The 144,179-nt window shown below is 43.3% G+C and overlaps 1 protein-coding gene across 2 annotated transcripts; it reads right to left on the reverse strand.

Moving 5' to 3' along the window:
* Positions 1 to 6,689: 6,689 nt before the first annotated feature.
* Positions 6,690 to 90,623, reverse strand: CDH11 (cadherin 11). 2 transcript variants are annotated; one of them, XM_036390185.2, is made up of 13 exons: positions 90,323 to 90,623; positions 49,087 to 49,208; positions 27,290 to 27,685; positions 25,152 to 25,446; positions 24,278 to 24,397; positions 23,727 to 23,894; positions 21,290 to 21,477; positions 19,572 to 19,825; positions 18,252 to 18,388; positions 17,933 to 18,054; positions 16,870 to 16,987; positions 10,946 to 11,197; positions 6,690 to 9,675 (listed from the first exon to the last, which is right to left on the reverse strand). In XM_036390185.2, exons 3-13 carry the CDS (start codon positions 27,515 to 27,517, stop codon positions 9,179 to 9,181), a joined length of 2,379 nt encoding a protein of 792 aa, XP_036246078.1. In that variant the 5' UTR covers positions 27,518 to 27,685; positions 49,087 to 49,208; positions 90,323 to 90,623; the 3' UTR covers positions 6,690 to 9,178. The 2 variants fall into 2 exon arrangements, with proteins under 2 accessions (XP_036246078.1, XP_036246079.1); XM_036390186.2 differs by lacking the exon at positions 90,323 to 90,623 and adding an exon at positions 76,773 to 76,994.
* Between the last annotated feature and the right edge of the window lie 53,556 nt (positions 90,624 to 144,179).

Below are 144,179 nucleotides of genomic sequence, written 5' to 3' on the forward strand. Positions count from 1 at the left end.
GTGGTTTTGGTGGTGTGGTCACAGCACATCATTCTCTTGGAAGATGCAGCTCTGCATTAGCTCGCCTCCACTGCTGCCAGGGCAGCCCAGGGGTCCCATCCACTGGGCAGGGAGCCCTGCATCTCTCATCCATCAGTGGCTGTTCCAGCTTGTGGCTCCCAGGGATATTTCATTAATGCTGCCCTCAGAGTGTGCACCCAGCACAAACTGGAAGCAGAGGATGATGACACCTGCGAGGTGTGAGGGAGGTCACAGGAAAGGAAATAGCCTGGGCTGGTGGAGACAGACGATTCCAGCAACCCCCACAGCACCAACAAACAGAGCAGCCGACTGCTCCTGGGTCTGGCTCACCTCTGGAACGTGTGGTGGGAAGGGGCCATGTCTGCAGTGAATTGCTGGCATCTGGTTTCCTACATTGCATGGGGAGGGTTGGTTTGGGCTCTGAGTTTTATAGGTACACTGGGAGTCTAATGCTCTTTTATTAGTACGACTCCACTCTGACCTCCATGCTAAAAAAAGCAGGGACTTTCATTTCATCTCATAATCCACCAAGGGCAAATAAACAGACAGAAATTCTACTCTTTCTTTTTTCCCAACTCTCATTAAAACTGTGGTCTCTGTTATTACCATGCAGACATTTTGCACTAGTTTTTTATGACAGTCAAGTACAGATGCCCTTTTTATTTTGAGGCAGAGTTAATAGCAAAGGGTTTTTTTTGCTAAAGTTTCTGATTATCTGCTATGGCTGAGAGCACTTTGCCAGCAATAATCTCCTTGGAATATTCAGGGTTATGCACAGCTTTTAATTCTTTAAAGAGTTTGTCGGTAAATAGCTTGTGAACACTGTGATCTCACTTGAAAAGCAGCCAGCAGATTTCTGAACGTGCTTGTCCACTTCTCCCTCACCCAGCCACTGGTCCAGCATCAGGAACATGAAGCTGCTGATGCAAAAGGCACATAGTGAATTTAATTTAGGGGATTTTACAATGAGCCATTGGGCACAGCACAAGCCATGCCCCATGTCCATTATTTTGGTATTGTTGTGGCTGTTTGCTCTCTAGGATATCTCTGTACTCTGTAGGGTGGCTCTGTGCTCTGTAGGATGGCTCTGTGCTCTGTAGGGTGGCTCTGTGCTCTATAGGATGGCTCTGTGCTCTGTAGGGTATCTCTGTGCCCTGTAGGGTATCTCTGTGCTCTGTAGGATGGCTCTGTGCTCTGTAGGGTATCTCTGTGCTCTGGAGGGTATCTCTGTGCTCTGGAGGGTATCTCTGTGCCCTGTAGGGTATCTCTGTGCTCTGTAGGATGGCTCTGTGCTCTATACGATGGCTCTGTGCTCTGTAGGGTATCTCTGTGCTCTGTAGGATGGCTCTGTGCTCTGTAGAGTGGCTCTGTGCTCTGTAGGGTATCTCTGTGCTCTATAGGGTGGCTCTGTGCTCTGTAGAGTGGCTCTGTGCTCTGTAGGGTATCTCTGTGCTCTGTAGGGTGGCTCTGTGCTCTGTAGGGTGGCTCTGTGCTCTGTAGGGTATCTCTGTGCTCTGTAGGGTGGCTCTGTGCTCTGTAGAGTGGCTCTGTGCTCTGTAGGGTATCTCTGTGCTCTGTAGGGTGGCTCTGTGTCTCGTGGGAGGTTGCTGGCCTTCCAGCTCTCACTTGGAGGTGGCATAGGAAAGGTGAGGCGAGGGCAGCAAGAAAGAAAAAGCGATTCTGTTTTGATCTGTGTGCTGGAAGTGCCCAAGGCCAGGCTGGGCAAGGGCTCTGAGCCCTGGTCTAGTGAAATGTGTCCCTGGCCATGGCATGGGGTGGGAATAGGATTGTCCCCAAGGCCCCTTCAACCCCAGTCATTCTGTGATACTTTGATACAGTGGCTGGGCAGTCAAGGCTGACCCTGCTGGAGATTTACAGTGGCTCTCAATACAGCAAATTTCTGCTGATTTTTTTCTTTCTTTTTCAAAATATTGAAAAGCAGCTCCTATGTCTTTATTTGTTTTTGTTTTTATTCTTACTACACTTGTGTATTTTTACTTAGGTGAGTGAAATAGTCAGCTCTCTTTGGGTGGCCATGGGAAAAAAATCTGCCTTTCTACCTGTTCTTAGTGGAGGACTTAGGTGTTATTGGAGGGATTTCCTTATGAAAGGAATGGCTCGTGACACCAGGCACTCCAGAGTAGTCTGCAGCGTAGTGGCAGCCTGGGTGGGCACACAGAGTGTCCATATTGCTTCATTTTATGATGTTTAAACACAATGTGACACAGCAGCCTCAAGGAGTGTGGGAGCGCTTGGATTCCAGCAGTGCTAGCTCATTACACTGACTGTCCTGAGTGCTACCATTTACTCACAGTAGTAAACACTGTGCCAGAGCATGTACACAGGATCCAGGCTCTACAAAATGATACAATTATGAGGACTGAGCAATCCTGAGATACTGTGCTTAGTGGAAAACATTTGCTGGAGAATTGTATAAAGCCACAGAAATGGGCAGTTCTTAGATGTCAGGAGACTTTCCAAGGTTTTTTACCCAGATAAAAAACTCTGATAGAAATTAAATGTCTGAGATTAACTATGATTCATTAGTGAACAAAACTGCAGAACTTGGGGGCCATTCAGTACCTGAGCTCCTTTAAGACTCTTAGCAAGGGTGAAGGATGGCTGGCTGAGGACAGCCTTTGAAGCGTAGATTTCTGCTAAATCAATGGACAAGATTTATCAAATTTCCAGTCATTTCCCAGGGCTTCTGCCAGCCCCCAAAAACAGCTACTCTTTCATTCATTCTGTGCTAGAGACACATAACAGGAGAGCAAACCGTGTTCTCTGGGGTTTTACACTTAAAGGCATCCAGCTTTCCATTTTAGAAAGCAAAGAATGTAAACAATTGTTTTGTTTCTATGTCTGGCCAATGTACAGCAGGTCTAGAATCAATAACAGAAAATGTTCCTGAAAGGCCCAGCAGACCTCAAAGAGATAATGTGAATTGTCCATTAACAGTAAGTCATTATGGAACTTATTAAGTGAAGCCTTGGGACTGTCATAGAGCCTAAAGGTTGACATAAATTTTTCATACACATTGAACTTTGCTAAATGTGCTTGCATTTGATTAATGATTACTTTCTCCAGTGTGCTAATAAGAAGAAGGAAAATGTGATCTGGGGCTGCAGCAGGGAGAATGAGCTCCTACAAGGAAGGGCAGTGTTGGCAGCAGGAGAACAATGGGCCTTTCTAGAGATGCCCTGCCAAGCAGGAGGGAGTTTATTACTCCCTGAAAAACTGCTCCTTACCACCCAGAGACAGGGCACTGAGCACAGCATGAAAGCCAATTTTGTAATTGTGGAAGTAAAAGCCTCATATCTCCAAAATACTGGTGGAAAAATCCACCTCCCAGCCCCCTAAAGCACTCATATATCACAAAGAACAACCTGAAACCCCAACCTCAGCCCCTAAAGCCCCCCATACATCACCAAGGACAACCAAAAACCCACCCTCAGCCCCTTAAGCCCTCATATATCACACAGAACAATACAGAAGATCTTCATATTCAGCAAGAGAGAGGACTTGTCTGCAAGTCCTGCTGGAGACAGAACTGCAGGAAATTTGCCTTGGCAGCAAATGCAGTGAGTCATGGACTCATGGAATGATTTAGATTGGAAAAGAAGACAACAACAACAAAACAAAGCCTTCACTTGCAGCTAGGTCTGGACAACAGCATATGGATTTGTTCAGTTAAAATAAACATGTTTTTCCCTTGTTTGGAAGTAGAACAAAAAGGGAAAGCAATCAGCAACCTCAGTCCAAAGCAGTCACAAAATCCAAGACTGTTTCACTAACCACCAAAAAATGCAAGGCATGCCCTAAAATTCAATTAAAATTGAATTCTTAAAAAACCTACAGGGTAAGTTTTTTGGGATTATTTTTATATTTCTAGTTTTAAAGTTGCTAAAAGCCAAACTTTTAAGCTTTTATTTTGTTTTATTTTAAAAGAGCACCCCTTTGAACAAGAGTCTGCCAAACAGCCATAGCAAAGAGGACTCAGGATGAAGTCTTCTCCTGGCTTAGATAGCTGAGCAATCAGGTATTGGTCCTGATTTTACAAAAGGAAGAAGAAATGCAGAAAACAAGAGATGTGGCTGGCTATTCCATTTCCTGGCAGCATGGGGTAGAAGACAATAATTGTTTCCCCATCACCATCAGCTATAAATTTGCCACTACAGAGCAGTTTTCCCCCAGCCATGGCACACTTTACCCATAAACTTGGTTGGTGTATCAGCTGTTGCTCTTCTCTATGCAGTTATGAACACTGCAAATGGACTAAACAAGTACAGAAAACAAAAAGGGGGTGGGGAGGGGAAGTATCAGGTTTTGAGTTTGACAGTTAAGAGAACTCACAAGGACTTTGAAAATCTCAGGTTCAATTCCCTGCCCTGGATAATATTTATTTATAAAACACAAACCGGCTTCACTGGGAAGTCTGAAAGACTCTTGAGAAAGACCTTTGCCTGACCTGGAAGGAGTTCTGAGAGCCACTCACAGTCCAAACAAGTCTCTCTTTCTCTCCTCTTTCTCTCTTGTTTTCTTTCCACGGGGAAGCATGAAGTGCTCTGTACCCTCCACAGGCCACCCCCCAGCCATGGATCAGGAGCTGTCCCTTACAGCACATGGCCCCAGCAGGAGGAGGCGGTCTGGGGCATCAGCAGAGTCCCCTGTGTGTGCACACACATGAAGTTCCCTTGGCAGGGCTACTGCAGCTTCTGCCCCTGCTTTGTGGGACAGGGCAGGACACCCACTGTGGATGTGGGATTTGCAGCTCATTAAGGGAGGGAGTACAGAGATCTAGAGTGGGTGAGCAGGCAATGCCCAAGATGCAGAAATACAAGAAAAATGTTTTTCAAATTACGATGAATTCATGAACTGGAGTGGGCTAAAATTGTTCTATGGCTTGGATAATTGTAGCCAGTCCAGCTAAGTCAGGTTTGAAAGGACCTTTCTTATCAAACACAGAGACCAATGACAATAAATAATGGAAAACGTGGGCACTTGCATGCAGGGAATGGAACTGGAACAAGATGGTTGATCCCCAGTCTTGAGCTATAAGAGTGAAACAATAATAGAGCTCCAGAGACCTGCAGCTCACTCCCTGAAAAGCGCACTCAGTCCCTTTCCCAAGCCATTTCTTTTGCTTTTCTCTCTCTCATCTTTTTCTTTCTTTTTCTTTCTTCTTTTTCTTTCTTTTTCCTTTTCTTTTTCTTTTTCTTTTTCTTTTTATTTTTCTTTTTCTTTTTCTTTTTCTTTTTCTTTTTCTTTTTTTTCTTTTTTCTTTTTCCCCCTTGATACGGAATGTGATTCTGATGCCAATTAATCAGTTTTGGTTACAGTAGCTCAATATTTAGAGCAAAGACCAAAGGGAAAACCTGCACAAGTCCTACCTGGATTTTTGCTTACTGACTCTTTCATTACAAAAGTAATTCTGACAATGCAGTTAGATGGGGAAGACGTACAAGAATTTCACACTTTTGGGTCCCTGAGATTGTCCCTTTGTGAGCCTTATTTAAATTCCTACTGTTCTCTTTACCTCTGAGCTTACCAGCAGCAACACGATAAGCTTCAGCATTTTATTTTGCCAGTCAGTCAACAACATGTAGCCAACAGAACCTATAAGCTCTTTAAAAAGCTTTTCTCATCTGAGTTGTAGCAGTCTCTGGGGCAGGATCTCACCCAAGATCACAGAAATGCTGGTGGTGAGCTTGCAAGCTTGTATCCCTTACCATGGTATCAAAGACTGCTTGACATGGTGGCAGGAACACGGCAGAGGAGATCTGAGAATTCCCAAACAAACCCTCCCCTTCCCTATCAGTGCAAGTTGGGAGAGCTCCCTTAGCAACCAGCCCTGCACTTGCTTCCCTAATTGCTTCTTGCCAGGAGGAGGAACAGCGTTCCAAACACTGCAGGGACACCGTGGCACCTCAGCCTTCTGCTCTCCTGGTGATACCCAGCTAGACCAGGAGCTGAGCAGTTCTGTCAGCTGCAGCTCAGGATTCGCTCAGTTCACTACAAAATCCCTCTGGTCAGGTTGTCTGTTGCTGATGCTGTTTGGAGGGGCGTTGCTGTAGGCCCTCAAATGATCCTCAGGCAAGACTTGCAAGAGGCAAAACTGGCCAAAGCACCATCTTCACTTGCCACCGTCCCCTGCCTTACCTGGCTCAGCCATGGTGATCCTCCTTGTGGTCAGGGTTTTCTCCAGACCCACTGAGGTTGTAATTAACTTTTCAGTTGTCTTCCATGGATGTGAGGCTCCATCCTTGGGGAAGGCAGTGCCACTGCGCTAAAATAACTGGAGTGGGTGAATCCTTTCCCAGGTGCCTTGGATCTTTGGAAATGCTGCAACAGCCCAGGGCCCACAGCAGCCTTGGGTGTGTCAGGACTAACCCGGAGCCGCCGTGCTGGGCTGGGTTTTACCAAGCTCGGATTAAAGACCCGAGGCTCCCGCGAGTGCCGCGGTGAAGTTCAACGCAAAGCAATGTCCTGTCGTGGTGCCAGAACACGCTGCTCGTCCAAGGTGCTGCCGACAGTCCAGGGTGAAGACAATTCCCAGCATTTCAGAGCTGGCCTTGGCTGAGAATAGCAAGCATAACTTAAAAAAGCACTATCATAATTGCACGTTCACTGGGAAGGGGAAAAACAATCAAATGAAAAAGGACAAAACCAGCAGGGAAAGAAAATTTATTTCCAAGCATCTACGAGAGTGCTACAAACAATAGAGACTAAAACTCAAAGCATTTGAAACTATTAAAAAATGTAGTTGACAATGTCCTTCTTAAAAATTAAACATAAAAACGTAGAAAATGCAGTTATTAATTCTAAAACTTGCTCAAAAGTGAAATAAATCCAGATAGCATCAATGAGGATGGAGTCCTACAAATTACCTTTTTTTTTACTTTATTTCAATTTGTTAATTTTCAAAGTGATACTCATTTACTTTCTCTTTTTTTAATGTTTATTTAAATTTATAATGGAGAAATGTGCAAATCTAGCAAAATATTCTTTGGATTATAAACAGAGAAAAATCAGCAACCAAAGAAATTTGAACCAAGTTAATAAAATGCTATAGAATTATATAGAATACATACAGCTATAATAAAGTGAAATATTACAATAAACATTGTAGAGCAAATCTGCTAATTTAGCAAACTCTGCCTTTTAAAACATAGGGATATAATGGGTCAAGTGAATATGTTAGGGATGTAGAGCTGAAACATCAGTCATCATTTTGAGGAGTTAAATTTTAATCTAACTACATATATGGGGGGTCTTCAGAAAAGCAACACACCAACAAATCAGATTTCCTCTCAGATCAAGCAGTTTAGTACCTGACTGCAAATGAAGGACAGGGTCTGTAAAACAAATGTAGAAAAATGTAGGTAATTTTTATTTATTGCCTCTTCCCATATTGCAGCTGCTGATCTCTGACCCTAAACAGCCAACTATATTAAATTCAGCAGAGGTACAGCTGTACACAGATGCAGAAGATGTTGATGTGCAGAACATACCCCAATCCCATGCTTCCTCTGAACTAATACTTAAAAGAAAAAAAAAAAGTTATAGATCCCTTTTTTGATTAAAACATGCATTACAAAGAACAATTCTGAAAGCATTCTGTATTTCTGTCATCACAAATTAAAATGTTTCCCTATCTGCAGATGATGCTATTCTACTGGAAATTAGAAGAAAAAGAAAACCAAACAAACCACGCCCCCCCCCCCCCCAAAAAAAAAATAAAAAAAGCAAAGAAAAAAAAGCCAAAGGAAAAATAGGAATTAAGTGCTGGAATCTTAATTACTACTCAGGTAAGGTAATTCAGGTGGAAGAGTCCTTAGGGAAGTCACAGCTAAACTGGGTCAGATTTCAGTCTCTAGAACCTGCAGAAGCTCAGCACAGATACGGAAACTCACAAGGCTGGAGTAAAGTGTAAGCACAGAGAACTCCCGTCCACCCAAAAAGTCACTCCTGAAGCCTCGGGAATCTCTAAGATATAAGATAAATGCTAGTACATGGGAAATATTGAAAAATATTACACTTAATTTAATCCAGAAAACACAGTAGGACTATATGATGATTCTTACTGTGTTCTGGGAGCAGCCACAAGCTGTAGATAGAGAGGGTACAAAATGTTCACCAGACGTTACATTTGTTTTAATCTAAAAAACATTTGTAAAATGTACTTGATTTTTAAATAATCACTTAACAAGGCAACAAACCAACTACAAACACATAATAAATAAGGCTATTAAAAGGTCACAATTGTAGTAAATTAGTCAGAACTATAAATGGGACATTAGAAACACTATGTTTTTCCTTATATGCTTAATAACCAGAACAAGAATTAAAAAAGAATCAGTTTATTTCAAAGTTTGCTTCTTATATTGAAGCACATATTAAAGCAACAGTACAATGTTCATAAAATATAAGTGTGATGCTGTAACATTTCTTACATGTCAGAATACTGATATTTGTATGTATACTAAAATAAGAATTTTAAAATTGTACAAATAGATACATTAAAAATGACATAGAAATAGGGTGCCTCCCACCGAACAAGACAGAGTTTTTATATCTGGCACGTATTAGTTTAAGATGAAAGAATAAGCAAAAAGATTTACAAGAATCAGCAGTAACAAGTTTGATGCTCAAGAGACATAATAATTGTACATTGTACTGTACATACATCATATGGGTTTAAGCTGGCTGAATATTATATATTTCAAGTTTAAAAATGCACTACCATATAGAGTGTCCATAGTTTAAGGCGAAATTACAGCTCAGAACTGTTATCTTTTCTAATTTGTGGAAGCTTCTTTGAAATAAAAGATTTAGATGTTCATAACACGTAAAAGATTTCCCTTATTTGTAGGTTTGCTTTTAGCATTTTCCTTCATTTAAATATTTCGCATATCTTAAGTGGGTTTTTTCCTTCAGTGAAGCTGGCAGCCAGCTTCCAGATTTGCCTTTTGTAGGAAAAGGTACTTCACAGTATTTACCACTTTCATGTCCTTTTTTATCAAAGGAATCCTCTCTGTCAAACTTAAATGTTTAAACGAGATTTTTCTTGATTTTTAAAAAAATACCTGCTTACATTTCCTCTGGATTCTTCAGAACTTCGGACACAGTTCTTAAGGCCAAATCTTAAACTTTATTGTTAAGAATCATCATCAAAAGTGTCTTTGGAGCCATACAAGTCTGCAAGTTTCTTAAATCGAGGTCCCCAGTTTTGTAGATAGTCGTAGTCCAAGTCAGAATCTGTTGTTGCTGACTCCAAGGAGCTGAGGGACCCAGCCACAGAGCCCCTGCCCTCGTAGCCATAGATCTGGATGGAGTCATAGGGAGGGGCAGTGGGGTCGTTGTCAGCCTCCTGTATCCTGCTGTTGATGAAATCATCCACGTCCACGCTGTTGGGCGCGGGCCGCAGCCCCGGCCTGGGCAGGTACTGGTACTCGGGCTTGATGTCCTTGCGCGGGATGAAGCCGTTGATGCCGTCGGGGTTCTGCAGCGTGGCGATGTCAAACGCCTCCGTGTCCTCCTCGCCCCCGCCCTCGTCATCGTACGTGATGATGTTCTCCCGCACGTCTTCCTCCTCAAACACGATCAGGGGCTCTTTCTTCTGCCTCTTCAGGGTTACAAACAGCACCACGATGACTGGGAAAACAAAACATGGGTTAGACTGCACTGTCAAACAGCAACGCCTTTGTAAGTAATTATTGCATCCCCGAGCCCTTGGCTTTTCTGCTGGATTGTTGCAAACTTCTGCATTTTTAGTGCTCCTTGCTAGGTAAAAGCAGAGATGTTTGTACACAGAACTAAACATACTGATCTGAGGCTTTCTGTCTGAGCTGCATGCCAGTGCTCTTACTAATTGCTCATTACTGCAACACTAATTCAAGGGAAGTGTTTGTGGGGCCTCAAGTGCTGCAGAATACTGTGACACTGCCTTTGAGTAGCCCAAGCACATAAATATCTGCAACAAAACAAAGATGAATCTTTATCCTCTCCTGTATGCCCAAAGCTTAACTATAGTTCCAGTGTGTCATTTCCATTAAAATGGAATTTTTTTAAGCAACACCTTCAAAGACATGTTTGTTATGCATTCTCACTTCAAATTTCTATAAAATAAAATACATGAAAAAAAAAAAAAGAAACACTACAAAATATTGCAGGGAAATTAGAAAATATTGTGTAATTTTTTTCCAAATAATCAGGAAACATTTTGCAGCACTTTCTTAAAAGCAGGTCTTCCAAGCCACTCATCTGGTTTCAACACAAGATGGGCTTGAGGGAAATAGCTGTAAGGGGCCATTAATCCTGGATGACCTCAATAAGGAACTTGTCATTCAGGGAAGATCACAAAACTTGGAACTCTATGTCATGACCTCCTTTAAGCAGTGTCCCTGATTAGCTGGCATTAGGCCACGGCAGGACACTCTCTGAGCACATCTACACAAATTCATTGGTGTTTGCTATTGAAGATATCACAGAAGCCCAGAATGCTTTAGGATGGAAGAGACCATAAAGCCCACCCAGTGCCACCCTCTGCCATGGCAGGGACACCTTCCACTGTCCCAGGCTGCTCCAAGCCCCAGTGTCCAACCTGGCCTTGGGCACTGCCAGGGAACAATTCCTAATTCCCAATATCCCTATCTATCCCTGCCCTCTGGCAGTGGGAGCCATTCCCTGGCTCCTGTTCCTCCAGCCCATGGCAATTGTCTCTCTCCATCTTTTCTGCAGCTCCTTCAGGCCCTGCAAGGCCACCCTGAGCTCACCCCAAAGCCTTTCACAGCCAGGCAGATCAGCACTCCCTATAAAAATAAAAGCTAAAAAATTCAGATTCATTTCTCCATCCTAGAGCAGAGGGCAGGATTACTTTTTTAACACAAGCCCAGAGAAGCAGCATGGACGGAGCATTTTTCACCTAGGAGAATGACGATGCAGGCCAGGATGGCGATGAGGGCGCCGGTGCTGAGCCCCGCGTTGAGCACGTAGGCCTCGGCGTTGCAGGACAGCAGGGAGCCGCTGCCGTCGCAGCCGCACACGCGGATGCTCAGCGTGTTGGTGCTGCTCAGCGGGGGCACGCCGCCGTCGCTGATGACGATGGGGAGGAGGTACAAATCCTGCTTCTGCCGACTGAACCCTTCCCGTCTGACCAGCACACTCGCTGTGTTATCTGGTTGAAGAAGAGAGAGGATCATTGTTAATTCTTCCATAGTCGTCCTCTGAGCCAATATTGAAAAGGAAATTATCTCGCTGCAAAGGCTCTCAATTTTCTGGGGCTTTAGCGTCATTTCTACAATAAACCAGTAGAAAGTGCTGCCTTTGTAATGACCTAAGAGCAATTACAGATTGTATTTAATTCATATAGCACCACACTCAGCTTTAATTCTTTAATTAACACAAGCAACACAGATAATCTCTGTCTGATAGCACCTATTAGTATCTGTAACTTTCTGAGAAATTCACAATATTTTTTCAACTATCCAAATGGCTGGACCTTCTTTTTGCTGTCTTATCTGGTTTTACTGTCTCTCCAGAATTAAAGCTTTCAATGGAGGGGTAAAACCAGTATCTTCCTTATGTGTTCTTGGAGTCACATCCAAAAGCGTGCTAGATGCTGTCCCCAAATGGGTTCTGATAACGAGACTCCCACCATAACGAAAGCCAGTATTTGCTGTGTATGAGCAAATTTGAGCCTTGTTTTTTCAGCAAGAAATGCTGAAGGTAACAGCGTTTTATCAGAATCTGGTTTTCATCCAAACTTCCAAAGCCGTAATTCAGGGAGCTTGATCATACATGCACAGTATGTCTGGTCACATTTTGAATCGTGGATGTGAGGAAGAGTTAAATCACAGACTCAAAAATGCTCTGAGTTGGAAGGGACCCACAGGGATCCATGAGTTCAACTCCTGGCAGTATTTCTGTAACTCTATTCCCATTGCCCTCACGAGAGGTGACCTGCCATGGTGCAGGACATTTTGGATGGTCCTGCATACTTCCTCTGGCTAGAGCCTTGGAAAGGGGACAGTGTGAGATGACACTCTGGGCTGAGGCAGCCCGTGCTTCCTGCTCTCAGTGGAACACCAACAGGGCTCCCTTGTTGTGCCCCTCCTCTGTCTCTCAGCTCAGCCTAAACCAAAGTTTATAACAGTTGTAAACATCCCAAAGTAAATAAAGGGAAGCAATCACATCCATGGTTTTCAGACCTTCAAAAGCCAGTTTATACTGAAGATTTATCCATGTTCTTTATTTTTCACTGTATAACAGAAAGGGAGGGGAAAAAGAGCAGTTCTTTTATCTTCTGAGGGAGGGCTGTTCACCTCCAAAGGTACCTACTTTACTGCTGCCTCAGGCTTCTGCAGATTAATCGTTTTCGTGTTGAAGAGTCAGCATAAATCCCAGAATTTAATAATGCAAACCATAAAACCTCTCCTAATGATCTAATCACTGTGATTTCCATGAAAATCTGTGAATAAATTATACCTGAAGAGAAGTGTTCTTGCCTTGCATTAACCACCCTTGCAGGCAGTGCCCCTGATGTAGGACAAGGTCTGAAACTGCCCCCAAATTTGGTCAGTCTATGGGATGAGAAGGATTGCACTGCTTGACTCTCCCAGGAACTTCACCAGAAAGGATGAATATTTAAGGTAGGAACTGTTTGTTACACAGCAAATGAATCCATCCCCCATATCTGCCCCCTGTCCTGCCGCACCCCTGGTGCCCTGAATGGCCACCTGGGCTTGACACAACTGTTGCTTTTTGGTGTTGAGTCTCACAAAAACAACAACTGGGTAGAAAGGAGCTTGTCAGCTTGTTAACTTCTCCTTTGCACAATGTCACATTTGCTAAGGACAGAGACGCTGATAAAGATCTGATTGTTTATTACTTGTGGCTGTTGGAGGTGTCTTTTGTCTCCCTCAGAGTCCTCCTAATCTCCTGAATGTTTACATGCACCATCTAAACTTTGAGGCACAATTTTTTACGGGACCTTGGTGATATCAATGTCTGCATAACAAAAGCCTTATTTTAGGACTTTAATGGGCTCGTAACAATTTGGTACAAATAGGAATGCAACATCTAATATCTATTAACTTATCAGCTAACTTGAACTAATAACAGGGGAGCTGAGCTACAGCTGCCCCGAGGCTGCCAAGGCAATGTGTAAGGAATGACAATACCATATATTAGTATATATAGTCTTTGGCTATGCATTTTTTATCGTATATTTTATTTTTCTTATCTTTTGTTGGCTGAAATAGTATTCCTATTTTAAAATAAGAAAAGGATGGCAAATTATTTAGCTGTTATGCAGACTGGCCTGGTCCACTGCAGTCACTTACACTAAACAAAACAGATTTTGATCCAATGGCTGATTTATCTGTTTTAATGGGAAGCAATTTTTGGTTTAACATAAATTTTTAAAAAGAAAAATCCAATCAACATGCCTGACTAAAGTTTAAAAAGGACTACAATACATCAAGCCCAAAAGGTCATTTTTTAAACTTTTACTGTTTATGTTCACTTCTCACATTTAGAAGAAACATAATATCCATTATAGGAAAAAAAAAACCCTTTCTTACCTAGATAAAAGATAACATATAATCCTAGCTAATATTCTCATCCTTGCTTTTTTATTATTTTCAAGGCCCAGGAGTAGAACTATAATCCTGGTAAAATGGCATTTTTTAAGCCAACAGAAGTTAAATGTCAATACCAGCTTAAAACTATTACTTAAAACATATGGGAGCTACTTGACTGTCAGTCCTAATTAACACAATGGGGGTTAACACAGGAAGGAAAAGAACAGTCATCTCAAGGCCATTCCCAAAATATATCACATTTTTCCAGCTATTATTGCCTTGGCTGTCCAATATCCAGAGATGCTGCAAGTGAAGATTCCCTGTGCTCTCCATGAAATCTTCACAATTAGAAGCTAAAATTGCATTATTTTTTGGTGATACTTACACTGATCTCCCTGACCTTTGATTTTTGTCTTTTTCTCTGGTGATCTTATTGATGATTTCCAATTTTTCCTGTGTGCATAGGCAAATGTAGCTTAGTTTTTGGGGCTTGTTAACACATAGATTGTGTAAGGAGGATCCTAGATTACAGGAGCTGACTGCAGTGTGAACTTTATCACCTATATCAAGTGTGAGTGCTGATTCAGCCAGAAAATGAAACAATTTCAGGGCTCAAGCTGTCTAAAATCCTTACCTTACCAGGAGTGGCAATCACTGTGGATAATCCATGACAAAATCCTGTGACTTGATTGTGTGTTTCAAACTTTTCTTGTTGAAAAAGTGTGAAGCACATGTTTGAATTTAAAAAGCGGACTCTAGTCACTGATTTTCGGGGGCTCACAAGTTTAATTTCAGGCTCTGTAAAGCTCTAACTTGTGAATTTGGGACTGCAGCCATTCCAGTAATGCCGTGCTGAGGGAGCCCAAGGAAAGGGCATCTCAGCACAGGACCCAGCAGGGTCAAAAGCAGGAAATCCATTCACTCAAAATCTGCCTCTCTGCTGTGAAGTGCCACGAGCCTCTGCTGCTGTTTTGAAGGCCTGAATTCAGTGGGAGCGGAACTGAGCAGAGCCTGGGCAGACAGTGCTGTTTGTTTATGAGCTATAATATAAGGAAACAGTGCAAAAGTAATTCTGTGTTTTATCCCAGCGTGGGCCAAGCCATTATCTCATGTTTTCTATGGGAGATGGGCTCAGCTGAAGAGTTGGTAACACAGTGGGCTATTAATAGCATGTAGAACGTGATTATGCTTTTTTGGATTACTGCAATATGTGATTACTTTCAGGAGCTGGTAAAAAGAAACTCTATTAAATGATAATTATGAGACTGTATGCACTTTAAAGTTCTGTAATAGGCCCAAACACTGGAGTTTTCATTAACTGTTCTCCACAGTTAATAAAGCCATTTTTCTCTGAAAGTAGCAATTCCCTCTGAAAGCTGTGGCATGGCTTATAGAATACTCTGACTTACAACTGAAAAAAGCAACTTTGAATGACCATGGACATTATTTGACTTGCAAATGGTAACACATTCTCCCTAAGAAGTTTTTTCATATGGGAGTACACAGAATTTTAACTTTTTTACTTTGTTCTAGTATAACTTACTATAAAAAACTCACAAGAATATGTAAATAATAACATAATTGCACTGAGGATTGAAAATGAGGGAAGGAAAGGATGGAAATGAATGAATTTCCTCAGACTATTCATTTCCTAAAAAGAAAATTATATGGGAAGATTCAATCCCTTAATACTATCTTCTTGAAATAACCTTTTGCATTATTGTCAGGTAGAAGCCTTACATTAAACTGACATCATAATTTCAACTACAACACATTCTATCTGAGTTAATTTTGTCAGAAACAAATTTTGCTGCATATGGAAATGAAGGATGAGTGGGATTGGCTGGACTCAGAAACCATAATACCATTCAGAGTATCTCCACTCTGAGCTGTGCTTCCTCTGCTAGATTGTAAAATCTAATCTAATTTCAGTTTGATGTGGTGACCATAAAATGTATTTTATAGCAAGACTTGGCCTCCGGGCCTCAAGCAAAGAATACATGCTTATTTACTCCTTTCTAAAAATACACCCATGAATTTTTCAAAACTTGTGTTTTACTACTTTAAAGAGAATAAATATATGCCCTGCACTGGCTCCTTTATGAATTGCTTAAGTATGTACAAGTGTCAAGCACCAGGCAACAGTGTTACTTTGATCAGTCAGGAATAACAGAGATTCTGTTTGGGAACTCTGATGATAATTACACTCCCTTCAGATGAGGAGAGAGATATAAAGTGTGCCTCAACAGAGCAGTTTTTACTGAAATCATGTATCTGGATTGTGTTGCCTTTTGCATTTCTGGCACTCTTGGATTCATTATTTAAGCCAGTTCAACCAAGTTTTACTTTTCAGAAAACAGTCAAGTTTCCTTCAAACATTGAAGCTTGCTAATCAAAACAAATTCTTTAGAAGCTGAACAGGTTTGGCCCTGTGAAGGGAAATAAAAAATGAGCATTTGAAAATGAAAAAAAAAGAATCAGAATATAGTTAAATAAAATGGCCAAACCTGTCCTTTTTTTTTTTTTTTCAGTTTGCCCACTTCCTCTGGCTCCCTCAGCCTCTGGCAAGTTCAGGTTACTGATGTTATTATATTGTGATCGATTGAATTTTGACACTCACCCAGGCCTGACGATTTTTGCTTACAAATTTCTTACATCTTGCCATCAATCTGAATGCAAAGCTCTACTTTATTTTGTGAATGTGAAAACTGACAAAGGGATCAGGATATGCAGATCCTGAGACAGCCAGTGTAGGTATGTTCCACTGCACAAATCCCTGATTAATTTCCTGCACTGGGCAGTGATTTGATTCCATTGGGAATCTAGCCCACGTCTCGTGATCCATAATTTACAAAAGCTGGCAGGCACAGTGGTGAACAAATACAAGCAGCCTAATAATTTATGCTGTCTCAGCTAATTTTAGGTTTGTCTAATTCAAGGAGATCTGCCAATTCCATTTACTGAGTGTTTGGCAGTGTTTTTATCCTCTTCCTGGGAGATAAAATGGCAGTGGATTCTTCCTGTTGGGTATTATGATGTAATTTATAATATGTATTCAAGAAAATTAAAGTGAGTTAACAAACATCCCATTTTCCCAATAACATCCTTGTATTTCAGCTGTATGCTTTTGCTTTCCTCCCCTAAATCTTGGAGAAAGACACTCTGCCAAAGTTAATGACAATGCTGTTACATGACATGACATTGGCCATTAGTTCTACTTTGTCATTTCTTTGGATTCTGGTAGAGTGGGAATCTTCACACAAACCTCTGTTGTCTCTGAGTGTAAAATTTGGATTATGAATAATTTCAGGTGGTAAACTGAAGATAAATCTTGGTCCATTGGCCGAGTCATCCTTATCATCAGCACTAATTGTAATAAATTGCTGTAAAAGAAAAGCACTCCGTAAACAAACAGCTCCTTCTCTGGGTACATCACATACAGACAGCATTCTGAGACAGCCCTTGAGTAAGAATTGTAAAATAGCAGAATCCCCCTCAAATTCAAATATAAGCAATTAGAAACACAGAGCTGACTCCAAACTACAACAGGCAATCTTTAATTACTATTGCATTAACCACCCCAGAACTACAGCTGTAAAAGCACACATCTTCAACATTCTTATACACAAATATGTGTTAATAGTAACACAACAGATTAAATAAAACTCTGCAGAAAACTCAGCAGCTGAGAAAGTCTCTTTTAAGCTTCTACACTGACTGCAGAGGCACAGATCATGTGCAGAACTGAATTTCTCTATGATCCTAACCCCTCTTGTCACAGACTGCCAGGAACAAATTGTTGGCTAGACTCTACAGGCACTGCACTGCGATTCTTCCCATAAGACACTGACCATTTCTGTAATATCCAAACCAGTCTCACAACTGGGAAAGCTGCCCCCAGCTCCACTGGCCCTGTGCTGGTGGGAACTCCCAGCCAACACCAATCCCACTCCATACACAAAGCACTGGATAACTGCTGATAGCAGTTCAGAAATAAAGTGCCTTTCTGGGTGCTCAAGGCTTTCTGGTCAAAACCTCAAAACAAATGTTCATTTATTCCCTCTCATTGGAGCTGACAGGACAAAGCTGGGCTAATGCCTGAGGGAGGAGCTGTGTGTGCAGGGAGGTGGGGGGAACAAAGAAGGTGGTGGGAACAGGGAAGGTGTTGGGCACAGGAAGGTGGTAGGAATGGGAAGATAGCTGGAACAGGAAGATGGTAGGCACAAAGCAGTGGGCAGAGGAAGGTGGTGGGCACAGGGAAGGTGGGGCAGGGGAGGGTGGTGGGCAGAGGAAGGTGCTGGGCACAGGAGGTGCTGGGCAGGCCATACCTGGTTGCTTCGGGCATTCTCACACACGAAGGCTTCATAGGCAGCTGCAAACTTGGGAGCGTTGTCATTGACGTCAACGACCTTGATTGCAACGGGAACTTTGGCTTCCTGGTGCTGTTTATCTGAGGGAGAGGCAACACTGAGATGAGAGAGAAACAGGAAAACCCCTCAAAACAAACAAATTCCCAGCTGCATCCAAGGAAAGATGAAATATGCTGATGTAATTCTGCTGAGATTTCTTGCAGTTTATCAAACTGAGACAATTGGAGGATTACAGATTCGTACCACTGATTCTCAAACACCTCAGTGAAATACTCACGGACTTCAACTGCAAAGACAGAGATATTATGCCAAGCCATTTCTTCCCTATCCAAAGTCTTTATTGTCTTGATATTGCCATCTTCTGCATTAATAACAAAATATCTTTCAAGGTCGGTGTGTCGATCAATTGAATATCTAAAGAAGATTGAAAGCCAGTAATTAGAGAAAAGAAGGACTTAGGAGTTTCATGCATCCAGATTTGTTCTATATAATTATAATTTCTAAATAATTGTAAGTAGTACACCTATTGTTGTCCTCAACATCATTGTCAAAAGGACAATATGTGTTCTTTTAAAAGGAGAATGACCTGGTTGGTTTCTACATTTAGAAAAACAGTACATCAAAATGTTTGTAATAAGTGAAAATGCTGGCCTTTGAAGTCTCTATATCAAAGCTCTGATATATTCTTTATTTTCCTCTCTTATAAAATATGATAAAAATATCTACTGAGATATTTTTTCTCTTCTGTTTCATATTAAACTTGATGATTTTTTAAGTCTTCCAATCTTTGGTTTACTTGGAATAATAATTGATCCTACCAGTTTATCAGAAATTATCCACTCTCTGCACATTTGTACAGCTTTACACAACTCTGACTTTCATAACTTCACATTAAAATTCTTTGAAATTTTAAGTATACCCACAAAAGAGGTCTTCATAATTTAAGTTACACTGAGAACATGACAAATAAAATTAAATTAATAGAAAGCTATTATAATATAAGAATTCTTTACTATGAGGGTAGGCAGGCCCCGGCACAGGGTGCCCAGAGCAGCTGTGGCTGCCCCTGGCAGTGCCCAAGGCCAGGTTGGACACTGGGGCTGGGAGCAGCCTGGGACAGTGGAAGGTGTCCCTGCCATGGCAGGGGGTGGAAATGGATGAACCTTAAGGTCCTTCCAGCGCAAACCATTCCATGAGTCTGTGATTCCAAGATGATCCAACATAACTGCAGTAAGTAGGGGTCTGTGTGGGCTTGTCTTTAATAATTAACACCTAACAATTACCCAGCCCAATCCCTAATCTACATCTTAGACTTTGATATGATGAGAAAAATCCATGCTGTGATAACAGCACAAGATATTTGTGGAAAATTTAATTTAGAATAGAGTCTACCAAAGATGCCCTTAAGTATATTTGAATTAGTTATAGTATGATACAGCCTTTGAGAAACTGGCAGCTTGTGGAACAGGCACATAAACAATGCTGGATGGTTAAACTTTCAATATTCTGGATGTCTGTAGATCTGTCACACTGTCTTCAGAACTCGCCTAACAATTCCATAGCTAATGCTCAGAAGGAAAGAGGAAATCCAGCAAACCTTATAGCACTGTTGGCAGCATCCGGATCTTTGGCATGTACTTTTCCAACCACAGTACCAGATGCTGCATTCTCCTGTACTTCAAAAATGTAACTTGGCTTCAAAAACACTGGTGGCTCATCAGCATCTTCCACTGCTATTTTCACTGTCACCGTGTCCTTGAAGGGCCCATTGCTGATGAACTTGGGGTCAATGTGGACATTGGCTGCCTCCACCTTCAGGCTGTAGGACTTTTTGGTTTCATAATCTAAGGTCTGTGAGAAACAAGAGGACAGTGCGTTCCAGAGTCAGGGAAACCAGGCTGTAAGAGCAGCAGGCAGTGCCCTAGTGTTCAATGACATCAAACAAAGGTGAGCGTCTGTCAACGAGCTTGGACTGAAATGTGTGTATTTAAAAACATAAAGACTCAAATGGAAGGAGCTACATTCTATGTATGGAGCAGCATAGAAAGGCACTCAAAATATCACCACAGAGTCTTGGTCTTGCTCTTTGCTTGCGGTATCACTCAGGAAATCATCTATACTGGAAATGTGAATTTTGTCTCCATCCAGCCTTCTAGGCAGCACAAAAGTGCAAGGGATGGGAAAGGGGCTCCCACAAGAGGCCTGGCTTTATCCAGGTTGGCAGGCAATCCATGTGGATGTGGTTTCAGGTGCTCCTGGGTGCACCATGAGATAGCATACTGATGAGTTAAATTATTTAGGTAGTGGAGAAAATACAAAGATGGTTTGGAGTGCTTTCATTCCTGTAGTTCTTTCCAGCACAGAACTCATAACACTTTCCAAAGGGGAGGTAGAATAATGCCCCATAGTCCTTTCGGGAGCCTGATCAAAGCCACAGCACCTCTGTACCTGCATTGGCATGAAGCGGCTGCGGGGTTGCACCTCAAAATGATCACACAGGTGCCAATCACAATTCACAAAGTATGTTAACACCAGTAGAGTGGAGTGATAGCTTACGCACATTTCAAAACACACAAAAAATCCACTCCCACCTCTAGAACAGAGACAGAAATCAAACCAGGGCAGTTTTGAGCAGAGGAGACCTCTGGGTCCCTTCCTGATGGTCTGCCCTAAAGGGCAGGGCAGGGTTGACCAGAAGTTGACCAGGCCTTCTCCTTTGATTTCTGATTATCTTCAAGAGAGATAAATAGCTCAAAGATACAAAGGGCAAAATGATGATGCTTCCATAATAGTAAAATTTATGTTCTGTAATTTGCAATTTAAAATTAATTTGATAATGCTTTCAAAGCTCCCGCTGACGGGCTGTGTGTGAAATCCCCTCTGCTGCTTTTCCCATAGCCTGTGACTCCTTCAGAACACTATTGTGGACAATGCACAGCTGAAGAATTCAAACTATAGGGTATGAGGCTTTTCAGACTGAACATAAAGCAACAGTGAATGTCTGCTACTTATCAGCACTAGGCAAAACTTCATTAACAATGAAGCTGATGGCATCGTATTTTACCGTGACTTTTTATTATGAATTCATTTAGTTTGTGCAATTAATCCACTGTACAGTATTTATGTAACTCTTCTTGGTTATTTTCTTCCATTCCAATTCAGCTAATGGGGAAATGGAATATTAAGAGTTAATCACACCTTGAAAAATTAATTAAGTGAAATTTGCATTTAGTAATATTTTAGCTTAGGTGGTAATCCATTATTACCAAATATTCTGTCAGCAAAAAACATTACATAGCAATAGGCATCACTCACCTTCTTAAGCTTCACAACCCCTTCCTGAGTCTCATAATCTGTGGTGATTTCAAACATATCCATGCCATCTCCATCGATGATGCTGTAAGCCACCAAGCCATTCTCCCCAATGTCAGGATCTTTGGCCTTCACTCTCCCCACTTCCTCTCCTGGGACAGCTGCTTCCGACACCGACATCTGGTACACACCTGGGCCAGGGAGAACAGGGAGAACAGGCGTGTGCCCCGAGTGAGCAGGTGCTCCCCACTTGCGTGTTTACTCTTTGAACTTGGGAGTTCCAATAAACACAACACAGCGATTTTTGGCATTGTCACCCCTGTGAAGGAATGTTGTGTTGTGTTGTGTTGTGCTGTGTTGTGTTGTGTTGTGTTGTGCTGTGTTGTGTTCTGTTCTGTTCTGTTCTGTTCTGAAGAGCTTTGAGCAGCAAGTCAGCTGTGAAACCTTAACCCACATGGATAACGTGTAGAACATGACCTCCTCCCTGTTATCCCTCTGCTCAGGGAGGGGCTTAAAAGGACAACCAGGCACCCAGAATGCAGCAATTGTTGTGGCATCAAGGTTACCATGGATAGCAGAGATGTTATTACAAAAATGGAAGGAAAACTCTCTCACATGTCTCATGGTAAAACCTTCATCTCTGTTTCTCATTTCTGCCCATTCATTCAAGAGCCATAAATTAGATACAGTGAACTGGATAAATCCTGTCTGCTGTGCTGGCTAAAGTGTAAATCTGCTGCTTTCTATGGCTTGAATTTGGAGTGTGAATGTAGAGCAACAATGATTATTAAAATTTCACACCACAGAGAGTATGCACCAATTTGTACGTGATTTCATGCCAAAGAAAAAATGGCTTTCCCATGGCAAGCTCCAACAGGAAAACCATCCCCAAACATCCCCACAGGTGTTTCCCTGGCTATTCAGGGACACCAGAGAAGAGCAACACTGTTCCTGGGTAAATATCTCTCCAACAGTTGTCCTTTAGGCACTACTGATTCCAGAACTTTCCATCCACTTCCAGAATTCAGATAACATAACCTGATCCTAAATAGATAAATCTATGTCAGCATTTTCTGCCACATCATCAACAGTAATAAATTGGGGAGAAAAAAAAGGAGGATGATGAAATAAAATAATCTAATTTATTCCCCTTTGTAATTGCTCTTCTTTGCTTCATGGGCACCCTAGGAACATTAGGAGACTTACACCAGGCAGGGACTTGGCTCATTACCCATAAAAACAATTGCCACATGTCATTGAAATAGGTCATTAACTCCAGTCACAAAGAACCCAAAATATAAGCATATAACTCATTAACAGCTTGAGCAATGAACATTAAAAAAAAAAAAAAACCAAAACAAACAACAGAAAAAAGGAAAATAAGAATGAAAATATCAGTCATTTGGCTGTTTATACAGACAGCTAAACCCTGGTTCTGAGTTACGAAAACATTCCCAAATCAGATTTAACCTGGGGATGAATGATTAAGTAGAGGAACTGCTTTTGGGCGTTTCTGATAATTTAGCATGTTCTTGCAAAACACTCAGTGAAGGGGCTTGAATTCATATAAAAAAATCCATAATTTGATGGAGTTAACAAAATTTTGTATCCTGGTGTCCCAGGTTATGATGTGGAGGGAAAAGGCTTGTTTGTAAGGTACATAAAACCTGATTTTTTATTATTTAATCCTTTTCTTTTGAAGGGTAAATAATGCTGACACAGATTTTTGCATTCAGCTCTTGCATGAGAAGTCAGGGAGCTGCAGCACTGGAAGAAGAGCTTTTAGAGCTGTTAGAGGGATGGCCATGGCCAGGACACATCAGGGTCAGAAGTGCTGCTCAGAGGAGAAACACGGTGGGCTGAGACAGCTTTGAGTGAGTCTGCACTGCACTCAAAAAACCCCAAAGCCACGCAGAGATGAGCTGCAGAACAGATGTGTGGGCCCATTAATGTACTTCTACCCAGCTGTGAAGGCTGAGTCTGGTAATGTCAGCCCTGATTAATTTTATATGTGAAAAATAAATTGCTCAGGTATAAAAAAATTCCTGTATTCGACCTCCATTAATACACTTCAACAATTTAAAAATGTAATTGTGCAAAATTTAGTTTGTTTTGTCATGGTAACTATGAGTCTTGAAGAATATATACATAGGTCTCTCTGCTCATGCAAGTTACACAGCATGGCCCGGTAGCTTCAAAAATGAAGTGTAGGGTCAGAATCTTTGCAATTCAATGCTGGCCCTAAAAATGTCTCACTTTGCAACACAAAGCAAATATTCCAGACACTAAAGTTCCATATTTTACCAGCCAACTCAACTTCTTTATTCACATGTGGTGCAATAATCCATCAGTTATTGCCCCTTCAAGCCTTGGGTGTGTCTGATACTTCACAAACATGGGTCCTGGTAGGAGATGGGAGAAGGATTGTGTTGGTACTCACTCTGTGGGAACTTTGGTGGGTTGTCATTGACATCTGTAAGCGTAATTGTCACTTTGGTTGTCCCTGAGAGGCCTCCCATGTGTCCTCCCATGTCCTTGGCCTGTATCACCACGTGGTACTCCTCCTTGGCTTCTCTGTCCATGTTGGGAAGGGCAGTTCGGATGATTCCTGCAGGCACAAAGGAAAGTGGTAAACACAGATTTAATGAAAACCTGGCTGCTGCATTTGGAGTGCATTAAACACAGCAATATTTTCAGTGATGGTGGAGGTTCTGCTTTCCCTGAGCATTGCTGTGAGGAAAGCAGCCCTAATATTCCACACAGAGGACAGGCCTGCAGAATTACAGCTGAGCACAGAAACAGCCTTTCCAGAACACCCAGAAACAGCATCAGATTTCTGGTGCAGGGGCTCCAGCAAATGCAGGAGAGCAGCCTGCAGCAGAGCAGGAAGATGTGCTCAGACCAGCAGCAGCTGTGCCCAGCCAGTACATTCAGTTCGCTTTGATGCACTCTGGTCATGAGGTGCCACTCAAAGAAACTGTTTAACAATACCTGTTTGAGCCTCCACTGAGAAGTAGGGCTGACCTTCAAGGATACTGTAAACCAATTTGGCACTGTTCCCATAGGTAGGGTCATCAGCATCTGAAGCTGTTACCTGAATAACTGATGTACCTAAAAATGGAGAGCAAACACAGGAGGGAGAGTCAGAGCACGTCTGGAAGGACCATGCAGAGATGCTTTCAGTCACACAGCAGAGCTATTCCTAAAATGTTTTATTTCCATGTTTGGTAAATGAAAATCGAAATTACTTTACAATTTCTACATGACAAAATATACTTGTATGATCCAAGAAGATCTGTCACCAGCTGTGATGTGGATTAATGTTCTAACCAGTGAAGATATAAAAGTCAGCAGTCACCCTGCACCGTTATGGTTTTTCCCCTCAGTAGTTTAAGCCTTATATTGCTTTTGTCGTTAGACAGCCAAACAATAGAGTTTTCCTTTACATTTTTCTCAGTAAGTTTCAGACAAATCATTCCTGTAGAAATCTCTGAGACAGACACAAGCTCAAACAGGAGATGAAAATGGAATAGTTGGTGAGGCAGTAACTTCCCAGCTTTATTACACAGCTCTGCCAAAGGAATGATCTTTGTGTTTACCCCAGAGGATTCACACTCCATAAATTCCAGGGGACTCTTCTGCTCCTTCCTAGGAGGAAAAATAGTTCTATTCTAGGACTGTCTCCCAGTTAGGAGCTGTGCAGGGTTTGTTTTGGGCAGCAGATTAAATACATCAAGTGAATGACTGGCTGAACATGAAAGTAAATTTTACTTCCCCGAATCCTTGACAATAGGAATGAAATAAAGCCAAGATATCCTGACAGTGCAGCACCTTCCACAAGGGCAGTGCCCTTCTGAGTACTCACCTACATTTGATCTCTCGGGCACATTGGCATGGTAGTTTTCATGGAGAAACTCGGGCGGGTTGTCGTTTATGTCTTGAACTTTGACAATGAATTCAGAAGGGGGTTCCAAAGGTCTGTTTGTGTTCCTGTCCACAGCCTGAGCTGTCAGGGTGTACTGAGCTCTCTCCTCCCGATCCAGTGTCTTGGTTGCATGGATGTTCCCTGATTTGTCATCAATAACAAAAATGATTCCTGCTCCTTCACCTGAGAGAATGTATTTAATGTTTCCATCTCCAGAATCAATATCTGAATGAAGCTACAAAAGGAGAAACAGACATACCTTAACAAGGGGGCACACATTTCCTGGATGTGCTTATAAAACAAAGAATTGCTATCATTTCACAGTTTTCAAGAATTGTGGCTTCCATCAGGCAATAATCCACACTCAGGGACACTCTGTGACCACGGGTACCCTGCATCCAGGGCAGTGCCAGCCCAGACATGCCTCCTGCCAAGTGCAGGGTTCTTCTAACCCCAAAATTTCAGATTTAAGGAAGAAAATACACAAAAAGATGCTTAGAGCAGGTTCTTTATTCGCATGAAGTTGGTAGGAGGAGTAATTTTTACAAAGCTTTTGTACACTTCAGTGAACCATGTTCTACTGGGTTGCATGTAAAATGCTGTTAAATAACAAATGGGATGAGTTAAGTGATAAATGAATGAGTCCAGCTGCACCCAGGTGTGCAAGAAGGCCAAGGGCACCCTGGCTTGTAGCAAGTACAATGTGGCCAGCAGAACCAGGGCAGTGACTGTCCCGTGTACTGGGGACACTGCTGAGGCCACACTCGGGGCTGTGTCCAGTTCTGGGCCTCCCCATTCAGGAAGGACCTGGAGGGGCTGGGGGTGTCCAGGGAAGGGAACAGAGCTGGGGAAGGGTCTGGAGCCCCAGGAGGGGCTGAGGGAGCTGGGCAGGGGCTGAGCCTGGAGCAAAGGAGGCTCAGGGGGCCCTTGTGGCTCTGCACAGCTCCTGCCAGGAGGGCACAGCCGGGGGGCTCGGGCTGTGCTCCAGGGAACAGGGACAGGAGCAGAGGGAACGGCCTCAGGCTGGGCCAGGGCAGCTCAGGGTGGGCACAGCAGGAATTTCCCCATGGAAAGGGGGCTCAGGAACTGCCCAGGGGGGTTTGCAGTGCCCATCCCTGGAGTGTCCCAGGAAGGGCTGGAGGTGGCACTCAGGGCTCTGGGCTGGGGACAGGGTGGGCATCGGGCACAGCTGGGACTCCATGGGCTGGGAGGGCTTTTCCAGCCTCAGTCATTCTGGGATTCTGTGTGATTCTGTGATTGCCAACTAGTTTTTAATTACGCCCTCTCTAATATAAAAGAGACAACAAATGCTTATGAAACATTCTTAATTCCAAAACCAGTGCACATTTCAGTTTGATGAATGAGGGAAACATTGAGCCAAATTACAGATTTATTGATTTTATATTGACAGCTACAAATTGCACCATTTTAAACCAGAATATCCGGCATGGTATTTGCTGACATTGATCCTGTTTCTCCACTCCTTTTGTGCTGTGGTTAAGTCAACCATTCTGCTGCTCATTTAGAAACTAGCAAATATACTGGTTTATTTACCTGTTTATATTTTACCTGTGTTAGACAGTAGCAGAATAAAAAACAGTCCAGGATGTGTGTACATATACATGTGCACACAGATATTTACCTTCCTCTATACATGGCCCTCAATATATTTCATTTTACTGGTAATTTGAAAATGAGAGGATAAAAAGATACCTATTTTACTGAGCTGCTGGGTCAGACATTCAATTCTTAATTGCTGTTTTTAAAGACCTGAGAATGATATTCTTGAGACATATTTTTGCTCAAGTTGTTGATGTGGTTCTTGCTGAGTAACAGCCTGCATACCTTCATTCAGGGACTGCTGAGGTCAATGGAAATATATGTATTGACCTAGGTAGTATTTTGCTTAGCATCTAAACTTATCTACCAGAAAATGAAGAAGCAGCTTATACAGCACAAGAGCAACAGCAAAAAACAAACAAACGAAAAATCCCACCAAGAAAACCCCCCAAAACCACCTCAAAAATAATAAAAATGAAGAATATTAATCAATGGCTGAAAAAGGAATTGTTTCTTACCCTTCCTACCAGCACAGGATCTGGTCCCGTGTACTCCTCTATGACAAAGAACTGGTTCCACACCCAGCCTCTCTTGGAGCGGTGCAGGACTTGTCCCTCCTTGCCCTTGTCGCGGTGCCCGTGCAGCGAGGGCCGGGCGCGGCCGGGGCGCTCCGCAGCCAGCCCCTGGCTGCAGCACAGCACCCCCAGGCACAGCAGCGCGGCCTGCACACAGCGCTCCTCCTTCATTTTTGGTTAGAGTGTAGGCACAGGAGTATCCGAGATTCCACCCCTTCCACCTTGGAAGTCAGGAAGTCTGGGGCCACTGAGGAGTTTCAGACCAACCCTTGTGCACATAGGACGCCGCCACGCATTAAACACATCACCTTAATGCTCTGCAGCTTCCCAGCTCAGTTCCTGGAAGAAGGGAAAATGGAAAAAATCATCAATTCTTTGAGGATCTAGTAGGTTTTTTATTCAGCAAAACAAAACTAGGACTTCCTTGGTAAATATCAAGATAAGAAGATTAAAATAAATACACCAATGCTGATGAAATCCTGAGTAATGAGCAGATTTGATGCTTTGCTACATGCAGCTGCCACATTGCAGAATCTCCTGGCTGGCTTCTTTGGCCACTCAGTAGCTGGAAGTTGAAAGATAGACAGGGAATCCTATTTTCTCATGATCTTTTCAAATAGATTTAGCCCAAGATGCAAGGTAACTGTAGAAATACCTAATTTAGACCTAATCTCTCTTTGGAGCTTAGATATAAGCCTTTGATATAAGCTGCTAAGGCAGAGGTCCAGATAGAAGGGAGATCCCAAGACTTATCAGGAATGCAGTATTTCTCCACCAGCCCTTGCATGATCAACACATCCTTATGCTGAATGCAACCACCCCTGGGTTTTTCTGGGCAGGAGCAGGGGCTGGCAGACCTCCAAGGGGCTGCAGTTTGGATTTGGACCCTGGAAGGGTCTGAGGATCAAGGCACCATCAGCACTGATTGCCAGTGGGATGCATTCAGATATTTTTGATAACAATTGATTTAACTATTTATTTCTACTTTCCCTGGGTGTCAAATTACTAGGATTACATTGAGCTCCTACTTTCTAATACTTCTTAAAACACTAGGTCAGATTTAATATTTGAGGAAGAAATTGCATTATACAGTGAAACCTGAACTAAGCAGCCCTCAATCCATCACAAAGGCCAATTCCACTTATCCCTGGGGTTTCCAACATATTCTCCTTAAATCTTTACAGAGCAAGAAATTTTACAAGGTCCCTAAAATGTTTGGTTTAGTTTTTGGTATGATTCACTTTACTCTTCTGCAAGATACTGATAAAAATCTTGATGTTATATTTGTACAGGCAAATATATAATATGTACCACCATCAGCTGTAAAACAGAATGATTTTTAAATGCGAAGTAGAAGAAGATCTTAATGGTATTTTCAGCAGAGAAAATGTGAATATAGGCAAAAGCTTGAAGCTAAGCACATTCTGTAACTCCAGCCACAGACAAACATCTCACTAGTCCCAAACCCACTCATTTGGGGCTGTCTTTCTCACATCCTAAGCAGTCATGTTCTCCTTCCACATTCCTTTTACAGTTACATAAAAATACATTGGCTGACAGGGGTTCATGAATAAGGAATGAAATATATTGGTTTATTCCTCAAAAAAGATCAGCTTTCAATTTTATTTTACTGAAAACTGAAATTACAGCACCAAACTAACTCCAGCATAATGAATGAAATGACATTCTCACACATAGATGCAAATATAGTCTGGCTTTCCCAAGCATATTTATTAAATAGATTTGGTGTATCCATTTGGCATTTTCCTATTGTTACATGATGATACATTACACATTACTCACACCAGCATGGAAGACATAAAAATGAAAACAATCCCTATGATTTTGCTCAGGAAAATGCTTCTATTTTGACACAATGTATGTGTGTGAAGTGTGGAGCATTAGGTCTGTGATTTCATGTCTCCATTTCATGTCTCCATCTTGCTGAGGGGTAAAAACAATGAAAGGCTTAAATGGTGTGAAAACTGAGATTTCACCTAATTTGGATGCTTGTTTTGCACCCAGCTTTGCACAGGGATAGAAAAGGATGGGATTTGTGCTGTAGGGATCACTCATATGCAGTAGTTAGATGGGATTGGGTTCCTGGAATGTTATAAAGAACTTCCATACTCCAAACATGGAACAGGAAGATATTCCTGGACAGCAGTGCATTTCTAAACCTGCTGTGAAAAAAAAAACAAAAAATAAAACCCCAACCTAAAAGCTGTAAGTAAACTTCTTATGTTAATAGACTTGGGGTGCATTTGAAAATTAAACTCCCTGACAGTCATTCATCATTAGCATCACAGAATGATATCAGCTACTGAGATAAATAAACAAATCCTGCCACTCTTCCCCAACTCCTCAATGCTGTTATGTAAACCAGTAAACACTTTTTAAAGCTGCTTAACCAGAATGGCAGAGCCAAGCTGATACACACACTGCTTATTATCAGCTATTCAAGTGTGAAGTGCTGGAAACAAAATGTTAATCACAGATCCATGCTTATTTACTAACAAGGATTTAAAGCAAAAATTCTTTATTATCTTTTGTTTTATCCTCTACATGTACAGAGATGAAGCAATAAGGCTCCATGTCTTCAAGCTAAAGAAAACTATTCTCTCTCATCCACCACTTCAGAGAATCCCAGAAACTCAGCATGGTTTGGGCTAGAATGGACCATAAATCCCACCCAGTGCCACTCCCTGCCATGGCAGGGACACCTCCCACTGTCCCAGGCTGCTCCAGCCCCAGTGTCCAGCCTGGCCTTGGGCACTGCCAGGGATGCAGGGGCAGCCCCAGCTGCTCTGGGCACCCTGTGCCAGGCCCTGCCCACCCTGCCAGGGAACAGTTCCTCATTGCCAAGATCCCATCCAGCCCTGCCCTCTGGCACTGGCAGCCATTCCCTGGCTCCTGTCCCTCCAGCCCTTGTCAATTGTCTCTCTCCATCTTTCCTGCAGCTCCTTCAGGCTCTGCAAGGCCACCCTGAGCTCAGCCCAGAGCTTCTCCTGTGCAGGTGAGCAATGCCAGCTGTGCCAGCCTTTCCTCCCAGCAGAGCTGCTCCATCCCTCTGCTCATCCTGGTGCCTCCTCTGGGCTCTCTGCAGCAGCTCCAGGTCCTGGCTGTGCTGGGCCCAGGGCTGGGGCAGCTCTGCAGGTGGGGTCTCACCTGAGGGGCAGAGGGGCAGAATCCCCTCCCTGCTGCCCACGCTCTGGGCAGGGGGTTCTGGCTGAGCCAGGTTCCTCTTGGGCTACAAACAAGTCCCTTGGGCTGTGCAATTTGGTGCAATTGCTTCTGCTTTGGGTTATAAAGGCCAAGGGCTCTGTGCCAGCAGCAGTCCCAAGCTGGCTCTGTAGGCAGTGACCCTCAGGTAAGACAGGCTCCCGGGAAAGCTGGAGCTGCAAGAATGTGTCCCTGGCCTCCTCATGCCCCTTCTCCCCTCCTGGAGTTCATGCTCTGCTCACTCACATTGTGTTCACTCCAGCAGTAAAACCTCTGACTCCTATCCCCAGAAAACCTAAAATAGCATAAATCAACAGGCTCCCACTGAAGGCTGTGAAATCACTTAAATTCAAACCAGCTACAGTCTGGATTTTCATAAACTACTTGTATTCTAAAAGATTAGGTGCACAAGATGTTCTTAAGTTAAAGCTAAAATAAACTTCGTTAAGAAATGAAGCAGTAGCTTTTACCAAAAAAAAAAAAAAACCCAAAAAACAAAACAAAACAAAACAAAAAAACCAAAAAAACCTCCAAATCTCTTTTTTCCTTCTTTTATTTTCCAAACAATCTACTTAAAACATTTCAAACATTTCAACATTAATTCAGCTGCTGAAAGCCTACAGTTTCCTTCTACTTCAAGCAGAAAACATGGAAAAACAGCTAAACAATTTATAAAGCAATTCCTTTTTCTCTTGGGGAAAAATACCTCACAAGACTGAGACTTTGGAATACAAATGTGAGGATGGCAATTGTTGCAGCTGCTGGGCTGCTGCTCCAGCAAGCTCCTGAAAATTCTGTGTGCAGCACTTGGGATTCAGGCACTGCACAGATTTGTCAGACTGATTTGCCATGAAAGGTTGCAGCCTTTTTTAAAAGTCACACCTTTCAGACCTTTGGGTATCTCTGCCCATAGGTTATAATCCTTAACTGCAGCAAAGCCAGTCTCAGTGGGCAGCTGACCAAACTGCAACACTGGGATAGAGTTAACCTTCCTCCTGGAAGCTGCTCCAGTGGTGTGCTTTGGATTTAAGGAGGAGAATGATGTTGATAACACTGAAGTTGGAGCTGGTGCTGAGCAGTGCTCTACTCTGAGTCAAGGACTTTTCAGCTTTCAGCAGGATGCATGGGAGGCACCAAGAGCAGGGAGTGGACACAGCTGGGATAACTGACCCAGCCTGGCCAGAGGGATATTCCAGACCATTCCACTGTGCTCAGCACATAAACTGAGGGGAGCTGGCCAGGTGTCTCTCAGGAGCTGGCTGGGCAGAAGTCTGTGAGTGGTGAGCAACTGCAGTGTGCATCACTTGTTTTGTATATTCAAATTCTTTCCTTGCTGTTATCACTATTTCCTTCCTTTTTTGTCCTATTAAAGTGTGTTTATCTCAACCCATGAGTGTTCTCACTTTTACTCTCCCAAATCCCTGCCCCATCCCTGGGGAGTAGCAGGGAGTGAGCAGTGCCTGTGTGGTGCTCAACTGCTGACTCAGGTTAATTGACAAACGTCCTGATTTTTTTTTTACATTATTATTCAGAATTGTGCAAGGTATCATTTTGAAATCCCAAATTTTCCTAACAAATCTGTAAGAAAAGCTGTTTCCCACTTCCTTGAGCATAGTTGATCCCAAGTTTCATGGAAACATACATTATCCTGAGTGGGACGGGACCCACAGGGATCATCCAGTCCAGCCCCTGGCCCTGCCCAGACCCCCAACAATCCCCCCAGGATGATGGATGCAGCCCCTGGCCCTGCCCAGACCCCCAACAATCCCCCCAGGATGATGGATGCAGCCCCTGGCCCTGCCCAGACCCCCAACAATCCCCCCAGGATGATGGATGCAGCCCCTGGCCCTGCCCAGACCCCCAACAATCCCCCCAGGATGATGGATGCAGCCCCTGGCCCTGCCCAGACCCCCAACAATCCCCCCTGTCCATCCCTGGTGCCCAAAGGCTCCTGGAGCTCCGGCAGCCTCGGGGCTGTGCCCATTCCCTGGGCAGCCTGGGCAGTGCCCAGCAGCCTCTGGGGGAAGCAGAACCTTGCCCTGCTCTGCAGCCTGAGCCTGCCCTGGCCCAGCTCCAGCCACTCCTGGGTGCTGCCCCTGGCCTGAGCAGAGCTCAGAGCTGCCCCTGGGGAGGAAGTCTCAGACTGCTCTGGCTGAACCAAGAGGGACCTGCACTCAAAAGCAGGAATCCCATTAATATCTGTGAACTGTATACAGATGAATGTTGACAATTTTGGTATTGAATAACAGCGTTATCAGGGGTAAAGAGTGAACAAGAGTTAGTCGGCCACCACATAAGGCCTGATCTCATTAGCAATGCACATGAGTGCAGTGAAATCCCTGAATATCATTGGGTGCATACAGGACAGAGAAATATTTTAAAAGTCTAGTCCAGACTCTAAAAAACAACCTGCATGGGGAGGTGTATACAAAATGTCTGCATGGAAATAAAATGTGTCCCTAAACAATTGTGAGAACAGGCCTGCTGGGCATTTCTAGCTGCACAGACAGCGTGGCTGTGCTGTGTGCTTGTAGTTAATGCAAACCTCACCAGTTTCAATTTTAACATAAGAAAAGTCTGTTCTTTGACTGCTAGAAAATAACACCCATCAATATTCCTAATGGAAATATGCTGTTCATTTGAGAATTCAATCAAGAACACAACACCTGAAAAATAATATATCCATGTCCATGTGGAAACCATATTACAAGCAGCCACTCTGCAAAGTCAGTGTGTTCTCCATAGCTTCACACAGATCTGAATGACTGCTCCAAGATACCAACAGTGAAAAATGAAGAGGCAGCAGAGATGATTTCAATGACAAGAGCAGTGGCGGAAGTGAAGTCTAGCCAACTTTAGATTCCTTTCATTATTTTTATAGCAACAATAATCCCCAGCGTTCATGATGATTTCCTGTATGCTATTAAATGACCATATGCCAAATTATAATAGACTAAACAATTTTTTCTGATTTGTCTAGGCCATAACTTCTGGATGATGCATTAAAATAGCAATTGTTCTCAGGGATACACTTGGCAGAAGGCAGCCAAGATCACAGTGTTGCAATATAATAATGGATGATTATGTTCTGAAATGTTTTGCAAAAGTATCAAGTAAACATAGCAAACTCCCAGTCTAAATGAGATTTTAGCTGTAATTAGAATTAGCTGAAAAGATGAAGGATTTATTCTACCATAATTTTATCATCAGACAAGGAAATGAATAGCTTTTTAATGAGAGAATAAATATTGGATCATATTAGTTCTGGAGTTCAGAGTGCCTGAGTTTTGGGCAGAGAGGTGGAGGTGGGGCTCAGCTGGAGGAGGCCTGGGAGGCAGGGAGGGGCTTTCAGTGTCCAGGTGATGTCCCCAGCTGGGCAGGGACGTGTCCCCATGGGATCTGGCGCTGCAAAGCTCCCCAGAAGCTGGACAGATTCCTGCCTCTGGAACCGGCCTGTTCTGAGCAGCCCCGGGCTCCCCTGCACGGTTTAACCTCAGTGCTCTGCAGGGAGTCCCTTCCCTGGACTGTGCAATGTCCCTGGGCTGTGGGAAAGGAGCAGCTCCCAAGGAAAGCAGGTGGGGAGCACCTCTCCAGATCCAAGAATCTTCAGGGCATATCACAAAGGTAACTTTGGGAGTTTTAATGAAACACACGAGGTGAGGGATGTGGAAGAGTTCTGTGCACAAGGGTTTCATTCTCCTGTGCATCGATGAGAGTGGGAGGAGCTCAGCCTGCCATGGATCTTTATCCTATTGCAGATTTCAACATGCAAACCCTTGATGTCTACCAATTTTCAAGAAAATTGGTGCATATTAATAAGAAAATATTTTTGAAGGATAAAAGTTATTGTTGCAGAAAGCTATTCAGCCCTAACCAGTCAGTCTCCCACATTTAACATTTATTTTTTTCCTCTTTGACAAAATGTTGTTCTCTTCCTTGAGTCATTTCAAGAAAATAGCATAATAAAGTAAATTGATAGCCTCTTCCTTATTGTTCGTGAAGCAAGAAAAACCATCAGGAATCAGTACCTTGCACATTTAACTTAATTCTCTCCATTAATTTTTGATTTTAAACTGTTCTGCATTATCAGACCAATCTTTGACTAGTTTTTAGCTTGGACTCATGACAAACTTGTGCAAAAGAGGGCCCCTCGTTTTATTTACACAAAATAACATAATGATATCAAGATCTACTTTGCAGCACATCCAGTTGCATGACACATATGGCAAAGCCAGTTCTTCAAATAAACCCTTTAGTCCTGAAAACAGCTGAAATTTTAAATTCCAGGTGTGCTAAATTTGGACAAGACTCAAATGAGGATTATTGCATCTTTCTGCAACTAGAAACTAGAACTGCAACTAGAAAGCAGCCTGAATTTACCCTTAAGCAGAATTTAGGGAGGTGCAACACTGCTGTGTCAAAATTTGCAAGGCTTCCTTTAAAAGGACAGCTGAACTGGGAGATGAGACAACATCAGCTTTCAGCTGTACCCCAGAAGTTTAGGGCTTCCTGTGTATTTCCAGTCAGGAAATCATCCCACTGGGAAATGGAGTTTTGGTTCCTGAAATGAACCCCATCTCCCAGGGCAGCACTGGGACACAGCACCAGCACAGTTCCCTCTCAGTGCCAGCACCATGGCCCTCACTCACCAAGTGTGAAATAGGAGAATTAAAAACTGAAGGACTCCCTGTGCATCATGCCTGTAAGCAGCCCCAGAGTCTGGTCATGTACATCTGTGTGTGCTGGGAATCAGGCACCAGGAGCATGGAATGACAGGACAACTGATAGAGGGAAGATTTAGAGGAGATATTAGGAAAAAAAATGTTCCCTGGCAGGGTGGGCAGGCCCTGGCACAGGGTGCCCAGAGCAGCTGGGGCTGCCCCTGGATCCCTGGCAGTGCCCAAGGCCAGGTTGGACACTGGGGCTGGAGCAGCCTGGGACAGTGGAAGGTGTCCCTGCCATGGCAGGGGTGGCACTGGGTGGGATTTAAGGTCTCTTCCAGCCAAAACCATTCTGGAATTTTTTAATAAAAGCCAATGTGCACTGGTCTCATGTAAAATGTTTTGTTAGATGACAAAAGCTCTGATCTCTATACATTCCTGCTGTATATGTAGCAGATAAATTTCATTTTTCCCAGCGTGTGATCCCAAAGCAGACCAGCAGCAGTTACTCCCTGTGAGCCCCTCTGCAGCTCTGGGTCTCTCTTGCTGGAGCACATTCCAGGCCTCACTGGAGAGAGCAGCAAAAACCCCTCAACTGAATGCAAATGAATATGAAGTTTTCTGTGCCATTCACAAAACATAATTAGTCTTAAGAGACAAAAGTATTTAGTCCAGAAAGGGAAATTCTTCATATTTAAAGATACTTGGGGGAAAAAAAAAATCTCTTATTTATTGCACTGAATAATGAGAACCTCACACTCCCCCAGTTCAAGTTCTGTGTTTTGCATGGGAGTGCTTTACACTGCAATGTAAAGAATTAGAATTTGAGGCTGCAGTTCTACAGAGATAAGTGTATATATAACTTTATACATAACTTTATATTTGGTGAGCAAACAGCCAAGATTCTAGAGGTATCCTACCACAGAGGAATTCTAGGTCATGGCAAGATTTGTATGTACTAAATACAGAAGTGAAATCTTTACAGAACTGGTGATTTGCATCTTGACAATAGAAGTCGCTTCAAAAATGCTAAGCAAGTTTTGTAGAATCCTATTCTGAGTTCTGTAGAATCCTATGAAAGGAAAACTTAATCCTTTGCATTTTTAAATTATGTTTTATAGCACTGTATTGGATTACTGAGATGTTTAAAGCCAATAATCCCCACCTGCTCCAAAGAAGAGTTTTTGAAATGTAGCCACCTTTTCCTGTAGCAGCATTGAGACTCAGCATTACAAAACCATAGACAAAGCCAGAAAATGATGGCTCTTTGAAAACAGAAGTCATTGTGCAGAGAAGAGGAGAGAAATAACCCCCTGAACAGTGTGATGTGCTATCTGTCAGCATCCACCTCTGAATTCATCATGGAAGGAGGGCATTTTCCCCAAGCTTTGATTTAATTTGTGCTTGTTGGGGAAGGGTGAGATTGCCTCTTGTCTGTACCTCATATAAAGCAGGGGAAAGCAGGAAGACAACTTAGTACATTATGGAGTGAATGACACAGAAATAAGCCTGAGAGAGTGATATTAAAAGGCTTGGGAAATGAAAAATGGCTGTAAACAGAGTTTTACATTTACTTGCTGCCCTGGGGAGATCCACTTAAGATAAATGTGACAGAGGCTGTCTGGTTTTAAGCATAAACTCTACAGGAACACAACCAGCATAAGAAAGGCAGTCTTATTAAAGAACATGGTGATTGATAGAGTAATTTCAAGTAATGACTAAGCTTTTGGTAGAGTTTATTTTAAATAGTAATTGTGTTCTTGTGCTTCTCAGACAAACTAGAATTCTCATAATTCTGTGGATGCTCCAAGGCCAGCAAGGCTGCAGCCAAGCCCATGCTCGTCTCAGTCATTTTGTTATTATGTAAGTGGCTATCAATGACAGCCTGAGGAGGACACAAATGACAACTAAAGTCAACTTACTTGCAACTACTAATGCTGTATTTACATGCTAAGCCAACCCTGAATATTTTTCCCCCTAAGAATTGATATGTACGCATATCTGAATAGCATTTGTGCTGTGACTGATAATCTCTTTGGTTTGTGCCAGAAATGAGACAGAAAGTCAAGATTAAAGGGTGAAAACCTATCAAAAACTAATGATTGCAGGCAGGTCTATTGAGCTCCCAAACCAAGGCAGACAGAATTCCAGCCAGCAGTCCATTTCTGCTCAGATCCATAACCTCTTGCTGAAAGGCTGGCAGCCCCCTCAGGAGCAGAAATCTAAATTCAGTCTGTGGTTCTGCACTTACAGCTTCATTTCCAGAGGCAGCTTCAGCAGTGCTGCCCAAAAGCCAGACTACTAAAGCATGCTGGGTGGTCTTTGTGTGGCCAGTGTGTTCCTCTACAAAACATTCTTCCCCTTTGAATTTAATCCTACCGGACTCCTCAATCCCCTTGTCCCCTTCAGTTTGGTCTCCCTCACGCAGGAAAGTTCCTGATGAAAGACTTCCCCTCCTTAGAGAGGTTCACATTACAGGCCCTGGAACATTTATCTTTCTAAAACTCGACAAGTTAGGGAATTACTGAGAGTTCCCTTTACAAATACATTTGCTAAAAAGAGAAAGGTGAGAGCTGAATTAGCAACCAAAAGCCTTCTCCTGTCCCCAGCTTTCTTGGAGCTGCAGAAGGAAGAGCTCAGATCCTTCAGCACTGCCCATGGAAGGTTCTTCTTTTGATAGCTTGCTTAACTATTCCAGTTTAGTGCAGATTTCTTACATAAAGAGCATAAAAGCCACTTTGAGACTTCTGAATGAAAAATTGAATCAATAATTAATTTTTGCCTGGGCAGAGATTGTCTGTGAGGAGACCAATTTTGGCTCAAAAGTATGAGATAACAACCTCAGAATATTCAAACACACTCCCAAAGCAGCCTCAGTGGCACTAATAAAGGAGACCATCACTGTTTAAATACCTAATGGGAGGCTACAGCTGAAAAGATCAAATCTTCACATTTCTATTATTATTTGCAACCTATTAAATCACAAGATTATAATTAAAACAATGTTTGCATGACTCTTTTCTGAGATGCCTTGCTGTAATTAGTCACCACAGAATATTTCCATTTAACCTAAGAAACTCCCAAGTACACAAACACAAAGAAAACACCATCTTCATTAAAACATCTTCCTTTTGGCTTCCTGATCTGCTCTGAGCACAAATGAGAGGAACTATATGGATTTTTAGGGTTCACAGGCTGTAAGAACTAAGGCATAATAACCTTTTATTGCAAACCCAAAAATCCAGCAACAGGTGCTAGGATGATGCAATGAGATGCTAAGCATACAAATAAATACAATAATAGCACAAAAAAGACAGACTGGTGTCAGCTTGCAATTAAAATTTGATTTTCATTCAACTGATCCATTAAAAAAAAAGGGCAAATGATTCAGCATATTTTTCATTAGCATAACTCATTCTGAGTTAAACCTGTTCATCACATCTTTCTAACTGATCACATGAACCACAAACACATCCCAGACCTGGCTTGGCACTATTTCTGACCTATAATTACAGATGATGGTGGCAAAACATTTCAAATCTGTTCCTGTGACAGAACCAGTAGCAATGACAGATTTAAGGCAGTGCCTTGCATTAGCTGGAATGATGTTTGGTGCCATTGTTACCATGCAGAAAAGGCAAATTTTAAATACCTGAACTGATATTTCACAGAGTTTGTCATGGGAAATTGCCCAAAAATGGGCATTTAAAAAATTAGCTTAGTGATACTCATAGCTGAATCGATGAATCAACTTCATTAGATGTATTTTGGAAGTGCATTAGGGGTTTTGAGGCTATAAATACCTTTTGTCACACTTACTCTGGTGCCAAGGGCAAGCCTTGGCCTTAAGAGTGCAATAACCAGGTCTGGGGGGGTGTACCTGCAGGTGCTGGAACACCAACCTCATTTCTGCACCAGCAATGTCTTCTTTAACCAACAGGAGGTTATGGAAGTACTGAGTGGGAATGAACCTATGTCCAGGCAGGTAAAGCTTCACCTTCCACATCAATAACAATTTTCTCATTAATGAAAATGCCTGAAGTGCCCTTAAAAATGAGTTTGGGAAAAAGAAAGAGGAAAATCTTACAATTGGTGGGACTGCTGGATCAAGAACAGTTTAATTTTTTGATGAAATGACCTCAATATGAGGCAAATAGAAGGGAAAAATTTACATTTATAGAAGTGATATAAATCAAAAAACCTATAATTAAAAAAATGCCATGCATGTACAAATATACACATAAAAATACTGAAAGCTTCATTCACCAGAACAGGATTAGGCTTTTTTTTCCTCCACATTAAACATGCCCTTACATTCAGCCTATTTTCTACCAAAATGTTCTTTTCAAAATGTTGCCAGGGTGATATCACTATTTCAATCCAACCAATTTCCTTTGAAATCTCCCATAACAGTAATTAAATAAATTGCTCTTGGAGTAATTATGTTGGGGTTTTTTTTTCTGGAAAAGGAACTATTAGGTTAAAGAGAGATGAGAGAGTCTGTCACCAAACATAATCTTTCTAGAAACACTGGTGCTTGCTACATTTATTGGAAGAAGGATGGAATACTTAAAAACTTTGGACATTTTTAGCTTTTTTAAAGGAAATGTCAACTTCCCAGCTGAAGTAAGCACCAAGCTAAAATGACTGCTGACAGTCCTGGGAGTGCAGAGGGAAAGAAAATGGAAGTTGTGTCAATAGAAAGCTTTTCAATTCTATGTATTAAGCCCAAGAGGGCTGGTGAGAACTGGGAGGCCAAATTGCGGTGTTAAAGCAAGTGGATGGTGAACAAGATGAAGGGGATGGAGAGTCCAGGACTGATGATCCAGAGGAGGGCACAGAATGGAGCAGTCCCTTAATCCATCATGTTGGAGCCCTTGGAGACTGGGCTGCTGCAGCTGGGGAGGTTCTGTGTGCGTGGCCATCCATCAGCTCCAGTGCCTCCCTCTCTGGGAATTTGATCTGCCCTGACAGAGGCAAACGAGGCTTTCCCAGCTCCACAGAGTTTCCAAATGTGTAACCTTATGTTCCACCTGTACTTTGGCTTTGGCTCCAAGTCAGGCTAAAACTGCTAGGTGTAGCCTGTTGGGCATCTCATGAGTTTTTGAGTTTGTTTTTTTTCCCAGAATAAATTCTTTTACCTTTACTAGGGATTCCCTTTTATTTGTGGGGATTTGGCATTCATCTGATAAGCAGCACTGATTTCAGAACAAACTTAGCTAACTCTCACTTTGTTCTCTGGCTCAGTCTGGTACTTCAGATTTCAAGGAATTTAAATTCTGGTGCTTGCTACTATTGTTCACATTGCAAAGAACATGGAGCTTTCCATTTAAAGCTTTTCTTTTAATTCCTTGGCTATGTTTTCCTTTATGTGTGATGCTGAAACACCCATCCTCCTTTTCCTTTAAATCTCTCTGGTATATGAGATAATATTGCATAAGGATAACCCACATGGATCAGTATCTGAATTTCTTTATGGATCTTTACCATATCCCACCCAGGGACAGTGAGCCAGTACTTGTCTACAAGCTAAACCTCTACTTTCTCACCACACTGAAGACCCAAAGACAGTGTTTTCAACTTAAAAACTCACAAGGGTGAGCAAAAGGACAATAAGAAATAACTTCCTGGAAATCCAGTGGTCAGAGGGAATAAAGCACCAGACAGGCACCAGCTGGAGAAACTGGATCTGGGGATTCATCCAAGAACAGGGAACATCTTTCTGAGCAGACAGACATATTTCATGTTCCAATGGATGGCTGACAGGGTAAACATTGCTATAAAAAACTTAACATGATATTTTATTTTTTTTTTGAACTCTTCATGCAAATTTTGTGAACCCCTTCTGGCTTAAGCTTCAGCAAGTGAGTTTAGAATCAGACCCAAGGAATGGCAAATCCATATTATAAGCAGGAAAAATAATTACAGAGGTCATGCACAGGCACTTGAATTATGTTTGTAAACACAGCTTGAACTAAACCCAACCATGATACGTGACCCGAATGATGGTGTAACAATGAGATTGCCAATAGGAGTGTTTACTAAATGCTTATTTAATAATGGAGCTTAAATAAATAGTGTAAAACATAATTTTCCACATGTTAATGTGAACTTGTTAAAATTTCAGTGCCTTTGTAAGCCCTTAGGACAGTGTCACCGTTGCTTGTGACGTGCCCAAGCTGGAGTGAGCTGCCAGCACAGGCAGCAGGACCCAGCTGGATTCTTAGGCAGCATCAGCACCACTTTTGGCCTGCCCAGGCCTTGAGTTTGGTTAATTTATTTGGCTGTAAGAAGTTATTTAAGGACCAAAGGGCCATTGCCTGATTTGCTTGGGTTTATTGCTTCACTCAGGATGACTCTGCTGTAACACAGTGGGTTTATGTGTATGTTTGAAATGAAAGGGTAAAAATAATAATGCACTGGTCCATACACAGCAAACTACTTGTGCAGCCAGGAAACAGCACAGGAGGAGAGAGGAGATCTGAAAATTGGAGGATGATGGGGCTGGAAACTGCTCCCCAGGGCTCAGCCGTGGAATCACTGCAGCCTGGGAGCTGCACAAAGCTCAGAGGCAGCACAGGGAGCAGAGGGTGCTGTTCAACACCCAGAAAATCACCTTTCACAGCAACACAGGCTGCCATGTGCCCTACAGAGCCCAGGGGAAAGTGCAGCCTGAGGAGCAGGTTTGCAAATTTAACAGTGACTCTGGAAAAATAACGTGTTAGAAACAGAACAATGGCTCTGGGTCCAGGGAGAAGGATCCATCCCTGAGTTCTCTGGGATAAGGTCCTGCCCCCAATGCCTCAATACCTCTGCCTGAGGCAGCTGATGGTTCCTTTCCATCAGGAAAAGGCAGGGACTGGGAGGCTCCTCTGCATCACTTTTAACTGTACATAACTTGTATAAGAGCTCAGTGTGGCAGAACTGATAATTCTCTGGTTAGACTCTTTGAATTTAGGCCAACAGAACATTCTTGGCTTTTAATTTCTGTTCTTTTGGGTTAGATGAGCTCAACAAGCTGCAGCAGATTAAACTGGTGGACACTTCAAGGACCCTGCACTGAGACCTGGATGTAACTCCACAACTGCTCAGAGGCAAAGCACTCAGGTGGACAAAGGGCAATGTGTCAGCACTGTGTGAGCAGAGGAAACAGAGGGAACCTGGATAACCCTAACCCAAGAGAGCACCAGCCTCTGCTTGGGAGAGTGGTTTTGACAGCTGTTAAAAGTCATAACCATTCTATTCTTTGCTGGGAAGTTTTCCCACTTAAACAATTAATTATCTCTGTATTTGTTAAATATAAAACAAATCAAATGACTACAAACCAACAAGGAGAAATAGTGGTCATTCCATTTGTTGGACACACAACTTTGGTGTCATTCTGCTAAGGCTGGGAGCAGCAGAGGGGTGATAACCAGTGGGTCAGGGGCTTTACTGGGAGAGAGCACAGCACAGTCTTTGTTGAGCTGTCCTTGGGGTGAGCCTGTTCCTGGGATGGGGCTGTTCTCTCCTGGGCCTCACACATGGCAGAGGGGGACAGGAGACACAGCTGGCACCTCTGGGCTCATGAACAGGCCAGCAGAGCAGTGAAGGCTGCAGCTGGCTCCCACCCTTGGGATGAACAGCTCATTAGTGAGTGCTAAATGTTTGTGTGAGCACGTTTTCTGGAATAAATAAGGAATATCTTCTACCCAGCGTGCTGCAAGTCACACATGCTGCCTGCAGTAAGAAAGCATGAGAACAGCTCAGGAGGTCAAGGCAGAGCCTTTGGCTTGGTTGGTTATTTTTGCTTCAGTGACACCCTGGTTCACAAAATGCAGCTGATGGCACGAACCCCAGCCAGGATGGCCAGGAGGCCTCTGACAGTGGCCAGGCTGTGCAGGTTATGTAACCTGCTTTCTGTTTTGGGGGAGAGATGGGAGAGTTGGAGGCCAAATGGCCAAGTTCTCCTGTAAAAGAAGGGAAAAAGCTGCAAAAGTACAGGGGGTCAGACCCCATGACCATGAATATTCAGTATTTTAGGCTGTTGTTTCTAAAAGAAGATTGTGTTCATAAACGGAACCAGAAAATACCCTTCAGGGTCAGTCCTGCTTTTGATTCCAAATGGTATGTTGGCTCAGACTTCCCCTTTCCTGGCCTCTCCCATTATCCCATTGAATTCATTAGGAGGCTGTGGCTACTGGCCAAAAGAAACGGGTAATGCATCCCAGAGCCCATATTCTTTGAAATATCTTCTGAGACAGGAATTTATGGCATCAATATAATGAAACTCAGATTACAGCATTAAAGTCTGAGTCTGTCTGCTTGCCACACATACCAGAATTATACAGAAAATCTGAGCCACAGAACCATGAGGAAATTGGGGAAAATATGCACTCCCATCTAGAGGGAGGCTTTAGGAGTTGGTTGCACCAAGTCAGAGAACAAGTTAAACCAAGTTTAAGAACAGCCTCAAGCAAGAGAGAAATCACACATGATGCTACACAGGTAGCAGCAGCAGACCTGAAAGAACTGCTATGGAATCACAAACACTTTGGCTTTGGCACACTGAACTCAGCAAATTTAGCCTGGTCTACAGCAGTTACTACGTTAGATAAATAAAAATACGATCAAGTCCTGACTCCATTTTCATTTTGTCCCTCCTCCCCCTGACCAGCCCTGAGAGAGTTACTTTTTTGCTTTAAGGTATCTGTTTAGTACTTTGTATTCTATGCCATTCTCTTTGATATTATGTTTATTACTATATATTCAATGATTATCAAATGGGTGCTTTCTATCCCAAAAAATCCACGTTATTCTCCTGCAGTGATTACAAGAATTGCTTTTATAGACCAGAAACTGGACAGCTTTTTCCTGTAAAAGAACAGGAGAGACTTCACCTAAAACCTTGGAACAAACCTTCATTTATGAGACAAGGGAATCATTTTTTTCCCACTACATGAATTCAGTGGGCTGCCACAGGCCAGTCATAATCTGTTATTGTTTCCCTACAACCTTGTACTATTAATTTTTCTTTTTAATGAACTGTCCAGTCTAGTTTAGCTGTGGAAGCTATGATGGAGCTGCAATAGAAATGGTTTATGTCATGCCTTTGTCAAAAAGCTTTCCCCTACAGCAGCAGAATGTAATTGAAAAGCCATTTTAAAATAAAAGTAACTGAGCGCTTGCAAATGCAGGTTGTCAGGACTGGAGAGGGAAAAACCTTTGCATTACATTAGATTTTACCAATAGCTACTTGTGTGTCTTTATTAGTGTTTATACAGATGAGGAAAGCCACAGAAACTGCATCTGCTGCATGGTTATATCAGCAAGTGTTCCTGCAAGATACATTTTTAAGTTTTTCTTCAACTGTGACTAACAACGTAGTAATTGGCTGGGTTAAACACCTCAAAAGAATTAAATACACTAAATTGTGATTTATTTTATGGCATACAGAATATGTCAATTTTTGAGACAGCAAACTAACATCTGAGCAGAATTCAAATAGTTTTTATTGCATACGAAACCTTGAAAGGCTGATTGCACAGCCATCTTTTCATATGCTATATATATGTGAAAGGCATGCTATTTACTCTTCTCTTGGGTTTATTTTTCTAGCCCTGGCTATGTGTATTTTTTTCTTGGGGACACTATAGTATAGATTTTAAATATGCTATTATTCTCCTCCTCACCATCACTATTAAAATACAAAGTGAGCAACTATATCTAAATATATATATGTATATGTATATACACACATAGATATATAGATATAGATATATGCACAGAGATATATGTATATAGGTATATATGTGTGTATATATAGACACTGTCTATTTATGTATTTATTGTTAAAGCTGACAACAGTTTTATCCACAAATTCCATTAAAATTGTTTCAGAAAGACTCCTGATTTCACTTTTAATTCCCACTTTTCACCTTTGAAGCAACTGTGGAAATTTTGCCAGTTCATTTTATTGGAGCACAATTTCCAAGTATTTGAGGTTATTTTGACCCAGAAATGATTGGAGTTTTGGGGAGTTTTTCAGTCAATGGATCAATCTTTTAATGGCCTTTCTCCTGTGCTGGCCAATCTCTGCAGCCTGTGCAGTGCAAATTCCTTAGGGAATCTCATCCTGGAGGGGGATTTTGGAGTTTCCCATTCCTTAGCCCAGCCAGGCTGCTCCAGATCCTGCTCCAGAGCTCCACCCTGCAGCCCAGACATGGCTGGGATGCCCCAGAAAGCTGGAAAATGCAGGGATGAGTCTCTGATGACTCAGTTGTTTCAGGATTCAACCAGCAACAAACTTTTTTGCCACAAAAAGCTGAATTTCAGCTGAGATACATGTTCATTGTTTCCAAAAACAAATCACTCATTTCACCATTCTTCTACATTGAAGATTCTTTCAAGGACATTGAAGATTCTTTCAAGGCAACATGGAAATAACTTTCTATTAAAAAGTAGATAGGAAAACCTGAAATGTCCATGTTAGTAAGTACTGAGACCATAAGAGACAGGACAGTGACAATGTATTTCCCCACTTGATGTCTTTGAGGCCATTGTAATTTCTAACAAAATAAGCATTCTTCTTTCATATCTGTTTGACCAGATTAGGTCTTATAATTATCCTAACAATGTTTCCACAGGTTTTTCAGCTCAAGCAAGGACTTGAAGAGAACCAAAAAGGCAGAAGTAATAAATTCAGACTCCATCTCATTGCACAGACTATGTGAAATGACACTTACTCTTCTTAACAGTTCACTCTCAGGCATTTCTTTAAGAGCCAGCTGGAGATTCCCTGTATTTTGGAGTGTCATCCTACTACAATCAAAGCTTTGCCCTCACATGTGAGCCTATTTCATTTAGATTACTAATATCCATCCTAAAATACATGTAACAAGCTAATCCTGCAGGACACTGAGTGTCTGTTCTGTGGGCTGACACTGAGAATTCAAAATTCAGGTTTTAAAAACCTACAGAAGTGGATATTTGTAGAGAAGCGAAGTGAAGATGTGAGACAGGATAAAAGGCAGCTGGAGGGGGAACACTGCTCTGACTTGTAGGCTGGGTTCAACATGCAGAACAGGGATTCCAAAGGAAAATTAATTTTCTTTCCACGTGCCATCTGTGCAAAAACAAAACTATAGAGGAATTTCATTCCAGGATGTCCTCTGTGCATTGTGAACAGCCTGGTTTTCCCATTATGGTCTTTCTAGATAAGAATGAAATATTACATATGAAAGAGGCAAAGTATGCATTATACAGCACTAATTTATAGATTTAGGAAGTGAACTTCAGTTTCTCATCCCATCTGAGGAACTCATCACAGCCTTCCAGGATCTGAGGGGGCTGCAGGGAGAGAGAGGGGCTGGAGAGGGGCTCTGCACCAGGAGCTGCAGTGCCAGGGGCAAGGGCCTCACAATGACAGGGGGAAATTCAGTCAGGTATTGGGAATGAGGAATTGTTCCCTGGCAGGGTGGGCAGGGCCTGGCACAGGGTGCCCAGAGCAGCTGGGGCTGCCCCTGCATCCCTGGCAGTGCCCAAGGCCAGGTTGGACACTGGGGCTGGAGCAGCCTGGGACAGTGGAAGGTGTCCCTGCCATGGCAGGGGTGGCACTGGATGGGCTTTAAGGTCCCTTCCAGCCCAACTCATTCTGGGATTCCCTGATTTTATGATTCTATGAGAGTATTCTTCTTTGGGGTCCTGAGGACCCTTTATTCCTGTGGGATGCTTTACAGGATAATATAAAATCATAGCGAAGTGTATTTGTTGTGCTTATCCTCAATCTCTCTTGCAATTCAGTATAGAAAATCCATGCAGCACAGGAAGAAAATGTCCAGTCAGGATATTCCCAGTTCCTGTAGCTCCCTGGTCACCTTCTGCAGTGACTGAGCCAAGGCTGTGTCACAGCCCCCAGCAGCTCAGCAGGGCCTTGCTCTCTGCCCCGCTGCTCTTTGTTCCATGAACAATAGTTAAGCATGAATATTTTACCTTCTCAACACTTGTCATTATCCAGATACTGTAACAGGAAATTTGCATTCCTGAATAGGCACAGCTGGAAGTAATTTAAGAAAGATCCTTCAAAAGAAGGGAAGAGAATTTAGGAAGCATATGGAGTCACAGGTTTACATGATAATCAACAAAAGCAGCTCTTGTTCCTCCTCATTTGCAGGGAGACACTTCACACTCCAAGCAGAGGGAACATCCCACAGTCTCTCTGCAGGAAGCTTTCTTTCACAAATTATTTGCTTTAACTCTGAAATGCAAAGAAGTTCATGAAAAAAAAAGACAACACTTTGTCAGATAAAACTTGGGTAGGGACCCAGTTAAAATTCACTTATCTCACACACTAGTGAGAGTGATGGGCTGTTTTCCTTTAAGCCTATTCCTCACAGTCCTTTAATTTCTAAAAATTAAGTCTGTTTGGAAGTAGCTCTGAAGTGAAGAACAAGTGGAGTAGAAAGGGGCCTGAACTAAACCATGAACTGAGATATTAGAAAATGCCAAAAGAGGCAAAACTGTGGTGAGAAAATTCATGTAACTGTGCATGGAGCAGAGACATGCAGAACTAATTTCAGATATTTTCTCAATGTCTTCTTGATACCCAGGAATGAATTTGAAACCTAGTCAGCACGTCCTCAAACCAAGCCCTCTTTAGAATCGTTCTGTCAAGAAACTGGATTTGAACAACAGCTGAGCACTGTTTGCAAAATGTGGCTTTTGTGTTCAGACAGGACCAGAATCTGCCATGCTGAGCTCTGTCATTGCTCAGGAGTTAATTCAGCCCAGTGCTGCTGGTGTCACCCAGCCTGGCTGCTGCTGTCCCCTCCCCAAATCTGAGGACAGCACACACACACACACACACACACACACACACACACACACACACACACACACACACACACACACACGTCCCATAGAGCAGCTCACGAGGATGTTGAAGGGTTGGTCCATTTGGCTGCCAGAAATACGATAATTGTCATTTAAGGGATTTTCACAGAAATTAAGCATCTGTCAAGCAGGACCTGAGTGAATTGAATGTAGAAAGTGTGAATGAGTCAGCAAGACAAAGAACTTTTATATCCTGGCACTGTACTTTTTATCCCACACGATTCAGGTGGGCTCGTGCCTTTGATTCTGTATAAATGACAGTGTTTAGATATTTATTACCTGTTACACCTAATCTGTTTCTGTGTTAAACTTAGAAACAAACAATGGACACTCCTGTAAATGAGCAATTCTCACCTCTGTGGAATTGCAGCAACAGCACAACTGAAAGTCACAGAGGATTTGAAAAATTAAAGGCATCAGAGCAGCAGATCCAAGTAGTTTTACATCTAGTTTCCTAAACTCTACACTTCCACACTTTCCACCTTCTCTGAAGCCTAATGGTCACCATGAAGTTACTTTCCTAACCCAAGTCTGAGCAGTTATACTGAGCTCAATAGTATTGCACAAAATATCAGAGAAAGAGTCCAAATGTGGAATTAATCACTCACTAGAATAAGGAAGGTATAAACCTGTTTGACTGATCACTTCCAGCTGTAAACCTAAATATCAGAACAATTCTTACATTCCTGTTCTTCAGTGTTCCACTGCTGTGAATTTTCAAGTGATACTCTGATGTTTAAAACAAGAAATTCAACAAAAGGGATTCAAAACATGTCCCTTATCAAACTGTGCTGTACAGAGGTAGAAGGATGGTCTGTGTCCTACAGCTGACAGCAATCAGGAGCTCTGGTTAAACTCTCTGAGGGATCAGTGCTTGCAGAAATGTTCCCTATGCTGCACAAACATCGTAGACACTACAGAAACAAGGCCCCAGCCATGGATCCCTGACATCCCTCAGGAGATCACAGGGCTGGACGCAGGACTTACCTTCACCCACTGGAAACCTGCTGCCAGTTGATGTAGCATATTCCACACATCTGAAATGCCACCTCAGGAGCTGTGACACCTCTCAGCCCTCTGCTGCCACTCAGCCACTACTTCAGCTCTGGCTGCAAAGAAGGAAAAAGGACATTTGAAATCCAAACTATTGGTGGGACCATAAAAAAGGAAACTGAAGCCTGGCCTATAAACTACCACAGCAGCCTAAAGAGAGTCTAAAGACAAGCAATTAAATACTACTTATAATTAATAAATAGCGTTTATCTAGAATCACAGAAGTCCAGGTTTGGAAAGGGCCTTAAAGATAACCCAGTGCCACCCATGCCATGGGCAGGGACACCTCCCACCACCCCAGCCCTGTCCAACCTGGAATATTTAAGACTCATTTTTGCTACAATGTTCCCATAACTAAAATGCTTGAGGCCATATCAAAATTCTCTCACATCTCTTTTATGTTATCTATGGAAAAAATCTCTTCTGGCAATGTTATCCCAGACAAGACACACTGTAGTGAAAAAAGGAACAGCTGCAGATGCCATTAACCAGCAAGACGTGCTTTGAACATTTCTAAGTGCTCTAAAGGCATATTAGAAAATTAGTGGGTTTATCATTATGATGGAAAAGGGAGAAGATTATTTTAGGAAGTGGAACTGCCACTAGAGTAGTGAAAAAATACATAAGAGAAGACAAAAAAAAAAAAAAAAAAAACAAAAAACACAAAAACCCAAAAAAAATCACAAACCCAAAAAACCCCCGAACAAGTAAGAGGCGCCTCTGCCTGTAAGAAGTTCATCTACAGCTGTTTCAGTGGTTACAATTCTTTCATAAATAGGGCAGGAAGTTGAGTCAGTCTGGACAAAGGGAGCAGGAACAAAGAAGAAACCTGCTGAATCATTTCTCATGACAAGTCTTGAATTTAAATTGGTACATTAAGGATGGTCACAATTTCCCGGAGCAGTCATCCTCACACCTCATCATTTCACACCTCATCATCCCAGGTGTTTCTGACAATGTCCCCACACAAGTAAAATATAGATAAAATATAATTAATGTGACTGAATGCAAAGGAAATACTCAGTGTGATCTGTTGTTACCTACTGGTACAGACACTGCATTCCTGAGGTTCATTTGAGACCCTGATAGACACTTAAACAGCCCTAACTGAATTCTAGGACTAAGATCCATTCCAGCCAAGGAAACCAGGCTAGATTCCCTACTACCTCCAAATGTATTAACTGAAAATTTCTAGAACTAATTATTTAATTATTAAGAAATAGCCTCTGTAATTTGGGCTGATAGATCCAAGTCAGTAATTTTCTGTAGTGTTTAATTGTTGATGATACCTCATCCGTATCAATCCTTCATTTTATACCCACTCTTCACCCCTGTTAAACCTATCAAGTTTTAATTGCAAAAAACCAGTTCAGCAGCACAGGTGGAATTTCAGAGTTCCCAGCACAAGTGTTGAAAAGGAAACAGGCATTGACTGGCTATTTTATATTCAGTATTGCACAAACATATTTCACTCTTGCTCCACCAAAGAAGAAATAAATTCATGTGGCTTCTGTGGCCCCTCACGACTGCAAATACATTGAGGTTTTTTTAAAAATTTGGGATACACGTGCCATAAAAGCACATTCCTAGACAGTGCATTTTGCTAAGGTTAAGCTCTGTGAAGTGATGATTTGTGTGATGACTGAGCCACTAATATAAAAGCACTTGGTTGGTAAAAGTACTCCACACATTCATGCTATGAAGTACCTATGGCACTTTGAAATATATTCATTTTGCAGGTATTTTTTTTTTAATAAAGGACCCTTTTGAACTAATTTTCAATTCATATGAATGACTGAAACTGAAAAAACTCCCTCATTTTGAGAATTTGTTCAATATCTTTACAGGAAACAACATCTTTATGGATGACTTTGCAGCTCAAGACTCCTTTATGCCCGAGGCATTTGAATTTGCTTGGATAAGGACTTCTCAAAATATCCTCTTAAATATCCCTACCATCCAATTTTTTAAGCTCTTTTGTCTTTAAAAGCCTCAGAGATTTGATAACAGCTACTGCCAGTCCCCACCTGACCTGCAGCTCCATTGACTGCATGGACCTGGCCACCAGCAAAGGCACCAATCATGGAACCACAGAGTGGGCTGGGCTGCAAGCATCTTAAAGAATAAAAGATAATAAATGGCAAATGATCATTTCACTGCCAATCACAGCCTCTATTCTGCAGTCACACTGCATTTCAACAAATATCAGGGGTTACAAACTGATACTTTTTGTAGCATTAACCATTATTAGAAGTAAATAAATCTTCATATTAACATCGAGCAAGGAGAAACTCCTCCAGATGTCAATTTTCATTAAAAATATAGTTTGAGACTATTTCCATCCTTGTGATTGTAGACAGAACAGTTTGAGTAATTGATATTTAGGTGTCAGATACCTATTTACTTCCTATTACCATTTCATTTATCAGATGCCTATTACTTACTGTATAATAGTTTTATTTTCCTATTTCCTCTGCAGCTGAATATGCCTTCAGGAGTTCTAATAACTTTATAACGCTTACAAAAGGGCAAAAAGCCAAGGGCCCCCAACTGCTGTATTTACAGAAGGCTGTTTCAAAGTCCAATTACAATTACAAGAAAACTTAAAAAAAAAAAAAATCCATTAAACAGTTGCAATGCTCCAAAGAGATTTGCCACAGTGTCTCCTTAAAGCACACGGCCTGACAAGGGTTTTTGGGGCGACAGAAGCCGCGGCTCAGGGCTGGGGGATGCCGAGCGCCAGGCGGAGCCGCTCGGAAAGGCGGCCGGGAGCGGGGCAGAGCCCGGCCCATTGTCCGCGGGGAAATTACTGCACAATGCCGATGGCAGAGCGGCCCGGGCAGCAGCTGAATCCGGCATTGTCCTCGCACCACAAAAAGATTTGGGAGTCTGAAAAGCAGAGGAACGGAATCTCACAGCTTCTTAGAGTCCCCTCTGAAAGGGCCATTGTAACATCATCATAAATCCTGGGCTCCCCAGGCACTTGACAACTAAAGCGGGGGACAATAGAATTCTTGTGCTGGACAAAACACTCCTTGTCTGCCAAAGCGCTTATCTGCTTCATTTACAAATGTCTTTCATTGTACCCAAATAATTCCCTATTAGAAAAACGATTAGGAACAGCACTAAATAAATATTCACAGCTTTGTGGGCCGTTTGGCAAAGTGAATAAACCAATACAATCGAGGTGCACGCAAAATACGAGATTTATGCCGAGGAAACCCAAAACAACCCCAAAGCTCTGTTTATTTTCATTTTCTCTTTTCCTGATACACTGCACACACATTTGTCCCTCTAAAAAACACCCAGGTACATTACTCTTATCAAAAGAGATGAAAAATATTAGAAATCCACAACAATCTCAAATTGGAGAAAAATTGCATCCAGTGTACCCCTAAAATTAAATATCTCCAGGAGAGCAGTTCCAGAAATAAACTTGGGAGCATATCTGAGAGTTTAATGAAATAGAGACAAATTGCTCACAATCACAAAAGGATTTAAACTGTGGATTTCTAACTACATATGTTTAGGTCCCACTTACAGAGAAATCCAAAAGCATCAGGGATGAGTTTCTGAAATGAAATGGTGCCAGATTTTTGCAACTCTTTTCAAGCCCAATGAAAATTCTGGTAAATATCACAGAACTGACTGAAAGAGACTAAAATATTCCATAAATATGACACTTCAAAAAGCATTTCTAACACAGTCAGAACTCCATTGCCTCAGGTTTCCACATAAATAGTTATTTGATTACAATTTGCTGGAGAAGCGCCTATGGAAACACAACTGACACCACACACAATGATTAAAGAAAAACCCTAATAATCTAAATTATTGCTTAAGCAAAGAGTGCTGATCATATTCAAAGTGCCAGAGACATCTGCATGGCTGAATTAAAACCTGGAGAAGTCAAAACTTCTTGACTGAATTATTGATCATAAACTACTTATTCAAATCCAATATAGGAACAAAGTTTTTACACAGCCCAGGCCAATGGACTGAGTGGCTCAAGGGCTTTTTCCCCCGCTGTGATTAATTATTACAAGCCTACAAAAAATTGCAAGTATTCATGACCTATGAAACAGATTACTCGTATTAAATATTCAGAATGTATGCAATAAACAACATCAATAATGGTCAAATAAAAAAAAAAGAAAAAGAAAGGAAGCTAATGTAATTTAAAATAAAAATTATGCAGGTTTGAGCTCACAATCACAAAGGTTTAGGAATATGTGAGCTTTCCATGGTTCTATCATGAATTTGCAGTCTGGCCCTGCCACATGTCACTTAACCTTGGAGCCATTACTGAAAGTGAGCAAAGGCACACTATAAAACATTTCACCTCTGAAAAATGCATAATCCATATAAAACTCAGAGCTCCCACATGCCAGCTGAGGATCTCTGCTGTTTGGGTGCAGAGCTTCCCCATTTCTTCTCTCACTTCTCTCCTCACTGAATAATTAGCTGTTCTAAAGATGTAGGTATAAGTTCTGTCTTAAAATAAAGTTTACACTTGACTTCCCCGATGCTGTTTTTTGGTGTTTGCTGCTCTGTGCTATGCACTACTCAAACTCCCCTTTCTCCTGAAGCTGGATCATCTGTATAAATATAATTTGCATGAAATTATTATGATTATTTCTGCAATTTGCATTTCAGGAACACAGTTTCAACAAAATCTGCTTCCTGTCAGCTCTCTGAGTTTTATTCTAGGCCCTAATACACACCACAGCACCACACCACATTTTTATATAGAGTAATCTCTGTTTAGGTATAAAAAAATGGATCTGCACTGGGGTTTAAGTCTCAGTGTACAACAGGGATTATTTAACCCTTCTGGAGAACTCGGATCTGGGGGCCTTGACCAAGGTGATTTTCCTTGGCTGTGTAAAAATTGCTCCTGTGCTAGCCATTATCTTAGCAAGTAAATAAGCTCATGCTTGGAATCACCTTGCAGGAGAAACTGTTTTTCCCTCTGATTCCAGGCAGATGAGCCAAGCAATGGGAATCCCACAGTCAGCAACCAACAGAGCAGCCCAGGGATGGGAAGGGGCTTTGGAGGATACCTGGTCCAACTGCACCGCTGAAAGCAGCTCCAAATTCAAAGCTCATTTAGGTTATTAAGGCTGTCAATTAATGTTTACAGCTGACACCAGCAGCACCAAGGTCTCTGTGTGCACATGGACATGTAAGGGTTCCCATCTTGTGCTGAAATATGGTCAGGTGCAAAGGTACAAAGCAAAGGGCAAGAACTGCAGCAGAAAGGACAGAGAGCAATTTGGATAACCTGCCTTCCCCACACACCCCAGTGACAGGTCTGTTGGCAGGCCAGGGTAAATAACTCTGATTTCAGAGCTGGGGGTGTTTTCCCTGCCCTGTGCTCACTCCTGAGCAGCAGGGACAGGAGCACACGCTGTCCCTGTACCACAGAACCCTGCAGCACCTGAGATGGTTCTGCTGCCTTCTGCTTCCGAGGCAGGGCAGAGCTAACGCCTGTGTGCACACACAGGGCTCAGCCTGGAGGAGCCGTTCTCAACCCAAGAAGCCTGACATAAAATGAGGATCAAAACCAGAATTTGGCTCAAATGTTGTACAGTCCTGTACCTTTGTCCAGGAGGAAAGCTCCTCTCCACTCGAGGGGGATGCCTTGTACAGGACAAAATGTGAGAGCTGCAGAGAAGGTTTCACCCAAACAAGGTTCTGTTCTAAGCAGGTTAAGAGCCTGATTTGCTTTCTTATGAACTATTCTGACTTCATACTCTGCCCAAACATTTCCCCTGGTGCTCCCAACCCTTGTCCACCCACACTGCTGTGGCACAGACAGGGAGCCAGGAGAGCAGAGCAGCTCTGCCAAACCCAGCACCCCAACACCCAGCTGGGAGAGCACAAACCAGGCAGAAAGGAAGCTTAGGAGCAGAGTAGCTGTGTGCTCTTGTGAGAGACAAAACCACATCTCAGTGCTTTGCAGGATGTTAACAGTCTGCAGACTAAAGCCCAAATCTCACCCATCTGAGGCCAAATTACCCAGCAGGACAGAAAATGTTCATGTGGGCTCACAAGGAACAAATTAACCTCCCTCCAAAATCCCTCTGCAAATCACATGAGTGCCCAGTCCTGTGCTCACCCATACAATATGACTTTATCAGCTTTTTCTTGCTTTTGGGTCACAAGGGCCTGGAGGCAAACGATGGGCCCTGGAGGGGGAAGTCTGTATTAATTATCCTCATGCTGCTGCAGCCCCGTCCTACCCAGGTACCAGGAATACAAGTGGATTGGGAGGCCTGCAGGCAGGTGTGTTCTGTCATTTTAAATATCATAAATCAAGCCCTGTGTTTCAATGTTTCCAACTTCCCTGAGCTTCCTCTAAAATCTAAATTTGGAAGCATTTTGGATCCACAGCAAGCAGCTACAGACTTTTTGTGCATACACACTTATATAGATGTATATGCATGTAAATAAATATGAATTAAAAATTATACAAGTTTTTCATGCTTAAATAAATATTTCTATGTAACACACTCCATATAATTCAAATTACCTACATGTGGGAAAAGCACTTCATTTGTACTCTAAAAACTTGACTTTTGATTTCCGTTGTCTAGCAGATTATCTCAAACCTTTGTTCTTGAGCCGCTACCAGTAAAAGGCTCGTATATATTCTCTCTTGGAAAAGCAAATTCTACATGCAGAGCATACCAAATCAGTTCCTGCCAGTGCAGCAGGCACACAGAGCTGCTCTGAAGCCTTCTGAGTCACACTGGAGCTCAGCTTCCACTGGCAGCAGATGTCAGACACCACGGATTGGGAGCTTGTCAGCACTGAAAGATTTTTATGGCAAATTTACCCTACAGTTTTGGGGGCTTTTTTCTGGTTTGCATCCTCCCCTTGCCATTTTCCTATTCTTTGGTGCTTTTCTTCCACTAAACATGAATGGCCAGATCCTTCCTCTAGAGCAAATCCATACCAGAGGCTGTCTTCACTAGCATTTGGTGCTCTATTTATATTATCTTTCAGAAGGCTGTTCTCTATTTCTTTCCTCTGGCTTTCTTCTGCTCTCTTTTATCAATCTCTTCTAGTGATCTGAAAAGAAAACCTAAAAATTGAGAGCCACTAAAGTATATGCTGAATGCCCCCATTAGTCAAGCTGTAGGGGACACTCAGCACAGAAAATAAATTCAACTAACCTTTGGAAAAATCTTTATATAAATGTTCTACAAAATCATCCTGCTGGTTCCAGGTCCACTAGAGACACCCAAGGAAGAATAATTCTGGGACATCAGAGATACCATAAAGGAGAATAGCTCAGAGTCTGCCCAAGAGACTCAAGAGAGACAGAATTCTTTGGTCTCAGGGACATTTTTTCCTACCTTCTTCCTTTTATTAATAAATAAAGAAAAGAGGAGTTGTTCAAAGCCACCCCAGAGATCTGATGTTTCTGAATTTCTGTGAGCCTCATTCAACTCACTGAATATCTCTGTCAGCCCAGGAAGATTCATTATTCATTCTGGGGACCCTATTGCAAACCCTGCAATGACTCTTCAAACATTTGTAAGGCTTTTAAAAAAGTTTCATTCAGTCTTATTTCTGGACCAAATATATCCCTTTGCCTATTCCTATTCCATTCTCCTCCCAGACTCCCAGAGGTCACAGCTTGTCTAGATCTGGGGAGGGTGGCAGGAAGGGAAAATGGATTGTAAATTCATTTTAGGTCACCCAGAAGCCATTCTGTCTCTGTCCTTCCTCACTGGCTTTTCCTTATTTCCTTTTGTGTTTCCTCAAAGGACATTACACACTTGGCTTCTCAATCAAGGACAAGGCAATGTCAAGCACATTAATTTGTCCATGAAGCAGTCTTTAAGTGTGGACAAAAGAAAGCCTAAAGAAGTGCAGACAGACAAGATAAACATTACTGATTCAAAAAGGAAAACAACCCCCAAATCTTCTTCAACTGGTAATTTCAGTTTTCAGGACTGAACAATACTGAGCAACGGATATTTTGATACTGTAATAATATCATTTATTTGTATATATATATATTATATACACACATATATATATTTATGTATATTATATATATGTATATAATTTTTAAGAAATATCTATTAAAATTAAGAAATATCCATTAAAAACAGAGCTAAATACTCAGTGAGTAAGAACTTGGGAGATGAGAAAGGACTAAGAGCATTTCTTGATGCCTGCTGTGCAGTTCTTACTCACAGCTAATAGAGTTTTGCAGAATTTCAGCAATATTTATAGCAAGGATGACATGATTTTCCACCACCTATCATTTCAGGATATCACTCCAGAAATTACAATACACTAATATTTTTTATGGAGTTACTTTGTTATTTGCTAACCTGCCTTCCCATCTGTTCTTGGAGCTGTAACTGGAGCACATATCTGTATTTCAGCTGCAGCAGGTAATGACATGTTCATAACACCAAAGTTCACAGCCAAAATGAACCAGAATAGTTGACAATATTAATATTTAACATTTGTCTGCTCTTCATTATGCCGCCCAAAGCTTTAATTTTCTGTGGTGTAATTATAACAAGCTATAAGCAAGTGCATTAGGAGGTTGCTTACAAACAATGGTTGTGAAGTAGAAATACACACAACCAAACAATAACAGTGCAAGTGCTCTGTTATTCCAGAGAAACTGCACAATTAGGGAAAAATTCCTGCTGGTATCTGTCAGTGATATTGCCTGGTGGAGATAGTCCTAGGTGCTGTAGGCAGTTCTTTAAATAACAATAAATGAGCTCCAAGGTACCACTGGCAATCATGTGCTAAACTTATATTCAACCAGCAAGAGGATATGTTTAGGAAAATAAAAGGATCATTAAAAAACAAAACAAACAAAGATGAAACAAAGACGAAACAAAAACAACAAAAAACAACACTAACAAAGCAACAAACCCTCACTGGCCAGATGCTGAGAACCTGTCTCCACTGTTTCACCAGATTTCAGAACTTCTCCCTAAGTTTCAATGGCTTTTATTTGGGATTGAGCAAGCAGTGCCCGGTATTAACATCCTTAGAGAAAAAGGAAGACTGCATGGAAATAACTTCCCTGGGAGCTGGGCAGGGGCTGAGCCTGGAGCAAAGGAGGCTCAGGGGGCCCTTGTGGCTCTGCACAGCTCCTGCCAGGAGGGCACAGCCGGGGGCCGGGCTGTGCTCCAGGAACAGGGACAGGAGCAGAGGGAACGGCCTCAGGCTGGGCCAGGGCAGCTCAGGGTGGGCACTGCAGGAATTTCCCCATGGAAAGGGGGCTCAGGAACTGCCCAGGGGGGTTTGCAGTGCCCATCCCTGCAGGTGTCCCAGGAAGGGCTGGAGGTGGCACTCAGGGCTCTGGGCTGGGGACAGGGTGGGCATCGGGCACAGCTGGGACTCCACGGGCTGGGAGGGCTTGTCCAGGCTAAATAATTTTACGATTCCATGATTCTAATTACTAATAAAAGTCAAAGATAGCTTTATAATAATGGAGTCACTTTACCAGCTGTGCAGAAATGTGACTCTCCCCAAAAGCACAGAAAAGCCTGTTTGCCAAAGGCTTGTCTAAAATAGATAAGTGCAATAATTCTCACACAGCAGTAACATTTTTCCTTTTCAGCTGAATTGGACAGGGGTGGAAGAATGTTCCAGGCCATAACCGAAGCCTTCTGGGTGGCCTTGGGCAGCTTTGCTGGGAGTGTCTCCACAGGGCACTGCTGGCAGATGTGAGCTCTTCCTGCCCGAGCTGCAGCTTGAGCTGAAGCTGCACCAGCATGCTCAGCACGGTGTGCCCGGGCACAGGGGCACAGGGCTGCTGATCAGAGCTGCTGATCCAGCCCTGGCACGGGGACAAGCACGGGGCTGGGCTCAGGTGCCATCTGCCAACAGCAGGCTTTGTCAACACGGGCTCTGCTCCTCAGCGCCAGGAGCTGGAGACAGCAATTAACGCCTGGGTCTGGGAGCGGCCGGGCAGGGGAGGGAATTCACTCTCACAGCCAACGCCGAGACGCTCTAAACCCAGAATGAGATGGCCATATAATTATTTCTTCAGGGAGCCAACCTTTTTCCATATGTGTGCTGTGGAACTGAGCCAAACTGAAGCTGTCTGCACAGTTAATGTTCAATTTGGTGAGCTCTCCACTTGGAGAACGTAAACACACACTCATGTCTGTGCTATCAGCTTCGAGTTCGTGAGACTTATGAGTACTTGACAGCTCAACATGGCTAAACAAACCTGTTATTTCATTTTCAGATAGTGTCAACCGGAGTTACAGGGAAACAAGCCCCCTGAGTTTACCTGAGAGTGTGGACAACTCAGCTTCAACACCTTCCTGGTGCTCCAGTCACAGAAATGATAATTGCACTGCAGCCCTTTCTAACAGACAGCATTCTGCATGCTAAATTGTGGCTGAACACTTCACAAAATTCATTTGAGAGGTTCTAAACGCCAATAATAAGCTTCCCCACTCCCTTTCAAAAAAAGAAATCTAGTTATTCATTCTGTCAATCTCATGCAAGATGTTCATTGTTTTTACATAATTGTTTTCTTATTACTGTAACGGCAGTGCCCAGAAAAAAAAAAAAAAGCATGAGGAAAAAACCACAGAAACTCCACTAAATGTTGGATTTTTTCTTTCTTAGTTTGCATTTTAATCAAAGGCTGGGTTTATGTTCTTATCTTTCAGGGCACAGAAACTGCCCCAGCCACACTGGAAAAAACAAACCTCACCACATCAAGACAGTATAATTTTATGAGCAATTATATAAATTACCTTCCAAAATATTTTGTGAAGAAACATCTTGTGGTATTGAGAAACATCCACTGCTGTAACTCAAAAGGTCAAGGTTTCAGGGTCTAAAACACTGCACATCCACAAATCTGGTACAATGGACTGAGACAAAAGTGACCATAAGTCGTAACTTGGAGAGTAAGATCTGGTGTTTCATCAGAAAGATGAAGAAAGAAATCTGGAGGAGTATGCCAAGGCACAGTCACTGCTCTTCCTTCTCTTTGTGATAATCCACAATTTCACCCAGCTGGCCTGGAGCAGCCTCTGAGACACAAAAACCTCCAGAGCTGGACTTAAGGACATAGATGTTCCCAGGTGCCTTAGGAACAGGGAGGAAAATGCACATTATCAGGGAGATGAAGCACAGGCAGCGAGAAGCTGAGCTGTGGACCTGGTTTTTACCCTTCTGGTTGCTTTGTGCCATTGGGCTGGAATTACTTCAGAACAGCACAGGAATATTTCAATTAATTAAAAATAATAGTTGGAGGAAAGGACATTTACAGGCAAGAAGAAAAGTGATCCGAGGCATCAAAGATTTTTTTGAGCACAAATTCTATTGGCAGTCCAATGCCTTTGTACAAATAAATCATTTTGACTTGGAAAAAAAGTGAGATCCTGTACATTTGAAGATCTCCCCCTATATCAGCAAACTCAAACCCTATAGTTAAGAAGTCATAAACCCACATCTGCAATGAAAGTGCAATTATTCAGCACTGTTCAGCAAATGTAATTTATTTTAATTGTCAAAACCAGAGCCAGCACTGGGTTAATGCTCTACAGAGAAAACCTTCCCAGCTACCCAAGCTCCTGGGTGTACAGAGCTGCCTGAAGATCCTTTGGGACATCCCCAGCTCAGAGCCACCACATCTCACCCTCCCTGGATTTCCCCATCTGCCACTTTTAGGAACAACCTGTGGGCTCTCTCATGGCACAGCAGGGGCTGTACAGGACCCCAGGCATCCCAAACTCAGCTCTGAGCAGAACAGAGCAACTCACCAAACAGAGAGACAAGTTTAGCTGTCTTGAGGAATTAAAAAAAAAAGGATCCTTAAAAATGAAGCCAGCAATCTTGGAAGAGCCAGCAGGCTCCCATGTCAGCCATATGCCTTCATATGTCTGTTCTGGGGGAGTGTTACAGCTCCTGCTGTTCCATTCTTCACTTTTTAAAGGAAATGTTACAAGGCCACAAGGACTCACAAACATTTGTTGACATTTCTTCTGGGTCAGCCTTAGGAGGCCTGCAAGAATTTAAACATATGGCAGTATTTAGCTGTGTGAGGGAATGGGTTGTTTCGGAGAAAAGCAGTATTTAGTTGCAAAACAGTTTAATCTACCATAAAGGTTTTAAATTTTTTGGCCCAAATCCAAACTTTTTCTCATTATAGTTTCCACATTATATTTTTAAAGCAATAGCAGCTTAGCCACTGAGCTGGTATTGAGAAATACTGTGACACTTCACAATGTTTTCTACTGCCTTCCACACAAATAATACCTTGATCTGATCAAACAGATTTGATATGTACTTAGATTTAAGAGGGGGAGAAAAGAAGAGATAATTTGAGCACTAAAATGAAGCTTATTGCCCACACTTAAAGGACATGGAACCTTTGTATTTTGAACCACATGATGAAATTAGCTGGGTTTTCAGCATGTTTCAGTGGCCGTACATATGCATTTGCAAGGCAGAAAATGAGATTTGCAAGGCTTTGTCTTGTTCTTCAGCTCCCATTGCTGTCAGTCAGCTGCGAGCAAAGGCACAGCAGCTCCCTGGCTGACACTCGTTAGGTCTGGCTGGTAAAAGAAATACATTGCACATCAGGAGCTGAGCTGAGGTTTGTCTGAAATAATGTAAAAAGGGCAGCACAATATTAAACTTCCTCAAAACCACACTGGGAGCACACCTGACCCAGCTGCAGGGCAGGGAAGGACCAAAGGCAAGGTACAGCCTCTTTTGCCTTCACTGCTGGTTTCCTGCAACACAAAGCTCAAGGAGGGCAGGGTTAGAGCAGATATGGGAGAGAAATTCTTCCCTTCCCCCCTGGCAGGGTGGGCAGGCCCTGGCACAGGGTGCCCAGAGCAGCTGGGGCTGCCCCTGGATCCCTGGCAGTGCCCAAGGCCAGGCTGGACACTGGGGCTGGAGCAGCCTGGGACAGTGGAAGGTGTCCCTGCCATGGCAGGGGTGGCACTGGGTGGGATTTATTATCCCAACCCAACCCATTCTGGGATTCTGTGGTTACAGCTCACAGCCAAAAGAGCTCCTGCCACTCTTTTCCCTTCCACAATCTTGTCTGTAAATTGTATAGCACAATATTTAAAATGAGCACTTTAGGCAGCTGGAAAGGAAGATCTTGCACAGGAAACAAGGATGCAAGAGCCACTCTTTGTTTATTTTTTTTTCCCAAGCTGTAGAGCAGACATGGTTTTTAAAACGAAGAGTGGATCCAGAAATTATGCTCTTATAAAATGTTCTGTTAATTAACACTACTCGAGCACATGAACTAATATGAACCAGGAGGAGACAAAGGCCTCTGGTTTTGAACAACATTTTGGAGCCTCAGAAGGAACCCAAGATTACTTTGCTGGAAAAATTTATAAGAAAATCATGTATGAATGACTGAGATGGATGCAGAAATTTTATAGGAATTATGAGAGAACAGCAAAAATGTCTAATTTTAACAAGTAAATTGCACAAATAAATAAAACCTCTGGATGAGAAAGTTCAAAAAAGAGAGGCAGAATTTCCTTGGGGGTTCATCAGCTGGCAGCAGGCAGGGTCTAGGTGCATCACCTGTGCTGTCAGTCAGATGAAGGGAAGTTCCTTATAGGTCTTATTTTAACTCAATTATAGGCTGGAAAACCATCAAACATTCTGAAATTTAAAATAAGTCAGAGGAGAAACATCTGTCATTACAATTTTGTGTGGACATAAAAATGATGTGAATAAAACTTCAAGGGAAGTTACTTTTATCCAACTTTCACAGTCTCAACCAAACTATCACCCAAATTTGGTTAGAGGGGTCACTGTCCAAAACGCTGGAGATTGTGCAGCCCTTAAGAAACAGAGCACGTCCCATCTTCTAAAACTTTGCAAAAAAAAGTTTATATAATCTTGCTAAAATTAAGTTGACATTTCCTAAAAGTTACCCGCTTACATTTAACCTTTATCCAAAATTACCTTTTATTCTAAACTCTTCAATAATAAAATGCATGAGGCATTAAGGGAAGGTAAAAGCTGAATTTCAGAATCCAGTTATCAGTAGTGATCACAACCAGGAAAATGAAAGTTACTCTAAGAAAGTTCCAGTAACTCCAGAGGAAACAAAATCAAAAACCCACTGATTTTTGGTCACCACATAACAAATACTAAAACTTGGGAGAGATTTGAAATTAAAAGCTGAATTGGACAATGATGGAAGGCCCTGACTACAGAAGATATTGAAGGGTATGAAGAATCTGGCGACCTTGATGGAAATAACTGGAAAGTATTAATTAAATGCTCATGTGATTAAGTAAATAAAAATTAAAAGGTGAAAACAGTCTAAGGCTGCAGGGCTTATCTTGCAGTTGAATTCCAAGCTTAAGAATTTGTGAGCCAGGTAGATCAAAAGATGTATCAGCAACACAGGAAAAACAACAAAACAATGAACAAAAGGCACCTTATGACTCATTCAGATGTCAGGGAGAAAAGGGCATCAGAGACTCGAAAGCATCAGCTTGCAACAAATAAATAAAAGGTTAAAAATAAGTTTTGTGCATTAAAAACCCATCAGGAAGGCTTAGCTGCAAACTTTCTGATACCTTAATGGCAAGGGTGGACAGCTTTAATCAAAAGCTGGGAATTGTTAGGAAATGTTTATAATGAATTTTTTCTACAAGCACTTGGTGTTAAAACCACATTTTCTCAACTTCATGACAGAAGGCAAGACCCACAAGTTCATTTTCATCTTTGGGTGAGGGAAACAATGTAAGCATTTTAAGTTCCCCATTGTTATGGAAAAAAGGCTTGTTAGATTCTTGAGTCCACTGACATTTTTAAGTAGGCAAAAAAGAGATGGATTCATTTCTGGATCTGGAACACAAACAAATGTAAAAATAACTGTGAGCATGGAACAGCGAGGCTGAGTGGGGGACCTTACAGGAGTGGCAGCTTCTGCTGGGATGCTGAGGGTTTTCTCAGAGTGGTGAACGTGGTAGGTGGTCCTGGTTGAGCTTGACGATCTTAAAGGACTTTTCCAAACTTAATGATTCTGTGATTTTATGACTAAAAGCAGAACCATGGATTTCACTGCTCTGCCTTACAGAGATGAGCAGCTGTGCCTTGGACTCCTGGATACCATTTCAGCCATCAGCTGTGATGAGAACCTCACTCCGACCCCCTGAGAGCAAAGTTTGTCTCTATTTAGCTGCTTGCCCCACGTAATTAATTCTTTTTCCATGGTAAGAAAATGAAAGTAGTCTGATGCACTCATGAGCCATTTTAAAAGCTGTGCAAATATTCTCAAAACACTATAAATATTCATTTCAGATTAAAACATTTTGATCAAATTCACACACTTTCAGGTCCTATATCTGCAAATGCTTCCCTGAATCCATATTATCAAGTGCATTTGCTGAAACAGCATATTTTGTGTAACTACTCACAGCAGCCTTTCAAGTTGTCATTGCTAATATTCCTGTCAGGATCCAAACTCCAAGAACTACACATCTATTTAGGAAACTGAAGGTTGTCACACATCACTTGTACATCACATCAACCCAGCTCAAAATGCACAAGAGCTCACAGAAAAACCCCAAATAAACACAATTTCACCAACAATGTATGTCAGTGACCTTGTGCAAATAGTCAAGTGAGGTGAGAAAAGTTGATCACATACACAAATCCTCACTGAGATTAACTAATTTTCAATTACTATGTCAGCATGTAATTATTGCATGAAAATACCGCAAATGGAAAAGCAGGATGACCTTTACTAGATGAATTCTTGTAATAAATTAAGTAATGCTATTAAAATAATCAAAAAAAAAATTACTGTATGTTCTTAATTACACCAAATCAGCATATTTTTCTTAGAGTCATAGAATCATTGAATGGTTTGGGTTGGAGGGTAGGTTAAAGCCCATCCAGTCCCACCCCTGCCATGGCAGGGACACCTCCCACTGTCCCAGGCTGCTCCAGCCCCAGTGTCCAACCTGGCCTTGGGCACTGCCAGGGATCCAGGGGCAGCCACAGCTGCCAGGGCCTGCCCACCCTGCCAGGGAACAATTCCCAAGATCCCATCCAGCCCTGCCCTCTGGCACTGGGAGCCATTCCCTGTCACATCCACATGTTTAATTTTAACACATAAATTCTGAGGAAAGGAGAATGCATGACCATGATTTTATGGCAAGGTAGGAGCATCTGTTTGGATAAACCATAATAATCACAGTTAGAATTTCTCATTAGCTCCATCCAGTTGAACACCCAACAGTTCTGCTGTCAAATCCAAACTAATTGTATCCCAATTTACAGCAATCATTAGCTCCAATTAGCAAACATGATGGCTGTCTCAATGACAAACAACACTGTGAGGTTTTGTAACTCTCCCCACTTGGGCTGAAATACAGGTTTGGTCAAGATTACGTCCATTGATATGAAGCCTAATAAGATATATTATCTCTAGCATTACTTTTATTATTCAACAATATAAATGGCTTTGCTGCACTGAAGTAACAAACATCATGAGAGGCAACCAGGTGACTTCTGATTTATACTCAGATTTTAGATCCACAAAATTAGGGAAAAGGAGACAATCTGAGCACAAGTTCAGCTCATTAGAAGAATTATTAAGAGCTGAAGCCATGCTGGTGTATTATTCTGCACTCCTGGTAAGATGTGAGCAGAAGCTCAGGCTGCTATTGGAGTATCTCTGCAGTATTTAGCAAGCACTCCATCCTCCTTCATCACCATTTAGTACCTCTCCAAATGAACAACACACAGCTAAAGAGTAGATTCTTCCTGGTCTTGGGAAGGAAGAATGGCAATTCAATAAAACGATGTTAACTTTTTTCTTGCCTTGCATTAAATACGTTTTCAGTACCAGTTTTAGGTCAGATTTTTAGCTGGAGGTAAAACACCCTGTAACTGCTCCCAGTTTAAGCAGGGCTCAGGATGAACCAGCTCCAGCTGAGGGAAGGCAGGATGGGGCTCACAGGTCTTTAGGAAGAGCACAGCTTTTTCTGGATGGCCAAAATGCCATTCCAGGATCTCCTCAGTACAGCTGCTGTGCCTAGGCCTTTCATCCCTAACTCAGCAAGTTTTAAATGCCTTAAAATTTTCATGTTCTTTTATTTTTCACAGCCTTAAGTATCTTCTGTGCATCTGCACTGGTAACTCTTTTGTGTTGACCTAACTCACTTCCTAAGTCCTAAATCCCAAAACCAAAGAACACGTTTTGCTTAATTCACGGGCCTTTTGTATGTAGAGAAGGTGACAACAACTAATAAAATCCAAAGCAGTCTATGAAATACAGAGCAGGAAAGGAAACGGAATATAAAACATTGAGTCAGAACTCTCTCCTATATACAGAGAGTAGAAACCAAAACTGCAGCACATTTCATTAAATGTAACTTTTGGAGAAAGAAGAACAAACAAACAGAACAGAAAATCGTGGTAAAGACAGTATTGCCATAAGAGTATATATTACTATATATACTATACAGTAATATATACAATATATGAGGATATTCTTTATATGTTTACCTAGTACTTTTCTCAACCTACCAGCAAAGAAATGATTGGTGTCAGCTGATCCTTACCCTGTATTTGTACTCCATCCCCCCAGTATAAACTCACAGTTTCATTGCTAATAAACCAAAAATGCTGAAAGGGAAATAGCCCCGCAAAGGCTCCAATGGAAAGGAATGCTCCTTACATTTGTATCTCCCATCCCTTGCATCTTTTTTCCCCTTGAACATCTGCCTTGGTGTCTCATCCTTGCTCAGCAGCTCGAGCCTGTCTCAACCCACAGCACCAGCCAGAGCTCTGACCTAAAGAAAAGCCAGGCAGCTGAGTCTGAAAGAAGCCTGGCAGATCCCTCAGCTATCAGCAATAATGAAGAGCTTTCTGCACAGCTGAGAGAGGCTCTAGAGCCACTGCTTGGAAATTTCTTGGCGGGTGAGAAGCCAGAGGGTGCAGCAGTATCCTCATGTAACTGCTGTGGGCAGACTCAGACACACACCTGGGAGAGAGGTTTGAGAACTTTCTGTAGTTATTTTTGTCCTACCTCTCCATAAACAGTCCTGTTTTCAGAAAAACACCACAGGCCTGGAGTAAGTATGTTCTGCACATAGGAGCTTATACAGAGGAAAATGGAAATGGTGCTTTGCCCTGAGGATTGTCGAACATGAATGACACATTGTTCACCAGCAATTAGCGGCGTTTTCAAGCTATGAAGTGCTTTATTTTGCTAATTTAAAATGATGGAGCTAGTGAGATACAGCTCCTGAAGGTTCTGAACTGAAGGACACTGCTGGTCACTGTAACATCCACAAGCTTTTAGGTTAGCACACAGCTTTTATGTAAGAAAAGTCTTTATCCATTTTAGATTACTTAGATTGGAAACTCTTCCTGCCTTGACAGAAGGACCTATCTCCCTAAAGCCTCTAGATTTCTAAAACCATGTGCAAACCTATTCCAAGAGATGGGCACAGCCACCTGGGATGGTGTAAAGAGATGAATGGCCTGGATAAAGGCCATAAAACAAGTCACTAAAGGAATCCACAGTAGTAGGAAGAAAACCTACATTTTTTTACTCAGATGTCTCTAGATTAGCAAATGTGACATTAACCATATAGTCTATCAATCTTTTCTGTCAGATTTTACAAGACCTTAAATCCCTTGCACTGACACCTCTCTGTGTTGGTGATAACAGTGTTTCTTTAAAATTGCGACTCTAGAAATAATGTCTAAAAAATAGCAGAAACTTTAGAGATGTCTAAATTAGCAATGTCTCACTTTCTCTAGCTCCCTGAAAATTTGGGTTCAGCCTACATCAGAGCTGCCTCAGCCCCTCCTGACAGTGTAAGACAAAAACCTGAGAAGTTTTTCATCTGGCAGAACCCAAGTCCTTTCTGCCGTATGAGTTTTATCCATGAGCTGATAAAAGCATTTCTTTGCCAGCACATGCTGTGCTTAAAATAAGGAGTGTTGTTGATACAGCTATCCTGGCAGAACTCTATCAGCAAACACTTTCTGCTGCAGAACAGGACCCAAAACATATCTTCTTCATGAGAATTTTTTTTCTTTTTAAAGTTCGAACCACAAAATACTCCACACTTGGAGCAGACGGTGTGGTGAGAGTACATTTCTTTAGGAGATAATGTCTCCATTTGAAGAAAATTCTGTTTCCTGCCACTGTCCTGACCTAAAACTAATTACAAATAGTAATGTTGAAAACAGGAATCATCTCAGACCTCTGACCTGTGAAGTCCACCTCTATTCCACAGCTCCATGGGTCTGTGCTAGTGGATTTTCTCTGTTCCCATCCCTCTGAACAGAACTACTACTGCTGTTACACAAAGCAAAGGCTCTCCCACCAACTACACGCACATTTCCATGCTCCGTGCGCCTTCCAAGATATCCACGTATTCTCCTACAGAGAAACAAGAGGCAGACAAAGAAATAAATTTGGCAAGTAGTGTCAACTGAGTCCAACTGACACCATGTGGGTGTCAGCAGTTCCTCTGAAGTTCAATCTTGTGTCTTACCCGAAGACAGATTTGCTGGTGCCTGAAAACTGTTACATGAGTCATTTACTAAGAATACTAAGGGATGGAATTAATTTTCTTCTGAATTAAAAATTCAAGTTTTTTTTTCTTCCAGGAAATAAGTAGCTAAAATTACAGCAAGTCTGTCGCTTTATGATTTTTGCCTGTTTTAGCATCTGAGAAACCATCACTTCAAGGTAGTAAATGTCCTTTCTTTTCTGCATTAAGGATGCAACTATTGGATTTATGAGCAAAATAGATACCTGACAACATTATCCTAAAAGAACCTGGAGAAAATAATAACAGTTCAAGAATAAGAAAAATAAATATTGCAATTCTATACCTTAGTATCTGAAGAAAATACTTGAAAGAAATTACTATCCTGTATTAATTTAATGTTCTTTCTTTTGAAAATCTTAATGGTTCCTTGAGATATTATTGCAGAGTTTTATCTGAATTTTGTCTCATTCTGTGGTACTCTCAAACATCCTCAAGGAACATTTTACTACAGGAATAAAATTGTTCCATTTCCTCTATTTAAAATGAAGAAACAAGTAATCAGATCTGAAATAGTCATATTGAAGTAGTAGGAAAAGAACAAATGAAATAAAGGGAACATCTTGTGAACTGACACACTTTGAGGAATTTTTACAAAATTTATTCTTAAACTGTAAAGACAAGACTATGGATTTCACTAGAGGTCCAATATACATGCCTTGGTTTTCCCAGCCTCTGTGGGAATTGAACAAACATGCAATATTTAACTTGAAAGAGTACAACGGATATTTTATACAGAAAAAACACTGTAAATAGAATTTGCCTTCTCTGATCCAAAAGATGGCAAATAAATCTGAACAGGATGATTATAAAAAACGAATTCCACTCTTTATTTTAATTTATCAGAATCTTTTAAGAAAAGTTTTGGTGTTCCTTCACTCAAAGGCCCCCATTCCAGTGGTGTTTCCTCCAAGAGACTTTACAAGGAGCAACTGATTCAGGATGTTGTTTGGGGTGGGGCTCAGGAATAACCTGGTTTGGAGGGGTCAGTGCAGGTTCAGGCAATGAAATCTTGTGCAGCTGAGCTGGGGGGCTGTGACAGCTTCATTTTGATCATTCCTCAGGAGAAACTCCTCTGAGGAGCGCTTGGGCTGGTGCCACCTGAGGGCTGTGGCAGGAGAAATCCAACACTCCTCACTCACTGCCTTGGGCAAACCACGGCCTCTTCAAAAGCCGCTGACGCTGTTTGGTTCTGAGGATTTAAACTGGCTGGTTTAGTGTTTTGCACAACATTTACTACTCTCAAAATGTTTAAGTATGTAATCGTGCTTGAAATAATTAGAATTACAGAAGGGAGAGAGAGAGAGAGCAAGGAAGAAAGAAAGGAAGGAAGGGAAGAAGAAAAGGGAAGGAAGGGGTGGGAGGGAGGGAGGAAGTGGCGGAAGGAGTGGCGGAAGGAAGTGGCGGAAGTGAGGAAGGAAGTGAGGAAGGGAGGAAGGGAGGAAGGGAGGAAGGGAGGAAGGGAGGAAGGGAGGAAGGGAGGAAGGGAGGAAGGGAGGAAGGGAGGAAGGGAGGAAGGAAGGAAGGAAGGAAGGAAGGAAGGAAGGAAGGAAGGAAGGAAGGAAGGAAGGAAGGAAGGAAGGAAGGAAGGAAGGAAGGAAGGAAGGAAGGAAGGAAGGAAGGAAGGAAGGAAGGAAGGAAGGAAGGAAGGAAGGAAGGAAGGAAGGAAGGAAGGAAGGAAGGAAGGAAGGAAGGAAGGAAGGAAGGAAGGATGCAAACCCAACCACAAAAGGAGGATCCCTGTGGATCCCTCTATTAAGTGTCCTGGAAACCCTGAACTGAGGTTGGGAATCCACTGTATGTGGCACTGTGAACCCTCAGACCTGAGCCAGGTCAGCAGGAAGAATCTCATGGAGCTGAAGGAAATCAAGAATGTGAAAAGGGAATCCATGGTGTGAGGATATTGAAAAATGGGCAGTAGAGACATGGGATAAAAGATCCAGGCACTGAAAAGGTGGGAGATGAAGCAACATTGGGGTGAAAATTTATAAAGAAGAATGAATTTTATATCTGTCTTTCATCTGAGAAAGGGCATATGGAGCAAAGAGGATCCATGTTCTTCTTGCCTCTGGCACTGCTCAGTCTATTTTACATTTAAGCTCTTAGGATGGAGCCCATAAAGAGCTTCCTGCAGGGTCAAACTTTACATGAAACAAAGGCTCTAGGTGCAACACCTCCATGATCTCTGTCTTTACCTGCATTTAACCCTACTAACCATCCTCAAAAGTTCGGATGCCTTCCACACAAGTATGTGCTGGGATTCCTTTGATATCCGAGAATATACAAAGTTGCTTATCATCCCCATCCCAATGCTGCAACCTGCCCAAAATTCACTGAAAGTATTTCAGAAAAGAGAAACAAGGAATTGGTATTGGTAATGCCCCTGCATGAATCATATATGAAGTGAAGGGTCCTTTTCACCTCAAATCACAAGAAATTCTTGGGAAATTTCTGGAAGGAGCAGTGATGCACACGCTGTGCTCAGTGCCACAGGGCTGAGCCGAGAGATAATTACCCTGTGAGCACGGAGTCAGAGCGGTGTAAAAAAGGTGCCAAAAATCCCAGAGCTGTCATTAACAGCTGCTGGCTGCCTGTCAGCTGCGAGGGGAGCACAGCCCTGCACTGCTGATGGGCAGATGAGAACACACCTGAACAAGGCAGGATATTTATAAAATCTAATCAGGCAGGGGAAAAATACAGCCATTGCCTCACAAAGACTTGTAGCACTTATTTCAGGTACAAGACATCTCATTTTTCCTCTCGAGCTGGTAGTGTCATATTGCTGATCTTTCCCTGATTTAAAACTAAGTTTCCAAAAACCTATTAAATAGGTTTTAATAGGTCTAAGCCCACTGGGTTTTTTTTTTTGGTTTTTTTTTGGTTGTTTTTTTTTTGGTATAGTCCCTGGATTGAAACAGCATCAAGGAGAGAAAGAACCATTAGTGGAATATTTTTCTACTTGCACCAGATCTATTTCCTTTGAAAGCTATCAATTCCAATATTTTTAAGAGTTTCAAAGTACCCTAAAAATAATGGCACTTAAGACAAGGGGGTTCTACTTTCACTTCTATGTTATCATGTAAATTATCAAAGAAATTGCCTCTATGCACTACTGAATAAAAAGGAACACGAGGAATTTCTAGACTTCGACTCAGGCAGACAAAGAAGGACATGGAAAAGGTGCAGCTCCTGAAACACCATCACAGGTAAGCAGCAGACAGGTTTGAGTATAGGAAGCTCTAGATGTGCACTAGAAGATGGAAAACCTGAAGTGCCATAAAAATAGAGCTTGAGAAATCAAGGACAGATTCTGGAAGAGGAACATATTTGTAATGTAAAAGCCCTGGATGATACCATTAAAAAAAATCCCATTCCATGTTCCAAAAGAAGAAGAGTACAAATTGAAAACAACCCCATTGAGTGACCCAAGCCTGCCTAGGTCTTGTCCAAAGCACAACATCAGAGTCAAAGGTGAGGCATCCCCTCGTTCTCCTGCCTGGGTGCCAAACTATGCCCGGGTTAGAAAGGAGGCACAGTTGTGTTTTAATTACCCTAATCTAGGCACTTCTCTGATTGGATTAGCTATAGCCTTCTACAAAAATAAAAGTGGTCTGTTTAATTGTACATAACAGCATTTACAATAAATAGCTGCTATTTCAAATGATTCATGTACATTTTGTTTTAGTGGCTGCCCAAGTTCTGTAGCCATTTCAAGAGACAACTTGCTAAACTTGTAAAGCATTTTAACTTTATCTGATTTGGCTTTCATCTCTCACACTGAGTTGTAAAACACATTTTTCTTATTCACTAAGAGTACCACAGACAGAGATTTGGGCTGGAGCCTGATCTACATGACAGCTGCTGAAGCCACGGACAAGAAAAACTGTATCTGAAATTGCAGGGAGCAGGCTGGGAGCGATAGCACCTGCAGCAGCCAGGAGCTGCTGAGCTGGGTTAAGATATATTGTCCTGACTATTGCATTTTATTCTCATGGCAGTAGCAGGCTGAGTGCACTGTTCAGATTTCAGCAGCTCTGATTCCCCTAGAAAGAGGACAGAGCCAGTTCAGAGGTGCTGCTGCAGACTGAGATTACCCAAGCTGACCTGGCAGGTTTAATTCCCTGTCTTAGTACAAATACAGGGCTGCTCCTGGCTCCCCCAGGTTTAAATCCCTGTCTTAATCCAAATGCAGAGCTGCTCCTGGCTCCCCCAGGTTTAAATCCCTGTCTTAATCCAAATGCAGAGCTGCTCCTGGCTCCCCCAGCCTCCAGCTGCAGCTCCATGCAGCCATGCAGAGAGGGCATATCCTTGGATGGGATGAACTGGTATTGCCCCTAATATATGCCCCTTCCTATATTCCAACTTTTCCCTGGTTTTCTTTGGCCTTTTGGGAACAGCAATTCTCAGCTGGACCGGCTGGCTCCCTGCTGGTGGCCAGCAGGAGCTCTGGGGATATTCTCATTTTTGGGTGATTTTTCAGCTGGTGCTTAATCACCAGCAAGATGTGCTGATGCTTGAGCAGATTCCAGAACCTGGTGTGGTCCAAGAGAGATTTCAATTTGACAAGAATATTCTGCAAGGCTCCCAGGATCAGCCTGGGGTGCCTGCAGCTGCCCACAATGGGTATGAGGGGGGTGGGGGACACAATTATAAAAACTGTACACATTCCCTCACCCCCACCTCTGAAGCTCATCCAGGAGCACTCTAAGAAGTGAATCCTGAGCACCCATGGGTTATCTCTGAGAACAGGCTGGGCAAAGAGACACCCAAGACTGACTTGCCCTTTCTATGCATCTCTCTCTGTAAACCTTGGGAGATCCTCTCAGATTTTTCAACAGCGTTTAAAGGACATGGAAAAATGGTAGGAAAATAAGTAAGCAAGTAAAAAGATGGAAAGTAGGCAAGAGAGGTCTTGCCAGAGGAGCTGGAGAGAAGAGATGGCATTTTCAAAGACTGTACAGCACATACAGCAACTTCTGTGAAAAGCTGGAGAAAAAAGTGACCACTGTTAGGGCTTGAGAGTGTTACAGCTTAATCACCTTAACAGGACCTTTTAGTGGTGAGCCCAGTGCAAAATGAGCCTCCCCTTTCCTGGGATTTTCTCCCTCTCAAAGGCGAAGTGGCTTTACATTTGTCTTTTGCCCCTCTCTTAACCAACTGAGCAGCCTCTCTCTAGGCATTATTCTTAAAACTTTGGTAGTGTGAACTCAGAGTGCTCCCTCTCCTTTTCCTGTCTGCAGTTGTTGCATCCACAGCGACAGAACTCTGTTTAAAAGCCTTTTGGCAGACTTTGGGTGCCAACAGCCTTGTCAAAGTTTCACTGCAGTTTCAAGCAGAGATTGAAAGATTCATGATTCAAATGTCAGATTTGTGTCTGCTCCTCTCCTTACATAACTTGCAAACACAAGTCACCATGCATGAACGACACCCACAGCCCCTTTTCTTAGCTAAAATAATACAATGCACTTTGGGAGTTTTAAACTCTTCACCTCAGATGAGGGATTTAAGGATGTGTTTAACAAAATTATCTGTATGAATGTTTCCTAAAAGAACTGAAACACCTGTCCATGTACTCTTACAAAGAGCATGGCTGTCAGCATCTAAAGATGTTCTGCATTTCTGTCAGGAGCTTTGCTTTGATCAAAGGTAGATAAATCTTGTACTACCTGAATTTCTGTTCATGTTAGCACATAGAAGATACTGTTTATACTGTTGGATTGTGAGATAGCTGGATAAAATAGAAATAAACGTAAATTCCTACATTTTAGTCTGACTATCCTCAGGCAGCAAAAGGGAGAATGAAACTGTTCCACATCCAAAACTCACCAATTGAAGATCTAAATGAGAATTCTTATGCTCTGAGATGCTCCATGAAGGGCCTGGGTATCCAAACCAAATGATGCATTACATTCCTCATTTATATAATATTTTTAGCTCCTACATTTTTTTCTCTATGTACTAAAATATAATAATCTTCTATTAAAAAAATTAAATTGTGCTAAGCACTTCATTTTCATAAAGCAAATGTTGGCCTTGGCAGACAAAAGTCTATGATGGAGGTTTTCATTTGCAGCACCTTAATAGCTTTTTAGTCCCTAACTTAGACCTGAAATTTTCAGGGGAAGGAGTCTGTGTAGGAGTTGCCATGAAACAAACGTAAAGGCACCTTTCTATTCATCCTCTGAATATTCACCTTCACTCTACAGCAACAATGGGCTTAAATCAGCTTTCTCCCTAAATCAGGAAACACAGCCCAGTTTTCAAGGATTTCTCTTAGCCCTTCTCATCTTTCAGTATGATATCTTATCCACTTTTTAATTTTTATAGGGATACTTATCCCCACTAAATATTCCAAGGGACTCAAAGTCTTGTGTAATTGAATTACCAGGTTTATAGAAAATCACTTATAGGCAAAATTGCCAAGGTGGGCGTGGGGAAAGAAGGAACATTTCAGCAAGATGTGGCCCATTATGCAAATTTGTCACCACATGCCATACATAATGAATAAACCTTGTGCTCTTAACACTTTGATTATAGACTATACAGACAATGCAAATTAAAATTCCTGCTGCTCCATAAACGAAATGAGAGGAAATTATGTAAATTCTAACACATTAGATTGATTTGGTTGAAACAAAACCTGATCCACTTGATGTTTTAGGGGAAGAGCCACAATTACAATGATTGAGAAAGTGCAGTGTTAATGAAGTGTGTTATTGCTAATCAATTCCTCCTCCTCTGGTAGTGGCATGACCATGAGCTCTGCCACTGCATCATCCACTGCCCACGGAGCCTCTGAGCCCTGGGGCACACACTAGGGCTGCCAGAAACCGCTGCTGGCACCAGGAGTCACAGGAACTCTGTGACAGACACCCAGGAGGGTGAGTGTTCTCAAACAGGATCATGGAATGGTTTGGGGTGGAAAGGATCCTAAAAATCACCCCCTGCCACAAGCAGGGACACCTTCCACAAGATCCGGTTGCTCCAAATCCCATCCAACCTGGCCTGGAAAACTTTATGGCAATCCTGCCTGGCTGTCTTGGATGCTACTGGAAATCCTAACCAAACAACTTCCCCTTGAGTAAAACAACCGCCTTTCTATGGCTGACTTCTCAGAAAATAAGGAATAGGATTTTCACCTGGTAATAAACTGACCATGTTTAGTTCATGGAAATTAAAATTAAGTCTTTCAGGCTTAAAAGTTCCCTGTCCAAATTAAAGAAACTGAAAAATGGGACCCAACGGTTTTAAAAGTTTCAACCGAAACATTCTTCCAATAACAGTTGCCTGTGTTCTGTTGTAGGAATTTGGAATGTCACTAGAATGGAGCTCAGTTGATTAAATTCTGTGATCTGCAGGGAACTGATATGCACAGAGCTGTTAGATAGAGCTGTTCTACAGTTAATCAATAGGTGAAGGTTGCACCTTTACACCAAGCAGAGGAACATCTCTCCAAGCACCCTCTCACCATTTTATACAAAATTCTCTGCAGAGCTCCTCACCAGCGAGCTGCAGAATACTGCATTGCTATCTTAATTATTTACTGTGTTGAATAAAATAATTAAACAGCTTATTAATCATACTTTGCATTTTGCAGCCCTTCCTCTAAAATATTTCCATCGCATTTTTAAAGAAAAAAATTTCATTTGCAAAACGATCTGCATCATTAGAAATTTGCAGCTCTTATCACACAGGTAAATACGAGCAGGTGGAATGAACCACTGTTTTATTTTCTATTTAGACTACTTTTATATCATTCTCAGAAACATTTGTCACTGCACGTAGTGACTGCAATTTTCCTCTCTCTGCTGATTTGTCTCCCACTAATTTATTTTGGCTCCTGCTGAGCCATGAGGAAGCACAGAGACATCTCGCTGCCTTCAGCAGCAGCTTCACACACAGGACTGGTGCAGGTTGTGAATAAAACGCATCCAAAAGCGCATCCAAAACCAGGGCAGCACAGGCAAGGAGAGAGCCTCTATGCAGAAATGACGTAGCACATAAACACACAACACACACACCGAGGCTGGCACTTACCAGAGGAAATTCTAGTATTCTATGTTTGCTCCGTGAACAAGGAAACAACAGGGGTCAGGCCCCAGCTGCGAAAGAAAACGCGGCAGAGCGAGAAAAGAGAGCGTTAAAATGAAAAGAGAAGGGAAAGATACAAAGGAGTTCATCTCTCCCAGAAATAAAGCGACATTTAGTTTTGCGGGCGGAGGATCCATTCTGGGGGCAGCACACGCTCCTCTGCTCGGCGGGGGTTCAGAAATGCCGGCCCACTCCGGCCTCACCGACTGGGAGCGATCTGGGGCTCAGAAATGCCGGCCCATTCCGGCCTCACCGACTGGGAGCAATCTGGGGTTCAGAAATGCCGGCCCACTCCGGCCTCACCGACTGGGAGCGATCTGGGGTTCAGAAATGCCGGCCCATTCCGGCCTCACCGACTGGGAGCGATCTGGGGTTCAGAAATGCCGGCCCATTCCGGCCTCACCGACTGGGAGCGATCTGGGGTTCAGAAATGCCGGCCCATTCCGGCCTCACCGACTGGGAGCGATCTGGGGTTCAGAAATGCCGGCCCATTCCGGCCTCACCGACTGGGAGCGATCTGGGGTTCAGAAATGCCGGCCCATTCCGGCCTCACCGACTGGGAGCGATCTGGGGCTCAGAAATGCCGGCCCATTCCGGCCTCATCGACTGGGAGCGATCTGGGGCTCAGAAATGCCGGCCCATTCCGGCCTCACCGACTGGGAGCGATCTGGGGCTCAGAAATGCCGGCCCATTCCGGCCTCACCGACTGGGAGCGATCGCTGCCGCCGGGAGCGGCTCCGGGAGCCCCGGGCCAGCTCCGCTCCCTCCCGGAATTTATCCCGGCATTTATCCCGGAATTTATCCCGGCATTTATCCCGCTCTTGGCCGGCATGCCGCGGGAGCCGCCGCCCCCGCACGCGGCTGCCCGCGCTAATTGCGATGTGCTAATTAGAATCTCAAAGCGTGACGTGGTCAGAGAGCCACTCAGAGATCGGCACACAGAGACTCACAACCCAAACTGCGAAACATCGCCCAAAACTGAGGAACGGGGACAACAACGGCAACCAAGCGGCTGTGCAGGAGCGGGAGCTGAGCACTTCTGCGCGGGACAGATGTTTCCTTACATAAAACAGACACAAAGAATCACAGCGGTAAATATCTCACCCCACAGGAATCATCTTAATTTCCAGCTTACAAAGACATTAGAAAACTGAGTCTCTCCACATTAGCTTTTACTTGAATTCTTTGACTTCCCACTGCTTTGTTTATAGGAACAGGCTCTCTTTGATGTTGGAACATTAGAAGGAGTGCAACAATAAATTTCCCATATTCTAATATCCAGCATCCCGAGCTTGTTCAAGGACCCCTTGATTCATGAAGGCAAATAATTCAATTACCTGAGCTTTGATCAAGGAGTCGCTCAGTCCCTTTTTGATGTCGATGGAGGCTGTTTGCAGCTCCACACGGATAACTGGCCCACACGGGGTTTAACCCCTTTGGCACCAGCAGCTGACTGCAGCAGTGTTCTGGCACTGCCAAGTGAGCCCCACAGCATCATTTGGCAATGCTGCTCCAGAAGGAGCACAGGAGGCATGGCAGGTCCAGGAGGATCCCTGTACCAGACTGGATGGGATGCTCATCTTTAAACAAGCTGGAATTATTTCCCAGTCAAGTCAACCTGTGTTAAAAGCATTTTTTGGGAGCTGCTCTTTGGATGGAATGGCACTGAGACATAAAAATGCTGCTGAGAAGCAAAGGGGTTTGCCTTGGTTATACAAGAGATTTCATCACATCCATGCTTCTCAACAATTCCCCCAAAAGAAATGGGAGTGGGCACAGACTCCTCTAGTCAGGTGAAAGAACACTCCTCAAACAGGAAAATCAAGTAGATCTAAGCCTTCCCGCTCCTCAAATACAGGCACCTGGATGAATTAATCTGTGCCATGACCAAGTCATAGCCCTTGTCACTGCATGTAGTGACTGCCTGCAGAAAAGCAGAAACTAGTCAATGCAGACACTGTGTTCTCAGCTGATTGCCATTCTGAATATGATTACTGAGAGAATTCCTCCACATAAATGAGGAGTTAGGCTCCCCTTCATTCATTCTAAGATTCTTTTGGGACATGAGGAGGTTACTAAAAGGACATAATTAGAAGGCATAATTAATATATAGAAATCTCTCACTCAGTTTCCTACACAGCTCCAACAAAACAGCCATGGATACATCCCTAATTTTAGCAGCAGTTGCATGGATGATGGAAATGACCTCACCAGACTACTGAGATGTGACAAAAACAGTTCTGCAACAGGACTTTTCTGGTCTTTCACGGCAGAAAGGCATCTGTCCTTCACAGCACAGCTGGGGAAAGGATCCCTGTCATGCAGAGTGACATCTCAATTCACAGGATACAGCCTGCAAAAAGCATAACGAGCATGCCTGCCTTTCCCTAGATAACAGGCAAATTATTTTGGGGCATGAGGATGTAGATGGAAATTCATGTATTTACTTTAGGATGCTTGATAAGTTCTTAAAAAGTTGGGATGTTTCTGATTTATTGGAAAATAAAACTTGGGGCCTCCTGTAAAGCCTGGAGGGGAAATGTGTATAATGAACTAGTAAGAATGAGAAAAGGAGTCAATGTACACACAATTTTATGCATTTTCCATAAAGCCAAAGGAGCTGTACATAGAACTAACATGAGAAATGGGAAACCTTCCTGTTTGAGCCAACACTCCTGGTAACACCAGTGAAAAGCATTAAAGGAGGAGCTGCTGATCTCCAATTCAACAAGCAATTAGCATTCATTAGCTCAGAGTAATAAAATGCCCAAGGCAATTACAGGTTAAATATAGTATTTTTTAAAGAACGTGGAAACAGTTAAAACACAAGCTTTACTCCGGTTTATTTTGAATTATTTCATTTCTAGTAAAAATGGATGTGATTTCCAGATGGGAGATGCCTCTAGGCAAAAACATTCTCCTTCTCTCCTCCAGTAGGCAAAATGACTAAATACCAATGGAAAAGTCTTTTGTAGACATGACTAATTTAATTTACATTATTTTCTTAATAAAGTATCAATGACCTTCTGTAAATTTTGGGCAGAAAAAAACAAATAGAAATTAAAAGTCCTGAGTTTTGGTAGCTCTCCTGTAATGTACAACTTCCAAGAAATGACTTGCTGGTTGCTCATTTCTGAAGGGAAATACCTTAAAGGCTGAGCTGTTCCCCAGACTGCTTGTGGGGATAGTTACAAGCAGGATTTCACAGCTCTGTGATCAAAATACAGAATTGCACCCAGTCCCTCAGTGATGGGGGACACTGCACAGTCTGGTAGGAGCCCTCAGGATGCCTGGAAGGCAGAAATGCACCCTCCCTGACTTGCAGCTCATCCTGAAAAAGCCAAGGTCAGGACAACGAGCAACTGCAAATCTTGGTAGATCTGAGAGCTGGCACTTCCTCTGCAGAATTGGTTATTTCAGCCCAACTAATTTCAACTTGATTGGATAATTAAACATGTATTAGTGCAATTTCATCCATTTGATGGAGCATTGAGTGCATTCCTAACACATTCCAAGACCTGGCTGAGCCCCGGGATGCACAACTCCAGCTAAACTCAAACAAACTCAGCATAACCACCAAAACTCCCTGAAATGCCACATCAAGGGTGCTGCTCAGTAATCCCAGGGTCACTGAATAACCCCATGGACTCCAGCAGCACTTCTCTGCTTTAGATCAGGTTCACCAATCTGAATTTAACCAGGAGGTGCAGACATCAGATAAACAGCTTAAACTCGCCCACTCATAAAAATATTGTTAAAAGGCTGCTAACCACTATAACAAAATTCTGAGCATGTATTAACCAAGGTGGATATTCCCAGTGCCTTCCAAAAGTACAAATCCATACTGAAGGGCACAATAAGGTGGAACTCAATGTCAAGTCCATGCCATGAGGGAAAAAAATCAGCAATTTTACTTTTGCCTTTTGATTTTCCTCATGTGTTTTGACTGCTTCTTTAAAGCCCAAGCCAGCAGCCACTTGGTAATTTGTGATGCTCCACAATGACAGCACATCACTGCAGCCTGGAGTGAATCCTTGTGCTACCTTTTCCAAGGAGTTCATCATGTCCTAGTTCCATGTGACAGCTGCATATTGCACTTCTTTGGTGAGGCAGCAGGGCTGGTTCCCACTTCCTCTCTCAGGAGAGTGCTCAGGTATTTCTCAGATCACACTCTTGCCTCATTTCAATGTGGGGTTTTCTTAGTCATGAAGTAAATAATTATTGAAGTCATTGAATGCACCAAGACTAAATTTTAGCTGCTCCCAGCACTTTGATATCTACTGATAAAAATACACAGACAAATGAGCTTTTGCTGTTGGATCCAAAAAGTGAAATAATGTCAGCAGAAGGTCACTGGACATCAGCTCCAAGCTCGTAGTGAGGAGTGTGATTGCCCTGAAGGCTGGACGTGGAAACCTTGCTCAATTCAGGGAGTAGGAAGAGTCAGAGGAGAGGGCAAATGTTGGATAAGCCTGACCCAAGGAAGCTGAGAAGAATGTCTCCACTTTTGAACACAAATGGAGCTGGCTGAGTCAAGGAGAAATATGAAAATTAAAAAAGAAAGGTCAGAAGAGGCTGCTGTACCTGCTAAAGGTGAGGTTACAGCAGGGCAAAGTTTGCATTGCAAAGTGGGAAAGCCCGGGGGTGAAATGTTCACTGAATATTAGATTTGGAGCTGCACAGGGAGAGCAGAATCTGACAAACGGAGGGGCAAGGAATCTCATCCACACCTCAGCAAGGTGAGTGAACTCCAGCTGAAGGTGCAGGAACCTGAGAGACCCCAAGCCAAGGCCAGGAGCACAGGCAGGACTCCAAGGGCACAGAGACATCAGCCTCAGCTGCTGTGAGTGGTTCCTTGTGAGCCAGGGCATGCAGGTGCCCCAGTTAGCTGTGAACGCTCCAAATCAGCTTTGTTTGTCCCGGGCAGTGGCTGTGACCTGCAGCACTGGGTTGGGAAGCACGGAGTAAGGGATCAGCTAAAACCAGAGTCACTTACAGGGCTGTAGCCAAAGCACCACAGAAAACTAGAGATCTCCAAGAGGATTTGTAACTCAGTACTTGAAACATGAACATAATGAATTTATGACTATAATTTTTTCATATAAATATTACAAAATTCATAATTTTAAGGACAGAAAAAGCAATTATGACCTATAGGCTGTCTGACCTACGGCCACTTGTATTGCTACCTAATCAGCCCTTTTGTATGTAAATGACAAATTGTTTGCATGCAAATGCCACTGCCTGCTCTGTTTTCTTCTTGCTGTAGAAAGAGAAATGCTATGGAAATTGCCACCGTGCTAAAAAGAACTGAAATGCATACTAATCAGCCATATTCTCCCAGCTATACCAGCTATAATTGGAACAGTAACAAATAAAAAGGCAACAATCAGCACTGGACAAAATTTTCTATTTGAATCAGAGCCCCAAGTAAAATTATTCAGCTGCTTTTCAAAATTTTGGAACCTCTTACGTCTGGAGAAATTGGGTTTGAAACTGTGAATGAACAGTGACTTTTCACTAATGTGAAATATCGAAGATCTCTGGAATTTTATTTGCAAGAAAAATATCCTGAAAGGGAATGGGAAGGAGCCATTATCATAAAAAAGTCTGTTGTCTGTGTGCACTGGATAAATGTTGCAGTGATTCTCAGTTCCACCAAGCTGCTGATCCCTGTGGCTCATGCAATATGGAATGGAGGGGTTTGATCAGTGCTGAATTAACCTGGCAGCATTCAGCTGCTCAAATATTGCTCCTTCCTGGAAAACAGCTCACAGCCATTCCTGCCTGAACAGGAAGAGCCCTGAAAGCAAGAAATGCACTAAAACCTTGTCTTGAATGATCTGCCATGAGCTGAGTGATGCTGAGAAATCCTTAACTGCACCAGTGTGTGGTCAGGTCTCTGAAGGGAGCACTGCTCTGAGGAGGGTGAGATTGAATCCAACACTTCAACTGTTTTCTATTCTAATGAGACATTTCTTAATTTCCAAATGCCATTCAAAGTCCTGTATTTGCCTCAGGACTCTCTTTATCAAATTAAACTGTGTCAAAAAATTAGGGATAAACTTTTTGAATAGCATTTTCCTTGAGCAATATGAAGGTTGCAATTTTTACCTGTTGCTTCCATCAAAGTTTTCCTCTATAAATGGTTCAAATGCCAGCCAACTTTGCACACACTCTATTTCTTTTGTTTGCCTACCAAACCAAACAAAAAAACCCCACCAAAACCAAAAACCAATAAACCTTAGTTTATAAAAGATGAAAGGAGTAACAGAGTTATTCACTCAGCAGCCAAGATCAGTGAGATAATTACTTTAAATCAAGAAGGGGCAGACCATTTAAATTTATTACTTAATGCTGACACATGCATGTATTAATAAAACAGTTAACATTAATGGAAATAGGGTTTAGTCTCCTGATTCCAATAGAGCCATCATTTCTGCTTTCCACTGAACTAATGACTTAGCCTTGGCAGAATGATATGTATGCATGTATTTAACTATTTAACTTAACCACTGAGACCAATTAATGTGTTTCTGAAGTTTGATTTTATTTAAAAGTATATATCAGCAACCTCACTGGGATCAAAATTATGTTGAACCAGAGTTTATATGGCAGCAGTTTAACCTTAAGCGTGACTCTCTCCCTTGGAATATCTCTTGTAAAAGGAGGAGCACTAAAACGTGGGGCAGAAGAAGCAGCCCTTCAATGGGATTTGGCTTCCCAGGCTAGCACAGACTGTGATTAGGGGCTCACGTGGGAGGGAGCAGGCTGTGAGAGGGCACAGCACATTTACTGCTCCTCTGGGTTTGGAGGACAGGATCCAGGGACAAACCTGACCCAGCCAGGCTGAGCCAAGCTGAGCTTGCTCATAGGGCACAAAAACCTGCACCAGGTGCACCATACAAAGACAGGGGAGTTAAACGCTCAGTGCTCTGCAGCTCCCAAACACAAAAACTCTGTTTTCAAGGGTTTTTGAATAAAATTCCTCCTGCTCATCTCTTCAATGTTCCCCAGCATGGGCTGGTGTCCTCACAGTATCACCCAGGGCTCACGGCAACAGCGTCAGGCTGCACCAACACCATCGAATCAAACCTTAATTGCAATTACCAATTACTGTCTAAGACAGGCATTTCCTACAGCTGATATTCATATATCAAAGTCCTGTCCATTTTGTCTGCATTATCATGCTCCATGATCCACAATTTCTATTAGTGTATCTATAATGTGGCTACAGTCTACCTGTGGATGAACAATTAAACATCAATTAAACAATTAAACATTATAATAATGAATTGTATTTGGAAATCTCTTGCTGCACTGTTCACCAATCACTCTGGAAAATCATGGCTCCTGTTTTACATTCGGTAACTTGGTCCTTTTCTTTTAATCCATTTACATTGATTTCTACTACTCCAACTCTGCCTGCCATTGCATTCCAATTAAGAATTCTGATGAACTCTTGCTGATTCAGAAGGGAGAGGGCTCTCACTCATTGCCAAACTTTGGAGGGAAAAAACAACCAACCACACACACAAAACCTCCTTAGAATTCGCTTAAGCCAGCACTTCAAAACCGAGGAGCTCAGTTATGGCTGGTGGAGCCAGCAGAGCTCGGTGGGACGGGGATGCCTGGGAGGCACCGCAGCACCCCAGCCGTGAGGGAAGGAGCCCGAATGTCACCATGCCCCGGGTCTGCTCAGCGGCACGGCTGAGCTCCACACGCCCGCCTGAATTCCTGCTGGCCAGGGAGGCACCGCTGCTGTCCCTGTCCCTGCTGCTGTCCCTGCTGCTGTCCCTGTCCCTGCTGCTGTCCCTGCTGCTGCTGTCCCTGTCCCTGCTGCTGTCCCCACTGCTGCTGTCCCTGTCCCTGCTGCTGTCCCTGTCCCTGCTGCTGTTCCTATCCCTGCTGCTGTCCCTGCTGCTGCTGTTCCTGTCCCTGCTGCTGTCCCTGTCCCTGCTGCTGTCCCGGCTGCTGCTGTCCCTGTCCCTGCTGCTGTCCCTGCTGCTGTCCCTGTCCCTGCTGCTGCTGTCCCTGTCCCTGCTGCTGTCCCCACTGCTGCTGTCCCTGTCCCTGCTGCTGTCCCGGCTGCTGCTGTCCCTGTCCCTGCTGCTGTCCCTGCCGCTGCTGTCCCTGTCCCTGCTGCTGTCCCTGTCCCTGCTGCTGTCCCTGTCCCTGCTGCTGTCCCTGCTGCTGCTGTCCCTGCTGCTGCTGTCCCTGTCCCTGCTGCTGTTCCTGTCCCTGCTGCTGTCCCTGCTGCTGCTGTTCCTGTCCCTGCTGCTGTCCCTGCTGCTGTTCCTATCCCTGCTGCTGCTGTCCCTGTCCCTGCTGCTGTCCCCACTGCTGCTGTCCCTGTCCCTGCTGCTGTTCCTGTCCCTGCTGCTGTCCCTGCTGCTGTTCCTATCCCTGCTGCTGCTGTCCCTGTCCCTGCTGCTGTCCCCACTGCTGCTGTCCCTGTCCCTGCTGCTGTTCCTGCTGCTGCTGTCCCTGTGCCTGCTGCTGTCCCCACTGTTGTCCCTGCTGCTCCTGTCCCTGTCCCCTCTGCTGTCCCTGCTCCTGTCCCTATCCCCTCTGCTGTCCCTGCTGCTGTCCCTGTCCCGCTGCTGCTGTCCCTGCCGTGCGGGATGTTCCCGGGAGGGCCTTGAGCAGCACTGGCAGCTGAAGTTTCCCGGCCAGCCTGAGCACAAGGAGCAGCTGAAGGGCTGTTCCCGGCCCTGCAGCACAGAGGATGGGCACTGAGAGGGCTCCTGACAGGAAATGTGCCCTCCTGTGCAGGAGCCACTGATGCTCTCACCAAGGGTTGTTTCTCCAAGATAATTCTTAATTAATAGTCTCTCTCAGGCCACTGACAGAAAGCTGTACAGCTGTCATGGCACTGCCTGGCTTTGTTGTAGGCAAGAACTTGGATTAGGTGCATTAATGAACTTCTCTGGCTGCATCTAGTGGATGTTCTGTGATTTTGTAGAGTTCTGTACTGTTATTTATGGTATATCCTTCTTCCACAAAGCAATGTAGTTGGTCTGAGTCAAATCAAAGGTCCAGTTTGTAGGAACACCCCAAAGGGGACGTTTAGAAGAGCATCAAAAGAAGGCAGCTGGAATAAGCCTCTTTCCATGTCTGCAACCATTCCAAATCTATATGATCATATATGTCCCTGCTGGTTAACATCCAGCATGGATGGGTTTTGGAGCAGCCTGGGACAGTGTAAGGTGTCCCTCCCTATGGCAGGGGGTAGAAGGAAATGAGCTTTAATGACCCTTTCAACCCAAACCATTCTGTGATTCTGTGGGTAGTAACATCTGGGTGCTGCAGGATATATGGAAATAATTTGGACCAATTTGCTTTTCTCAGTCCTTCAGCTGTAAGCTCCACTGACCTGGATGTGAACTGATAAAACTAGTCCAATTTGGCTTAATATGTCTTTTTTTATTATTATTTTTTCTCCTATCAGGGATTTCTTTATAAGATCTCTCAAACCTGATAACATCTCTAAAAGAAATACATCTTGTTTTGCTGTACCATTTTTTCCACCTTTGAACTCTTGACATGGTATGAACCGACCCTGCCTTTGAAAAGGGACGAGAGAGCAGCAAAAACCCTCCCGCGAGGGGCCCGCGCTCTTATTCCACGTCCCGCCTCCAGCTGTAGAGTCAGCTTGTCTGCCGACAAGCCGCACTTCCAGCATCCCAAAACTCCTCCGCCAGAGCCAAGACGGGGCCGCGCGGCCGCAGCTGAGGCGGTCAGCGGCTGGAGAGCTGTGAAAGCCCGGGGAGCGCGGCCGTGACCCCGCGGGACGCTCCCGGTGCGGGCACAGAACCGGGAACACACGGAGGGTCCGGCCCCGCATCCCGCGGGACATTCCCGGTGCGGGAACAGAACCGGGCACAGAACCGGGAACAGCCCCGGGAACAGAACCGGGAGCAGCCCCAGGAACAGAACCGGGAGCAGCCCCGGGCACACGCGGAGGGTCCGGCCCCGCATCCTGCGGGGTATTCCCGGTGCGGGAACAGAACCGGGAACAGAACCGGGAACACGCGGAGAGTCCAGGCCCCACATCCCGCGGGACATTCCCGGTGCGGGAGCAGAACCGGGAACAGCCCCGGGCACACGCGGAGGGTCCATCCCCGCATCCTGCGGGGTATTCCCGGTGCGGGAACAGAACCGGGAACACGCGGAGAGTCCAGCCCCACATCCCGCGGGACATTCCCGGTGCGGGAGCAGCCCCGGGCACACGCGGAGGGTCCATCCCCGCATCCCGCGGGACATTCCCGGTGCGGGAACAGAACCGGGAGCAGCCCCGGGCACACGCGGAGGGTCCATCCCCGCATCCCGCGGGACATTCCCGGTGCGGGAGCAGCCCCGGGCACACGCGGAGGGTCCATCCCGGCTCGGAGCGGCTCGGAAGGCGCAGCACTGCCCCCTGGCGCCCGCCCGCGGAGCGGCCGGAGCGATCCGAGCCCTCCCTGCGCGGGGATCGCGGACCCCTCACGGTCGGAGTCCTCAGCGTCAAAACCCGACACAGAGGGGCCGCCACATTTGCTCCTAAAATACTATAAAAGGGTTTTACTCGATGTCCAGCATGTATCAAAGCAGAGGGGCACAGTGCTCCTCGACGGGTAAGAGATAACGTATCTGATGTACAGAGATACAGATGGCATAAAATGACCATAAAGTCCTCTTAGTTCACCCAGACAAAGCCCCCGACCCAATCTCCATTTAAATCAATGGCCACCATGTCATTTCTGTCCCCAAACCTTGGATTGGCCCCAACAAAGAAACAATGAAAGCTGAAGTGCTATTAAAAACATTAAAATGGTTATGGCATAGGAAATTGTACAGAGATTTTAGCTTAAAATGCTGGTAGAAAAACTCAGACACACACACAAAGTCCAGGAAGTATGTTGCTAAACTGTTTCAAATTAATTGATTCCAGATGAGACGTCTGCTTCTCACACACTGAAGATATTTTGCTAAACATCCAGCTCACAAAATGGCTTCAATATTCAGTTAGGGGGTTCACCAAAAAGAAGATATGCCAATTTTAGGTGTGAGATTATCTGAAATTTCTTTGATGTCTGAGATACAAATAGCTTCTATTATGGAATTCTCATCACTCAAAGATTTATTTGTCAAGTTATGCTGTTATGTTAGGGCAGTTGCAGAAAATAAAAATGCTAGTCTCAGTCTACTGTAACTCTGAACTTCACATATGTTTCTTACACTAAATTAAATATGTCAGATGTTGTCAGAATTGCATATTAATTGAAGCTGAAATCACATTATACACTTTAAATCATTTTATCAGATAAATCACAGAAATCACTCCAATCTTTGCATTTTCCCCATATTTTTATGCAGAAGAAAAATTAATTTAGCTGCCCTATCTCTCAATCAACCATTTCTATACATATTTTCCTCTGAAACTGCTGCTGATAAATTGCAATGACTTATCCCCTGGCATGCCCTATTGTAGCAGCATTTCTGCTAATGAAGTAATCTAGTTCCTACTGATTTCTTTGGACAGGCAACACTTACAATTGTAGTAAAGTTAAAGCTGATGTGGAGAAACCTATAAATAGCATTGTCTGTCCATGCTCATTCTCTGATGTGCAAGGCTGAGGTGAAAAAAAAAAATCCAATTTCAGGGCCTACGAACAAGAGCATGCCAAAGAAAGATGTCCTTTAGGTAAAATTTTCCTAAAGGATTTCCAATTCTTTTACTGAATATCTTGTTCTTAGTCCTGTAACTTTATTTTGTTCGTCTGCAAGAGGCAGGAGAACTGCTTTTGAACTGCAGCCAGGAACTTCTGTTTTCTAGAGCACAGACTTTTCTAGACTCAGAAACCTGCTCCAAGAACGCCTGGTGTGCTGAGGCACGAAGCTCAGACCAGACCTCCTGCTCCCCATTTCCCCTGCTCTCCCTCCCCTCTCCTGGCCACGGGAACCGTGCAGCCCTGCCAGGGATCTGCTGCTCCCGAGCAAACATCTGCAGTTCCCCTGCCATGGACTCACACATCTCCGTCTATAAAGCCAGCCCAAGGACCGAGCACAAGCATCGATTTGTGTTCCAAACCCCGGCGGACAGACCTGGCTGAGGCTGATGTCACGTTAATTATTGCAGGACTCCTACACTGAAAGGCAATTTATTCATTGGGATTCCTTAGCCAGCGCAGAAAAGGAGAACAAAGTATATACCTAGAGAACCACACAGACTTTGGAAACACCGAGGCAGACGGAAGAGCAAGGGGGGGAAGGAGACGGACATGCAGCAGCGCCTGAATGCGTGCTTCCCTGCCCCTGAGCCCGCACTGCCTCTCTTATTCAACAGTTCCATTATTAAATAATTCAAAACATTGAATTTCTTAATAGAGAGGCACGGAGTCTGTGAAAACCTTATCGTATCACCATCACAAATCAACAGGAAGAAAGTCTTTCCTAGAGACTTGCTAGTAATTGGAACGTGAAAAAGAAGTGAGCATTCTCCTCATAAAGGGCCAATTTCTGAATTAGTGACCTCATTTGCTAAAGAGGTTCCTTTGTCACAGATATCTGGGTAGGTAAATACTGTGTTACACAGCCACTCTGTAGCAGCGGTACAAAGAAGCTCTCCCAGCATATACTGGTTCTCTCCTCACCAAATGAATATTTAAAAAGTAGACAATAAAGGGGGACTTCTATAGGAGGTGAAGGCACTTGTATCATGATGTCAGACTGCTATATGTGCTCCCGAAGGGCTGCACAGGAAGCACTTTTATTCTGAACTTAATGGTATTTATGGGACCCGCAGCCTGATCTATTTTACCTTCCTTGGGGATGTGCTTATGCATGCATCACCCAGGAGTCTAATGCTTTTTGGACTAGCCCGTGTTAGAGACAGATACCATTTTGGTACCTTGTGAATAGTAATGCATTTGAAAGCCAGCAAAATAATTCAATAAATAAATAAAGGGGGGGGGGGGGGGAGGAGAGAAAGGGTATAAATCAAAGTCTTTGCCTTTTTCATTCTGGCTAGAATATCCTTCATTTTATGCACTCCTAATTCCTGCATATCCATTTCGTGCCTGGGAGCTACGGCGCAAGTAAAAAATTTTCAGTTCGGGGCTTTCGGCATCTGCTTCTCCGGAGGAACATTTTAAAACGTCCAAACGCTCTCCCTCCCCCTCCCCGCCCCCGAGCAAGAACTGAAGGGAAGAAAAAAAAAGAAATAAAGCAGCGTCTGCCAGAGCGTTTTCCTTCTCCCTCCGGAGAGCCGAGCGCGCCCCGGGGCCCCGCGGCCGCCGCAGCGCCCGCACCGCGCCCGGCCCCGCTCGGCTCCGCACACCTGCCCGGCGCCGCCAACTTCGGGGGGCCGGAGCATCCATCCCCCCGTTCCGTTCCGTTCCTTTCCGAGCTGTCCACACGCTCAGCCCCGCCGCTTCCCTGCCCTTCCCTGCGCGGTGCCTTCCCCGGCGGGGCTGCCCCGCTCCCCGCTCTGCCCCCGCCGCTCCCCCGCTCACCTGCGGGGCTGGCCGCGTCCCTCGGCCGCCTGCGGAGCGGGGACACCGGGCAAGTCCCATTCACAAGTGGCCGCGGAGCGAGCTCGGCAGCATCTTCAGCCTATTACACTCCAGCGGCAGCGGCTGCTGAATGAGGCTCCGAGCTAGTGGCAGGAATTAGAAAGAGGGAGGGAGGGGAAAGGGGAGAGGGAGGGAGAGGGAGCAAGGGGAGTGAAGCAAGATTAGAGGAAGGGAAAAGCTGGAGGCTGTTGCTTCGTCTCGATTTTCCTGTCCCTTCCCCCAGCCCAGGGGGAGCGCAGCCCCCGGCCCTGCCCTCCCGCAGGGCCCCGCTCCGCTGCTGCCCGCGGGGACCGGCGGGGGCTGGAGGCGCCGAGCAGCGGGGAAGGAGCCCAGGGCAGCCCGTCCCTGCCCCCGAGGGTGTCCCCTCCCCACGGGCCGTTCCGCACCCTCTCGGTCACGCGGGCACCCACGGGCAGGGCTGCGGGGGGCCGGGGACCCCCACCCATGCCGCGGCTGCTGCCCTGTCCTGCGTCCCCTCGCTGTCGCCTCTCTGCGCGCTGCCCAGGGCCACCCCCGGCCGCCGGAGCTCCGCGTGTGGGGACGCGGACACGGGGCTCGGGTGGGCAGGGACAGCGCCAGCATTTTATACTCAATCCAGTCATGTTTCCTGTCAGGAGAAGACATTTGTCCAGGAATAAAAAAAGACCAAAAAAAAAAAAAAAGACAAAAAAAAAGTTCCTCAAGCATTTCTGCATGTGGAAAAATCTTGGTCTCCTACAGCTCACAGCCAGAGGCTGAGGCCAAGCCTGGATCTGGAGGGGGGACCCTTTCCTTCTCAACTAGGCCTGCCCCATGGCTGCCCCTCTCCCACTCCCTGTTCTCCTCACCTACAGTGATTCCCAGGTGTGGCTGAGCTCGCAGGGAGCAGCACCCCGAGCCCGTGCACCCATCCACACCCAGAGGCAGCTCACAGCCCTCCCCCCACGCCCACACTGGCACAGGTGAGCCTGCAAATCCCCTCTGATCCACGAGCATCCAGCGTGCCCCACCCGTGCCAGCCTGTGAGCACAGCCCGTGCCACCCATGCGGCTGTGGAGCAGGGCAAGGAAGGATGCAACACGTGGCTCCTCCAGAATAAGAGCTGCATTCACTGCTGGAATAAACCTGGTACCTCTTTGTGAAGACATTCTGCCTATCCTCAGGCAGCCCATCCCTCTCTTCGTTCCCCAAGGCAGCAGTGGTTCTGCTCTGGCACAGCACCACCCGGCCATGGAGAACAAGGCTTTTATATTCTGTGGTTAATTAGCTCTGCCAATAACTCCAGGCAAAAGGGGGAAAAAAATTGGCAGAAAAGCTGCCACTGTACAAACAAAGAATTTGGAAGGAGGAAAGCTGATAAACAATGCATCCTTAGGAGGCTGAGGGACACTGAACGTAGCACAGTGGAACACTAAGTCATAAAATTGTTTAGGTTGGAAAAGCCCTGTAAGATCATCAAGTCCAACTGCTCTCCCAGCACTGCCAAATCTACCACTAAACCCTGTCCCCAAGTGCCACGTCTGCAAGTCTTTTGAGTCACCACTTCCCTGGACAAACCTTTCAGTGAAGAAATTTTCTCTAATAGCCAATCTAAACCTCCCTTGGTGCAGCCTGAGGCCATTTTCCCTTGTCCCATTTCTTGTTACTTGAGTGGCCATGGCCTCCTGTCAGGGAATTGTAGAGAGCTCTAAGGAGAGGAAGCCTCCTTTTCTCCAGGCTAAATAACCCCAACCCAGCCCATGGCAGCCTGGGGCAAACAGCAAGAGCCTTCTGGCTGCAGAGAAGGGATTGGAGAATTAAGGACACAAAGTGCTTCAGAGCGTGGTTGAGAGTTGCCATTTGAGCTCAGAAAGGCCCAGGGACAGGCCTGGGTGTGCATGAGCATGGAGGATGAGGCTGGAGCACGGACACAGCCCCAGGGCCATGCCTGGGGACCTGAGTGGCTGAAGAGGGTGCAAAACAAGGGCCCCGGTTGGGACAGCCCTGAGCAAACACAGAAAGACCCCAGGGATTGAGCTGAAAGCAGGAGGTAACAGCACAGCAGAGTGAATAGTACTGAAGGTCTAAGGGCTTTATTTTTGTAGGAATAGGGCTATGGGACTAAGATAACACATTCTAAGACTGGGTGTTGAGAGAGAATTCAAGGAGCAATAAAAGGCCATCAAGAAATGAAACATGCAAAGGATTGTTTGAGAATGTCTTTAGGGAGATGTGGATGAGGAAGGAGGGTGGTGCGCATTAATTTGACAACAGTCTTGTCAAGAAATTGGTTTTGGACAGAAAATACAAGTATGTCCCCAAATTGGTTTTATAGACCCAGTCCAAACATGTTGCCTTCAATGGACACCAGTCAATCTCCTGGTGATGGTAAAGAATTACCATTTGGTTTTGTCATGGGTACATGGCAGTACAAGTGAGCTCTTCCATAACTGACACCAAGCTGAGACCTGAGAGCTGGCAGAGGAGCTTTTCCCTTTTCCCCTTCTCTTGCTGATTCCAGCACATGGCAGAGGGGATGACTTCTGTAATTCCCTTTTTTAAACTGCTGAGATCAGATTTTTTTGAATATAAAGGAAATGTGAAAGCAATTTCAATCTAATTAAGCATATACAATAGGTACCCATAATATTCTCTAGTCAAAGAGCATATTGATCTATAATGAAAGGTTTCATTAATTCCATTCAAGGACGCACGTTAACAAATGAGTGCAGTAACATCTGATCTGGAGAGAGCCTCGTATCTTCCCTTCCTTCTGCATTGAAGTCTCAGCATAAACTAATCAGATTCTACTATTATTTTTCTCATTTGTTCATCTTCCCATAGGATCTATGGATGGATGGTCCTTATCTGCAAACAAAATTGAAGGAAAACTCCTGCTGGAATGTGTATTTGTACCTCTGGCTAAGTCCCAAGGCTGATTACCTGAATAACCACTGTGGAATTAATTTCACCTATCTTAAACCATTTTAAAATTGAATCTCTAACAGGCTGTCTGTAGAAAAAGTCCAGTCAATGTCAATAAACAGTCCCTCGGACTGGGACAGGCCTTTAGCTGGATATGCCTCTCTGTATCCCAAAGACTACCTCCTCACTAAAATCCTACCTACAGCCATCTGCCAGCTGGAGGAGAAGAGGCAGGACCTGTTTTTTCTGTTGGGCGCAAAAAAGAAGAAGTGCACAAACCGAAATCATCCCATGATGCTGATAAATGGCGACATTTGGAAAATTCCCTTCAGCCACTGCAGTTCCCATTCCAGCAGCTCCAAACCACCATGCCATGCCATCTTTCCAGGAGAGCATTGCACAGGGAATGACAGCAGCTCACACAAAGGAGGCGTGGGCAGGGAGGAAGGGCAGCCTGGAGTGGCTGCAGAGCTTCCCTACGGATTTCTGCCAGTGTTTGTGAGTTCACAGCCTGCCCAGGCCACACCTTGATATTCCCAGCACACATGGGGACAGGGAAAAGTGGATTTGCCACTCCCCATTTCTGCCTTATGTGACTCCCCACCTTCATAGCCCTGGGCTGGTGGTTCCTCTATGAATGGCACATTGAACCAAGCTAAACTCAGTGTCACATTCACTGCTGGGAAATCTTTCTAAATATAACTGTCAGCTGTCTTCAAAAAATGTTAGATGCACCCCCAAAAACCAGGCTGAGCTCTCCTGCTGCCAAGGAAGGCATGGGGAGCAGCAGGGGAGCACACTGAGCCCTGCAGTTAGCATTTCCAGCTGCTTGAAACCTGGAGTCAGAATAAAATCAGTGTCAGACATAAATAAAGGAAGTTTATACATATTTTAAACAGTATTGTTTTTGCATATCCATATATTTAGGTTAAGAACATCTGTGATAACAAATCTGTGAAACCAAAACAAAAAAGGTTTCTTTTCTACTGTGGGTTTACAGAATCTGAAGGTTTTTTTAAAAATTATGCTTATTGCTGGGTAAATTAACCCATTTTTTGTTTGAAGAGAAGCTGGCTGCTTTGTTTTCTAAGCATTTAAAGGGATACACGCACTTCTGCTAATAGAATTTTTGTTCGAGGAAACTGTATGTTTATAAATGAGGGTAGGAAAGCTGCAAGTTTAAGTTGGACATTTGCTTTGGGGTGCATGGAAAAGCTTGAACTGTGAACTTCAGGAACTGAACTGCAAAAAGCCTTTAGCAACTCAAAAGAATTTATCAGTACCCCATTTACTCAGCAGCTTGAGCACATTTACACAGGGAAATGGAAAGGAGAAACGTTTTCCATCTCTTTGACCCTGTTTTCTGCAGCCCCCCCAGGCCTGTTTGGCTTTGCCAACACGCGTTCTTCTCTCTCAGCTCCCTTTAACAGACCTGCAATTTCCTTCACTTTTCTTCTCACCTGGAAAATATTAGAGATTTAAGAGGCACATGAGTAGCATATTGCTATCTGCAGGAGCTGGGAGCACAGGAAGGAGCAGGAAAAGCAGAGGTCTATACGAAAGGATATTCCACAAAACCAGAACAATGTTTTTTGTTCAAAATGTCCTTCAATTTCAGTGTCATTTTGCTAATGAATCAAAGCACAATTTAAATCCTATGTGGAAACATGAAAGGTGACCAGGATTGAAGGAGAGAAAAAACCTTGTTCTTAATAATGCCAAAAAAGGGAAAACTAATTAAAGTCACAATGCCAGCCCAGTGAGAAGACAAGTGTGTAAAAAGAGTATAACTAACAAAAGTGTTTTCCTTGTGGTGAGGAAGCAAGGCTTTTACACCATAAATAATAAACTGCTCAAAGCAGCTGCTACCTAAAGCCATTTCTTCCAATAACAAATGTCTTCCTTGTTTACTTGAAAAAGGTTAAAACAAAGGCAAAACCATTGAGGTTAAAACAAATGTACACAAAACATCTGATACAGAATCTCCACAAAGTTAGCAATGCAAACATTTTTCAGGGGTTAGACTTGAAGCACTGAAACCTGTAGGGAAAAGGAAATTTTGAAGTGGGAAGAGGATCACAGTAAAAACAAACTGAACTATGGAAATGGTACAATCATAGAGAGAGGATTTGGGGGTGGTTTTAAATTTCAGACATGCACATGGAGCATTTTGCAAGGCCGCAGGCTACACTGATAAACCGTCAGCTGGAAACACCTATCCCAAGTGGAACAGCTCTTCATGGAGATGGAAATCCCTCCTGTCAGCCAAACCCAGGCATCCAGGCTCAGGCCACAGGACCAGCACCTTCCTGCCCACAGAAGACAGCAGAATGGAGTCCAGTTTCATTTAGGCTGCAGTAGAAAACAGCTCATTTTTCTCCAGTGTTCAGAGACCTTATAAAGCTGGGTCTGTTTGTGTTAAGGCTTTAGTGGGAGAGTTCCCCTCATGCCTTTGTTTTATAAAATCTGAGGATGTTTGGCAATGCATGGACACTGAAACATTGCTGTCACTGAGCTTTGAGATCATCTTACCCTCATAAAATCCTCTGAATCTTTTGACCCTATTTTATGCAGTTTTATGATGTGGTATGTGACTGTTGTGAATGCAGCAGCATTCTGGCCATCATCCCATTTCCTCAGCTCTGCTGAGAGGCAGTGAAGGCCAGGCAGGACTGGGCTGGTCAGCTTTTTTGTCCTGAGGATCTCTCAAGCCTGGGAGGTTTCCAGAAGCACTGGGACACTTTTGGTTGCCTTGAGTTACACACTTGGCCCACGAAGGGATCAAGCCCCAGCTGGGTGATTTTGACCACACTGAAGTAGATTATCACAGAGAACATTATTTGTAAGGGCAGTAATTCAAAAATGCTCTATTCTAAAGGGTCTGCTGACCAGTGTAGATTCACAACTGTGAACTATTTATAGCTTCAACCCAGTATCCAAAAATTACAGCACAAAGAATCCAAGGGGAAAAAAGGCTTGCATGGGTGAGTCAGACCGACCTCATAAACTTTTTAACCTATAAATGTCTTCTGCTAATAAGTTCTTTAGAAACACAGATACTAAAATTAAATTTCTCATTTAGAGAAGGCATTATTTAGTGAGGAACTTGAGGCTCATTTATTTCTGACGCTGTGCATTAAAAGAAAGAAATGCATTTTTTAATGTGTATGAACACACAATATGGGACAGGCTGGGAAAGAGGGGCTGGGGAGAAGCCATGAGAAGGGACCTGGGGGTCCTGGTGGATGGCCAGGTGGATCTGAGTCAGGGACAAATGATCCTTGTGAGTCCCTTCCAACCCAGGATATTCCAAAATTCCGTGGTTCTGTGATTCCAACCATGTGTAAGGCACTGCCTGCACAGGCTGCCAAGCAGGATAACACCTCTGAATATATTCCTCTAATGTAGTCAACTGATAGCTTATTAATTTATCTTGTTAGGAAACAAGTTTAAAAAAATCACTGCATCTTCCTAGAGAGCATGCACAGCTTGTACACACATCTGACAGTAAGACGTAGCACAGCTAAATAGCTGCTAATAATCATGTCTTTTCATTCCAGGTCTGAATGTCAGTTATTTGGTGCAGGATGTGCTGTACAATTAATGATTGACTATTTCTTCCAAAATCTAAGAAAAAATAGGTAATCTTCACAATGTGGTTTTTTTTTTTTTTTTTTTTTGGTCCATTTTCTTGTTTTGTCTGGAGAAATCACGTTTGATTTGTTAGCATGTACTTCTGCTGGGAATATTGTTTCTGTGTGTATTGGGCACACCAACCATCAGTTTGTGAACAGCCCTGGCTGTGCTCAGAAAGATTTAAAGGAGAGTGCTGTCCCTGTAATCTCCCTGCTCAGCCCCCTGTGCTGAGGGACACCAGCAGTCATGCTTATCTAGCACAAAGATCTTTCTTCATTGAATGCCCACAGCTTGAGATAGTCAATCTCGCCCAGCGAGGCATCGAGTATTTCAGATTGTTCCTGGTGATTTCTGTCCATGTCCCCTCACTATTCCAGGCACCAGGAGCTGGGAGCTACTTATCTCTCCACACAAGGCCATAATCAAAGGCATTTTCACATCTGGATATGAACAGCCATGATCCAAGAGACCAACCACTCTCGAGTTCAGTAAACAGCTATAAATTGTGCATAGACTAGCAAAATAATGGCAAAATTATGAAGTTTTATCCATAAATCACGTGCTGTCACTGCTTGCACATCTATCTGCTATTGGAAAAAACATGGTGGCTTTAATGGAGTAAAAAAGTTATAAAAAGAAATATGTTCACTTCACTATTTAAAGTCCCCAAGATTATAATTCTTTATTATTGATTTTATCAGGAGATAAAAATATAACAGACTTTGGAGTTTGTCAGATGAGTCACAACTGAAAACATCAGATGATTCACACAATAATCAATCATAAAACAAGAAAACAATCTCGGTTATTAAACTTGTTAAAAAAAAAATGAAATGGCACCTCTTTACTATAAATCTGCCACAGGGTTTAAAATCTCATTGATCACACAGCGCAATCTTTTTAAAATCCTGTGTATAATATGGTATCATTTTGCTTGAGCCCAGATAATTATTTGAAGAGTCTGCTGGTTTTTTTTTTTCTATTTTCCAATAATATAAATGAAATATTGAATGCCATTTTTAGTTTCATGTACAAGCAAGTCAGGGGTCATAAATCCCACTCAGAGAAGAGATGATTGAGCCTGAAAACAACAGACAGGAAGCTCAGCCATCTATTTGCCTTTAATTCTCACCCAGATAGATATCCAACAAGCTTCTGTGGAAAAACATGGTGTCCTTTGGGCATCTATAAGAAATCATGAGAATGCCTTTCTGTTGCTTGTCCTTTGCTGATTTTGGTTATTTTTTCCTTATAAGTGGTGATGTTTTTTAGGTTTTAAGAAAAAAAACCCAAAAAAACCAACCTACAAATCTTCTGTCAATTCCACAGTGGAGATGTGTTGCTGTTTGCTTTCCATTTTTCAAAATCAGGAGGTAGATTAACACAGATGCTTAATGCATCAAACAATGTCAGGGTTTTTTCCAAGTGAAATATTGTGGGTGCTAAGAAATCGTGAAAAACATGCCCAAAGTACTGCCACATTGTCAAATGCAACCAGGAGACAAACACATTCCATCTGAGAATCCAATGCGCCCTTCCTCCTAATTTAATCAACAAAGGAAGCAAACCTCTGTATTTAAAAAAGAAACAAATGGGAATTTGCACATGGACTAGGCCTCTTCTGCCTCTGTTCAGGTTATACAACACAAAGCAATGCTTCACAGAAGCATTTCATACAATTTAACACAACTGAATGGCTCTTTCCTAGGAAAGAGAAATTGGAAAAAATTACATATGTTCTGGATCTGCAGAGCCCTTAATCCATGGAAAATGCTTTCATTTCCATAAGACCTACTCAGAGAAAGCCTCATCTTTCTCCATTTTCCACCGTTGCTGTGTAGGAATGTGCAAGGAGCCCTCACTAAACTGTTTAGCATCTAGATGAACTCATTTCCATGGAAAGCAGCACCTGCAATGCTCTCCCATGCAGAAACCTCTGAGAGGTTCTCTGTAGTTGCTTCAGCTTTAGGGATATATTGATTACTGTGACTCTTCATAGCTTTCCCAAGCATCTTGGAGAGGGGTGGCCTCCTGCAGCTTTTCAGGATCCAGTGGATGCTCTCTGCCATTGCTGCCTGCTCAGTGCTCCACACCAGGCACTGAGACCTGTCCTGAAGGGACCCAGATACTGGCCCAATTTCAAGACCATACCCACAAGATGTTAAAATGAGCCAGTGCCTACTTTCCTAAGCTTTTAAAAGTCAGTTATATCAGAGTAGTCCCATCTGGACTTGTGCAATGAAGTCATGGACTGGCAGCATGCCCTGGGCTGAGCCCAGTATGGGCAGCAGGGAGGGGATTCTGCCCCTCTGCCCCTCAGGTGAGACCCCACCTGCAGAGCTGCCCCAGCCCTGGGCCCAGCACAGCCAGGACCTGGAGCTGCTGCAGAGAGCCCAGAGGAGGCACCAGGATGAGCAGAGGGATGGAGCAGCTCTGCTGGGAGGAAAGGCTGGCACAGCTGGCATTGTTCACCTGCACAGGAGAAGCTCTGGGCTGAGCTCGGGGTGGCCTTGCAGGGCCTGAGGAGCTGCAGGAGAGATGGAGAGAGACAATTGCCAAGGGCTGGAGGGACAGGAGCCAGGGAATGGCTCCACTGCCAGAGGGCAGGGCTGGATGGGATCTTGGCAATGAGGAATTGTTCCCTGGCAGGGTGGGCAGGCCCTGGCACAGGGTGCCCAGAGCAGCTGGGGCTGCCCCTGGATCCCTGGCAGTGCCCAAGGCCAGGTTGGACACTGGGGCTGGGAGCAGCCTGGGACAGTGGAAGGTGTCCCTGCCATGGCAGGGGTGGCACTGGGTGGGCTTTAAGGTCCCTCAAGCCCAAACCACTTTACCACTCTATGATTTTTATGGTGTCATGATAAAGTACACAGAACTAGATTATAGGCCTACATGTTTTCCTTTTTAGTTTGATAATGCACCTTGGCATTATTTTGAGGATCTAATTGGACTGCACTACTTGTGGTAGGACATAGCATTGGAAAGTTTGACTCAAGAATACCAGAAACAGAATTTAAATACAATATTGATAAATAACAAACCCTGTGTTCCCAGGAGTTACACATGTTTATACATTTAAACCTGGATCTTGTGACATTTTTGACTTTTAATTGTAATATTAAAATTAGTAATAATGATGGTTACAATTGTCCAACAAAACTAAGGTTAGAAAAATATGCCTGAATGTTTGAACCTCCTGATCATGCAGTGAAAAGAGAGATTAATTTTCTTTCATTGCCGTTATTCATGCAATTAAATTAATACTGTCCCCGTACCATTTCAGCATCTGTTCTGTTTAAAAGGTAATTGAAAAAGACTCTATATGAGAATTGCAAAATAAAGAGGCAAAAGAAATGAGGCAAAGAAGTTAGATGTCCTGGGGTGACTTGTGATGCTGGTATCCCCATTTGTCTGTTTAGCCCAGAAATAAGTTTTGCACCTTTAAGACTGGTTCTGAGAGCAAAGTAGGGTGAGAGAAGGTTCACCCCATGAGCTGAGCTGTGGTTCTTCCTGTATGATTATGGAGAAAACATGAGGAGATGGGATGGAAAACCTGCTGCTGCTCTGGCACAATGGGTGCGTGAATTGAAGGAAGACAGAGCTTGGAGAGGAAGTTCCACCAAAAGGAAAGCAGCTCCAGTTGCCCGTAGCCAAACTGCCAGGTATGATGAAAATGATGATATGTCCAATCCTCTTGAAGGAACATCCAAGATATATGTCCAAGGGAAAGAAGGATAACCAGGCTTAGAGGGGCCCTGCCTCTAACCAGGTAGAGGCTAGGGAAAAACGTGTTTTCTGGACCGTGTGGATTTGTTGGCCTGGCACATCCACAAAAATATAAGGCCTTTGTCGACACTGGTGCACAGTGCACGCCAACCCCATCGAGACATGTGGGGGCAGAACCTGTTTCTATTGCTGGTGTGACAGGAGGATCACAGCAATAGAAAGCTGAAGCTGAGGTGAGCCTGACTGGAAATGAGTGGAAGAAACATCCTATTGTGACTGGCCCAGAGGCCCTGTGCAGTCTGGGCATAGACTTCCTCTGAAGTGGGTATTTCAAGACCCAAAGGGACTCAGATGGGCATTTGGAATAGCTGCTGTGGAGACAGAGGGCATTAAGCAGTTGGACACCTTGCCTGGACTCTCAGAAAACCCATCTGCAGCAGGACTCCTGAAGGTGGCAGAGCAACAAGTGCCGAGTGCCACCTCGACAGTGCACCGCCGGCAGTACTGAACGAAACGAGATGCTGTGATCCCCATCCACAAAATGATCCATGAGCTGGAGAGCCAAGGGGTGGTCAGCAAGACCCACTCATCCTTCAACAGCCCCATTTGGCCTGTGCATAAGTCTGATGGAGAATGGAGATTGACTGTGGACTGTCGTGCATTGAATGAAGTGACTCCACCGCTGAGCGCTGCTGTGCTGGACATGCTGGAACTCCAGTATGAGCTGGAGTCCAAGGCAGCGAGGTGGTACACCACTGTAGACATTGCTAATGCATTTTTCTCCATTCCTCTGGCAGTAGAATGCAGGCCTCAGTTTGCTTTCACCTGGAGGGCTGTGCAGTACACCTGGAACTGACTGCCCCAGGGGTGGAAGCACAGCCCCACCATCTGCCATGGACTGATCCAGGCTGCACTGGAAAAGGGTGAGGCTTCAGAACACCTACAGTATATTGATGACATCATTGTGTGGGGAACACAGCAATGGAAGTGTTTGAGAAAGGAGAGAGGATCATCAGGATTCTGCTAGAAGCCGGCTTCACCATCAAGAAGAGCAAAGTCAAGAGAGCTGCCCAAGAGATCCAGTTCCTGGGAGTGAAGTGGCAAGACGGACAGCGTCAGATTCCCACTGAGGTCATCAATAAAATCACAGCAATGTCTCCACCGAAGACATTGTGTTCATTCCAGCAAGAAGGAGACACAAGCTGTCCTAGGTGCCATAGGCTTTTGGAGGATGCACATTCCTGAGTACAGTCAGATCGTGAGCCCTCTTTACCTGGTCACCCGCAAGAAGAACACTTTCCACTGGGGCCCTGAGCAGCAACAGGCCTTTGTCCTGGTCAAGCAGGAGATCGCTCATGCAGTTGCCTTTGGCCCAGTCAGGACAGGACCAGAGGTAAAGAACATGCTCTACTCTGCAGCTGGGAACCATGGCTCATCCTGGAGCCTTTGGCAGAAGGTGCCTGGGAGTACTTGAGGCTGACCACTGGGATTCTGGAGATGGAGCTACGGAGGGTCTGAAGCCAGCTACATGAAATTGGTGTTTCTGCCCGGTTTCGAACTGAAACCACCACATTAGAGAACATGATTCATTACTTATTGATGTCACAAGTCTTCAGGTCAAGCTCAAAAAAAGAAAACAAACCTTTTGGCAGGTAAAGATGAAGAAACAAGAGCACACGATTCAGAAACTTTCCCACTTGCTCCCTCAAGGAACTAAAACATAAGGAGGCCATGCCAGATTCTATTCTCATGCCATAAATCCAAAATAACACTATTGGCTTACTTTGATTTTACATTGACTTCAGGAGAGTTACTTTGAATTTACATCACTGTAGGATCAGGATCAAACTGCTGAGAGGATATTAAAAGGAGATTAAACGTGATCTTAAACAGTGATTTCCCAGGAGATCCGAGGATTTTCAATTTGCAAGATTTTACAACTGTCTGAGAGTTGGATAAATTTCAAATGCAGTTGTTGATAAGAGCATTTGCAGCTGCCAAAAGAACCTGTTTTAAGGATCTGGAAGTTGGCAGAGGAGCTGAACATCCTGGAAGAGTGTAACAGAACAAGGGAGGCTGTGAGGGAAGGGAGATCTGAGAGCATTTCTGGCTGCACAGGGGCATTCCTGGATTAATTCTATTCAGATATTGGATGGATTTATGCTCTGGTCACTTATTCAGTAAAAATTTGAGTCTAGGTTTAAGGCATAGATATCAGATTTTGATATCATTCAGCTGCCTGTCTTCTGTTCAAGACAGACTTGTCCTGAAAGAACTCAGAAAACTTTTAAATACTTTGGTCTGGGTTGTTTTGCTTTTTCCCAGGCACAAGACTAATAGTCAGCATTTCCATGTCTGAGTGTTGATTTCAACCTTGATGCCTTATCTAGCTTTTCCTTCATTCATTAAACAGGATTTCTACAGAATTTAATGGAAAAACTAATTTTTGTCTGGAACCTGTGCTCTTGGGTCTCTCCAGGTGCAATTTGCAGGGAGCTCTCAGAGCATCAGCAAGAGTGCAACAATCCAATCTGTAATTCTTGAAACAGAGGATGAGTTTCATTTCACTCAAATTAATTTCTCATCTGCCATAAGTGGACACCATATCCATCTTCTCATACTTTAAAAGTCATATGCTTGGTTGATAAATTTTCCTGAATAAATGAGAACCTCAAAGAACTGATAAACAAAGAATGAAGCCTGGTTTGGTGCTCATCTTTGGGAAAGAGATATAAGAAGAAATTAATGCTCCACTCTCAAACTATATGTGCAGTTCTGAGCATCGCGTGCCCTTTAAATTTCCTTATGCACCCATGTACAAACTGCCCAGAAATCAAGTTAAACAGATCTACAGAGGCTTTCTGAGCCCAGCTGTAGTGGTTCTGTACACCAAAGAATTGAATAAAACACACACAAAGCAGACATACAAAATTTTTTGTAGCTTTAACCCTGAAAATCAAGCACTGTAAATCATCCTCTTCAGAGATGTGCTGTAGTAACTAAAGTATGCAGATTTTAAAGATACCAAGAGAATAATTTTAAATAATCTAAACTACATTACAGACATGATACATTAAACATGAAACATTATATAATGGGCTAATTTGAAGAAGTCCCTGAATCCTACTGGCCTTAAATTTGGCTGAGGAAAATCCTTAAAGAAAGCATCTTCTCTAATTTACAAGTGATTTTTTTACTGTTTGTGTTTTATGATGCAACAGTGACCTAGTTCAAATTTTATTCAATTATGTAGGGCTTTTTCTGGAATAAAATGGAACTGAAATACACATACAAATAAAATAGTTTAATTTTATTGCCCAGAGCAATTACAGCATGAAATCAGACAAAAAGGGGGCAGAGCCTGCTGTAAAAGATCAAAGAAAGTATTCAGATGCCAATATAACTTAATTCTCTAGAAACAAATCTGCCACTAGGAAATAGAAAAAGGAATTTTTCATTTGTTATAATAAAAATCCCAACAAGAGTATGGCAGCTACTGGAGCCTGTCCCACATGACATTCCTGAGTAATCCATTAAATGTCATTATTTCTGCATTACTTCCAGTGGTGTCCACGGCCTCCATGCATTTCACCTCCCTGTCCCAAATCCAATAGCCCTCGTGGCACCCAGTGTCTCACCTCTCAAAGCATTCCTCTTCAGCTTTTCCAATTAAAACCCCAATTAACACAGGGATGTTTCTTTTCAGCACAAAGTATTCAGTGCCTTGTGCAATTTGGGCCTGAATTTGCATGTGCTTTTCTCAGCCTCTGTTTAAATTGTTCAATTCCATAATGGATTTACTTGTTTTCTTTGTTGCTAGTCAAAATATTAAACTGAAATTTTGGCAACAAATTATTGATAAATTGACATTAAATCCAGTGTGCAAATGGAATTGAGACAAATGGAGAAGGGAAACATTTTAGACAAGTCAAAGCATTGTTTTAATATATTTTAAACAAAATGTGTGAAAATGTTATTTATAAATGTAAATCAAAACAAAATGTAACTAAATTTCTCAAACCTAAATGTTTAAAACTGTCTTTGAGCACATTAAAACATCTAGTTCAACTGTAAATACATTTTGGGAGTTTCATTTCAAACAGAAAAAAATGTTTAAATTGTTTCATCGAGTGACCAAAGTGGAAAAAACAGTTCTCAGTTTAAATAAGGTTTATGGGAACACGTATAAATGTTGGTAACAAGTAATATGATAATGACATGCACAGAAATATTCCACTGAACTTGTAAATTATGAAATTCACTGGTTTGATAAAAAAGTATTTCCATGACCTTTGTTCCCCAGGATCTTATGGATAGGTTCTCATGTTAATGTACCCAGTATATAAATATATTTTTATAATTGACATACTCCCAGAATAAAAAAAAAGAGCGGCCTATTTTTACCTATCTCTATACATATTAAACAACTAAAAGGCAATGATATGTGGAAAGGCAGCAGCTAAAATGTGTAAAACCAAACATTTATAAAGATCTATCAAGACTGAGCACCAATGTCACCCTATTCATGGTGCAGATTACAAGGCATCTGAGGACTGATGAAGATGGCAACGTGAGGGTCTATCAAAAGCAGTTCCATGTTCAAGATAACGAGGTCATCACTCCATTGTGCATTTTTGGGATGGAATTAACAGAAGAACTCATTGAAGGTCAAAATCCTGTATTGCAACCCAAGTCTTTGAAAGTACAGGTTCTCTTTGAGAACTCGTGCATCCAGATGGCAAAGAGAGGGCGTTAGGTAATCCATGTTTATAAAATGCTATATAATAAGCAAAGTAGAGAAATGCGTAAAAATAAGAGGAAAATTTGAGTGTTGTTCCCAACTACACAGTATGGTTCTTCCACAGAAAACAAAACCACTGCATTGGTTTGTAGTATCCATGAGCTGCACTCAGAAAAAAAAAGAATTGATTCATTTGTTAAAAATAGAGCTTTCCCCAATGACAGAATTAGAAATTTCCTGGGCAAAACCCAGGACAGCCATTAAATACAGGGCTGACCTGGGTGTGCTGATGGTGGCTGAGATCTGGGAAGAGACATCTCAGTGCATGGAAGAGAGACTGAAAGAGGGGAAGTTTATATGGAATATTAGGAAGGAATTGTTCCCTGGCAGGGTGGGCAGGCCCTGGCACAGGTGCCCAGAGCAGCTGGGGCTGCCCCTGGATCCCTGGCAGTGCCCAAGGCCAGGTTGGACACTGGGGCTGGGAGCAGCCTGGGACAGTGGAAGGTGTCCCTGCCATGGCAGGGGTGGAATGGGATGAGCTTTAAGGTCCCTTTCAAACCCAAACCATTCTGTGGTTCTGTGACTCTAAGAGTCACACATCTTTTTTCTAAAGATGAAGACTTTTTGTCCAGAGAAGTAAATGTTTCCAAAGTATTTTTTGAAATATTTTGGAATACTAGCAGTGGCAAGAGGAAAGAAAACTTGCAAGTCTAATCAGATTCCCAGCCATTTTAATCTCCAGAATGATGATCGACATCAAGGAAAGAGAAGAATGACTAATTTAAATTAAATTACATCTAATGAATCTACAGGCTTGCCAATGGATTAAGAACTTATGCACTGTCACATTAACAAACAAAATGCCATAACTCCATGAAACAAAAATGCTAAAAATTTGCCTCAAAAACAAGGCAGTTCTAATGAGACTTGTCATTCATTCCCTTCACACGAGGTGTGATTCATCACCTTTGTAAAATGCTTTGAAAGCCTGAGATGAAAGGTGCCAAAGCACCACCACGAGGATCCAGAGGGGTGTCATCATTGCCATGGGACATGGTGGCTCGGGAATGGGCACTTTCCACAGCAATTCATTTGGGATTTTAATCCTCACTTAGTCCTGGGGGAAACTGCTGCTGCCATCAGATCCAAACCTGTCTCCATGGAGGGAAGCTGTCAGGAATAAACCCTTCACTCCCAGCCCCAAGGCTGCTACCCAGAGAGTTGGATCTGAATTAGAGCTTAGCAGGGTGCAGCATCAATTCAGCATCCAGCTCTGTGGGCAGCAGCTCCAGCTCTGGAGTCCTCTCCTGCAGGACACCGGGCAGACAGTTCCAGAGCTCCTCTCATCCAGGACAGTGGGCAAATCATCTGCCTCTTCTGAGTTCATGCAAATGCTGTTCTAAAGAATACTACACAGAGAGTGCAAAAAAAAAAAAAAATACAAATGCATAATATGCAAAAGCGAAAGTTAATTTCTTTTTAATTTATTATTATTATATTATCTTTTTTATTTTAACATCCCCCTGAATACAGTAATAGTTTAACTTCACAGCTACACTGAATACCTTCAAAATTTCTTCAGTATTAGCTGAGGATTAGGGATTTTTTTTTTTTTTGCCAATCTAGGCAGCAACACAGGCTCACTTTGACATCTGTGTCATTAAAATAACAGGACTGTGCTGCTATTGAAGGAGAGATTGTGGCTCCATACATCAACACCAACTCATCCCCTGTGACACAGCAGCAGGATTTCCACAGCCAGCATCTGCCCAGGCAGAGGAATCTGTGGGAAGCTTTGCAGGAGCCCCCACGAGCCCAGGCTCTGCTTTTTGCCACTGCTGTTTCTGATGATGAAATATTAATGATTCTTTGCAAGGTTCAGCTATGCCGTGCTGTAATCTGTCACTTTTACCCACTTATCTGTAAGTAAGCAAATGACATCAATGGTTAAAAGGTTACATTTTTTACTGATCTTAAACCACGATCTGACAGATGTTACTTTCTTTCCACAGGTGCTGTTTGGCAACACACCTTAGCAGAATTGCCCTGAAATTAAATTCCTGCTTTGCTTCATTAGAATATTCAACAAGTGAATACATTTATAAATTATAAATAATTTCTCCTTTCTGTTTTGTTTCTCTCTTGAATTGCTTTGCATTTGTTTGTTACAGTTTTGGGGCAGAGAGAAAATACAGATCTATTAAAGATTTTGGAAATTTCCTGGAAAAAAAGTAACTTTTATTGATTGCTGCTGAAGGAATTTGTTCCTGCTTGGAGAGGATCAAGCTATCCTTGTCTTTCTCCAGTTAAACCCAAACCAGTCTGCAAACTTCTGCAGCTGACCAGTCACATACGGGGTCTGGCCCAAACTACACCTCTGGCTGTCAATTCTGCTGTTAACTCACAGAGCAGTTTTGAAGTTAATGGAGTTGTGCCAGTTTTCATGTGCAGAATATTCTGCCCATTATTTCTGACACCCCTCAATTACAGAGCAGCTCTGCCAGGCTCCTTGTTTATATCAAGAAACAGCTTATTTAAATCAAGTGTATTGTATTATACAACTCTTTAAAAAAGGCTTAAAAAACCAAGGGAGTAGAAAGAGTAGATCACTGTATTACTTACAATAGGGGGGTGGAAGAGCTTAATTTTGATGTAAATTCCTCTAAGGAATGATGGGTTCATTTTGCCTTGATAACGTTCAAGGTGTCAGTAATTCTTTGTGGAAACAACATATCAGTTATACAGAGGAGCTTCCATAAGAGTACACTGGAAACCAACATGTTTGTTCCTTTTAATAGACTAGCAGAGTAGTTTGGGAGCAGTTCCTTTCCCTTTGCTTTTTTCTGATGGCTTGGGAAATAATGATCAGCATTCTCATGGCTCAGCAGAGGATGGTTTCAGGGCATCAAAGGACACATGAGCGTGAACAAAGGGTGAGGGGCTGCTCTTCCTCCTGACCCCACCCGGCCAGCAGAGCAAACTGCCAGAGCTGCTCATCGTGCTGAGGGATGATCAGCACGGGGCTAATCCTGTCTGCTAAGTGGTGATCACAGTGCTAAAGCCCTCAGACAGAGGAAATCAAGGATTGTGCTCCTGGGGTCATTCAGTTCCACAGCTCCACACCGCAGACGTGCACCTGTCTGCCACAGTCTGCCTCTGCTGGCCTGCTGAAGGGTCTGCTACAGGAAAGCACAGGGCTGAAGCTTTCTAAACATGATTCCCAAAGACAATGCAGAATTTAAACATGCCTCAAATCTATCTGTGCCTCCCTGCCTCCCTCGAATGAGGGCAAATCAGGGAACAGATCCATCCCCAGCCCTGCAGTGCAAACTCTGCTCCCCTCCCACGAGACCAGCGCACAACACCTGGGACACACTCAGTGGCTCAGGATCAGAGCAGACCACACCACCACTGTTGGGAAGCTCTTCCAGAGGGGCCAACTGCTTGTAATTCCCATCCTCCTACCCGGGAATAAGAACCAGCAGTGGGTTCTTGGCTTGCAGACAACCAGCTCTCTATGGAAGGGCCACAGGGTTCACAGGGAAAATAATGTGATTTAGAGCAGCATTTGCTCTCCCTGACTATTCATTTGGATCATTCTCCTGGTTCAGAAAACAATTTCTCTTATGTGCTGCTGTTCTTCAAGTCACCACTTAACTAATTTGCATTTTTGCCCCTGGCAAAGAGAAATGTTCTGGTCCTTTCTATGTTGATCCTTTTCTGTCTCCAGTTCACAATGTGATTATAAAAAATCAGTGTATTCAGTAAATAAGTGTTGATCTTCCAATAAAACTTCATCTGAAACATTGTCCAGGAAGCCCAAGAAAACAATATAAAGTGAAAGGAAAGGTAGAGGGGGAAGCTGCATATTGCTGCTTCTGTTCAAAGCCCAGACTGCCTGAAAGAATCCAGTGTGAATATAACATTGAAGTGACCTACAGAAACCATAAACACTTGATGTTTGATTCACAAAAGAGAAGAAACTTAGGTAAGACATCAAATACCGTAAAAAACAGCAGAGAATAATAGCTACAAGGCAATATACAAAGGTGAAAGAAGACAGATATTACAAAAATCCTGAAACAAAAAGGTGCTAATTGCCATTCATCTTAAAAGTAGGCAATTTTCCAAGGCACTGTAACTAGCCCTCATCTTCCTGTTAGATGAAAGAATAATATTTCAGGTAGAACACTTCAAATACAAAGCAAAATCACCCGACTCAAACCTCAAGTAAGAAAAAATTCCCCCAGAATATTCTGCGTAAATTGCACCAAAAGTCACTGGATTTGTAAAAGCAAAACACGAGAGCCCAGTTCAGTGTTTAATCATTGCAGCATCCTGTCAGTAATGACTTAGTGAGCAGGTTAACGTGCTTATTTGTATCATTTAGCACAACCATCTGGAGATACAGAAAATATTGTTTAAGGACTCCCAGGGCCTGTTCTGTTCTGGTTCACCTGACACTATCACTTTGAAACAGAAAAGTTTGCTTTTAAACTAGGGTTTTTATTTACTGTTAAATTAAACACATCAGAATGCACTTTCTGCTTGATTATTAGGTATCATCCTCACTCAGCCAACAGAAGTTTGCAGGAATATCTATTCCCAGCTGTACACATTGCAGCCATGGAAATATGCAGCATGTGGAAGATTTGGAGCTCTTCCTCTACCTTTAGAGCCCTAACTGAGTGGCTGAAATTGCTCCTTTGTCTCAGAAAACACTGGCTAGAGTTCACTCTTGGTGGCTCATTGGAGAAGGTTTTGGGGGCCTGTGGAGCAGGAGTAACTCCATCCCGTCAGTCTCTACCCAGTGGTCTCACCCCAACCTCTTCTGGCAGGAGAACTGGCTGGGCTTTCCCCCACAGATGCTTTGAACAGTATGTTTGGCTAATGTTTGAAGTCAAATATTTCAATAGGTTAAGGCCAGCAGAATTAATGATCTACATTAGTAAATCACGCAATCATGTCGGTGCTGGTTTTCCCTCTGTGGACAATAAAGGTAATGGGGTGTGGAATGCAGAAACACCAGATCCTTCTAGCTTTTTTTTTTTTTTCTGTCAGTGTTTCACAGGATTTTGGGATAAATTCTTACACAGCCATTACTCCTTTTGTTCTAACCTTTACTGATCTCTCCATAGCACAAAAGGTGGGGATACTGGGCTCTGTTTTGGCTTTTCCACCTGATCTTCCTGCTTCAAGAATACAGAAGGAACTGATCTTCACCCTAAAATGTCAATCCCATTTCAGCTGAAATACTTATTCCAAACCAGATAAGCTGAAGTCATTTATCCAGGGTTACAGAATTCCATTTTTCCTCCATCCTTCTGGCCAGGCCATGCTGGGACCTGAATTACACACCGCCTGTGGACCTGGAAAAGCTGTGCCATGGCCACTTTCCTCCTCTGAATTCCCTTGTATAAAAGGACTTGTTTATGAGAATAAACAGCCCCACAAGTCATGATTCAAACCTTCTACAGCATCTTGAGGGTTTGTACTCATTAAAGTCTTAGCACAGACTCCCCAGAGGAAGCCAAAAACCTCTCAAACTTTAACAGCACTAAGGGATTTATAAAGACTAAAATATCCACCAGAACACACTCAAACATCCAGTGAAGAATGTTTGGTTTAGACATTCTGATTAAAATCTCCTGTCAGTCTGACTCCATCTGTGACGTGTTGTGTTGGCTTGTTCACCACAGTACAGAGCATGGACCAACCCAACCCCAAACCATCCACAGGTTACACACCTGGGACTTCTGCTGGACAGGACAGTGCTTCTATCAGGGAAAATTCACTGGGAATGACAGCAATGGAAATGCTGTGAAAAAAGGAAATGTTTCCATGTTGTTATGCCTCAAATGAAGAATATGGCAGAGAAATTAGTTGGATTGCATGTTGTAGGTGCAGAGCTGGCTGTGAGAGGAGAGAAAAAGCTGTTCCTGTGGCAAGAGATAATCATGGACAATGACAGGATATCTCATAAAGTCTCCTGGGGAATAAAACTGATCCAGGCTATCAATAAAATAATTCCACTTTATTTTTTCATCTTTGTCTCAGCTTCTTTTCCTTCTTTCCACTTTACTACTACTCTTATTTAACCTTCAGCTCATCATTAAAGTAACCATTGAGCAGCAGCAATAATTTTATACTGTACTCTATAATCTTCTTGCTTTTGGTATTAATCTCAGGTGGTTTTCTTCTTAATATTTCCAGCATGATAAAGCTATATTCTCTGCTTTTTGAGTTGCTTTCTATTGGTGCTAATTATTTCCCAAAATCTGAAAAACACTTCAGTGCCAGGCAGTGAGATCCCCAGCTTAATTCCACCTTCCTGGCAAAGACTTATTTTGGATTTCTGCAGAGCTCTAGACCTGGTTGCATAACAGCAACCCTTCAGTCCACTGTATCCTTCAACAAATAAATAAGAATTTCATAAAAGTCCTTGGGCTTCTCACTGATGGGTGACACAAATGTACCAGAACACTGGTGCTGATGTGGCCCTGCCAAAGAGGGGAACAAGTACAAGCTTAAATTAAAAAATAACACTCCTACTACTCAGGTTTGTTGTAATTCCGGATATCCTATTATATTACCTATCACCAGGGACTTTTATGATTTCAGTTCTGCAGAGCATAAACATCACCTTAACAGAATTAATAACTCTAAGTATTATGGCTACTAAGAAAGTACCAGCAAAAACGCCGGAAAGCATTAAAGATATTAACATTACCATTTAAAACAAGCTGCAGAGAAATCAAACTGAAATTAAATAAGAATCTTTCTGCTGGCTCTTCATTTTAAGGAAATCCATGAATTTCACTCACAGGAATGCTATTAGGAAATTAAATTAAATTAGACCGATTGTGCTTGCTGAAAATGGTGTGAGCCCCAGAAGATGAGACAGCACAAAGAGGTGACTTGGGAAGCTTTATCCTGACCAGCCCCTGCACAAAGACAGGGAAACACTGGAATTTAAGGGCTGGTTTGTAACTAGAGCTGCACCAACCAACTGTTCTTCATGCCACAGTGACAACGGGGACTTCCAGTGAGAACTGGAGGATGGGACAATGCTGGTTTTTACAGTGTAAATTCTCTGGCAAACACAGTGAACTCACAGATAGAAAACTTTCCTGGGGAAATCCTAAACACACCTGGCACAAACCATGCTGAAATCAGACAAATCCCAACCAGGCATGGGTTTGTGCTGGCTAATTGAACACAGCAGTAATTAAGCAAAGGAACCTTCATCTTCTCCCATCGAGGTGCTGCTCTTGTTCAGGCGCTGTTGCCTCCCTCATATCATGGGCCCAGCACAGAAAAGGAAAAGGGCAAGAGTTATTGCACAGAAAAGGTCAAACAGATAATCTAATGGTTCCAGCCAATCCTGAAATTAAAACCACTTTTATTTATTTGCTCTCTGAGCTCAATATACATGCACATCTTCATAAAGGCCTGTGTTGCAGGAGAAATTTCCTTCATGTGGTCCATTGCTCACCTTTTTTATTGTTTTTCAATTGATTTTCTTTCTTCTTTTTTTTTAATGGAGAAGAAAATGGAGGGCAAAAGAGATCTATTGATTTTTTTTTTTAAAATAAATACATATATTTTTATATTATATATACAATATAAATACATATATTTTTGTAATATGTATTTAAACATATATACAATATGTTTAAATACATATGCTCCCTTATGATATTATGGCTGATATTTTCAATATGAATATACCAACAAAGGGGGTGAATGGTCTGGAGTAGTCAGTCAGAGGCCATTCACACTGCAAAAGTGAATGCTGCTCAAAGGAAAGGTTTAGTTTATGTATTTTTATGAAAAATAACCCATTTTGACTTTTTTCCAATCCAAAATCACTTTATTTCTGGACAAAAGAATGCACCAGAATGCATTCAAGGTGAGCTCTTAGAATTAATAAAACCAGGATTTATGTGCTGTCTACAGAAATCTCTAAGATGTGACTCGCCAAAATTACTTAATGTGGCATAAATACAAATGAAAGAAATCAAATCAACAAAACAAAACCCAGGAAAAACCACCATACCAACAAATTGAATTTCTAAACATCCAGTGAATATCTTTGTACAGAAGAAAAATGCGTCAAACAATACATAGATCCCTTCCACCCCAATTTTTATGGCTGGAAAACTGGGCAAAATTCCCAGCATAAATATATGGAATAGATAATCACCAATACTATTTTTATGTAAAAAAAGTTTGTGCCGTCAGGATGTATTTAAATCTTTTTGTAGCTCTCCACCCGAGCACATGCTGAAAGAATGTCACTTTGAGGGTAATAAAAATGTGTTCTAGATTAGAATTGCACATAATGAAGGAAGAATTCCAGTCAAAATAGAATGATTCTCATGTTACTTTATTGGGTTCAAGAATCAGATACAGTTTCCTTTTTTTTTAACTTATGAATTTGAAAAGTGTTTCCTCTTTAGGATATAATCAGAACATGTGTGAGAAAGATCTAAACTGATGATACTCTCACAAAGCACTGAAAGAAACAGATTTTCAGAGGCAGGATTCTGATTTGGTAATGTATGTACATAATTGCAACTAGGAAGGTGAAAGCATAAATTGCTACAGGCACCTGCACTCAATCCACTTTAAAAAGCAAATAGAAGAGCTCTAAAATTCCATATTTAACCCCTAAAATGTTTAAATCCCAATCCTGTAGGGAACAAAATATCTTTAAAATATATCTAAGTAGCTAAACATTTCTTAATAGCTCCCTTAAAATACCCCAATGGAAACAAACAAAAACTCTCCACTGGATCTCTGATTCTCTAAAACACATTTTAAGGATTTTACAATCCTTCCCCTTTAAATTTTAATTCATGTGTTTTTCATCATTCATAGAGTTTATTGTTCTATCCAAAAGGCAATAACCAGAAATGGCCCAGAGCCTATTTGTGGTGAGGACAACACCCAAATTAGTTTGAATATTTTTTAGGAAGATTTGATTTGCAAGTCTTCAAAGAGATGTCTGCTGAGAAATATGGATGTCAGACATAAATTATCCTCTATGTAGCACCTGGAATCTGAGTGGAGCAGTTGAAATAACATCACAGAAGAGAAACACAGACAAGAAATCAGGGAACTGAGTAGCTCAACTCATTTCTCTTCATCTCCACCTGCATCCCCTGCACTGAGCCACATTTTGTGGCCAAATATCAGTACCCAGGAGCTCTTTGAGGGAGCTGGGGTCAAGCAAAAATACAAATTTCCTTCAAATTTTTCTCCAAGTTCTTCCCTGTGACATAAGAAGTCCCATCCTGGACATTTTGCTCCTTTTATACATTTATTAATTATCATAGTTAATTATAATCTCCCTTTTTCTCTTCAATCTTTCAGAGCAAACTTGGGGTTTGTAAACAAGTCAAGCAGAAGAGGTGAAAATATGGGTACTGGGAAACTTGGACTTAACTAACTGCACTGAGAACAGGATTTTCCACCCTTCAATTTTTAGGGGATATTTATGAGATAGAGCACAAAAACACAGTCATGCATTGGGTAAAGCTTAAAAAATAATATTTAAAAAAAAAGGCTTCAAAGCAGTTGGTATTAAGTAAGCTGGTACTTTGGTTCTCTCCTTGGCCTAAATATTTCTGGGAATTTTCTGAGCATAGATAAGACTGTTCTGGTGCAATTGGAAGACAGTAAATCTGAGCTGGATTCCTCCAGCAGAAGATGTGCCCTTATAAGACGAACTTGAAAAATCATATAAAAACCAACCAGACTGAAGGAAGAACACAATTCCAAATGTAACAATACTGATTTAAAAACAAGCAATAGTTCTGTTAGAAACTGGCAGCATTCCCAATAATAATATTTAAACAAGCAAAGACAGAATACAATATGCACAGGCATACTCCAACTATTTTTAACTGACACATTACTGTATACTTTCTGAGAAAAGTTCAACGAGATTTGTCAAATCACTCAAGGTCTGGCTATTCAAACCTCTCTGCACAGAACAATGGCCTTATTTTGCAGAGCTGCCTTTCTGCATCCCATCAAAAATGTGCTGAGGAGCTCCAGTCCCAGGAGGCACCTTGGTACCAACAGGAACATCACACACATTGTCCTGCACAGTTTCCTGTGACAAAAAGAGGGTTCAGTTACTGACGTGACATTCTGATTTACACGCTGTGGACAAGCTGCTTCCTGCCTGCCCATCTTCAGATATTTGGCTCTTCAGGGAGACCATTCTATTTTCCCTAGGAAAAAAACCATCTCTGGTGACAATGCTCTGCACCAGGATCTGGAAGTTTTCAGGGAGGCTGCTGAAGACTCAGAGAAGTGTGTCCCAACAAAAACTACCAGCAAAGCTCTCTGAGGTTTAACTCCTTGACACTCATGGCATAATTGGAAATTTTTAGGGTGACACAGATTGTCGAGGTCTGTCTGATACTTAAAGACATCCAAGAGTTATGGCTCCACCCAGGCTTTTCAAAGGTTTCTTTATCAGCAAATGACCCAAGTGGAAGCCATCAGTGCAGTCCCATGGATGAGATTAGATATGTTTTAGGTCGCAAGCTAAAAGCTTGCTAATGCTTACAGGCATTCCTTGTCTAGGAATGTTTGTTAATTTGAACTCCCCTCCCTTGTTGGGTTTCTTTAATCTCCCAACCAGCTGTCTCCCATAAAAAGATATTTCTGTTTTTAGTTACAAATCTGTTTAGAGATAAAACTTGCTCATAAATACACAACTGCATCCATGGTTGGGTTTTTGTTTTTGTTTTGGTTTTTTTTTTGCTGACAGTAAACCAACTCCAGATGAAAAATATTGAACTTTTTTCTGGGATCAGAACATGTTTCCTACTTGCTCAGAGCATGGTGCATGTGTAATATATGCTCTCAATTTTAGGGCTGGCATGACACTATGAAAGAACTCATTGAAACAGCCATTTTTGTCACCTTTTCAGATTTAGAGTTCATGAGATAGGATAAATTGAAGCTCTCTCAGGAGACTGGCAGTATTTTTACCTGCAGAACACCCAAATATCTGAAATGGACTCAATGTAAGCAACTAAAAACCTCCTCCAAGCCCCACAGTTTTTGCTTTTCTAGTAACAGCAAACCTAGGAAATCTCTAACTTGTTTTCAATTCTCTTATATTCCAGATTCTAGCTAAATAAATTGCAATTATTTCTTATTTGTATATTCACTACAGATACATCAATCCAGAGTTCAGCACTTCTAGGAACAGCATTGAGCACAATTAAGGGCTATGAGCCAGAACCCTCTGGTTACAGCATGCACATTTAAGGGGTTTTTAAGCATTTTCACTAGAATGTGATAAGAATTCTTTAATTTACCCAAACTATATTCCTCTTAAAGCAACCTCCATCTTCTGAATAATTCCAGTTTCCACTGTAATGATTGCCAGGTATTTTATTAGAGATAAATTGAAATACTTCTCCCTGTAATTCAAGTTAAGTAAAAGAGCAATAGAATTCTGGTGATGAATTTCAGTGCTGCAGAAAGTAACATTTCAGAGATACCCCAGCAACATTCTCAAAAATGCTTCTACCCATCACACCTCATACCTACAGGAAAACATTTACTCTCCCAAACCTATCATTCTTCCACTGGTCATCTTGCTAATTGAGGCTCTGGAAATTTATCTTGCAGTATTAGTTTAGGATTTAGCCTGTGAATATTTCTGTACATACAATGTTTCAGCACATCTTAATAATTAAAATACTAGTCCAAATGTATTTTCATTAATATTTACTTTACTCCTGCTGCAGTTCAGCACACAATTCAGTAGAAAACTGATTAAAAATATAGTTGCATGAAATACATGAAAATTAAATTCTGCTTGTCTGAAAATATCAAGATTTTATGGACAATGTGCCAAAAGTCTCTGTTATAGTGTAGAGTATAAATATTTACAATTGGGTTTATATATTAGCAGTTAAATGCTGTGGGATGTATTCGTTGTCCCAAGTGAATTCCCGTTGGAGGACACCCTGCAGTTGTCAGTTCATTATTGCACAAAGTTGTTTTATCTAGGCAGTCTTCCATGGAGGCCTGTGTGGTTTAGATCCTGAGGTGATATGTGCCTTATAAATACCCTGGGCTGATAAAGGTGACTGACAGGAGCTACAAGGAGGCAGAAAACTAAAGATGAAAAAATCCTTCCCTGCTTTTCACCTCTGCAATGTTTTCCAGGCACAGGAGCTGCCCTTGGCTCCTTCTAGGGCTGGATCTTCAGGGGTTCCATCACAGCTGAGGCTCCAGGGGTTTCCTTCTGTGCAATGGGGACCCAGCTCTGAGGGACAGAGCCAGGAATGAGGAGCTTCAGCTCTGGAGGAGAGGAAAAATTACCTGAGGATAGGATCACAGAGTGGCTTGGGTTGGGAAGGACCTTAAAGCTCATCCCATTCCTCTCCTGCCATGGCAGGGACACCTTCCACTGTCCCAGGCTGCTCCCAGCCCCAGTGTCCAGCCTGGCCTTGGGCACTGCCAGGGATCCAGGGGCAGCCCCAGCTGCTCTGGGCACCCTGTGCCAGGCCCTGCCCACCCTGTCAGGAACAATTCCTTCCCAATATCTCATCTAGCCTTGCCCTCAGTGTGAACCCATTCCCCCTTGTTCTGTCACTCCAATTCCTGATGAGAAGTCCCTCTCCAATTTCCTTCTGGAAGGTGGTGTGAGGTCTGCATGCAACCTTCTCTTCTCCAGGCTGAGCAGCCCCAAATTTGGGAAACTGGAACCTTGGAAAGTTTGAGGTCTCCTCACAATCCACCTTCACACAAACCATGGGATAACACTGGGATTGCCTTGGTTCCAAGAAGTCTTGAAAGCAACTGGAAGCTGAGCTGGTAGTAACAACAACAGAAATTCCACTGGCTCCTACCATCCCTCCGGTCCTGCTGTGCTCACACCTAAACCAGAGCAGAGCCCTGTAACCCTCAGAGCTTCTTCATAACAAGGTTTTATCCAATGCAGAACAAACCCTCCCATGAAAAAAACTAAACATTGGCCAAAACGAAGATTTAACCAAAATTTATTTTAAAAGTAATAACAATAGTAAGCAGCAACGTGGAACTCCTCAGTGTCCCATCTATAAATTAATTAAAGAACTTGTTACAGAGAGAATGAATATCACTCTCAGGCCTGTGTGGCACAGCTGAAAAATGATCTGACAAACATGATGCCTCCAGAGGAATGAGCTGGCAGTTAAAGCAGACAGGTTAATACCCTTCCTACAGCCACAAGACACTCACTGCTCCCTTGTAACTGCTGGGCCTTGAGACTAAAAGCTTTAACCAATAAAAACCATTAAACCCAGGCAATAAAACAATGTCAGCTACAACAGACCACATGACTCCGGATCAATACATGGTATTTCCTCTAGAAATCATGGCATAATGTTTTCAGCCTGAAAACATTTAGAAATGCAGAGGGGGAAAAAATAAAAAGGAAATTTAGTCAGATCTGTATTTAAAGAACCCAATCCAAAGGGCAACAAATAGAAGAGATTCATGGTGAAATGACTCCCAAAATGTTAAAAATGAAACATTGACAGCTGTGGGGTGGTATGGACATGGGTATGTCTTTGTAGGACCAGTGGACTCATGGATTCACCCACAGCTACATTTTGCTTTTAAATACGTACATACATATATATTAAATAACAATCCACCAGCTATTCGACAGAGCTTTTGAATTTTTATCTAGCATGCAGCAGGAAGATAATCACTAATGAGAGCTGATGCCAGGTAATTCCTCCCCAGGATTCAGGCACTGCACACACAGAATCACTAGGCCAGTACTAGGCAAAACCACTTTGCCATGAAGCAAAATTCCCCCAGGAATTGGGTGTTCTGGGTTCCCTGTGCTGTCAGCACAGAGCTTTCTCTGCATGTGAGCCCTTCCACACCCCTACACAGCCTGTCAAAAATGGGGATTTTTATCCCTCACCAGATCTCCATCACTATGGGCATTTGCATGCTCCCAACACATTATTTAACATATTCAGAAAGTATTCTTTATATTTATATACTCAGGTAATACTCTACAACAGAGAAGACAGCTCAAGACAAAGGCAAAAGAACATCCAAAGAAGGTTAATTAAAGACATTTCTTTCCCATTTTCTATCCAGCCCCATTCCCCCCTCACCCACGCCTATAATATAATACCAATGATTTTAAACATTCAAAGAAAGCTGAGGATGAACTTGCCCCACTTGTCCTGAGGCCCTTGCCAGACCTCAGGAGAGCTTTGGGGGCAGCTCCCCAGCTGTGCTGTGGCTCCTGAGCACCCTGAGCTGCTCTGCAACACGAGGATGAGCTGTGCTCACCCTCATTGCTGGGGCCTGGCAGAGATAAAGCCAAAGCTGAGCCCCCACACTGCAGCCCCATGATTTTCCAGTGCCACCATCCTTCCTGTCCAGGTCACTGCAGCAGACACAGGTGTTACAGCCACACAGGCAGGACATTCCCAAACACTTGAGTCCAGCTAGGCAATACCACGCTTTGCTTCTTTATGACAAACAATAATAAAAAAATGATATAAAACCATGATGAAACGTTAATTCTTAACTGAATGACCCCTTTGACATCAAGTTACTCTGATATTTCAATGCCTTGTGCCTTAACAGGGCAGCAGCTTTATCTCTCTCATTGTTAAAGGCCTTGGGAAGTAAGATCAGCAATCAAAGTAATAGAAAAAGCAATAGAGAACGTACATAAGGCTGAGCTGAATATCCTCAAATGTTTCTCAGCATGTTGGCTGTTACAAGATCCGGTACCTGGATAGTAAATTACTGGACTTTGATTTGTGTAACAGGTATTTTGTGTGTGGTGTCCAAATTAGTAGAAACAATCCAAAAATTACCCACAGCTACTGGTGCCCACGTTCTGTTTTTGAAATGTCATTGCAAGTTTACTTGGGAAGGAGCTTTGAAGGGCAGTATTCCAGACCCAACTTAAATACATTTTCATGGGTCAATTTCTAAAGATTATTATTGTTTCTATTCTGAATTGTTTGACCTTCATGTTATGAAAATCAAAGTCATGCAAAGCCTTTTTTATATAAACTGAAATTAGGAAAAATGTCACTACTTACATTGGAAAGGAGGTTCAGAGGCACACAAATACACATATACACACTACATTTCAACTCCCAGCCAATTTTTTATTCCAGTAAATAGAGAAAAAGGAAGATTTATGGCAAGAATAGTTTCCATTTCTTTTTCCATTATTTGGACTTTTTTTTCTCCCTGTTATCCATGTATCAGAGAAAATATATTCAAGAAAAACAGCCGTAATGAAAAAAAAAAGGTGAAGCTTTTTTGGGTATAGGCACAAATCTTCTGGACCTACTATCTGCTTTTTATTTTTCCGTTGTAGGTAAAAAATGGTTTGGGAGGGGGGCAGGGTGTGGAATTAGAGCACACATTTCATAGGGCACACAGGAGAAAGCCAGGTGAGGAATTGCTCCTGCTGAGAGAAAGCATCAGGTCAGGAAAAGGAGAAGGCATGGGAGGAAAAATCCTCCTCCATGCCACCTGACCCCTCCCTGTGGAATCTGAAAGATTTTCTCCTTCCAAGGCTCCAAGTCAATAGATGCAAGAACATAATGACCAGATGACCTTAATGAGGAATAAAACACTTGCACTGCTTTTCCTGTCACTAATACCACAAACCCTTCATACTTCAGTGTCCTCTCCCTCCCTCTGGAACTGCCTATCTTAAAGTGTAACTAAGGTCACCTTTATTAAAGACTGTTTCTGCCTATTTCTAGTAGGAAAATCAGAATTCAGCCACTGCATTAAAAGCTCCCAGTGCTGCTGTTTGTTCTGCTCCTACAGCCACAGACAGGTCAAACAGAATGACACAGACAGAGGGAGAGGGGTGCACTAATATCTCCCAAAGCAAAGGTGAAGACAGGCAGGTACATCAGGATGGTCCTGTGCATGTGGCTCTATCATTAAACCAGGCAAATGATTCACAACGATGGATTTAGGCTGTTTTTGAAAGTATTTTAAATACTTATCGATTTGTAAGGCAGCATGACTGGAAATTGTGCTGACCTTGGAAAGGCAGAAATCTTTGTGTTTTTTACCAAATGAGCTGCAATAGCTCCAGGAGCATTCCATGAACCTGGGAGAGCCTCTGCAGCCTTGGATCACCCCAGGAATACAACCCCAAACTCACCATCCCAGAACTGCACAGTGTCCAGGTGCTGGGCCTTGGGGAGGGAGGAGCAAATGATACATCCAGGGAGAGGGAAAAAGTGTTTAGTGGTGGAGAAGGGAAGGTGGAGAAGGAAGAATTCCTTCTGAGAAGGAGGTTTTTATTTCCATTGGCTTGATTAAAGGCCAAGGCTCAGATATGAAAGTTCAAAAGTCTCAAAAGACTGTAAAATTAGGGGTGAGAAATGCAGAAAACTCCAAACAAGTGCTGATAAGACTTTGGTACCCTGAGCCATCTCATATATAGTCAAAAAAAAGTATTTATTGAAAGATGAAAAGGAGTTTTAAAATAGATTTTTGAGACTATTTTTGCAGCCTGTGCCCATAAGCCCCTGTTCTCCAGTGAGTGCCAAGACTGAGGGCTCAGAGAGAGAGAAAAAAATGTGAACTGGTAAATTCAGCTTTGCTTTTGTGACTAAGGCACCCCCTCCCAACCTCATGCTGATAAACCCTTTCTGCCTCTCTCTCGCATGTTCCCCCTCTCCCTCAATTTTAATTCGAGTTTTTCCCACCTCATATGTAGCATATGCAGAATCCACGATGGTGCTGAGAATAAAGGTTTCATTAGCACTCATTTGGGATGCAGCAGAACTCCCTCCTGACTTCACAACATGGGAGTGAGGGAGCCATTCCAAATACCTCCTGCTGAAACATTTATAATGCAACCAGCGCTCTCCCACTTCGCCTTTCACTCCCATCCACTCTCCACCCACACACGCTGCCTGCCCCATTGCAAACTCAATTTTCTGTGGTTCTTAAGACCTGAATAAGCAGACCACAGCCATCTAAATGTGCATGCAGTCCCTGTGTCTTCATGGAGATTAATATAATTTTAACTCCTCTGCTTTGGTGGGGTTTTGGTGATGGTTTGGAGAAAATAACTAGAATGACTCTACTTAAAAAAAATTTATAACCCCCATCTTTATTGAAATACCCTTTCAAATTACTGGGGCTTTGGCTTCTTTTTCCTCATAGAAATCCTGTTGAAAGCTCTTGCAAGAACTTAGTTAACATTTTCTCTTTAAATATCACACACATTCTGAGGAATCTGTATATTAGAAAGAGTTTCCCCTCCAAAAAAGCTGAAAAACGTAGCATTTTAGCAACATGCAATTGTGGGTCTTTACTTTGCTGGCCATGGAAATGAGAAGAAAATGTGTATTTATTTTAGCTCATGGGTAAGTAAAACTCTCAGGATCACGTCTTTGAATGGATCTGTCATTTTAAAGTTAGGTACTATACATAGTCCCTAATGGTACTGGGGGAAACTGTGCTGGTATGAAAAGCTATTAGGAAGAGGAGGAAACTTTTGGGTGGAATGCAGTGTTAATGAGAGCTCATTATGTTATTGCAAATTTTGACATAGTGCATGTTTTTCTCACAGCCCCAGCTTCCCCAAGTTAGGCAAACCTTACTTCTCTAAAAAGGTAAAATAAAATCATCCTTCCCCTCTGCCTCCAAAAATAAAAGCAGAATAAAAGGATCCATAATTTAGATCCCTATTACCTGAAGCTACCCTAATTACTCAGGATAAAGAAATTTATGACTTCTAAAAGATGTGAGTGGCAAAACAAAGAATATTTAATATCTGCCACCCTAAAGAGTAGCGAGGAATTGCCTTTCAGGGAAGATGGATCTGCCACTCCCCAGCTCCAAGCCTCTGGCACGGCTGTGCCAACAGGAGCCACGAGCCTCATTTGTTCAGTGTTTGCTTTGCAGCTTTACCTACTGCAGGAAACATGAGACCATTACTTCTTCTGATTTCCAAACTAACAGTGATTTAAGAATGGAAGCTATTTTTGTTAGTCTGAGACAGTTTCTCAATGACATGATTTATAGAGGTTATTGTGGAGGGGTAGAAAAATGCACACAGACCTCTGTATGTGGAGACACTGCCCCTGAGGAGTTCTGCAGTCACAGGTTCTCCCAGAAGATGGGCCTTTCCCACCAATTCAGTTATCATTTGAAGCATCTTAAATAAAAAGGGTGAGTTTTCCTTATTCTTCTTAACTTTTTCTGTATTAGACAGCATTGGAGCAATCCAGACTTTCTGTTCCATTCAAGTGACCGCTTGAATTCGCTGCATGAAAAGGTGGAAAAATTGTGAACAAAATAAAATGATACTAAGATGACATTGCCTGATCTACATCTTTATCTATTGTGAGCCCTTACAGAAAATCAAATTAGCAATAGAATAATAATAATTTATAAATATGAGTGCAATAAACCCTTCAAACAGCCAAAAAGGTGGTGTCCCATATGAGGAGTGTCTTTGAATGAGACTGAGCTTCTCTCTTCATTTCCCAGAAAAATATTTTGGACTTTCTTGAGAAGAATACACAACCTTTCTGCATCTGCTGGATGACTAAAGAAAACTGTTTCATTATTACAGCAGGAGCATCACAGTGACATAGTCAAGACTGTATCAAATCTGATAAAAATTCTATTCTCCCCTGTCTTACAGCTGGACCAGAAATGAGATCAAGTCTGAATCCCATCTTACAATAGGATTTTTCTGCCTATTTGTATTCTTTAGCATATTTTACAGTCTTTTCCCACCAGAAAATTAGAAGTGATTTAGTCCATTTCTCTTTTCTTTCAATACTCAATTTAAGGCATTCTTGTGTGCATAACTCCGACACAAGTCTGTTTTGAAAACTTAAATTCATCACTCTGTACATTCTAAATTTAGTCTAATTACTGTTGCTGTTGAGCAGATAATGCCAACACAGAGAAGTGCCAGAGCAGCTCTGCCTCTGTGCCTCTGTGCTGTGCAGAGGTGAACCCAGCAGCAGAAACTAACACAGCCACACAGATTTCAGAGCAGAATCACAAACACATTTCCTGCTTTGTCTCTGTTTGGAATACAGCCCCTCTTCTGCAGTGCACTGACAAAGCATACACAGCTGAGAAAAAACTGGGAAATTCATCCTGGTTTTTCTAGAGTCTAAAACAGGAGGGGTCTAATTCTAACTGGTCTCTTTGGAGACCACCTGAATCAATAAAAGATGGCAATAACAGAAATCCATACTTGTTTTCATCAGCCTTTACTCCTACTGTTTATTTCTTGTGCCCTTCACCAAGAAAAGGAAAAAATATTTTTTGCTGGTAAATTTCCTTCCTTCCTTCCTTCCTTCCTTCCTTCCTTCCTTCCTTCCTTCCTTCCTTCCTTCCTTCCTTCCTTCCTTCCTTCCTTCCTTCCGCCACTTCCGCCACTTCCGCCACTTCCGCCACTTCCGCCACTTCCGCCACTTCCGCCACTTCCTTCCGCCACTTCCTTCCACCACTTCCTTCCTTCTGCCACTTCCTTCCCTCCTTCCTTCCTTCCTTCCTTCCTTCCTTCCTTCCTTCCTTCCTTCCTTCCTTCCTTCCTTCCTTCCTTCCTTCCTTCCTTCCTTCCTTCCTTCCTTCCTTCCTTCCTTCCTTCCTTCCTTCCTTCCTTCCTTCCTTCCGCCACTTCCTTCCTTCCTTCCTTCCTTCCTTCCGCCACTTCCTTCCGCCACTTCCTTCCGCCACTTCCTTCCGCCACTTCCTTCCGCCACTTCCTTCCTTCCTTCCTTCCTTCCTTCCTTCCTTCCTTCCTTCCTTCCTTCCTTCCTTCCTTCCTTCCTTCCTTCCTTCCTTCCTTCCTTCCTTCCTTCCTTCCTTCCTTCCTTCCTTCCTTCCTTCCTTCCTTCCTTCCTTCCTTCCTTCCTTCCTTCCTTCCTTCCTTCCTTCCTTCCTTCCTTCCTTCCTTCCTTCCTTCCTTCCTTCCTTCCTTCCTTCCTTCCTTCCTTCCTTCCTTCCTTCCTTCCTTCCTTCCTTCCTTCCTTCCTTCCTTCCTTCCTTCTTCCCCACTTCCTTCCGCCACTTCTTTCCTTCCTTCCTGCCTTCCTGCCTGCCTTCCTGCCTCCCTCCCTCCCACCACTTCCTTCCTTCCTTGATCTCATCCCCTTGGGATGCAGGTGATGACCCAGCTCAGTGTCCCCTCCAGATACAGAATTCTTCCACGTAGATGTAGGAATTGCTGCTGCAACCAAGAAAAATGAAACCCCCAAATCATGTCCAAGAGAAGTCCCCACAGAATGCTTTGAATAAATGAGTTTTCAGAATGTTAAACAAGAATTGCCCTGTTAGGACTCTCTCCAAAGTGGTGTCACTGTGTTGGCACTGAGCTGTTCCCTTCAGTGGCTCTGCCAGGCCTGGAGAGGAAGCAGGAATTCCAGTCTTGGTGCTCCAAACACCAGGCATGCTCCTCCCACAGAAACAGAGAGTATTTGGGTGGAAAGCAACCCTCACCAAAGCAAAACACTCCACTGCACACTCCTCCCTCAGGGACAGAAGACACACGGGACAGATGCAACTCATGATGCTTATATCACTCCTGAAGGCACTTGTAAAAAGCCTCTCAAACCAGAGTCATTTCCTGATCCTGCTCCTTTTTTTCACTCCACCATAGCAATAAGAACTCATTTTGAAACTGAAGATAAAATTTAGTACAATAACACTAAGCTCATCCTGTGCTGTAAAAAATAAGAAACCAATGTCTTCTCAAAGAGTCAGCAAATTCCAGGTGAAACAAAGCCATGCCAAGCCACAAGGTCTGGTGCCACCAGAAGCAGAAACATGAGGCCTCCAATACCTCACACATTATATTCTGTTAAAGGAAGACAAATTAATTTGAAGAAAATATCTTGATTATGTTTTTGTACAAGCACAGCAAAGTTCTTATTTGCATAGCTGAAAGTATACACTAGCACACATTTACTTAAATAAGCATTACCTTTTAGCACAATTTTTCTTCATTTCTATAGTTTTTTCCTATGAATGAGCAGAGATGACAACAAAATAAGTGACTAATTTGACTTCAAGCCCATTTGCTTTGATGATAAAATACAGTAATGTAGGTATTAGCCAGTTTCACCTATGGCTAAAATATTTTTAAAATATATTTTAAAAATATCTCAAGTGTTCCTTGTCTAACTCTGAAAGATTCTCACCATTTCTACATGCTGTTTACAAATAATCAAACTCTATTTTGGATGCTGTAGAGTAAATCTAAAACTCTTGGGCTTTTTTTAGGCTCACAGTTTGATTTATAGCTCTGCAGGCTGGTAGAGCTGAGGGTGGAACCCTGGTTCTGCCCATCCATCACACGTCAGGGCAGCTTTGGGAACATTCTCTGGCACTGGAGGAAAAGCCAGGTGTGAGCTGCCATCCTGCACGGATGCAGGGCAGCAGAGGCACACCCTGCCCTCATTCCTGGCACCACTTCCCTGCATTTGGCTCCCCATCTCCACATGAATAACCAAGACTCCCCTGAGGAGGAGGTTTTAAGGGAACTCCCACATATTGACACGTGCTACAGAATTTCAGCCTAAAAATGGAAAACGCGGAGAGGAACAAAAGGTGCCAAACTAGAATGAAAACAATATATAAATCAGCAAAGTTTCTGCTGCTAGATTCACTCATATTGTACTTTGACTTATGTCAAGCTTCAAAATAATGTTTGCAAACATGGGATTATTGAAAATCACAGAATGATTTGGGTTGGGAGGGACCTTAAAGATCTTCTCATTCCACCTCTGCCATGGCAGGGACACCTTCCACTGTCCCAGGCTGCTCCCAGCCCCAGTGTCCAACCTGGCCTTGGGCACTGCCAGGGATCCAGGGGCAGCCCCAGCTGCTCTGGGCACCCTGTGCCAGGCCCTGCCCACCCTGCCAGGGAACAATTCCTTCCCAAGATCCCATCTCACCCTACTGTCTTTCCCTATGCCATGGGAGCCAGAAATCCTCATTCACAGCACTGTTGAGAGCGGATGAGAAGAAAACTCAGTCCAGGAGCAACCCTTGTATTTGCCCACACAATATGAACTAATCCCTAAGGTGTGGGCTGAACAATCATGACTCTGATCCAGAAAATTGTGCATTTGCTCAAACAGAGCAGTCAATCCCAGCTCCAGTGAACATTAACATGCTGCATAACATGCAAAATAAATGATGTGTTCTACCACCACAGTCAGTGCTATTATGCTTTGTCTGTACAAAAAGCTTCAAACACAGCCTTCCCTCATTTGTATTGCATGCAGGCAGGGCATTGTGTTAAAGACTTCTTGACTTAGGGATTAAAAGTGAGCTGTAAAGGAATGCAGACATTTCTTATGCAGAGAATTTTGGGTTTCTAAATACCTTAACATGCCTTTATTTCCTTCAGAGGGAAACCACAGGAATGGGTGCAAAACACTGGTGTGTCTCTGAAAGCAGAAACTCCCCAAATTTCATACCAGAAAGATATAGATGAGTGTTTTGTTGGCATGGCTCAGGGTTTTGTCATAAACTCACATTTTCCCTTTCCCTGTGGCAATCCTCTGGGCAACCTGGGATTTGTCTTAATCATTAAAGAGATGATTTGCAGATTGCATCCCCTTCTCTCTCACATGTCTATTCCCATCTCAGAACAAATTTATCAGCAAGAAACTCCCATGTCACACTGTTTTCATCCAATAAACACAATTATTCACACTGAAACCATAAATTTGTATTGAGGATCACTATTTCTTTTTCTTCCACTGCAAGATGTAGATTTCTTGGGATAGAGAAAAATGAAGGAAAAAAAATTATTCCAGGCTACTTTCAGAGTGGTAGTTCTAGATTTTACAGAATCATAATCATAGAATCATAGAATTGTTTGGGTCAGAAGGGACCTTAAAGGCCACCCCAGTGCCACCCCTGCCATGGGCAGGGACACCTTCCACTGTCCCAGGCTGCTCCCAGCCCCAGTGTCCAACCTGGCCTTGGGCACTGCCAGGGATCCAGGGGCAGCCCCAGCTGCTCTGGGCACCCTGTGCCAGGGCCTGCCCACCCTGCCAGGGAACAATTCCTCATTGCCAAGATCCCATCCAGCCCTGCCCTCTGGCACTGGGAGCCATTCCCCCTTGTCTGTCACTCCAGGGCTTTGTAAATAGTCTCTCACAGATTTCTTTAGCCAGATGTGTCATGGGATTCTGTCTTGTCCAGCTGACAGAGAAGAAAACCTCAGGCCATGGCAAGGAAACAGCACAGAGCAGAAGCTAAATCTGGCTCCAGAAGAGCCAGACCCAGGTTTTCAGACAAAAATCAGTCCTGAACCCCCACATTTCTGACAGAAATGAGAATAAAATTTAAAAAAATAAATAGTTTGGACATTTCCATAAAGAAACCACCTGTTCCCAGGCACAAGGAGCAGCAGTGACACAGGGATTGCTCTGCAGAAGGCCTCGGCAATGAGGCCTCATTAAACAGGCAGGTAAATCCAGCTGGCAGTCATCACCTTTGTGTCACATCCCCAGTGCAAAGCCTTGTTCCAGCACTATCAGAAAGGTAAAGATGTCCTTAATCTGTCAATCAGAACGGAGAAAATCTCCCCAGCTACACTTCCTCAAAATGTGCCACCACCCCTCCTGCCCCACAGAGATTTTAGGTCACGTTTGATGCCCGCCGCACAGACAGAGTCTATTTCCAGCCCCAGCTACAGCAATCCTGCTGGAGGCCAGCTGGAGGCCAGGCCAGGACACCACACCCCGAGTCCCACCGAAAGGCAGGAGCCCAGGCTGCTGCACCCTCTGCTGGGCAGGCCATGGGCCACCGCCATGGGCCTCCCCTCCCTGAGGGGACACAGGGCCAGAGCCATGGGGCACTGCCATGGGCCTGCCCTCCCTGAGGGGAGACAGGGCCATGGGGCACCGCCATGGGCCTCCCCTCCCTGAGGGGAGACAGGGCCATGGGGCACTGCTGCCATCTCTCCCTTAGGGGAGACAGGGCCATGGGCCACCGCCATGGGCCTCCCCTCCCTGAGGGGAGACAGGGCCAGAGCCATGGGGCACTGCCATGGGCCTCCCCTCCCTGAGGGGACACAGGGCCAGAGCCATGGGGCACTGCCATGGGCCTCCCCTCCCTGAGGGGAGACAGGGCCATGGGGCACTGCTGCCATCCCTCCCTGAGGGGAGGACAGGGACAGGGCCATGGGGCACTGCTGCCATCTCTCCCTTAGGGGAGACAGGGCCATGGGGCACCACCATGGGCCTCCCCTCTCTGAGGGGACACAGGGCCAGAGCCATGGGGCACTGCTGCCATCCCTCCCTGAGGGGGGGTGCGTGATCAGGGCCATGGGGCACTGCTGCCATCCCTCCCTGAGGGGAGACAGGGCCAGGGCCATGGGGCACTGCGGCCATCCCTGCCTGAGGGGAGACAGGGCCATGGGGCACCACCATAGGCCTCCCCTCCCTGAGGGGAGCACAGGACCAGGGGGCACTGCGGCCATCCCTCCCTGAGGGAAGACAGGGCCAAGGCCATGGGGCACCGCAGCCATCCCTCCCTGAGGGGAGCACAGGGACAGGGGTACTGTGGCCATCCCTCCCTGAGGGGAGCACAGGGACAGGGGTACAACGGCCATCTCTTCCTGACAGGAGCACAGGGACAGGGGGTACCGTGGCCATCCCTCCCTGAGGGGAGCACAGGGACAGGGGTACCGCGGCCATCCCTCCCTGAGGGGAGCACAGGGCCAGAGCCATGGGGCACCATGGCCATCCCTCCCTGAGGGGAGCACAGGGACAGGGGTACCACGGCCATCCCTCCCTGAGGGGAGCACAGGGACAGGGGGTACGACGGCCATCCCTCCCTGAGGGGAGCACAGGGACAGGGGGTACGACGGCCATCCCTCCCTGAGGGGAGCACAGGGACAGGGGGTACGACGGCCATCCCTCCCTGAGGGGAGCACAGGGACAAGGGGTACCACGGCCATCCCTCCCTGAGGGGAGCACAGGCGCAGGGGTACCACGGCCATCCCTCCCTGAGGGGAGCACAGGGACAGGGGGTACTGCGGCCATCCCTCCCTGAGGGGAGCACAGGGACAAGGGGTACCACGGCCATCCCTCCCTGAGGGGAGCACAGGGATAAGGGGTACCGCGGCCATCCCTCCCTGAGGGAAGACAGGGCCAAGGCCATGGGGCACCGCAGCCATCCCTCCCTGAGGGGAGCACAGGGACAGGGGTACTGTGGCCATCCCTCCCTGAGGGGAGCACAGGGACAGGGGGTACCGTGGCCATCCCTCCCTGAGGGGAGCACAGGGACAGGGGTACCATGGCCATCCCTCCCTGAGGGGAGCACAGGGACAGGGGTACTGTGGCCATCCCTCCCTGAGGGGAGCACAGGGCCAGAGCCATGGGGCACCGTGGCCATCCCTCCCTGAGGGGAGCACAGGGACAGGGGGTACTGCGGCCATCCCTCCCTGAGGGGAGCACAGGGCCAGGGTCAGGGCCAGGGCTGGGACACTGCTCAGCATGCAGAGACTCCCAAAACCCACCTGCCACAGTGAGCTCGGGGCAATTCACACCATCCCACCAGGCTGAGGCTCTAAATCGCTCCTATAAATGTCTTAAGGGAGAGAAAAATATATTCCATGAACTAGTGATTCACTGAATATGCTATCATAGTATAAAGTGCACTTAGGCCCAGGCTAAAATAAAAGAGCTATAATTGGTCTCTTGTCCATATTTAAGGTAAAATAAGTGCCTGGATTTCCAGAAGCACAGAGCTCAGATCACTCAGAGTGAATTTGGAAAGTGCTGAGCAATTTTGAAAATGAGAACAAACATTTTTTTCAGCCTAAATGTGAATAAAACTAAGCAGAGGCTGCAGTTCTCTGAAAATCCTACTGTCCTATATTTGTTTTTCACTTATCTTCAGGTTTTACACCCATACACAGAAAAAAGTCTTCTGTTTCCTGCCTCCATCCTGCTTTTAACCAATTCTTTTCCTAGTGGAAACTGAATATCTACATGAATCAGACTCCCAAAGTCATAAGTTGAGTAAAAATCTGTAAGTACACTAAGGGAGTTCACTCTTTTCTACCTAAAATACAGCTTGGATTTTGCTGGAAAAAAAAAGTCATGGTAAAAGCAGGGCATTCATATGAAGTATACGCATCCAGTAGTTACAGTTCAAAATTTAATTACTCAGTTTTCCATTGGGAAGCACATCCTATTCTTCCTGCCTCTATGTTTGCTTTTTACTGCTAAAGGAAAAGATTAATACCTGCAATAAAGAATCAATAACATTATAGTTGCAACATATTTTCACTCTGAATTTAGACCAACATGGTTCACCAAGGAGTCTGAAGGGCTGCTTCCAGTCCTCTGAGGTGGGAATTCTAGAAACTTCGATTTGCAATTAATAATTTCAGCTGAACAGGCACAATAAGTGAGAACTCCACAGCTTTTTAAGCTTGCCTGACTATAATGACTTTATAATTGTTGGAAATAAAGATTCGTCTACATGGCAGATGAATCTGCAGCATTGCTGTGTTTCACAAACTGTCAACATATTTTATATAATCTCCTAAGGCCCTTTAAATGCGCAGCTTGAGGGGGAAAGATGCAGCTCTCCAAGCTGTCTGTGCTCAGAGAACATTCCCCTCTCCTTTCAAAGTGAAGATGAAAATCAGAGCAGAAATTTCCCTTCACCACTTTTCAGAACATAAATCTTTGTCTTGCAGTATTTATCAGAACCACCCTCAGATATCAAGTCCTGTAAAAATCCTCCACAGGCAAAAGAATGCAGTGACCAATTTATACAATTTATATTCTTTTAGGTATCAGAATATCATGGGCACAGGGCTGGGTTCCCTGCAGGCACAGGAGCACCTGGCACCACCTCACTCCCCAGTCCTGGTCAGACCAGGCACATGTCTCACACTAAATCTTGAATTTGAAATGTTATATAAGCCCATTACTTTTACATTTTTTTCACCATCTCCTCTGGCCAGGTTTTTATGTTTGCTTACAAATCCTTCATGCTCGTATTTAAATTCAATTAAGAATGCAAATTACACATGCAACTTGCTGGTTAGAAACACACAGATTCTTATTTCCTGATGTGACTTCCCTTAAGAGTGTGGAGAAGAACATTAAAAGTACCCCAGGAATTAAATAGGGAATGGAAATTACATTGGACTGAAGTGAAAGGCCACTTTAAACAACAGAATAATTAAACCACATTATTTCACATCTCAAAGTGCAGAAACTTAATATCAAACTGATTGGAACTTCCAGGTTTTGTCCCACAGAAAACGATCATTTTCCAACCCCTCCCCAATGGTATAAGAAGGTTAAATATCAAGTAATTACGGAATCAAATATTAATAAGGAAAGGTCAGTTCTAGTATGGAATCAGATGTTCCAAAATCACTGACACAAGGGGCATTGCCCTGAACTCCAGGAGTCTGGATTTGCTCTGGTCACAGACCTGGGAATGTTTTTCCAAGCTCATGTAGCACCAAGGATTACTCAGCTAACAAAGGCAGGCAAATCCCATGAGGTGTTGGACAATTACAAATCTTGGAGCGTGAAGAGTTTAAAACAAAACACACATGTTGTATGGCCCTGAAGCAAACTTGTAATTATGTGGTTTTTTAGTACAGCTCAAGATACATATAATTACCTTTAAACATTTTGAAATCCAAAGTGACAAGCATTTTTCAATACAGACTAGCAAGCATATATCAGTCTCTTAAAAATATAATTTTACCATTTTAAAGAATTATCCCAAATTTCAATAAGAACATCACATCATAGATATTATGCTTGGGAAATAATTAGAACTATTCAAGCATCTTGGTTATCATAAAATAACCAGCAATGATCCTTCTACTTGGAGGTCTTGGTCTAATTAAAAGATTGTATTTAATACAGTAAGAGAAATTAGTGTTGTAAGAGTACAAGTATATATGTAAAACCTAGATTGGTTCCAATTGAACTACTTATTTAGCAACTAAATATTCACAGGGTGAAGCTATTTGCTTCAGAATTCTAAATCTATTTAATTTGTGAGTAATTTAAACACCTTTGTTGCTCAATATGGTTGTTGATCTCTACCAGGGCCTGTAGACTGCAATTAAAAATATATTGATCTATAATTTCTTTATTAAGGGTGCTAATATTTAAGTGAGGTTTGAGTTTAAAATGTCAGGTAGGATTTTGAGGGGGTTTGAAGGGGAGAGGAGGAAGGAAAGTTATGCAAAGACAGCTGATAAGACAATATTAAATTAAATACAAAATTCACTGGTAAGTAAACTCCAACAAGCTCAGAGTTGCAGTTCGGGCATTCAGAAGTCCAAGGGCTTATCTAGGCTTATCAGAAACAGCTAAATCCTCTGGGTCTGCAGAACTGAGCTGAAATCTTGCAAGAGAGCTCTGCTTCTGCTTAGAAACACTTCACAGACATTATTTCATTGCATTTCAACATTTTAATTATCACTCTGATTGGGACTCGGTAGGCTTATGAAAGTGAAAAGAAAAATGAGGATGCTGTTTTTAGAACTTCCATAAAGATTCCTCAGTCAAAGTTCAAATTATCTACAAAAAAAACCAGCCCACTTGCAATTTTAGGATTGGATCTGGAGGAAATGCAGGGATTTGTTTGCTTTTTTTGATTTTGCAGCACCATTTATTATCCAGACTTAGTCAAACTAATGAACCATGGAAAGGGATATTAATTTTAGAACTCACCTAGCATTGTTCTGGGATCTGCTGGAAATGTCATCAATAATAGAGAACATATCTACTGTGAAGGCAGCTTGTCAACAAGATGACTGAGTCCTGCACTCTTAAATTGGTTATTTTAGCTCACATAAGTTCTTATTGACATGGATATATCTGAAACAATCGTCCCAGACACAGTCATGAGCTTTAGCAAGTTCTGAAACCAAGATAAACTACTGAGCCACATATTTCCAAAGGCCAGTATTATTTATCTCCTTCAAAAGAGGAGCCAGTGATGAGCAGGAACCTGCAGAAATGGGTGTTCTGGACATAGGAACTCAAGCTACCCAAGAAGACAATTCTTTATTTGCCACAGGCAACATTTTGAACAAAAAATTTAGTTGCTATTTGTTAATGCTCCACTTTGTTACTGAAGGGATTTCTCTGTGATGAAACAGGGCTTCCCAACCACAGCAGCAGCGTTTAGAGCAGACTGCCTTTGAAACCCGAGAGCTCTGCTGAGGCACAGCTTGCTCTGCCCTGCCCTGCTCCATCAGGCTCTGCAGGACACACCTGGACCTGCCCTCTCCCTGCCAGCACTGCCTCTTGCAGGAATTTCCTGTCTAGAGAGATGTCCTGGGATTGCAGGAGGATGCAAAGCCCCGCCGGTGCTCTCTCTCATTTTGAGGCTCTTTCATCAGACCCTGTTGCTGCTTCCTTTCTCCTACAACTCCTCACTTGGCTTTGCTTCTCCATGAGCAGCAATGCAGAGCTCTAGCACTCATCTTGCCTTTCCCATCTTCTCCCCACAAACAGAAAGAAGAAGGCACAAACATTGAGGGTTCATGGTGAGATTTCATTTAGCAGCTGCCTCAACACTCTCTGAAGCCAAGAGAACGTTTCCATTGAGCTTGGCACACTTTGTTGGGTTTTTTTAATTTATTCTGAAGCACAACAGAGTTTCACAGGGAATGGTGGAAGATTCACCTTTGTTATTAATCTTTTTAAAGACACAGCAAAAACTGAGGTGTAACCATTAATTCCTAAGTCTGATATATTCTGTAATATCTTGTGTTACCTACACACAAGAGCACAACTGCAAAACTTTGTCTGTCATCTGCCACTAACTTGAACTGGCTTCATGCAAATGCCCAAACAAGTGGATGAACCTCAGGAATTTCCTGTCTCAAGCTTGGTCAATGGAAGCCTGGAGGAAGGGACCAGTCCACTCAAAACACTCCTAACACTCCAGTGCAAAAAGAACTTTTTTACTGCCACATTCCACCAAGTGCTCTTGGGGTTATCACAGAATCCCAGAATAGTTTGGGTTGGAAGGCACTTTAAAGCTCATCTCATTCCACCATGGCCTTCAATTACTTCCAGGCATGCAGCTTCTTTGAGAAACCTGTCCCAGTATTCTAGAGAGGAGAAGCAAAACTAAAACAATTTTTAGACACAAAGGGATAATTTTAGGGAGCAGTCCTCCCATGAATATCTTGGTAGTCAGTAGCCCAATGACCAATCCCACACCACAAAACCCAGAGCTGATTTCAGACCACAGCACCAAGTACTACATTCAGAAAGCTCTGACACCTTCACTTTTCAATGCAGGAGAAACCACTGACCTGACTCTGTGCTAATGCACAGGTGCTTAAACGTCCCCTCTTTCAGCACTTTTCTGGCAATGAAGCTCAGCCAGAATTTTGAGGTCACTCTGGCATGCAAAAACAATTCACATAAAATTATCATTGCTCATTTGAAGGAAGATAAGTGATTGTACAGAACTGTGCTCTCCATAGATATCCAAAAGACACAGAATATGGGCTGAAATGTCCAAATCTGAACGACTCATTCCTGATCCTATTCCATTTTCAAGATACTAATTATATATTAGACTAAAAAGTCAAACCCAGTGGACTTTCTGGCTATGAAGATTTGCAAACAGCATATTAATATCAGGCGTAGATTTCTTTTTCATTATTAAAAGACTGCTCTTGCAGAGATGTAAGTGACATTAGACATTTACTTTCCAAGTCACAGCCAGGTGGTGTTTTCCCCCTTATGAGGCAACTGTGGGAGGAGGGAATATTTTACTTTTATATGTGTGTATATATATATGCATATGTATATGTATATACACACACACTTATGCACACATGTATATGTATGCATATATTATATATGCATATGCAATTGTGCTTCAGAATATGTACATAAAAAATAATGTAATGTCAAAATGTTCACCTGGGTCGGGGGCAGCCACCGGGATCAGTCCAGGCTGGGGCTGAGCAGCTGGAGCAGCCCTGGGAGAGGCCCTGGGGGAGCTGTGGGGCAGAGCTGGCCCTGCCCCAGCCGTGCCCTGGGACCCCAAAGCCCTGCCCTGGGCTGAGCCTGGTGTGGGCAGCAGGGAGGGGATTCTGCCCCTCTGCCCCTCAGGTGAGACCCCACCTGCAGAGCTGCCCCAGCCCTGGGCCCAGCACAGCCAGGACCTGGAGCTGCTGCAGAGAGCCCAGAGGAGGCACCAGGATGAGCAGAGGGATGGAGCAGCTCTGCTGGGAGGAAAGGCTGGCACAGCTGGCATTGTTCACCTGCACAGGAGAAGCTCTGGGCTGAGCTCAGGGTGGCCCTGCAGGGCCTGAAGGAGCTGCAGGAAAGATGGAGAGAGACAATTGCCAAGGGCTGGAGGGACAGGAGCCAGGGAATGGCTGCCAGTGCCAGAGGGCAGGGCTGGGTGGGATCTTGGCAATGAGGAATTGTTCCCTGGCAGGGTGGGCAGGGCCTGGCACAGGGTGCCCAGAGCAGCTGGGGCTGCCCCTGCATCCCTGGCAGTGCCCAAGGCCAGGTTGGACACTGGGGCTGGGAGCAGCCTGGGACAGTGGGAGGTGTCCCTGCCATGGCAGGGGTGGCACTGGGTGGGCTTTAAGGTCCCCTCCCATCCAATCCATTCTGGGGTTCTGTGATGTCACTGGAAAGCCCAAGCACTGAAGCCACACTTTGTCTATCAAGCAGAGCCCTGCCAGGTGTGTGAGCAGGCACAGGACTGGCTGCCCTGCAGCAGCCCAGTGAGGGCTGCTCTGGAGACCCTTTCTGGAGTGAAAGTAATCCTGATTCTATATTAACTTGGTGTTTTTCAAGCAGAAACTGGGATTGCTTTGCCAGGCTAAATTTTTTTACAGTTAATATCTTCACAGGAGGAACACTGTTCCAAAAGTACCAAGCTGAAACCACCAAATAGATTTCACATGGGGCTGGATCACCAGTTAGATGGCAACTTCAGTCCCATGGCACAAGTTTATTCTTTCACCTGCATCTTTTATTTATTAGCAAGGAGAGACTGAAGAAGAAATTGAGACAAAGCAAGGTCCTGCAGTTTAATACAAAGTCTCAATGTCTCAGATATGGGAGTTGAAAAGAAGCCAAAATGAGTGAGTGAAATGTGGTCAGTCACTTCACTGCAGCCCTCACTGTTCAGCAGGGTGATAAGGAACTCCTTTTCCCTCTGAGGATTACATAACTGGAGGCACATGGAAAATGAATTAGTGCCTTCTCAGGGAAGCATGGGCTACAGGGCACAGCCCAGGCTCACTGAAGAGACAGTGTGGGCAAAACTGAACTTTGAAAGACTTTTTAGGCAGAAAATCAATCTTGTTTTTACCTTGTCTTAACAAAGACCTTGTGAAAAAATAAGCAAAATCGGTTTAGTTTGAAAGCTTTCTCTTCTGGAAGGAGAAGCAGGTCAGAGAAGAAGCAATAGACAGGCAGCTTTCAGGCTGAAGAGAGAATAACACCTGTGCAGAGCCAATGACACCTCAATATTCACATTCAAAGCTGCATTAAAGGCCTATGATTCCAATAAAAAATCCAGGCTCCCATTACCTGCACCTATTGCTCCTGCTGTGCTACAGAAACAGCCTGACTATTCTACTGACTGAGAGTGTGAAATGATATCACTCACTGGAGTGAAGCTTTGTGCACTGTTCCCCTGATAACCAATCAGTGGAACTCCCAGGATGGCCCTAAAGTTTCCTTCAGGTACCTGGGATGCTCAGCTCTCAATCTATGTCCTCAATTACACATGGAAGCAAATGGAAGCACATCCCAGTCCTCCAGCTGGTGCAGTGTATCCACATCAAACCAGCCCACCCAGCACACTGGCAGCTTTATTTTGCATTGAGGGAACTCCAAGTTCATTTGCACACTGAGAGCAGGAAGGTAATTGGACTTGTCCTAAGGAAGCCATAGATCCACCGTGCAGAGGGGGAGATTTAATGGAGAAACATGTAATTACCTTGCTGCATGCAAATGATGGCACATTTACCCCAGGCTACAGCCGCTGGCTATCTAATCTCAGCCACAGGGCAGATACATAAATCCCACTGTTCCTGTTCCCCAGACTTCCTGGGAGAGGCATGTAACCTTTTTTCACTCCTTAGCACAGCTTTTCTCCAAATAAATCTAGTCCAATGGATAGAGTCAGCACAGACTTTAGCATGCAAACATCTCTTCATCTGAAATTAATTCCGACTCCTACCCAACACTTCAATCCCTCCACACCCAAGAGTTTATTGCCCTCCTCATCTGGTTCTGGAAGCTCAAACCAAACTGATTTGTCTCAAATGAAAAAAGTTTTCAGTGATTTCTCAGCACCATAAGGAACCCTGGAAATCACAGTCCTTCTGGATGACAGGAATATGTGTTTGTCACACAGAGAGGGATCTGGGTATCCATTCTTCTTGAGAAGCTACATCCATGAATTTATGTCCCAGAACCCTTCTGAGTTCACCAGGAATAACAGCAAGGCAGAGAATGACTGTGATCTAATCCATGGCAATCCATACGTTTCATCTGAGGAGACAATCAGTGAACCTCCTCTGCTTTCTTCCTTGCTCTGGATGCATTTACTCTGCATCTCACACTCTCCACGAGTCCCTAGGAGAGCTTGTCATGCCCTATTGATATTAACAGTCACCTCCCTCCTAGAATTCAGAGTTCAGACTTGAGGATTCTCTTTGGAGTAATGTCCTCACACATAAAAGTCTTGTTCTTCAGCTGCAGGAGCACTTCTGCTGTGCTTCAGCTCCTCTCACATGATTTAATCAAAAGCACCTCAACTTTTTCACTTCTAAAAAAGAACCAAATTTTCAGCCATTTTTCTTCCTGGCTGCCTGCAGACTACTCCTGAGGTGAAGCATCGTGGCAGAACATCACACCACGAGAAACTCCCAGTTCTCTGCAAGAAAAAATTGTCCTTGAAAGCACTCCTCACTCACCCTTACCTCTCAGCCATTTAAATCCTCACCTGTAGGCCAGTCAAGATGGTGGATTAGGAATTTCCAGCCTGACTGAGTGCCTAATCCCCTTCACTCTTTGTAGTCTGGGAGTGAATTTAATCCTGAATCACCACTGAGTGTGGAAAAGGCAAAACTGCTGGGAACTGACAGTGTTTTCCCCAAATTTTGTAAGACAAAGTTATTTATTTTCTTCAGAACATATCCTGAAGACACATTGCTTGAACCCTGTAAGTCAACCACCTGGAGAAGTTTCACACATAAATATATGGCTATGGAAGAACACAGGAACTGCCTCATATTTGGTCCCCCAGCCTTCAAAAAAATTAAATCACGGTTGTTGTTACGAATTGCAGTGCTGTATTTACGAGGGGATATTGATCTCAATTTTCTCTCCTTCACACTGAAATAATGCAATTGCTTACTTCACTATGGGAAATCAGGGGACTTTAAATCCCTTTGAAGAATAGCTGTGAAGTCTTCAGTTTTACATAGTATTAATCAGGCCTGAAGGCAAGTGACAGGAAACCAATAGTGAAGTTTTAAAGTGTGGAGGAAAAAGCTGAAAGCCTCAGATTCTCTGCTGGAGCATCAGTTATACATTTGCACCCCAGTTCTGGACAGAAGTGGAGTAAAAAAAGCTACTGGGAATGCAGAAATATAATTTCCCATGGGTCCACCTGGAGTAAATCCCTACAGGAAGGAAAATCAGTGTTTCTGATGACTTCCTGATAGGAAATAACCCAGGGAGACGTCCTGCCCCACTCAGAGCCTGGAAGAGGGGGCCTACAGTAAGGCAATTGCGGCTGTGGAAGCTTCAAATGGAAGGAAGGCAGGGCAAAGAGATCTTCTGCTGGTTCACAGATGTGTGCTCAGGGACTTTAATCCTGGGATTTCAGAAGGGGCTGTTTCTTGCATGCCTTGGTGTGCTCCATATCTGCCCAGCTTTTCAAGCTCCACAGGCAACACAGTCCTATAAAGATGCACAGAAGAAAGACATCCTTATCACCTAACCCAGTGAGGTTTTGTGTCAGAAGATAGGAAATGTACCAAATTTATTACTGCCATTAGCATTTTCACATTGCATTAGCAAACAGCATTGGCAAGCAGCAGAAAACTACATGGAATTCATTACAACCTTCTGGGTTTGGAATACTAGGGAGTGGAAATAATGATGGATCCTGCAAGGAAGGGAGCAAAATTTGCTGCCTGAGACCCACAGACACCTCAAATAGGACAAGCAGGACAGCTGAATTTTTTAGAGACCTTCAACTATCATGAAGATCATGAGTTAGCTTTGAATTTTCAAATCAGCAACAAAACTCCAAGGATTTTTTCCCTGTGATATGTAGCAGCTGCAGAGGAGGTTTCTCATGCCCTTTAACTGGTTTTCTGGGGGAAAGAATGAGCATATGTGCTCTGATAGTGTGCTGAGAGAGCCGCAGCACCATCAAGAGCTGACGCTGCAGAACACTTCCCATCATTTATTTAAAGTGGTCTGAAAATCTTTTGAAAGCATATTCCATTCTCAGAGCTCCAGCTGTGAAGATACTTATCACAGTACACACTATACATGCTCCTTTGGTCAACTGCTTCCCACACATCCTTGGAACCATTCCTGCTCCTCTCCAGTGTTTACAGCCTTGAGATTTTTGCAGATTGTTATCACATCCATTAAGCTACAAAACACAGAACTGCAGGCAAGAAAAACACTGAGCTGACTTTGCAGGGCTGCCTCTGGCCTCTGGAATGACACAAAACCCACACAGAGACAGGGGAGTCAAAAAGTTAAAGGGAAAGAAGGACAGGGAAACAACAGTTTAGATAACTGTGAACTGCACACTGAAAAGAGCCCTGTTAGACAAAGTCATTAATTTCCAGGGTCTGGGGAAAGAGCAGAGAAAATCAGTGATCAAGTCAAGAACCAGGACTAGAGTTTATGAATAAGGCATTCTTTTTGATGCAAACACAGCAGCCAAACATCAGACCAATGAGATAATTAAGTTTTATAACCTTGCTTACTCACACATACTAGATTTACACACATATCTCACACTAAGTATGTTAATACAGCACAGTAACAACTTTCTGTAGAATATAAATTTTCTGAGCACTCTCATGAGAATTTCTAAGACTAAAGCTTTGCTGCCCTTTCAGTCCTGCAAGCCCAAGTGGCAGAGACCCTGTGCTTGGGGAAACTCTGGACACAGCTTCTTTTCTGCAGCATAAATTCTAACAAGTAGGGCTGGAAGGGGCTCAATAAGTCAGCTACACCATTCTCCTGCCCAGAACAATACCCACATAGTCCATGGCAAAGATTTGCCTCATTCCCCCTGAAAATCCCTGATGTTCCCCAAGCCCGAGGCACTCTCTTCCAGTCTTTCCCCTCTTTGCCACTTGGATGTCTTTGCTAACAAACATCTACCCTGGTTCTGAGCTGCAATTCATAAATGTATATTGCTTCTTTTATTAATCAAGAACAGAGCAGATCCCTCCTTTCCTCACCTCAGCACCTTTAATGAACATGAGCACTGTGAATATCCACAGCAGCACAAGCCAGGGGGGACACTGGCAGGAAATACTGATGCCACCTGCTCGTGTGCTGAGAGAATGTGGGCTTGGGGACAGGCAGAAAGAAACCTGACTCTGCAAAAAACTCTGCTGCTGTTGAATTTTGTATTTCTCCAAGCATGGGGAGATGGCAGAAAATTCCACAGCAGAACAGACCAAGCACTCATCAGACCTCCCAAAACACTCAGAATAAAACCTAGCAGGAAAAAACAGAACGAAGCATTAAAAGAGAATATATCAATAGGGGCACTGGTGGCTCCTTTTGTGGGTTTTTCCTGTACTGAGAAAATAGGAAAGGAATTTTTTAAATACCAAGTAAGGGGCACAACTGTGCTTTGGGGAGAAGGTGGGGCTTGTGTGTGCTTGTTAGGGACTCATTCTCCAGGATCTGTAGAGCCTGTGTGAACTAGAAGCCTCTATACATCAATCCTGCAGTCTCCAGGCATGCAGCTGTCTTGGAATTCCTGTGCCAGGGAGTCTGTTAAGAAATCTGACAGTGATTTTAATAAGAAAGTACCAAGCCCTTGGGTGGTGTGTGCTCCTCCTCACCTTCAGCAGCCTGGGTCTGTGATGTGGATGTGGGCCAGGCTAGAACAGGGGTTTATTTCACTGTGTACAGCCCTTTCATACCCTTTGCAGCATTTCTGCCCCCTATTTAATAACCCATGTAATTAAGAAATGTACAGAAAGAGGAGCCCCTTGGGTTTAAAATTAGCAAGAGCTGACTGCTTTGTTCCACTGAAACCCAGCTAAAAGCAACTGTGAGGGGAGACCTTTGTGCAGGAACACTCAGAGAAGCAGAGGGTATAATAATTCTTTAAAAGCAAAACCTTAAGAGTACTGGGAAAAAAAAAAAGAATTTTTATTAGGACTGAAATAAGAGGCCTTCAAAGTCAGTTTTGTGCTGCTCTGAGTATTTAGTGAACACCAGAACGATAACTTGTGGCACAGTCACTCCCTATTGCAGAAACAAATCTCTTCCCAAAGAGAACCAATGCAAGAGTCACTCTAACATCATTATATTCAAATCCAATCAATATTTTAATAAATTTGCCTAATCTTTGAGCATTGCTGAAACCCTGCAGGGCCACGAGAACATTTTGTTTAAGAAACAAAGCACTTGAATAGCAGATTTTTCAAGCATTCTATGATATTTTAAATCATTGTGTTCATTGTGTCTTCTCTCAGTTTTATTTTTCTGCATTAGACCAGGCTAACCTTAGAGTCTTACATTGTAAGTTTGAACCCCACTTGTTGCAATCTGGAAGATGATGGCCCCATTTTCACATTGATTTTGTTTTAAATGGGTTATGCAGAGCTCCAGCAAGATCTTCACCATGATTTTCATTCCCACTCTAAGCCACATGGAGACTTCAGGCTTAGAACAAAGAAAATGGCATACAAAAATTCTCTTATTAAAATATCTACATCCTTCCACATCTAAATGTGCTGGTCATTTCCAGCCACACTTCAACCTGTAAAACTTATAATTACCAGGCCCCCAGACAGGTTACTGTCAAGCCACTTTAGGGAGTGAGGAAAGAGGCCCATCTGTGCAGAGATGACTTGTCCCTTGGTAGGATAATTAAAATCAGAATAAGAGGTGTCATGATATACAGCATTTTCCCACTCCATTTCCCCTCCCTCTCTCTGAAAAAGGTTCCAATTATACATTTTAAAAATGGGGCAATGTCAACTATGAATTTCTGGACTGTTTCCTACGTTCTTTATATTTCTTTAACCCTGTTTCCTCCAACACACACTATCCTGGCAGCCCATAATTTTTTTTGCCATTTTCATTCCCCCTTCAGATCTTACTGTCTTTCCTCCTGCCTGCCAAAGGCATGACAGTCACACTCTCTTCTGCTCAACAGGCCATGTACAGTTTATTTTTTCTCCAACCCTCTTGGTTTGTTTGTTTTTGGAATGACAAAGATCCTCTCCAGTTCACAGCACCTGGTGCACACACAGATGTTCCACAGCCTCACTGCTCCTCAGTGCTCCTCTGCCTTGCCCAGTGCCATCCTGCCCTTGTACCTCTCCCACATTCACACTGATCTTCCACCACCTTTTCACCACCTTCTGCTCTGGCCTTTGCATCTCTCTGGTGTCAGAGTCAGCCCCCATGTCAAACAGCACAGCAGGAGCACAGAAGGGCAAGGAAGAGCCCTGCTCCAAAAGTCTGGTGCTGCCTGAGATGCAGGACCCATTCGAGCCAGGGGCTACTC

This window comes from Molothrus ater, chromosome 12 (assembly GCF_012460135.2).
Source record: "Molothrus ater isolate BHLD 08-10-18 breed brown headed cowbird chromosome 12, BPBGC_Mater_1.1, whole genome shotgun sequence".
Classification (NCBI taxonomy): Eukaryota; Metazoa; Chordata; class Aves; order Passeriformes; family Icteridae; genus Molothrus; species Molothrus ater.

Excerpts from the sequence above, each read along its gene's own strand:
- CDH11 (XM_036390185.2), bottom strand. The coding sequence starts at position 27,517 with ATGAAGGAGGAGCGCTGTGTGCAGGCCGCGCTGCTGTGCCTGGGGGTG. Across the intron at positions 24,398-25,151 it reads GCCCGAGAGATCAAATGTAG|GTACATCAGTTATTCAGGTA; the intron begins GTGAGTACTCAG and ends CTCCATTTTTAG. Across the intron at positions 18,389-19,571 it reads GCTGCCAACAGTGCTATAAG|ATATTCAATTGATCGACACA; the intron begins GTTTGCTGGATT and ends AATCTTCTTTAG.